General features: G+C 43.9%; 1 protein-coding gene across 2 annotated transcripts; it reads right to left on the bottom strand.

Moving 5' to 3' along the window:
* Nucleotides 1-37,570: 37,570 nt before the first annotated feature.
* LOC146035576 (H(+)/Cl(-) exchange transporter 5-like) lies at nucleotides 37,571-121,951 on the bottom strand. Of its 2 annotated transcripts, XM_083159110.1 has the most exons (16): nucleotides 121,858-121,951; nucleotides 118,795-118,886; nucleotides 118,622-118,685; nucleotides 116,954-117,022; nucleotides 112,210-112,366; nucleotides 99,719-99,864; nucleotides 96,073-96,172; nucleotides 89,423-89,610; nucleotides 83,696-83,818; nucleotides 63,763-63,969; nucleotides 62,684-62,764; nucleotides 58,656-59,198; nucleotides 51,680-51,866; nucleotides 48,201-48,599; nucleotides 41,503-41,719; nucleotides 37,571-38,580 (listed from the first exon to the last, which is right to left on the bottom strand). In XM_083159110.1, exons 5-16 carry the CDS (start codon nucleotides 112,352-112,354, stop codon nucleotides 38,490-38,492), a joined length of 2,427 nt encoding a protein of 808 aa, XP_083015236.1. In that variant the 5' UTR covers nucleotides 112,355-112,366; nucleotides 116,954-117,022; nucleotides 118,622-118,685; nucleotides 118,795-118,886; nucleotides 121,858-121,951; the 3' UTR covers nucleotides 37,571-38,489. The 2 variants fall into 2 exon arrangements, with proteins under 2 accessions (XP_083015236.1, XP_083015237.1); XM_083159111.1 differs by lacking the exon at nucleotides 118,622-118,685.
* Nucleotides 121,952-144,179: the final 22,228 nt, after the last annotated feature.

The following is a 144,179-nucleotide window of genomic DNA, read 5'->3' as shown; positions in this document are numbered from 1 at the left end:
CTATTTCATGTGTACCTGATTTGATGACCGTATAAAAGAAACCTTGATGTGAACCTCTCCTAGCCAGTCTAGGTGAGTGTCAGTGGTGGTTGACCATTCAGTTAGAAAATATTACATGCTGATGGTAACCTAGAGATTTCTTTTTCTTTTCCTGGTGGCCTGAATACCCTGGATGTGAATGGCCTTTTGAGAATTATTTCTGAGAAAATCCTGTGAACAGTGCTGAAGGGATCCACATCCTTGTTGTGTATTAGTAATGATATAGTCCGGAGGAGCATATAAAAGATACACTTTTACAAGGTTAGTATTGAATGTATATTATTAAAAACAAAATGACTGCTACACAGCAGGATTCCAAATTGCTAAAATGTAAAACTATTAAATGCTGCAACATTTGACAGGGATATAGTCGATAAGCCACATGTTCCATTTTGACATTCATTCAGTTTTTACTGTGGGCTGGCCCCTCCTCTGAGACCAGCCCTGCACCCTTCTCACCTCCCACTTCATATGGTACTGACCACTTCACACTCCCACCTCTGTCCTCCCATCCCCCTCCCCCCTATTTCCACCTTGGTTCAGCAGACAATGTGCCCTGTAAAGTCTGGATCATGATCCATAGGATTGAATAATTGTGTGTGTTCATGAGAAGGGTTTTTGAGACCAGCTAGTTGCAATTACGAAACATCCACATGTGCAACCCATTTATAGGAAAGCTGATGATGGCCGCTTCTGTACACAGAAAGATACTCGCAGGGTCGTTTGCTCCAGGAGGGGTGGTACGGGGGTAGACAAGCGGCGTAAGCAGGGGAACACCTAGCTTTTTATGGGCGTCATGTGATGGGCGTGACATCACATGACGCCAACGCCCTCCCCAAATTTCGGCAATCTGCGGCCAAAATAGAAGACAGTCTAGACCATGGGTCTTCAAACTGCGGCCCTCCAGATGTTGTCAAACTACAAATCCCAGCATGCCTTGCCACAGTTTTAACACTCCCTTATAGCAAAACTATGGCAAGGCATGCTGGGATTTGTAGTTTCACAACATCTGGAGGGCCGCAGTTTGAAGACCCATGGTCTAGACTGACTTTTCTTAGCAAACAGATGAAAATCATTTGATGGTAAGTGACCATCAAATGATTTTTCACCCATGCAGCCGCATGCAAGGGGATGTGTTAATGTACACATCCCCTCGCATTTTAGTGAGGGGATTCAATTAGCGAGAGTGGGTGTTTGGCGGGGCAGCACGCGGAGTTTACCTGTTTGGTAGGTTGCCAACATATGCACTCGCAGCCTAGCAAACAGGTCTGAATCAGGCCCTTTGTTATTTCTATGCCCTAAATTCATAAAAAGAATGTAAACTAAAAAAATGTCAAAGACTAATCAGCATTCAGATGTGTACATGTCGACTTCAGTGGTGAACATTCTAAATACGCCTTAGCTCTCAGTCTTAGAAGACACTTTTCTATCTCAGAGCTAAAGTCTGATAAATAAAACATGACTCTATCTGAAATCCTTTTTTATCCTTGTTTGTGGCAGAAAATGTTTCCGTTCAAAGAAAGAGACGTAGATGTGCTTGTGTTATGAAGATGTAATGTTGTGGTCATGTTGGAAGTCTGTGTTTAACTATAAGCGAACAGAAAGTGCAAAAAATCTAGAAAAGAGGGTTAATCATATACTACTGAAACATTGGTCCTTCCAAACCATTATCTTTACTTTTTATAAGCTACAAATATTGGAGCCAGGTTTGTGCCTCTCCCATAGGCAGCATGAGAAATTGTTACCTTCCAATACAGCATACTTTTTGGACAATATTACATCCTATAAACAATAAAATATATAACCTACCGGTATACTCCAGATTGATGCCACTTTTAATCATATCATAGGATGTGGTCAGATCCCGCTGGATCCTGCTGGTAAGGTGTTAGTGGGCAGGCCTGGTAACAGGGAGGGGGGGGGGCAAAGGGGACATCTGCCCCGGCCCTATTGTCCTCAGGGGCCCCAAATTTAGACCCAGTGGCGTAGCTACGATTTGGGCGCCCCCCCGCCGTTAGGTGGGGGGCGCCGCCCCGCCGAGCACCCCTACCCCGCCGAGCACCCTTACCCCGCCGAGCACCCTTACCCCGCCGCCCATGCAAACCCCCCCTCAAGCCCCCGCAGCGCAGACTTACCTGTCCCGGCGGCTCCGTTCTTCTGCTGAGGACCACCAGAAAATGGCCGCCCCCATACAGCAGACAGTTTCAGATAACTGTGTGCTATATGGGGGCGGCCATTTTCTGGTGGTCCTCAGCAGAAGAACGGAGCCGCCGGGACCAGCGCGATAGGTAAGTCTGCGCTGCGGGGGATTGAGGGGGGGTTTAACTATAGCACCGCAGCCCCCGGCACCCCCACATGCGCAGTGCCCCCCCGCGGTGGCAGGGGCTGCGGTGCTATAGTTACGCCCCTGTTTATACCCATGCGCATCCCCCAGCTGCTTGGTCCTGCTGAGCCCAGTTCAGAGTTCAGACACATGGGACACATAAGGGGCAGAGCTACAGGGGATTCATCTGGGACAGAGCTACACAGTACTCAGGAGGCTGCTGAGCTTGAGTGCAAGGCGGAGAACAAAGGCTGCTGTACGGCCTGTATTCCTATTGACAGGAGCGACAACTACCAGCAATAGATAGGGTAAGATTAGAGAAAGTCCTGCAGCGACTGCAATTTCTCCTCAAAAGAGCATTAACATTTGTTGCCCTGTTTCATTATTTCATTATTTATTATTATACAGTAATTTTTTAAAAATTGGATGGGGCATAGACAGGAGGTGGCATAGATGGACAAAAGTGAGAAGGCATAAATGGGAAGGGTACAGACGGATAGATCGGAGGGGCGCAGATGGATGAATGGTCAGTAGAGGCATAAACATTTGCTATAATATGTTTATGTGTACCCTTTATATATTTTATGTTAAACACACACACACACCTCCCCCATCCCTGCTTCATTATTATAGAATATATACAATACTCACAAATTGTGGGCTGTTAGTCCAGGAAGTCAGACTAGTCCACTAACAGCGCTGTTCTCAGCATGCAGCACAGCCTGCTTGCAGAGGCTGGAGCCGGCTGGGTCAGACAAATTCAGTGAATCGGGGACAGCTGGCTGGGGGGCCGGGCAGAGACCTCCTTGAAAGGACCCGTGCCGCAGTTCCTGGTCACATGAATACAGGAGGAAGCACCCAGGGAGTAGCAGTTGGGACCATGCTTCATCTGCTGGCTGCTGGCTGCTCTGCTAGTCCGGTGGGAGTACAAGCAGCCTCTACCTTCCCGCTTCCTGATAACATAGCTGGCTGGGGGCAGTGACTTCTCCTACCTGAAGGGTCTGTGCCGGAGCCGCTGACGCTGTTCCTGAACACCAGCACAGGATTAGGCTGCAGGGGTTGTGTAAATGCATGCCGTGCATTCTGGGAGATGTAGAGATGTAGTCACTTCCAGTTGGTTGCATGCTAAGTAAAGATGTACATTAACCTTCATGCTTCACAGGTGTCTGTGACTTCTTTACCACATGCATCTACATGGTGTCAGAAGCGGGATGAACATAGCAAACGGAGTGAGAAGAATAGATCCGCTGGTATTCAACGAAAACATCACTGACAACTGGCTCAGGTTCAAAAGGGAATGGCATGTGTACTGCATAGGACAAGTCGAAAAAGTTCCAGGCCTACACGCTGCTGAACCTTGCGGTCACTGATGCCGTCAAAAAATCAGATGCCTTCACACACGCGGTCACAGAGAACAGAGGATCCTGACATCCTTGTCACAAAGTTTGAAGAAATCTGCATGCCGGTAAAAAATGTCATTATGGATAGGCACATATTTAACAGCACAAACCATACGGGTGACGACACCATACAGTCATATGCCTACACGTTAAAGCTGCTAGCAAAGAAATGCAAATTTGGCAGCCTCACAGATGAGCTCATCCGTGACAGGATTGTATGTGGCATACGTAGTGACAAGGTACATGTGCAACTATTACGGGAAATAGGCCTCACACTAGAGACTGCCATAAAAAATTTGCATGCTCCATGTACAGGCTGAAAAGGACACAAGGGAGTTAAAAAAAAGGACGCTGAGATGTGTGCCACTCCACCCCGATCACCCACATGTGGGAACTGCGCAGCACAGCACCCCCCAGGCAGACAGAGTTGCCCCACTTATGAAAAATGCTGTAATGCATGTGGCAGGTGGAATCATTTTGCATGGTGCTGTCGTTCCAAAGATCGAGCCCTCAGGGAGCGGCAGACTGAGTCAACATACAGCCGTTCACCCCGGCAGGTCAACCAGGTAGAGACAGACCTAGAGTGCGACATAACCCGCGCAACAGTCTGTGACAGCGTGGACTACTTAGATGAGAATGGTGAAATATTTATCTAGCTCAAGACAAAGAACATAAACAAAGTGGCCACGGTCAAGATAGACTCAGGAGCAAAATGCAATGTCATGTCATGCAGGCAACTGCGTGAAATAGATCCTGCTGCACAGATAAACCCACAGGACAATATCAATTTAATAGCATATGGTGGCCAAGTCATCACCACACTGGGTACCATGCAGATACAGTTCACTCGTGCTGACTTACTATTCCACAACAGGTCAAATCACTGTTTGGCCTCCCTGACAGTATGAGATTAGGCCTGCTCCAACTGGGGCCTGATGTGCATGCAATTCAGGTGAGTGTTCCAGAAATGAGAGACTTTCAAGACTTATTTGATTGCAGCACACTGGGCAAGCTTCCAGTCACATACCACATGAGGCTAGATGACTCAATCGTTCCCACTGTCTGTGCCCCCCGGAGGGTCCCCATCGCAATGAAGGATAAGATCATCCAAGAAATACACAGAATGATGCAACTGGGTGTTATTGCCCCCATAGAGGAAGCAACACAATGGGTGTCTGCATCAAAGAAAGATGGAACTGTACGTCTCTACATTGACCCACTGCACCTGAACAAAGCACTCTTACGTCCATATCACCCTCTCCGCACCATCGAGCAGGTTATTGCTGACATTCCAGGTGCCACAGTCTTCAGCACTCTGGATGCAAAGTGCGGCTTCTGGCAAATTCCTCTGGACAGAGCCTCCTCCCAACTCACTGCTTTCATGACCCCAATAGGGCGGTATGTATTCCTTCGCATGCCCTATGGCATCACCACGGGCAGTGAGGTCTTCCAGCGTTGCATGGAAGAGCTGTTTGCGAGCTATCCCTGTGATATCATTGTTGACAACATCCTGATCTGGGGCCGCATCATGGAAGAACATGACCTGCGTCTACACCAGGTACTTGATTGGGCTCGCACCCTAAACCTCAAGCTCAACCCAGACAAGTGCAAATGCAGAGTCTCAGAAGTTGCGTACGTGGGCCACATACTCACCAGCAAGGGTGTCAAACCAGACCCGAACAAAGTCTCTGCTGTCCTACAGATGCCTCTTCCAGCAGATCAACAGCCTACAGCACTTCCTGGGGATGACCAACTACCTATCCAAATTTGTCCCGCCCATCACTGGATATCAGCTGGTCGCCCCTCCAGAAAATCCACGCATATGTAAGTGACTTGAGAGTCCCTTTTCTTTGTGTGCACCGTCACCATCGCTGACCATCGAATGATGTGGGTGGACCCACTAGGCTGCGAATGGATGTTACGGTGTCCATTCACAAGCCCTGCAAGGAAATCATCCTTGCGAATGGGTGGTGGCCAAGCCACAATTCGCAAGGTGGGGTTTGGCAGACTCGCAAGGCTGCAAATTCGCAGTTTTGCGAATCTACCAGAATAAACGCTGAAGTTCAATTCAGAAGATTGAACTACTTGCATTATGACTATGCCATGTTGCAATTGAGGTCATGGGAAACAAATTGATAGAAACAAATGTATATTATGATATTAACATATAAACCAAGATGTCATTCCTGCTGACAGATTCACTTTCAATTGTTGGAAAAGGAAAGTAGGAACCAACCAAAGGTTGGGACCAAAGGGCGCTTGAAATGAGTGGTCTCCTAGCAGCTGCTAAAAACAGGTTAGTTACTCCTGTGGGTTATGCACATAGAAAAACAAAAAAAAGAACATCCGGTGATGTTAGCTGGCCGCCCCCCGCACCAGCGTCAAGAACATCCTGGCTGTCACTGCAGTGCAACTGCTAGATGTGCCTATATATATATATATATATATATATATATATATATATATATATATATATATATATATAGAGAGAGAGAGAGAGAGAGAGAGAGAGAGATATTCTCTAAGCTTCAAAAGTGATAAGATAGAGAGTGATAAACAGCCAGCCAGTCAGCTCCTGCCTGACATTTTTCAAACAGTCTGTGACATGGCTGGTTGGAGCTGATTGGCTGGCTGTTTATCACTCTCCATTTTATCCCTTTTGAAGCTTAGAGAATCTGACCCACTGAGAGAGATACTGATACTCAGTGGGTAGCTTTTGAGCTATGTTAGCAGCGTAGCACCTGTTTGAATCCTGGCAGCTCGCCAGCTGCCTTACTTCTGTAATCTACTTTATCAGCGTCCTACGCTGACTCAGCGGCAGCCCAGCGCTGCTACTCCTGTCAAGCCTAGTGAGTGCCTCTCACACAGTGCTGACGCTTGCATGATATGCTCTCCGTGGAGAGGGGATCATGCGGGCGCCGGCGGAGAGGCGCTCCATCTGTGTGATACGTAGGAGCGTCTCAGACGCTCAAACAATGAGACGCTCCTGCCTCTGAGCTCTGAGTAGCTATTGCTCAGATGTATGATATGGCAGGTGTGAATGTGTTCCTGAAACAACCCCACTATCCACGGCAGCCCGAAGCGTGGCGAGCGTACGCGGATAACTTCACATGTATGCCGTGTCCCCTCACGGGGCTCGCTACGCTTCGGGCTCGGTGGCTCGCTGCGCTTGCCACACTATATAAAATCAACTCCATGCCAACGTGGATAATGGGGGTATGAAAAGGTCGGGAGGACACATAATGTGTCCTCTCGCCATGCTTTGGGCTGCCGTGAATAGTGGGGGTATCAAATGGAGGCATTTGCCAGTATGTAACATGGAACACTCGTAAATGCCTCCTTCATTGTGCATGATACACAATTGCATCTGCACCCCCTCTTTGGACAAGAGAGGAACGCGCTACTCAGACGCAGGAGCGTCTCATTGCTGGAGCATCTGAGATGCTCCTATGTCTCACACAGATGGAGCTCCTCTCCGCCGGCGCCCGCATGATCTCCTCTCCACAGAAGAGAGGATATCATGTGGGCACCAGCGCTGTGTGAGAGGCGCTCACTAGGCTTGACAGGAGCTTAGGAGTAGCAGCGCTGGGCTGCCACGGAGTCAACGTAGGACGCTGATAACGTAGATTACAGAAGTAAGGCAGCTGGCGAGCTGCCAGGATTCAAACAGGTGCTACGCTGCTAACGTAGCTTAAGGCAGTCTGGCAAGCTGCCAAGATTCATAGCTAGAGCGGCACGCGCTGTCGCCGTGAAACTAAACAAGTACTGCTTTTGCAGAAACCAAAAATTTCAAACAGAGATATCCTGGCGCTTATATAGACTAGTACTTCCCTTTAGGTGGGTACTCTTGCAAGAATGGGTCCTCTGATGCTCAAGATCCAATTTATAGATGAATGCTCGTGTTGAATATAGAAAGAGAATACATAAAACAGAACAATAGTGAGGACTGTCCCAAATCAAAAATGACAAATATATAGTCTTAGTCTATTCTTCACCCGTGTAATTAGGCCTACAGGGCTTGTGCTGATTGACCCTTCACCAGTTATGTAAGGGTTTCGTACCCGACTAATATTTATACAGGTCAGATGATAGGAATGAGGTGCATACCCCAACTCACTCAGCAAGATGTTAGTACTGTACATTCCCATCAAGGTATCTTTAAGGAGACCAAAATGATGGAATTTCCACAAGACACTTTATTTACATGGATCCTCCAACAACAGGATACACCATAAAACAAACAATAAAAAGGTAGTGAGGACTACAAGAGCTTCCAGACGTGTTGAGATAGGCAGCTGTTGAAAAACAAAGTCTACAACCTGGAGTGGTGTCCGGACTCGCATCCCAGGTATGTCTGACTTTGGGCCGTATTCTCCAATCTGGATCCAAATGTTGTCCTCCTTCTCTGCTCCCCTACGCGTTTAAACCCTGCCTGGGTCTTTATCAAGGTGTGCAGAGTGTTCATAATGGTGGGTTTATATACCCACCAGACAGGAAGTGCCTTTCCTTCCTGTTTCCTGCCATGCATCATTGCTAGCTACTAAACATACAATTTATACATCGTATCTTTGATTATATATGCACTATTATTTGGGAGCTGTTTATATAAATTTGGAGATATAAATCTAATATTACTAGATGTCCCGTTTGCGCCGATTCCCGGCGTGCGTTCCATTAGGACAGCGCTTCCGCGTTCCAATGACCGGATTTACAGCAGACATTGTATGGCTGTAGTGAATGTGGAGCGCAAAACAGGAAGTCCTTGCGCTCCACACGCCGTGCCTCCCCAGATACTGGGGGCGTGTAAACATTGCGGCACCGAGTCCTGGAATGCAAGACCCAGAAGTCCTTGCGTTCCATCTACTATTGACGGCGGCTGTCCTATCGGGAGACCTAACTGTAATGGTGGAATGCAAATTTGCGTTCCACATCGGCAAAAACATTAAAGTGCATGGTGCTCGATTGCTCCCAAATGTAGTCTCATATATGTACACATATCAACATCCTAAGACTAAGGGGGAAATTTACTAAAGGAAATTTTTAAAAAAATTGGTGTATTTGTATCCAGAAATACACTTATTTTTGACATTTTCTATCCCCAAAATATGGCAATTCGTAGTCGTATTGATGTGCTATCAATACGAATACGAATTGCCGTATTTTCGGGATAGTAAATGTCAAAAATAAGTGTATTTCTGGATACAAATACACCTATTTTTTACAAATTTCCTTTAGTAAATTTCCCCCTAAATGTTTAGACATAAAAGCAAGTCATTCTAAAATATCATAAAAACATCATAAAACATACTAAAATCCATATCTAGGGATCAATACATTTCCAATACGTACAAAAATGTATAAAATATATAAAAATACAAAAATACATAGGGCCTTATTTTGGTTCATTCTTTCTGACAAAATCCTTCTTAGATGGGCAAAACCATGTGCACTGCAGGTGGGGCAGATGTAACATGTGCAGAGAGAATTAGATTTGGGTGGGGTTTTACTTCAAAGTGAGATCTATATTGCAGTGTAAAAATAAAGCAGTCAGTATTTTCCCTGCACAGAAACAAAATTACTCACCCAAATCTAATTCTCTCTGCACATGTTACATCTGCCCCCCTGCAGTGCACATGGTTTTGTCCATCTAAGAAGGATTTTGTCAGAAAGAGTGAACTAGAATAACCCCCATAGTTACAAAAAATAGATCAGGAATATGCAGGAAAATGAGGTAGTTAACCCCTTCCTGACAGAGCTAGTTTTTGCGTTCCTGACAGCCATTTTTTTCAAATCTGACATGTCTCACTTAAGTGGGGATAACTTTTTTTTGCTTTTACTTATCCCAGTGATTTTGAGATTGTTTTTTCGTGACACATTGTACTTCAAATTAGTGGTAAATTTGGGTCGATACAGTCTGTGTTTTTTTGTGAAAAATACCAAAATGTCGTGAAAAAATGGAAAATTTAGCGATTTGCAAAATGTTAAATTTTCTGCTTGTGAGACAAATAATCTTACCACTCAAAATAGTTAATAACTAACATAGACCATATCTCTACTTTATGTTTCCATCATTATTTCAACTTCCTTTTAATTTTTTTGGACACTAGGAGGCTTACAATATGAATAGCAAATTCTCAAATTTTCAAGAAAATTTCAAACACTGATTTTTTTAGGGACCAGTTCAGTTCTGATGTGACTTTGAGGGACTTGTATGTGAGACACCCCCATAAATGATGCCATTTCAAAAACTGCACCCCTCACAGTATTCAAAACAGCATTTTGGAAGTTTGTTAACCCTTTAGGTGTTTCACAGGAATTAAAACAAAGTGTAGGTGAAATTTCAAAATTTCATTTTTTTTGCAGATTTGCAATTTTAATACATTTTTCTAAGGAACACAGTACATTTTACTAGAGAAATGTGACTAAAAATTGATTCCCCCAAATCTTTTGTTTTCATAAATATCCTATATGTGGCCCTAGTGTGCACGTTGACCAAACCACAGGCTTCATAATAGAAGGAGCACCTACTTGATTTTGGAGCCTCCTTTTTATGAGATTATTTTTTAGGCACCATGTAGGTTTCTAGGCACCATAAGATGCTAAAATTTAGGAACCCCCCCACAAGTGACCCCATTTTGCAAACTACACCCCTCAGGGAATTCATCTAGGGGTATAGTGTACATTTCAAACCCCCAGGGGTTTCACCAATTGTGGTCCAACTGGGCAGTGAAAATGAAAAATTAAATTTTTTACACAAAAATGCAGTTCTGGCTCAAAATTTTTCATTTTCACAAGGAATGAAGGAGACAAAGCCCCCCAAAATCTGTGCCCCAATTTCTACCGAGTACGGCAATGCCTCACATGTGACCAAAAAATACCAGTTGGGTGCATGGCAGGACTCAGAAGGGAAGGAGTGATATTTGGATTTTGCAGCTCAGATTCTGGTGGAATTTTGGTGGGTGCTATGTCGCATTAGCAAGACCCCCCAAGCACCAATACAGTGGAACCCCCCCACAAGTGACCCCATTTTGCAAACTACACCCCTCAGGGAATTCATCTAGGGGTATAGTGTACATTTCAAACCCCCAGGGGTTTCACCAATTTTGATACAAGTGGGCAGTGAAAATGAAAAATTACATTTTTTTACACAAAAATGCAGTTCTGGCTCAAAATTTTTCATTTTCAGAAGGTATGAAGGAGAAAAAGCACCCCAAAATCTGTGCCCCAATTTCTCCCGAGTACGGCAATGCCTCACATGTGACCAAAAAGTACCAGTTGGGTGCATGGCAGGACTCAGAAGGGAAGGAGTGATTTTTGGATTTTGCAGCACAGATTTTGGTGGAATGAATGGTGGGTGCTATGTTGCACCAATACAGTGGAACCCCCCCACAAGTCACCCCATTTTGCAAACTACACCCCTCAGGGAATTCATCTAGGGGTATAGTGTACATTTCAAACCCCCAGGGGTTTCACCAATTTTGATACAAGTGGGCAGTGAACATGAAAAATTACATTTTTTTACACAAAAATGCTGTTCTGGCTCAATATTTTTCATTTTCACAAGGAATGAAGGAGAAAAAGCACCCCAAAATCTGTGCCCCAATTTCTCCCGAGTACGGCAATGCCTCACATGTGACCAAAAAATACCAGTTGGGTGCATGACAGGACTCAGAAGGGAAGGAGTGATTTTTGGATTTTGCAGCTCAGATTCTGGTGGAATTTTGGTGGGTGCTATGTCGCATTAGCAAGACCCCCCAAGCACCAATACAGTGGAACCCCCCCACAAGTGACCCCATTTTGCAAACTACACCCCTCAGGGAATTCATCTAGGGGTATAGTGTACATTTCAAACCCCCAGGGGTTTCACCAATTTTGATACAAGTGGGCAGTGAACATGAAAAATTACATTTTTTTACACAAAAATGCAGTTCTGGCTCAAAATTTTTCATTTTCACAAGGAATGAAGGAGAAAAAGCACCCCAAAATCTGTGCCCCAATTTCTCCCGAGTACGGCAATGCCTCACATGTGACCAAAAAATACCAGTTGGGTGCATGACAGGACTCAGAATGGAAGGAGTGATTTTTGGATTTTGCAGCTCAGATTCTGGTGGAATTTTGGTGGGTGCTATGTCGCATTAGCAAGACCCCCCAAGCACCAATACAGTGGAACCCCCCCACAAGTGACCCCATTTTGCAAACTACACCCCTCAGGGAATTTATCTAGGGGTATAGTGTACATTTCAAACCCCCAGGGGTTTCACCAATTTTGATACAAGTGGGCAGTGAACATGAAAAATTACATTTTTTTACACAAAAATGCAGTTCTGGCTCAAAATTTTTCATTTTCAGAAGGTATGAAGGAGAAAAAGCACCCCAAAATCTGTGCCCCAATTTCTCCCGAGTACGGCAATGCCTCACATGTGACCAAAAAGTACCAGTTGGGTGCATGGCAGGACTCAGAAGGGAAGGAGTGATTTTTGGATTTTGCAGCACAGATTTTGGTGGAATGAATGGTGGGTGCTATGTTGCACCAATACAGTGGAACCCCCCCACAAGTGACCCCATTTTGCAAACTACACCCCTCAGGGAATTCATCTAGGGGTATAGTGTACATTTCAAACCCCCAGGGGTTTCACCAATTTTGATACAAGTGGGCAGTGAACATGAAAAAATTACATTTTTTAACACAAAAATGCAGTTCTGGCTCAATATTTTTCATTTTCACAAGGAATGAAGGAGAAAAAGCACCCCAAAATCTGTGCCCCAATTTCTCCCGAGTACGGCAATGCCTCACATGTGACCAAAAAATACCAGTTGGGTGCATGGCAGGACTCAGAAGGGAAGGAGTGATTTTTGGATTTTGCAGCTCAGATTCTGGTGGTATTTTGGTGGGTGCTATGTCGCATTAGCAAGACCCCCCAAGCACCAATACAGTGGAACCCCCCCACAAGTGACCCCATTTTGCAAACGACACCCCTCAGGGAATTCATCTAGGGGTATAGTGTACATTTCAAACCCCCAGGGGTTTCACCAATTTTGATACAAGTGGGCAGTGAACATGAAAAATTACATTTTTTTACACAAAAATGCAGTTCTGGCTCAAAATTTTTCATTTTCACAAGGAATGAAGGAGAAAAAGCACCCCAAAATCTGTGCCCCAATTTCTCCCGAGTACGGCAATGCCTCACATGTGACCAAAAAATACCAGTTGGGTGCATGGCAGGACTCAGAAGGGAAGGAGTGATTTTTGGATTTTACAGCTCAGATTCTGGTGGAATTTTGGTGGGTGCTATGTCGCATTAGCAAGACCCCCCAAGCACCAAGACAGTGGAACCCCCCCACAAGTGACCCCATTTTGCAAACTACACCCCTCAGGGAATTCATCTAGGGGTATAGTGTACATTTCAAACCCCCAGGGGTTTCACCAATTTTGATACAAGTGGGCAGTGAACATGAAAAATTACATTTTTTTACACAAAAATGCAGTTCTGGCTCAAAATTTTTAATTTTCACAAGGTATGAAGGAGACAAAGCACCCCAAAATATGTGCCCCAATTTCTCCCAAGTACGGCAATGCCTCACATGTGACCAAAAAGTACCAGTTGGGTGCATGGCAGGACTCAGAAGGGAAGGAGTGATTTTTGGATTTTGCAGCACAGATTTTGGTGGAATGAATGGTGGGTGCTATGTTGCACCAATACAGTGGAACCCCCCCACAAGTCACCCCATTTTGCAAACTACACCCCTCAGGGAATTCATCTAGGGGTATAGTGTACATTTCAAACCCCCAGGGGTTTCACCAATTTTGATACAAGTGGGCAGTGAAAATGAAAAATTACATTTTTTTACACAAAAATGCAGTTCTGGCTCAAAATTTTTCATTTTCAGAAGGTATGAAGGAGACAAAGCACCCCAAAATCTGTGCCCCAATTTCTCCCGAGTATGGCAATGCCTCATGTGTGACCAAAAAGTGGCAGGACTCAGAAGGGAAGGAGTGATATTTGGATTTTGCAGCACAAATTCTGGTGGAATGATGGTGGGTGCTATGTCGCATTAGCAAGACCCCCAAAGCACCAATACAGTGGAACCCCCCCACAAGTGACCCCATTTTGCAAACTACACCCCTCAGGGAATTCATCTAGGGGTATAGTGTACATTTCAAACCCCCAGGGGTTTCACAAATTTTGATACAAGTGGGCAGTGAACATGAAAAATTACATTTTTTTACACAAAAATGCAGTTCTGGCTCAAAATTTTTAATTTTCACAAGGTATGAAGGAGACAAAGCACCCCAAAATATGTGCCCCAATTTCTCCCAAGTACGGCAATGCCTCACATGTGACCAAAAAGTACCAGTTGGGTGCATGGCAGGACTCAGAAGGGAAGGAGTGATTTTTGGATTTTGCAGCACAGATTTTGGTGGAATGAATGGTGGGTGCTATGTTGCACCAATACAGTGGAACCCCCCCACAAGTCACCCCATTTTGCAAACTACACCCCTCAGGGAATTCATCTAGGGGTATAGTGTACATTTCAAACCCCCAGGGGTTTCACCAATTTTGATACAAGTGGGCAGTGAACATGAAAAATTACATTTTTTTACACAAAAATGCAGTTCTGGCTCAAAATTTTTCATTTTCACAAGGAATGAAGGAGAAAAAGCACCCCAAAATCTGTGCCCCAATTTCTCCCAAGTACGGCAATGCCTCACATGTGACCAAAAAATACCAGTTGGGTGCATGGCAGGACTCAGAAGGGAAGGAGTGATTTTTGGATTTTGCGGCTCAGATTCTGGTGGAATGAATGGTGGGTGCTATGTGGCATTAGCAAGACCCCCGAAGCACGGTGAAATTATGAACCTAATATTCCATAGATGTGTGGTATATTTTAAAACACTCCTTTATACATAGGCCGGGTTTGTCGGGGCAAGTGTCACACTGGAAAATAGTTTGCTTTCTTATTCCCTTTTTATAGCAAACTTTGCACCTTTTTTGTGTCCTGCCCTTTTTTCCAGTGGAGGGGATTTCATCAGGAAAATGCTGCCCTGGTACAATACGGGGACCAGTACTAGAAGTACTGGGGCCCTCTGCCTGCTGGTTCCCAAATATTAGGCCCTTTATGACTTCCTCTTGAAAGTGCATAAATGTCCCCCTCTGGCCGGTAGAACGGAATAGCACGTAAGCGTTATACAGTGCCATCTGGATGATATACACGGCCACCTTCTTGTACCAGATTTTTGTTTTCCACAGGGCACTGTACGGCTTCAGTACCTGATCTGAAAGATCAACTCCGCCCATGTACCTATTGTAATCCAGGATACAATTAGGTTTGGAGGTGTGGGTACTGGTACCTCGTACAGGGATGGAGGTGGTACTGTCTCCGTGAATTGTTGTCAGTATAAGGACATCCCTCTTGTCCTTATATTTGACCAACAACATATTTTCGTTGCATATTCCCCTGCTTTCACCCCTTCTCATTACTTGGGCAATGTGCGTTTTTGGGAGGCCTCTTTGGTTCTTGCGCACAGTACCGCAAGCTGCTGTACCTCTTGAACCAAGGGCCTTAAACAGGGGGATGCTGGTGTAAAAGTTATCCACATAGAGGTGATAACCTTTATCCAGGAAGGGGTGCACTAAATCCCAGACAATTTTCCCACTAACACCTACGAGGGAGGGGGGGCATTCTGGCGGTTCAATTCTTGAATCCTTCCCTTCATAAACCCTAAACCTGTGGGTGTACCCTGAGGTGCTTTCACACAGTTTATACATTTTTATGCCATACCTTGCCCTCTTACTGGGAAGGTACTGGCGGAATTTAACCCTTCCTTTAAAATGTATAAGGGACTCGTCGATACAAATAAATTTTTCAGGGATGTACACCTCTTCAAATTTGGCACTGAAATGATCAATGACCGGCCTGACTTTGAATAGCCGGTCAAAGGTGGGATCATCTCTGGGTGGGCACTGTGCATTATCGGTGTAATGTATAAATTTAAGAATTGTCTCAAATCGAGTCCGGGTCATGGCCATACGGTAAAATGGAGTACTGTACAGAACATCTGTACTCCAATATTGCCTAATTTCTGGCTTTTTTACTATGCCCATATGAAACACCAGACCCCAAAACGTCATCATCTCTACTGCATCTACAGGGGTCCACCTAGCAAATGATGACGTGGGGTTTTGAGCAATAAACTGCTGGGCATATAAATTAGTTTGGTCCACCATTAAATTTATAAAATCATCAGAGAAAAATAATTTGAAAAAGTCAATTTCTCTGAGACCTGTGGAATCAAATTGGATTCCTGGCATGGCCAAAAACTCAGGAACCTGGGGCTCAAAATTGTCTGGTGGTGGGGTCCATACGAGATCAATTATTGGGGGGGGGGTCTCAGCTGCTCTACGGGGGCGTCTTTGAGGGGGTCCCTCATCACCAGAGGAGGAAGAGGAGCTTAAGGCAAATCCTTCAAATTCCCCGCTTGCATCACTGGCTGTGTCAGAGTCAGAAGCAAGCATGGCATATGCCTCCTCCACTGAATACATTCTCCTGGATGACTGGGAGGACATTTGGGAGGACATTTGGGAGGACATTTGGGATGCCATTTTTATTTTTGTGTTACTGGTAGTGAAATGTTTCAACACGTGTATAGTGTAGGGGGGGGTACAAACTTTATTTCAATCCGGGGGGTATGTAGTGTGTATGTAGTGCAGAAAAAAAAAAAATACTTTATACCAATAAAAAAAAAAAAATGAAGGGGTTAAAAATAAAAAATTGAAGGGGTTAAAAAAAAAAAAAAAGGTCCTGCGCCAAAAATTGAGCACAGATGTTGGTCAGTAATGTCTGTCACTGAACAGCGCTCAAAGGCAACAGGAATTTGATCAAAAAAAAAAAAAAAATAGATCAACCCTGTGCCGAAAAAGATGATCAGTGATGTACGTCACTGATCAGCGCACAGCGGCCACAGGACACCCACAAAATCACAGTGTGTGTAAAAAAAAAATTAAAAAAAGACCCCACAGCACACACACAAAAAAAAAAGGTGATCAGTGATGCGACACTGATTACCAGTGAGGTGCAGCAGGTGCACAACCTTTGGTGCAACTGACAGGTATATATAAAAAAAAAAAAACCTCTGTACCCCCAAAAAAGTTGCTGATCACCTCAGATATAGTGATCAGCACAAAAGGCGGGGGCAGCAGACACAAAATTTAGCACTCTCTATCACTCTCTGTCACTATCTCTCTCTATCTCTCACTATCTATCACTCTATGACACTGCAGCAGCAGCACTGACAGGTATATCTATATATAAAAAAAAACCTGCGCCCCCAAAAAGTTGCTGATCAGTTAATTTATACTGATCAGCACAAAAGGAGGGGGCAGCAGTCAGTTATATAAAAAATATATAGCACAATCTGTCACTATCTCTCTCTATCTCTCTCTCTCTATCTCTCTCTATCTCTCTATAACTATCACACTGCAGCAGCACAAAATATAGCACTCTGTCACTAGGCCTCTCTATCTATCTCTCTCTCTCTATCTCTCTCTCTCTATCTATAACTATATCACACTGCAGCAGCACAAAATATAGCACTCTCTGACACTATCTCTCTCTCTATCTCTCTCTATCTCTCTCTATCTCTCTCTATCTCTCTATCTAGCTAGTACACTGCAGCAGCACAATTTCACAGGAAGGCACAAGTAGCAACAGGATCCAGGAAGCAGTGATGAAGCAGCGATCAGGTAAGTATGGAGCAAGTTTGGAGCAAGGTTCTGGTCAGTATGGCGGCAGGGGGGTACGGTGACCGCACTGCACGCTATTCCAGACCGGAATGGCGTCTGCAGTGCAGTCACCGTTAGTTTAAATCCCCCTCCTTGGCTGTGATTGGTCCGTCGGTCCGACGGACCAATCACGGCCTTTGGGGGCGGGCGGGGTGAGGTGGGGTGACACCAGTGTCACCCTTACACCCCGCGGTGATTGGTGCTGTACTTTACAGCACCAATCACCTCTGATCCCGTGTCACCGGCGAACGTTATTCGCCGGTGACACAGGAAAACGCTGTGAATGGCTGTTCACACTGAACAGCCAATCACAGCGATCGCCGACGGGGGGGCGGCATCGCAGCCCCCCCTGGGCATGCACGGACATGTCTGCTGTCAGGGACAGCAGACATGTTGAAACTGTCACCGCGTCTATAGACGCGGTGACAGTTTAAATCCATGACGTACATTTACGCCATGTGTCGGGAAGTGCTTCCCGACCATGACGTAAATGTACGTCAAATGTCGGGAAGGGGTTAATTGATCCAAAAGCAGCTGAAACTAAAAGAAAATAGAGTTGGCCACAACGAATATACAATCCTATGCAGTACTTATAAAAAAACATTTTCATTTAAAATCGCTGTTATGCCCATTAGGGAACAGGGTTTTAAAGTAAAAAATACACTGCATTTCTAGTTTAGCCAACCTGCTTGCAATGTCTTTATCTCTAAGGTCCGCAGTGACTATTTTTAGCCCAAAGAAACCTTTTAAATGTGATGGTGAACAATTGTGTTTCTCTTTAAAATGGGCTGATAAGGCATGAGTTTCTACTAGGGATGCCAATCCCGGGGCATTTTTTCAATCCCGGGATTCGGGATTGAAAAATGCTCAATCCCGGGATTCCCGGGATCCCAGGATTGGCCTCCCTAATAAAAAAAAAAAAACGGCCCCTCCCCCAGATGACAATATAAATTTCTCCTAAAGCTGCCCCCCGCACTGTCACTTACGGCGGCGGCGGTTGTGGTGACAGGGCAGCAGCAGGACGGCTATCTCCGGCGGGTGGGCGGAAGGCTGGGGTTGGCACATCGGGCGTCTGTCCGGCTTTGGGACAGTGTGCTGTGCTGACAGGCAGAGCATCAGCCGGGCTGCACAGCGTGACGTGATGTCATGGTTCACGCTACGCAGCCTGGGTGCCGCCATGCTTGTCAGCACAGCACTCTCCCTCCCAACTCCCGACAGCAGCACAGGGGGTAAGAAAGTGTCAGCCGGGCAGCGTCTGAGCCATATTCTGGTGCTCAGTGCTGCCCGGCTTTAAACCAAAACTAATGGGGTTACTAATCCCGGAATCCCGGGATTGGAAGCTTTAATCCCGGGATTCAAATCCCGGCAATTTTAGGCCAAAATCCCGGGATCCCGCCGATCCCGGGATTGGCCTCCCTAGTTTCTACACCTTTTTTGATATTTCTTATATGCTCTGTGATGCAGGTTTTTAATGGCCTTGAGGTACGCCCAATATAAAATTTCTCACATGAGCATTTGACGGTGTAGATCACATTTTGACTGTTACATGTGATGAAATTATTAAGTTTCGCAATTTTTCCATTGATATTTATTTCAGTGGTTTTGCTTTTTTCACTCTGGATCTGTCTACAAGGCAGAGCCCACATATATAAAAAACAATGGATCTTATGCTTCCTGGGCGTCCCTCCGGTTTTAACCGGTTCGAAGTGAGCTTAGATTTTAAATTTGGTGCTTTTTTGTATATACACACCGGTTTATCCTGGATTATGTTTTTAAGTACCGGATCTTTTTTTAGAATCGACCAGTGCTTATTAATGGACTTCTCTATTTCCCTATATTTGCAATTATAACCCGTCACGAAGGCGAATTCAGACTTCTTTCCTTCCTTATTTTTGGTTTTTGGGTTTGGCTGGAACAGAGCCTTACGGTCCATTTCTACAATGCTCTGTCTAGCCATGTCCAATTGGTCTTTTTCATAACCGCATGCTTGGAATCTTTCCTGCATTTCATTAGTTTGGGTGTCAAAGATCTCAGGTTCCGTGCAGGTACTGCTTTTGATTGGTTGCAGATAGCAACATGACATGTGAAGTGGAATACACATCTTAGTAAATTTCCCCTAGCAAATAAATGTGCTGAAATTTGCCAAGTAAACCATATCTCTTGCCCAAAGGATACTTGTTTGTTTTCATGTGATCGATAAATAAAACAATGCTTTATGTCTGTTTTTAGTCAACAGATTTTATCAACAAGATACTTTTAAAATCAAGAAAGCTACTCTCATTGAAAATCATACAATGCAGTATAATAGGTGGAACTGTGGTTCAGTACCAATATAAGCTACTGTATGGCTGCTGTATCTGATTTCTCCTATGCGTCAGTGTGTATGACACTCTGAATTAGTAGAAAGAAAAGAAAGCTGTAGCATAACATATAGATTAAATTGTCTGCCATCCCACAAGCAATACATTATTCAGCTTTCATTTTCTATCCTGCCTTTGCTCCTTAATTATATATTATACATATTCACATAATGTGTTTTTGTATCCTAACTGTAACAGAAGCCATAGCAGCCTTTAGCAGAGTGATTCTGTGAATTAAACCATAGCAGTAATATTTACCATGAGAAAACTACAGTATGTTCAGTTCAGTATTTGCAATGCTCATTGTGATATTTTGAAATCACATTTGGAATTAAGGATTTGTTTGACACTTTTATACAGACTTGCTATCATATACACAACTGTCTTCCAGATTAACATTTGTGGAAAGCATATCTCCTGTGGGGTTGGAATCATTTGGTCTACAGCATTATGGTCGACAGTCATTAGGTCGACATGTGAAAATGTTTGACATGGGTCTAGGTCGACATGGGAAAAGGTTGACATGGTTCTAGGTCGAAAGGTCATTAGTTCGACAGGTCGTTAGTTCGACACGTCATTAGTTCAACATTGTCTAGATCGTCAGTCAAAGGGTCGACATGGGGTTTTTCACAGATTTTTTTACCTGAATGTCCACACAGTCGACATGGGCACAGTTTGAAGTGCACCGCATCCACTTGCATCGCTTGCTTTGCTTGCTATGCGTCGGGCACGGTGCCTCGCTACGTTTGGCACACTATTTTATTCTCCCACCACGCCCTAGTGGATGGTAGGGCATGAAATACCACCTTTTGGCACATGTTGGCTGAAAAAACTGTGAAAAACTCCATGTCGACCTTTTGAGTGTTGACCTAGACAATTTCGAACTAATGACCTGTCAAACTAACGACCTGTCAAACTAACGACCTGTCGAACTAATGACCTTTCGACCTAGAACCATGTCGACCTAATGGTGTAGAGCTAATGAATGTCGACCATAATGCTGTAGACCAAATGACCGCATCCCCTCCTGTGACCACTGCCCTTATACCGTTTAACAGAAAAGAGTACAACATATACCAATGGTGACATGGTGCCGGTAGAATTGGAGTGTCCAGCGAGCAGGTTAACACCACCCCAAAGAATGCTGCAAGTGGATCTGTACACTTACACATCCGCTCACATGTGCCCACATTTGAAAAATCATTTGTTGGTTACTCAGATGAGTAAACTGAGCTGCTTTCATCTCCAAGTCACCTAGGGGGTTATTTTGGTTCACTCTTTCTGACAAAATCCTTCTTAGATGGACAAAACCATGTGCACTGCGGGTGGGGCAGATGTAACTTGTGCAGAGAGAATTAGATTTGGGTGGGGTTTTACTTCAAAGTGAGATTTATATTGCAGTGTAAAAATAAAGCAGTCAGTATTTACCCTGCACAGAAACAAAATAACTCACCCAAATCTAATTCTCTCTGCACATTTTACATCTGCCCTCCTGCAGTGCACATGGTTTTGTCCAACTAAGAAGGATTTTGCCAGAAAGAGTGAACTAGAATAAGGCCCTCATTGTAGAAGATCTGAGGTGATTAGTTCATTAAAGGTGTCTCTGTTGAAAACTATCTTAACCCTTTATGGCAGGCAATTAGTTAGGAATAAGTACTTTCCTACTTAGGAAACACCTTACAGGTGTCTTAGATCATTCGATTCCTCCCCACATGCAAGCTGCAAATGGTTGTTTATGCTAATTTCTCAGCCTTGCGAGTCCACCAAACTCCGGACACTGCATGCACGGCCCCCCGCCCCCCTCTCATGCATGCAGGGGAATTGGCAGTGCTAGGGGGGCAGGCGGCCATGCAGGCCGCGGCTGGCATTTGGTGGACTCTCAAGGATTCGAAATTCGCAAAATAGGCATCCTTGTGAGTCAACCAGAATAAGGTCCAAAATGTGTAATGCTGTCAGGTCTGTAGTTTCTGACTTACAAAAATAAAGCCATTATCTCAATGGTTCCTAAACTTTGCACCTTAGAGCATTAGGATATTTTTCATCGCACGTACGTTATTAAATTAAGTAAACTGTGTTTAGCTGTAATCCTTAGGTTCAGTTATACAGTGGTTGCCATGGTTGGACTTTTCTTTGGCCGCACATTTTATAACTGATAGCCACTGTCACTGATCACATTGACCATAATAATTTTATTTGATGCTGGACCACCAGCCTTAGACACCCCAGCGAGTGCCAGGGCACCCAGTTTGAGAATTATTGAATTAAATTACTCTATTGTTCTATATTTTATCAGGAATCAGGTTTGTGATTAAATACCGTCATAGCTTTCCTTTATTTTTGCATTTAGATTGCTATTGAAGTTAGCCCTGTGCTCACATATTGTTGATCTCTGTTTATTTAAAACACATGAGCACCATCTGCTGGGAAGTTATAGGCTATCATTCAATGTGATTCCTTCTAATGGCTCTGTAATTATTCTGGGTGTAATTTGTATGGTGTCAGCATAGACGTTTCTTCCTGTTTGGTATCAGAACAGCAAATACATTGGAGTCCTCCCAAGCTCCTTATCTAAGCATCTAGAACTATGCACAATACTCTGCTCTCCAACATAAAACATCTTTTATTTTTGCAGATTTGTGGGTTCAATTAATTCTTTTTTTGATGACAATAAATCTCATCAATTCCTTTTCAACTATAACCTACCATAAACTATACTCAACTAACTTAATTGCAAGATTTGCATTTTCATGGACTTTGTTGAAAAACTCATTCTACCTCCATTAGTAGCAGCCATTTCGCTCTGACACCCCCAATCTTTGGATGAATGTATCATTTACACCCATTTTAGGTTAAATTCCTGGGTTGTACCTGGGACTTTGTAGACAGCTACAACCGGGGTGCGACCTGGCTGAGACCCCTTTCAGATTGGCAGCATGAACTGGTTTATTGCTGGGTCAGTGATGTCATTGGTGTTTATTGCTGGCGCTTGGAGATGAAATCATATTGGGTGCTGGACAGTTTACAGACAGTCTGGATCCCGACAGTTATTACCCTGACGTCGGGATCCCGACAGTCAAACCCCGAGACTCGGGGTCCTGGCGGCCACCGGCTATTCTCCCTCGTGGAATAGGTGGCGAGCGTAGCGAGCCAACGTGCCCGCAGCATGGCGAGCGAAGCAAGCCCACAAGGGACTTTGTTGCGCTTGCCCCGCTGTCTGAGTCCGGCCAGTCGGGATCCTGACGTTGGACTAATGACTGTCAGGACCATATACCACACCCATCATATTCTAGTGCTGGCTCTTCCTATGCTGTATATGGGTCCTAGCTTGCATCAACACAGTATACCAATTGACACTGGACCATGACCCAGGTAGGTTCCAGGTTCAACCCTTGTACCTACCCAACAGGAGTATAAATCACAAAACTCCCCATGGGAGCCATGTTCCTCATTCACCTGCGTGAGTAATATCATCTTTCACCACTTTTGTGAGCCATATCCAACTTCACCTGGATGACCGATTTCAGCACTACCCCCCCTCATTTTTTTGTGGGTTCATACTGTTTATTTTGGACTGCTTGCTGTACCTGCTACTCTTCCGACTCCATCCTCCACAGGCAGTGACAGGGCGTCAAACCCCCCCCCCCCCCCCCCCCCCCGGTTTACCAGCTAATTTTTCATTCAGTCTAGGTCACATAGAGGGAGCTGTGCTGATACTCAATCTTCCGCCTCTGCTCTGCAACTCTTCTATTAAAGCAGTTAGGGCACAATCAGGGGACAGTGCAGGAGCCAAGTGCCCCATTCAGGGTATGAGCCCAGCAGAAATGGTCTCCATTACCTTTGGGAGTTTCTCCCCTGTCACTAACTCAAAGAGTCAGACCGTCAGTGGGGGTAGCGTGACCGATGCAGGAGACTCGGCCACCTTCCCAGGGGCAAGGAGGGGGACTCGATTTTCAGGAGCCTCCCTGCCATTCTGGGAGGGTAGGCAAGCCTGGTTTACTGTGATAGGCAACACCAATGTTGGTGTCTGTTAATAATTCTTATGTGGACAAGCCCAAGTGTAACCCTGTCCACTGCTACATAACTGTACCTAGGCACAGAGCCAGAACTAGACTTTTTGGTATTCCGTGTGACAGAAAGATAATTGCCACCCCCCCTCCCCCCGTACGGAATGAAAGTTCATACCATGATGGATCCCAATATTGGCCTAGGGATGCCATGTATAAAAATGCTGATAGTCTAGGGCAGTGGTTCCCAAACTGTGCGCCTAGGCTCCCTGGGATGCCTTGGAGCAATTGCAGGGGTGCCTCAGGTTGGTGGTTCAAGTTATTTATGGCCAATGAAATAGGCAAAATCAGTGCTTGTGGCTTCCAATTAAGAACATGTGGGTAAACAGAAGTGAATCATGTTTCTCACAAAATAAGTGGACCTAAGGAAAACATGTAAATCACAACTTATTTAATATCTTACCTGAAACTAGGAACCAACTTTTGGCCTCGGGGTGCCGTGAAAAATATTCTGAAACTTTAGGGTGCCGTGATTCAAAAAGTTTGGGAACCATTGGTCTAGGGAATAGTCTAAGTTTGGAGCTCCATTCCACAATTGTATATGATTACTGTTAAATATTCTGCACAATGTTTTAAGTCTAGACTCAGAAGAGAATGGTTTCATAAACTCTGAGAGGCTTTGTGATATTCTTTCCTTACATTCCAGTTTTAGTTTAGAAGATTTCCAAAATTGCATTCATCTCAGATCCTTATATTTTATAAGTACCTTCACTGAAAGCTGTGATTGCAATTGTGATGCTTGTTCTACACATACATACTCAGAGGCAATCAATGACCCAGCAGGGCTTGCAGCCATTGATTGCTGCTGACAATGAATGTGAACACATATTAAGCCACCTGCACTCATATATAGCTGGATATCAGCTATATTGCCAATTATAGCAGGTAATGATTGTGATGAGAGATGACATTTTCAAAACACTCTGTATCCACTGTTCACTCTGTATCCCCTGCTTTAAATGTTGATGTTTTAGGGGCCTATTTAGCAAGCATTTTGTTCATACACTTCTGTAGAACAAGCAGTTTCTGCAAAATCTTATGTATTATTGCTGGGTACTAATTGCCTAATGGAAGAGATTTCACAGAAATCTCCTGCGGTAGGCTCATTAGCACTTAACATCAGTTTCCACATTACTCAAAAGCAATGAGTTTGGTGCCACTGATTTGCGCCTTCCTCATATGTCACAAACGGAGTAGTTGCCTATGGTGGCATATTCACAGGAGAGGGATTTTCCAATCACTCCCCTGCCACCTCCATCTAGTGCACAGTTACCTACCCTCCTGCATTCTGCAGGAGACTCCCTGAAATAGCAGCAATCTCCTTCTCTCCCTCATTAGTCTAGCAATCTTCCTCATTTCACCTATCCCACATTATAATGATATTTTTTTGGGGTAAAAATGTATAAGACACATATACATTTACAGATGAAATCATCTGCACCATTTCCTAGCACTTTTGTAAATACAGTAGCTCTTACTAACTGCTTTGGGGCTCATCTACATTTGGATATGTAATTTTCAAAGATTCCTCTCAGATGTAGCAGTACACCACCCACGCTTTTAGGGGCCAAGTTCACAATCTCTTTTCACAATCTCTCCATATATGAAAATAGACACGCCCTTTGGGTGGAGCATGACACGCCCCCTCAATGGGGCGCTTTGCTAAATTATACTACCAACCATAATCTCTCTGAAACTAGTTTTCAAAAGTAGGCAAGTATGGTCTAGCGGCAGAAACTGAAACTGTGTGTATGTGTAGTGTCAGATTCCCCCAGGGGAGTCTTTCACAACTTAAATGCTGGGAAAGTAACTTCCAAAAAGCAGTTTTCACTAAAGTTGCGCCTGCAGGTTACACTACGCAACTGATATCACCGGATGTCCTTCCTTCTGAAACATCCATTTGCAGCCAGTGCGTACGAACGCGGTGTGTGATATGGGGGGGGGGGGGGGGGGGCGTGCATATCTGCATTCGCAGGGTGGTGTCTGGTGGACTTGCAAGGCTGCAAATTCACAGCCTTGCGAATCAACCAGAATAAGGTTCAAAGGGGGAAATTTAATAGGATGAGAGATTCAGAAAGTGAGAGATTTGGTAAGAAATCTCCAGTTATTTTAAAGCGGCAATCACTTACACTGCAAAACTGCCCTGCAAAAATGATTGCCACTTATAAGCTGTGTACACACGGGGGCGACAGGGGCTGAAATTGCTGGAAATATGGTTGCAGGCGACCATATTGCCAGAGATGGGAGTGTGCCCCGGCGATAAATTGCCGGGTGCGCATTCCTGTTTTCAGCCCCATTATAAATCGCTGGTCGCAGGAGCACCGCCAGCAGAGTTTCCCTTTCATCAGCGACCATCTCTGGTCGCTGATGAAAAGGAGAAACTGAGCAATATATTGCTCAGCCATATATTGCTAGCAATATATCTCCCCCGTGTGTACGGGGCTTAAAAAAAAACCTGGAGATTTCTTACCATGCAAGTCCACCAGACACCACCCTGCGAATGCTGATATGCATGCCCCCCCCCCCCATATCACACACCGCGTTCGTACGCACTGGCTGCAAATGGATGTTTCAGAAGGAAGGACATCCGGTGATATCAGTTGCATGCCCCCAGCGCCCATATCACAGGGCAATTTATTAAAAAATGGTCTACATTGAATGTTGAACAATGTTAATGTTCTTATTTTAAAGTGGTTCACCATTGCATCTGCTACTAGCACTAGGGCTGTTGAGCCTGACTAGACGTTGGACTTGAAAGGGTTAATAATTGTTGCAGTGCTGAGATTATAAATACATAGACTAGCTGGTAGTGTTAAAAAAGACGATGTTATTGATATATTAAATATATGTGTTGGAAATAAAGGCATGTCAATTAAGGAAATGAAGACACTCACATACACAAAATATTAAGCTGTTCAATATATTAAAAAAAATTCTCCGTAACAGAACTATATTTTACAGACAAATAAAACTGAATAAAGAATCTAAATATAAACAAATTATAGCGGAACAATGGTACAAGTGATAGCCCTATGCATGCAGCAGTACAGCAAACAATAAAAGCCCTTTTTCCATCTTGTATTAGTGCTGTATAAGAGGCAAACAATAACACTTTTGTTTCTATTTCAGATATCTCCAAGGACTAACCATTCAGAGAATGGCGTATTTCATTTGGCTCTCTATAATTGCGCAACCATTTTCTCTACTTCCTGAAACAATGGCTTGGTCTGAACCCTCTCTCCTTTTCTCCTCTTTTGAGTCTCACTCTATCCGTCTATACTACCCCTACCACCATTGTGTCGCTGCAATCTACCGCCCCCTGGCCCTATCTCCCAATTTCTTGACAACTTCGCCGCCTGGCATCCACACTTCCTCTCCTCTGACCTGCCATTCTTGGTGACTAACATCCCCTTGGATAACCCCGCTGATCCTGGCACCTCCAAACTCCTCTCTCTCTGCTCCTCTCTTGGCCTATCTCAGTGGACTACCTCTCCCACCCACATCCAAGGACACTCCCTCGATCTCCTCTTCTCTCGCTCTTGTTCCCTTACTGACTACACTATCTCGGCTTTTCCTCTTTCTGACAATCACCTCATCTCCTTCTCCCTCACTGCTTCCCCCTCTCCCAAGCGCATTGTCTCACGGCATAACATCAACACACTTGATCTTGCTGCCTTCTCAAACACGCTGTGTCCTCTTCTCGTCCTAATCGCCCTGCCCGAACCTCCCCGCCTCCCTCTATAATGACACCCTCTCTTCGGCATTGGACTCTGCCTGCCCTCCCTTCTCTATCCCCCTTCGATGCTCCAACCCCCAACCGTGGCACTCCCCAACCGATTCCTTAAAAAGTGCTCTCACACTGCTGAGCACTTCTGGAAGAAATCACGCTCCCTTGCGGATTATCTCCATTTCAAAATCATTCTTTCCTCCTTCAGCTCTGCCCTTGCTCTGGCCAAGGAATCCTACAATCCCCGCAGGCTCTTCGCCACCTTCAACTCCTTGCTCTCCCCCCCCCTCCTCCAGCTCTTCCGTCCTCCATCGTAGCCGCTGATTTTGCTACCTACTTTTCAACCAAAATCTCCTCTCTCAGGACTGCCATCACTGCTGCCATGAACTCACCCTCTCCCTCCTCCCCTCCTACATCTCCACTCCCCTCCTTCCAACCCCTGTCCTCATTTTACCCCACCACTGCTGCTGAAGTCCACTCTATCCTTCAATCCGCTTCTCACTCCACCTGCCCGCTCGATCCTATCCCCTCCAATATTATCCGTCGTCTCCGTCCGTCAGTCTGCTCTCACCTGGCTCACCTCTTTAATCTTTTCCTATCCTCTGGGATCTTCCCTTCCTCCTTCAAACACGCTCTTGTCTCCCCAATTCTCAAAAAATCAAATCTGGACCCCAACTCTCCATCCAACTACAGGCCCATCTCCCTCCTCCCTTTTGCCTCCAAGCTCCTAGAACGCCTGACCTATAATGGTCTCCTAAGCCACCTTACTGCTAACTCCATTCTAGACCCCCTCCAATCCGGGTTCCGCCCTTTACATTCCACTGAAACTGCCCTGACCAAAGTCACTAACGATCTACGATCGGCTAAATCCAAAGGCCTCTTCTCTATCCTCATCCAGCTTGATCTGTCAGCTGCCTTTGACACTGTTGACCACAATCTCCTGCTCAACACCCTCCGCTCCTTTGGCATCACTGGCACGGTCTTCTCCTGGTTCACCTCATACCTCTCCAATCGCTCCTTCTCCGTCTCCACTCTGAGCTCCTCCTCTCCTACTAATCCGCAGCCAGTCGGTGTTCCCCAAGGGTCAGTCCTTGGCCCTCTCCTCTTCTCCCTCTGCACCACCTCTCTGGGCACCCTCATCAGCTCCTATGGTTTTCATTACCACCTTTATGCTGATGATACCCTAATCTATCTCTCCTCCCCCGACCTATCCCCATCACTCCTGTCCAAGGTCTCCAAATGCCTCACAGCCATCTCAGCCTGGATGACCCAACGCTTCCTGAAACTAAACATGGCTAAAACTGAACTTCTAATCTTCCATCCCCCGAACATCCCCTCTTCTCCCACTATCTCCATCAGCATTTGTGAAACCGAGATCACCTCCACCGACCAAACGCGCTGCCTCGGTGTCATCATTGACTCCTCCCTCTCTTTCACCCCCCACATTCGTGCTCTCTCAGTCTTGCCGCTTTCACCTATGCAACATCTCACGCATCGGACCATTCCTCTCCACTGACGCGACCAAAATTCTCATTCATTCTCTTGTCATCTCCCGCCTTGACTACTGCAACATCCTTCTCTCTGGGCTACCTCTCACCCGCCTTGCACCTCTCCAATCCATTGTTAACGCTGCTGCTAGGCTCATCTTCCTCTCCCGCCGCTCTACCTCCACCTCCCCCTCTGTCTATCTCTTCACTGGTTACCCATTCCTTTCCGAGTTCTCTTTAAACTCCTTACCACCACCTACAAGGCTCTCTCCTCCTCCACCGCTCCTTACCTCTCTTCACTGATCTCTATCCACACTCCCTCCCGTCCTCTTCGCTCCATCGCTGACCGCCGACTGACCTCTCACCTAATCACCTCCTCCCACTCCCGTGTCCAAGACTTCTCTCGCGCTGCCCCCCTGCACTGGAACAACCTCCCGCCACCCATCAGGCTTTCCGATTCCCTTACCTCCTTCAAGCGCTCCCTCAAAACCCACTTTTTTCGACTAGCCTATCCCTCCTCCTAACCTCTTTTGATCCTCCTATCCTGCCTCCGTTCCTATTTATCCTATTGTTTTTCGTTTGTCCAACCACCTATTTTTAGTATGTTAAATCTTATGAGTAGGGTCCTCCTTCCTCACGTACTCACCCTACCTCTTTACCTCACCTGTGCTCCTGTCCTGTTCTTCCCTTCCTCTACTTCATCTTCAGTCTCCTCGACAATTTTGACACCTACTTCTGAACTGATGCTGATTTTAGTTCTACCAGCTATACCCCTATTCATACAGTATTTTTCAACACACCCTGTACGTTACCTTGTAATTTTTTTTTTTTTTTTGCTATGTACGGCGCTGCGGACACTTTGCGGCGCCTTATAAATAAACGTACTACTACTACTTAGTCTGCATCATTTCAACACCATTACAGGTGAGAATAAATCAATTAGAATGACATACTGTATATTGATCTTTAGGCTAAAGAAACTAGGAGGGTCAATTCAGACAGTCGTGAGGGGTGCGTGTTGCCATTGCAATGGTATAGAAACATCTGAACTTGCCCCCCTTATAGCCCAATATCTCCCCACACTCACATATTTTGTGGACAGCTACATGTGTGCCAGCCCCCGCTCCCCTTCTTTGTAGAAAAGATTCCAACCTTTGTTGTATGTATAATATCTTTGTTTTCTTTACAGACAGACAACTTGGTGCAACCTGGTCTTGATTACTTTACATGTAGTCCGTGTTCACTTGCCACGCTTCGGGCTCGGTGGCTCGCCACACAATATAGCATCAACTCCACGCCGACGTGGATAGTGGGGGTATGAAAAGGTCGGGACGACACGTTCCGCCGCCGGCCATACTTCAGGGTGGTGCGGATAGTGGGGGGGGGGGGGGTCAGTAAAACCTCATTGTATGTCATACAAATGTATAGCTAATGGCATCGCATTCTATAAAATCGCATATGCGATTTTGCAGGAGGTGCGATGCATGTGATCCCCTGGGGCCTACAGAGCAGTGAATACATTACATAAAAAAATTGCATCACACGGCCCTAAAACAGCCCATGCGATGCGATGCTTCAGGCATGGTACCTCGCTATGCTTGGCACACTATTTTATTTTACCACCAGGCCCTAGTGCAGGGCTGGGCAACACCGGTCCTCCAGATGTTAGTGAACTACACATCCCAGGATGCTTTGCATTAGTTTTGCTATGTGGCCATGCTGAAACAGATGCAAGGCATGCTGGGATGTGTAGTTCAACAACATCTGGAGGGCCGGCGTTGCCCAGCCCTGCACTAGTGGATGGTAGGGCATGAAATAACAACAGTCAGCACACATTGGCTAAAAAAAAAAAAAAAAAGGTGAAAAACCCCACCTTTTGCCTGTCGACCTAATACTTGTGTCGCCCTAACCCCATGTTGACCTTCATGCATGTCGACATTCAGTGGTCGACCTAATGACTTTCGACCTTCCTCATGTCGACCTAGTGACTGTATACCCCAGGGGCTGTATTCTTTTATAATGACTGTAAAGTATTTTAGAGAGCAAAAAAATCCTGTGTAAACAAGTGGACTTCCTAATGAATATCTGAGATGTTGGAATAATGTGAGAAAGGTTTTTTTTATTTTAGTGGCTGATGAGCTATATATATATATATATATATATATATATATATATATATATATATATATATATATATATATATATATATATATATATATATATATATATATATATATATCTCAACGTGGAATAAGTCACTGCTGGGCTCAGGAGTCCTATTGTTTGCAGATTTCTGATGATCATTAAATCTGTGCAACTACATTGCTAAATCAGACCCTTGGTTACTGTGTTCTGATCCATCATAGGTGCATTGTGGTTACTGGATGGAAATACAGGTAATGTAAGAGATAAAGTTGTTTCTGAGGGTTTTAATGAGGGTATAAGCCTAATCATTATAAGAGTGCATAGGCCTCAGTTAATGTTTTGGCAGTATAGTATTTGTTTTGCTGCCAAATGAATATGAAAGGGGACGCGGCATCTTATTTTATGGTCATGCAAAATAGCAGTTGTCTTCTATACAGCATCAAAGGGATGAAGTCTTCAAATATTAACACAGCTTTATCATCTAAATACAGATCAGTTTCTTATGGATTCATACAAATGTCCTCATGCATCATTGGTCGCACCAAACAGACCCTCTCAGCAAGTCAGGTCCCATGAGACTTCTAGATTCGGGTGTCTTTTGTTGCAGAAAATGCATCTAAGTAGCAATACAATGCTAGTAGCAGCCACAGCTTTTTTCCAATGGAAGTTCTGTGTTGTTCTGCATACAGACTCAGGGGCAGATTTATTAAGCTTGGTGAAGTGATAAAGTGTCTGGTTTTTATCACCGGCCATTCAGCTCCTAACTGTGAAGTTACAGGCTTGGTTTAAAAAAGAACAGGTAGAAGCTGATTGGCCGGTGATAAAAACCAGGCACTTTATCACTTCACCGAACGTAATAAATCTGCCCCCGAGTCTGTATGCTCAGGGGCACACAATATTCAAGTGCTGTATATCAAATTCATCAGCAGTCTCCTTACACGTCCTAGCTGCACCAGGTTGGAACACAGGCAGAGCTGCATGGGAGCTGGCAGCTTATTTGTGTCAGGCATCTCGCACTATGTGACATGTTGACACTAGGGGTGAGATTTAATAGGATGAGAGATTCAAAAAGTGAGAGATTTTGTAAGAAATCTCCAGTTTTTTTAAAGTGGCATTCCTTTACACTGCAAAATCAAACTGGTCTTTGCAGTGTAAAGGATTGCCACTTTTAAAAAAACTGGAGATTTCTTACAAAATCTCTCACTTTCTGAATCTCTCATCCTAATAAATCTCACCATAGATGTATAAGGACACATCCCTATAAAATAGGGTTTCACTGGAACTCAACTTCAGTAAATTACACCATAAAGGTTCGGCAAAAATACTAAACTTCAGAAAAGCGAACTTTGAATTATTCAGGGAAGCCCTGAAAGGAATTGTATGGGAAACGGTTATGAAGGGAAGAAATGCAGAGGAAATGTGGGATACTTTAAAAAACATGCTTGAATCATTAACTATTAAATACATTCCTAAAGTAAATAAGGGTAAATTCAACAAAAAAAGCCACCTTGGTAGGACAAAAAAGTAAGGTCAGGTATCAACAATAAAACAAAAGCATTTAAATTCTATAAAAATAACTTAAATGAGGAGGAGGTCGCCAAATACAAAGAATCAAACAAAACTTGTAAAGGGGTAATCAAAGCAGCTAAAAGATTATATGAAGAGCGCATAGCCACTGAAAGCAAAACCAACCCCAAGAAGTTTTTTAAATACATAAATAGTAAGCATATAATTAAGGAAAACATAGGCCTGTTATCTGATATCAGTGAAAAAAGTGTTACAGAGGATAAGGGAAAAGCAAAACTGTTAAATGAGTTCTTCTCATCAGTATTTACTAAGGGAGAGCAGACTGTGGAACGAACATCCCACAAATGGGACAAATAATCCAGATCTCATTGTTGATTTCACACCCAAGGAAATTATACTGAGGCTCAGCAAAATCAAAACAAATAAATCACCAGGGCCAGATGGGATTTATCCCAGGGTACTAATGAAATTAAGGGATGAACTAGCTACCCCCCTACATTGTATCTTCAGCAATTCACTATCGTCAGGTAAAGTACCAAAAGATTGGAGATTAGCAGAGGTAGTGCCAATATTCAAAAAAGGAAAAAAGGAGGATCCCGCTAATTACAGACCTGTTAGTTTAACATCAATAGTGGGTAAACTATTTGAAGGATTTTTAAGGGATGGTATCCAGGAATATTTAGATCATCACTGTTTACTCAGTACTAACCAGCATGGGTTCGTGGAAAATCGTTCATGCCAAACTAATTTGCTGGGTTTCTATGTGGAGGTTACCAAAAACCGTGATAATGGAAACGCTGTGGATGTGATTTTCCTAGATTTTGCTAAATCTTTTGATACTGTACCACACAAGAGGCTAATAAATAAAATGGAGGACCTGGGGTTGGGTGAAAATATCTGCAGATGGGTAGGGAATTGGCTGTGTAATAGAGAAAAATAGTGGTTGTGAACAGTGCCGTATCAGATACGACACCAGTACTAAGTGGAGTGCCTCAGGGTTCGGTTTTAGGGCCCATTTTATTTAACATTTTTATTAACGATATTGGGATGGGGTTACTCAGCAATGTATCCATCTTGGCGGACGATACAAAAGTAAGTAAAGTTATTAAATCATCAGAAGATGTCATCATGCTTCAAAAGGATCTTGCAAATCTAGAGGAGTGGGCTAATAAGTGGAAGATGAGGTTCAATGTGGATAAATGTAAGGTTATGCACCTTGGGAGACACAAACAGTGTGCTAGTTATAACCTTAGCGGGGATTTGGGTAATTCAGTACTCGAAAAGGATCTAGAAGTCCAAATAGACAGCAAACTGGGGTGTAGTGCGCAATGTAATAATGTAGCAACAAAAAAGGCCAACAAAATTCTAGCATGCATTACAAGGGACATGGAAAACTAGGGACTCAAAAGTAATTATGCCACTGTATAGAGCAGGCATGTCCAACGTTGGCCCTCCAGATGTTCTGAAACTACTCATCCCAGCATGCTTTGCAGTAGTTTTAGCATTCTCTAATAGCAAAACTGTGGCAAAGCATGCTGGGATGTGTAGTTTCACAACATCTGGAGGGCCAACGTTGGACATGCCTGGTATAGAGCATTGGTGAGACCTCACCTCGAATACGGCGTACAATTCTGGGCCCCACATTATAAAAAGGACATCATAGAATTAGAAAAAATTCAAAGAAGAGCAACAAAGCTCATTAGGGGAATGGAGAAATTAAGCTACGAGGAGAGATTAAGCAATTTGGGACTATTTACATTAGAGAAGAGACGTTAAAGGGGGGACATGCTAAACATGTACAAATATATCAGGGGCCAATATAAGGAACTATCAAACACCATTTTTTCTACTAGAAAGGAATCTAGGACGCGGGGGCATGAGTATAGATTAGAAGAAAAAAGATTTTGTTCAGCTAGAAGGAAAAATTTCTTTACGTCAGAGCAGTCAAACTCTGAAACTCTCTTCCTGGAGAAGTGGTGTCGGCAGACACTATAAATACATTCAAAATAAGGTTGTACAAACATTTATTGGTTAAAAACATCCATGGGTACAAATAAGAAATATAATCTGTCTTTAAAATTCAGAACATACTATACAGCAGGGGATAATGTATTATAACAACCTAGGTTGAACTGGATGGACGAAAGACTTTTTTCAGCCTTACCTACTATGTAACTATGTAATAGAAAAAGTGAGCTATGATTGGTTACTAGGGTTTTAATTTTTTAAGACAATTCAGTAACTTTACTCCTATATTTTATTTTAGTGGAGCATGGAATAATCTAAGACTGGGAGGTACTGAATGTAGCATATAGCAGTAAGTGATTCTGCAGAGTTTTAGGGATTTGAGTGGAGATTTACAGTATTGACCCATAGAGGGGTTCTCAACTCATGTTCGGTACAAGAGAAGGCACATGCTCAGCATGACAACACTATGAAAGGTTGATATGATTAGAACAGTGGTTCTCAAACTCGGTCCTCAGGACCCCACACAGTTTATGTTTTCCAGGTCACAGGTGTATTCATAACTGAGGACCGACTTTGAGAACCTGTGGATTAGAATGTCAACAAAAGAGAGTGATAAATTGTAGCGGCTTCACTCACCTGGTAGTCGACCTCTGGCAGTGTCTTTTGTGTCCAATGTCTTTTGGATTCATGTATTATCTTAGTATACATCAGGGTGGCAAACTGAGTTCAACTCATACACTAGGCCACCTCTTCCTCAACCCCCTGTCTGCTCTATCCTGTATGTGCCCCCCTGCAAAAAAAAATTCTAGAGCCCTCTCCTCTACCAATACATTAAATATAATTGTTTCTACCTACATGTTCATTGCCAGGGGTTTCTTGCGCACTGTCAGGGGTTGCATGCTCAGAGCACGCCAGCACTCCTGGAATCCAGAACTTTCGGGTAGCATTGTGCTCCCCTGACAGATGCCGCCTTTAAGGCAGTGGCCATTTGCAGGGGTTGAGGAGGCTGGAGTACTGTACTGTGGATATTGAAGCAACCTAGGGAGGTTGGGTGAGCGCAGTGGTTTGGGCATTGAAGGGGCTGGTGGGGGTTTGGGGGCTGCTGTATAGTAAACGTTGACGGGGGGGGGGGGGGAGTGATGCGAAATATATATCTCTTTTCAACTGTGCTTTATTTTGATGACTAACTAGAATGCTCAGATTGAGCAACCATCACTTAAACAGCCATCACGAGGACATGGTCATTGACCAGGAGACAAGACCCACAGGCAGTTCAGGGTAATAGCCCTGTTTTTTGTATGTATCCCCCTGCATGATGAAAATAAGGGGTGTGGCTCGTGAGGACGACATACCTTGTGGGAGCATGCCTCTTGTTGCAAGGCCACACCCCTCTCTGGGAGTGTGCACATATCTAGCCCCATTCTCCCCCAATTTTTTTAACATACTTTCCTGGTCCCCTGGCATCCATGGCGGCCTTCAGGATCTTCTTCAGTGGTCCCACGGGTGCATTGCACGGGTTTTCAGGAGCGCCGGTGACATCACTGGCGCACTCGCGCAATGCATCCCTGGGACTGGAGATGCTGTAAAAGAGGTTCCTGAAAAAAAAATTCAAAATATTCTGAAAAATCACGGTTTTTGGAATATTTTGTTTTTTGGATATTCGGATACATGATACTCAACCTGTATCTAAAAACTGTATTGTGCAGCCAGGGCCGGTGCAAGGGTTTTTGGCACCCTAGGCAAAACTTCTGCCAACTCCCTCCCCCTTCATCCCCCATAACCCTTTTCCTGATCAGTCTTTTCCAACACCTATACATTATCATGAGGGCACCCATAGACAACAGAGGGGTATCCGGCACAGCTGCTTGCCGTGTACTTACACACAGGGTTATAGGGTGTGTTTGTGTATGGTGAGGGTTATAGGCTGAAGGGTGGGTGTATAGTTAGAGTTAGGATGGGGGGAGGGGATATATAGTTAGAGATAGGCTGGGGGGATAATGTCAGGGGGTGTGTAGTAGCTACTAACCTTGCATCCACAGGATGCATTTACCTCACTGCAGCTCTTCCTGTGTGGACCTCTGGTTTTAGTATTGCCCGGCAGCCTTCTTCAACGTCCTCCGATCTACTCTGCATCGCACCCACTTCATCTTCCTAACCTTCTGCTGCTTGGACCCGCTCTTCTTACGGTCCAGCAGCTGGCACCACGCTGCTCTCCTCTTCTCCTCATCTACAGCAGCCCTGGGTGGAACATACAGGGGAGCAGCACAGAGCAATAGACATGTGCACTATGCACACGCACGGAGGGAGGCAAATCCTGGTGATCCTGGTCATGGCCGCTGGCCTTCCCGGTGAGCCGCTGTACCCCAGAATATTAATGATTTAAAAAAAAAAAACCAGAAACAGCGGCACCGAAATGCGGTCCATAAAGCAGCGGACCCCAGCCTTGATGCACCGCCAACAGTTCCCCCAAGCCACTGCTGCTGGCAGAGACTAGGAGGCACGGACTCTACTGGGGCGGTTATTGTGGTGAGGGAAGGCTATCCGGGCGGGCGGCTGCTGTCTAATTGACGCGCCAGCTCTTAGTTACTCTACTCCGGGTCCCCCTCCTGCCCTTCTTCATTTAAATTATAAATAAAGTGCGCCCTCCAGCAGCCAGCGCCCTAGGCAGCTGCCTAAAGCTGCCTACTGGTAGCGCCGGCCCTGTGTGCAGCCTTATAACATAAGGGACAGCAATAAGATTATAACTATGTTTGCGTGTTAAAAAAGTTTTATTTAGCAACACAAAATGTTGGTTGATGTGAAGAAAAGGGTAGGTGTGAACATTTAAATAAAAATGGGGGGATTACACTTTTTATTTCATGTATGGTTAATTTAATATAACCTGTATTCTCCTTGTTTAAGAAGAAAATACAAATTCCAATTTTGAATACAAAGCCTCCTAAAGATAAGAATTAGACAGCACTAATTAAATAAGAATTTGCATGTGGAATAGTTTCAATCTGCACATTTCAAAGCAATCTAGAGAATAATTCAAGGAAGATACATAATGAAAGATTTCCTGGTACAAGTTTACATAGTGCAAGTTGAATCAAATGTTAATCCATACCAATTTATATACCCAGTTTAATCCAAAATAATTATTTAAATACACTTCGTGATTCAGGATAAATAAGGCTGAGATTGTGGTACTGACGTGACAAATGAAAATGAATTTCTTGGCACAGAACACTGTAAAATTCTTACCAAAGTCCTCCATTATTGCATCCAGTGATATCAGCCGACCTGTACAGGCAGGTAAATATGTAGTATATGCATTCTTCTTTTTAATTAAAGTTATAGTGTCTGCCAACATACCAGTTGCTGTAATGACTTTACAGCCATTTCCAAACAAGGTGCCTCTTTATTAACGGTGTATCAACTCAGAAGACAGACACACAGATACTGCAGCAAAAGAGCACATGTCTCAGCCAATGCAGAAAAGGGGATGTGAGAACATCCGTAGGGACCTGCACAGGTATTCTGCCATCATTTCAGCAGATCAGCCAAAATAAAGTGCCAGCCGCTCCAATACATGAAGCAAGACACATCTCTTCACAGTCTGAAGGTGTATGATACACCATAAAGTTTCGGATATGGCTTCACAGGATTTATAGTTCATGAGTAAATGTTCAGTTAAACAATATGGAGTCTGGATCTTGGTTGGCCATCTGTGCTATGTGCTTCAGGACATCCTTCTTTGTTATAATGCCCAGCAATCTCCTGAAAATGAACAGAATAAGACCAGTTATTGCCAAAGTGTTCTCACATTCACAACAGTCTTAGGAGTATTTAGTTAATGGGATCATTGGGTCGACCTAAACATGGTCGACAGTCATTAGGTACATACAGCAAGATTGACAAGGGTCTAGATCGACATGGGACAACGTCGACAGGTGCTTAGGTCGACACAAGCATAAGGACATGGTCTAGGTTGACAGTCAATAGGTCAACATGGGGTTTTTCACAGTTTTTTGCCCCGAATGTTGACACAGTCGACATGGACACAGGTTATAGTGCACCGCTGCACTCGCCATGCTTCAGGCATGGTGCCTTGCTGCGCTGGGCACACTATTATATTCTCCCACCACGCCATAGTGAATGGTAGGGCATGAAATACTGGCTGTTGGCACATGTCGGCTCAAAAAACAGTGGAAAAACCCCATGTCGACATTTTGACTGTCGACCTAGACCATGTTGACCAATAGCTTGTGTTGACCTAAGCACCTGTCGACCTTGCTGTTTGTCGACCCAATGGTGTCGACCATCTTTAGGTCGACCAACCAACTGTTATCCCGTATTTAGTTACCCACGATCATTGACTGCGGGTAATTGCTTCATCCAGGGGCTATCCAAATACCCTGTGACACGGTTTATCTGGGATTGTGCTTGACCTGCCTCAGGCAAATCCCTGAAAGCAGCCTAGTTTTCGCAGGACTACAGCTGGAGAAGACACACAGGTTTCAATGAACTTGTATGTTTTCAGGAGAAAATGGATTTTTTTTTCAGGCGACCAAATTGGATAGCCTGGGAAAAAAATTAAACAGGAGAAACATCAGGAAAAATTGCAAAAATAGTCAAAAAATGTTCTCTGTTCTTGAGGTTTCATTGCAGGTAATTGGATATACCTCTGAAGAATAACTAATCAAACTATCACTGTATAGGCTCTATATATATATTAAATATTAGTCATTTTTAAACCTATGAAATAAAACACATTCCAATGGTTTAACCATTACATATTATTCTGAGCTACAGTATGATGATATCTTTATTTTATTTTTTTATCCAATAGTTAAAAGGACAAACAGCCACGGTGCTTTCCCCATTGTCAAGGGGAATACAAACAAGCAACAGGCAGCAGCACTCACTGGACTTCAAATAAATGAGAAGCTGGACTACTTAGTCATAGGACTCAGTAGTCCAGCTGGTCATTCCTGGGAAGTCCAGTGAGTGCAGCTGCCTGTCTGCTTTTATCACACACACACACACACACACACACACACACACACACACACACACACACACACACACACACTTAATAGGTTATACTAGCTCTGAAAGCTAGTATTTTATTGCAGTGCTTCAGTAACAGCCTGTTTGTGCATGTGTGATAGAGAGAAAGAGATGTAGTTTCACTTGCTGCCAACAGGATGGCAGTGTTTCAGTGACTCACAGACATTAGACATTTGTAGATGATACACACACACACACACACACACACACGACACTAAGTTAAGAAATAGATTTGAATATTTATTAGCTGCATTTTACACCCAGTATTGTTCTTTCTTAAGTTCTTTGAAAGGACAATTTTGGGTCCAAAATACCCACTAGACACTAAATTAGTTTTATGGGGAAAGGATCCCACTATACTGGAGCCATTGAATTGAAACATAGGTAGGCCAGGGATGCTGGGATAAGGCAAAGCGTTTCAGAATAGGGCAATTAGTTTTTTTTTTTTTGGGGGGGGGGGGGGGGGGGGGGTCGATGATTTTTTTAATCCCCATGCTTACTGACACTCCTCTCCATGCTGACTAGGCTGCCGTCCACTGTTATACAGCAAATAGGCAAGTGTGTGTGGTGCTGGTTCAGGTTTTAGTAGGTGATCAACACAATCATTGTTGCCGTATTTTAGCGGAAACCAGCATACAATAGTCTGCATTGAAACCACTGGTGATGGTAATGCATTAAGATTTCCTACTCATTTTAAATTAATTTTTCAGTGCCTGCATAGCAATTGCTTTACTATGACATCTGGAGGCAGAAAAAGAGTACTCCGGCTAGGAATTTGTTTTTATAAATATATAATATAAATTGTATTACAATAACATAATATAATAATGTAGATTTGTACATTCTGTACAAAAGGTATGCACTTTAGAAACAGCAACTGGGCCATTCAATGAAAATCAATAAAATGTTCCCACTAAAAAATAAATAAATATGTAGCTGTGTATATTTTGACAAGTTAACTTATTTGGATTTCAGTTGAATTATTAAATAAACATTTTTTTCCAAAACAGTGGTGGACTAGTTAGGAACTTTGAGATTATATCCATCTTTTAAAAAAAATTACTTGTGCTAAGTTTAAAAAATAAAAGGTCAGGTTAAAATGTGTACAAAGTGATCACTAAAACTCAATTCCACTATGAGATAAAGACTGGTATATTATTTACTAATTTTCGATATACACCCTTCTTTCTCCCTGTCAAAGGGTATCCCTGGTTCCAATTTGTAACCGAGGGAGGCAATGCGCCACATAAGTCTACAGAAGCAAACGGTCCCTCTCCTGAGTTTGACCTGAATGAGTTCCGTGTCTCTGACCCTGATAATATATAAATTGCTTCAGTCCTCCACTTGCCTATAGTATATGTATATTTTCTCTCCATTCCGCTCTACCTCTGGCCTCACCTTATTTTTTTTTATGCTGTTTCGCCTTGTACCCTTACCCCCTTTTTTTTTGCACATTCAATATAAATTTAATGGTGTTAAAAAAAAAAAAACCTTGTACAAATGTCCCTTATATGACAATGAATTTATCCAACTAAATAAATACATATACTGACTGAAATGGAGTGATCCTAGTAGAAGTAGAAATTGCTGCTATTATCTTTTACACAAAAAAACACAACCAGATCTCACCCATTATGAGTCACCAGGCATTGGCGTAATCCAAGTTTGCGGAAAATGTCCACCACAATTTCCATTGGTGTCTGGTCAGTGATGGTGAAAGGACTGAGGTCCATAATGGTGCGGAGTTTCAGGCTGGGCGGTAATGTAGATGGCTGTGTGGGGGTGTGCTCTGTGAAATATATCCTGGAAGCGCTCACTACTCCATCCTGCTTCTTCCTGGCACTCTCTGAGATAAAAAGAACGGTGAAATACATTATAACTTTATGAAAAGAAAAAATATTTATGAAGCAAAACAGTATATCAATGGCCGATATTATTATTTATTTATGAACAGTTTCTTATATAGCACACGCATATACTGCAGCGCTTTACAGAGATTATTTAAACATTCACATCAGTCCCTGCCCCAGTGGAGTTTATAATCTATATTCCCTACCACATGTACACACACACAGACATTCTAGGGTAATTTTGTTGGGAGCCAATTAGCATACCAGCATATTTTTGGATTGTGGGAGGAAACAGGAGTGCCCAGAGGAAACCCACGCACGTACGGGGAGAATACACAAACTCCGCACAGTTAGGGTCATGGTGGGAATCGAACCCATGACCTCAGTGCTGTGAGGCAGTAATGCTAACCATTACACTGTCCGTGCTGCCCCCAATATCCAAAAATGCCACACCTTAACACCCTAGCGGTGTTTTCGCACCCCATATGGTGTATTGAGGCAAGTTGTACGAGGACACATCTGTATGTACACATCTTTATCATTCAAAAACCGGCAATTAGCTGCAACAGAGGCCACACACACAAAAACTAGCCATTGTAGTGCATCAGTAGGCAAATAAGGTCACAACTCGGACTATAAAATAATATGGACCACCTAAGGTGGCAGTCTTCTGTTCTGTATATACACTGCTCAAAAAAAATAGGGAAAACTAACATAAAACACATCCTAGATCTGAATTAATGAAATATTCTTATTAAATACTTTGTTCTTTACATAGTTGAATGTGCTGACAACAAAATCACACAAAAATTATCAAGGGAAATCAAATGGAGGTCTGGATTTGGAGTCGCACTCAAAATTAAAGTGGAAAAACACACTACAGGCTGATCCAACTTTGATTTTAATGCCCTTAAAACAAGTTAAAATGAGGCTCAGTAGAGTGTGGCCTCCACGTGCCTGTATGACCTCCCTACAATGCCTGGGCATGCTCCTGATGAGGTGGCGGATGGTCTCCTGAGGGATCTCCTCCCAGACCTGGACTAAAGTATCCGCCAACTCCTGGACAGTCTGTGGTGCAACATGGCGTTGGTGGATGGAGCGAGACCCAGATGTGCTCAATTGGATTCAGGTCTGGGGAGCAGGCGGGCCAGTCCATAGCATCAATGCCTTCATCTTGCAGGAACTGCTGACACACTCCAGCCACATGAGCTTTAGCATCGTCTTGCATTAGGAGGAACCCAGGGCCAACCGCACCAGCATATGGTCTCACAAGGGGTCTGAGGATTTAATCTCGGTACCTAATGGCAGTCAGGCTAACTCTGGCGAGCACATGGAGGCTGTGCAGCCCCCAAAGAAATGCCACCCCACACCATTACTGACCCACTGCCATACCGGTTATGGTTGGAGGATGTTGCAGCCAGACTGTCATTTCTGTCACATGTGCTCAGTGTGAACCTGCTTTCAACTGTGAAGAGCACAAGGCGCCAGTGGCGAATTTGCCAATCTTGGTGTTCTCTGGCAAATGCCAAATGTCCTGAACGGTGTTAAGCTGTAAGCACAACCCCCACCTGTGGACATCAGGCCCTCATACCACCCTCATGGAGTCTGTTTCTGACCATTTGAGTAGACACATGCACATTTGTGGCTTACTGGAGGTCATTTTGCAGGGCTCTGGCAGTGCTCCTCCTGTTCCTCCTTGCACAAAGGCGGAGGTAGCATTGCTGCTGCTGGGTTGTTGGCCTCCTCCACGTCTCCTGATGTACTGGCCTGTCTCCTGGTAGCGCCTCCATTTCTGGACACTACGCTGACAGACACATCAAACCTTCTTGCCACAGCTCGCATTGGATGATCTGCACTACCTGAGCCACTTGGGTGGTTGTAGACTCCGTCTCATGCTACCAATAGAGTGAAAGCACCGCCAGCTTTCAAGTGATCAAAACATCAGCGAGAAAGCATAGGAGCGGGGAAGTGGTCTGTGGTCACCACCTGCAGAACAACTCCTTTATTGGGGGTATCTTGCTAATTGCCTATAACTTCCACCTGTTGTCTATTCCATTTGCACAACAGCATGTGAAATTGATTGTCAATCAGTGTTGCTTCCTACGTGGACAGTTTGATTTCACAGAAGTGTGATTGACTTGGGAGTTACATTGTGTTGTTTAAGTGTTCCCTTTATTTTTTTGAGCAGTGTATATATATTTATGTTTTATATAGTGTGCAAACATTACATAACAGTTTACAGTAAATATTTCAAGTCAGTCAGATCACTCCCTGTCCCAGTGGTGCTTACAATCCATAGTCCCGATCACATATACAAAGATGGTACGGAGGCATGCAAACTTAACAGATGGGCCTTACTCAGGCAACATTTGTATAACCTGTTAGGAAGCAATGCTAACCACTGTGCAACCAGGATATATATAAAATTGTATTCAAATTGTACACATACCATATATACTCGAGTATAAGCCTACTTTTTCAGAACATTTTTTATGCTGAAAAAGACCCCCTCGGCTTCTACTCGAGTGACCACTTAAGTCAATAAGTTTTCCCAGTTTTTTGTTTTAAAATAAGGTCCCTCGGCTTATATTCGGGTCGACTTATACTCGAGAATATACGGTACTTTTCTTTTTACGGTTTCTTAACCCCTTCATGACAGAGCCAGTTTGTGCCTTCATGACAGAGCCCTTTTTTTCAAATCTGACATGTCTCACTTAAGTGGGGATAACTTTTTTTTGCTTTTACTTATCCCAGTGATTTTGAGATTGTTTTCTCGTGAGACATTGTACTTCAAGTTAGTGGTAAATTTTGGTCGATACAGTCTGTGTTTTTTTGTGAAAAATACCAAAATGTCGTGAAAAAATTGAAAATTTTGCAATTTGCAAAATGTCACATTTTCTGCTTGTGAGACAAATAAACATACCACTCAAAATAGTTAATAACTAACAAAGACCATATGTCTACTTTATGTTGCAATCATTATTTCAACCTCCTTTTCAATTTTTTGGACACTAGGAGGCTTCAAATATGAATAGCAAATTCTCAAATTTTCAAGAAAATTTCAAACACTGATTTTTTTTAGGGACCAGTTCAGTTCTGATGTGACTTTGAGGGACTTGTATGTGAGACACCCCCATAAATGATGCCATTTCAAAAACTGCACCCCTCACAGTATTCAAAACAGCATTTTGGAAGTTTGTTAACCCTTTAGGTGTTTCACAGGAATTAAAAGAAAGTGTAGGTGAAATTTCAAAATTTCATTTTTTTTGCAGATTTGCAATTTTAATACATTTTTCTAAGGAACACAGTAGATTTTACTAGAGAAATGTGACTAAAAATTGATTCCCCCAATTCTTTGGTTTTCATAAATATCCTATATGTGGCCCTAGTGTGCACGGTGACCAAACCACCGGCTTCATAATAGAAGGAGCACCTACTTGATTTTGGAGCCTCCTTTTTATGAGATTATTTTTTAGGCACCATGTAGGTTTCTAGGCACCATAAGATGCTAAAAGTTAGGAACCCCCCCACAAGTGACCCCATTTTGCAAACTACACCCTTCAGGGAATTCATCTAGGGGTATAGTGTACATTTCAAACCCCCAGGGGTTTCACCAATTGTGGTACAACTGGGCAGTGAAAATGAAAAAAAATAATTTTTCATTTTCACAGCTCAGTTGTATCAAAATTGGTGAAACCCCTGGGGGTTTGAAATGTACACTATACCCCTTGATGAATTCCCTGAAGGGTGTAGTTTGCAAAATGGGGTCACTTGTGGGGGGGTTCCACTGTATGGGTGCTTCGGGGGTCATTCAACCAGAATCTGTGCTGCAAAATCCAAATATCACTCCTTCCCTTCTGAGTCCTGCCATGCACCCAACTGGTATTTTTTGGTCACATGTGAGGCATTGCCGTACTCGGGAGAAATTGGGGCACAGATTTTGGGGTGCTTTGTCTCCTTCATTCCTTGTGAAAATGAAAAATTTTGAGCCAGAACTGCATTTTTCTGTAAAAAAATGTAATTTTTTACAGAAAAATGCAGTTCTGGCTCAAAATTTTTCATTTTCACAAGGAATGAAGGAGACAAAGCACCCCAAAATCTGTGCCCCAATTTCTCCCGAGTACGGCAATGCCTCACATGTGACCAAAAAATACCAGTTGGGTGCATGGCAGGACTCAGAAGGGAAGGAGTGATATTTGGTGGTGGAATGAATGGTGGGTGCTTTGTCGCATTAGCAAGACCCCCGAAGCACCAATACAGTGGAACCCCCCCACAAGTGACCCCATTTTGGTCACCAGCTTTGGGAGGGGGGCTGGCGCTGCGGCTGGCGGGGGGTGGGAGGGGTGCTGGCGCTGCGGCAGCCGGGTGGGTGGGAGGGAGGGGGGCTGCCGGGTGGGAGGGGGGGGCTGGCGATCGGTGGTGATCGGTGCTGTACTTAACAGCACCGATCACCACCGATCACTGTGTTACCGAGCGGCTTAGCCGCCGGTAACACAGAAAACGCTGCAATTGGCTGTTCACATTTGAACAGCCAATCGCAGCGATCGCCGCGAGGGGGATGTCTGCTGTCAGGGACAGCAGACATCTCCAAACTGTCACCGCGTCTATAGACGCGGTGACAGTTTAAAACCATGACGTATATATACGTCTTCGGTCGGGAAGTACCTCCCGACCATGACGTATATATACGTCATATGTCGGGAATATCTTTATATATATATATATATATATATATATATATATATATATATATATATAAAGACAGAACTGAAAGCCAGCAACATCAGATTTTTTTAGGAATAAAGTTTTTATGGCATATTTATTTTAAAGTGCAAAGTGACAAAAAAAGTACAAAAAGAGGAGTCCAGCTGAAATAGCATTTAGATACTTAGCGATAGCAGCATGTTGTAGATAAAAGCCAGTCCTCCTCCACCAAAGACCTCAACACTATATATGTGTGTGTGTGTATATATATATATATATATATATATATATATATATATATATATATATATATATATATATATACATATATATATATATATATATATATATATATATATATATATACACACACACACACACACACACACATATATATATATATACACACACACACATATATATATATATATATATATATATATATATGTGTGTGTATATATATATATATATATATATATATACATATATACACACACACATATATATATATATATATATATATATATGTGTGTGTGTGTATATATATATATATATATATATTCAGTACTAATATTGAATTTTACAACATTTTACTATTTGTGCAGCTTGATGCTGCTGCTGCTGCTGCTGCGGGGGGGAGGGGGGAGGAGGGCGCTGAGCTGCCTGCTGCCGGGGGAGCCGGGGGAGCTGCTGCTGCTGCCGGGTGAGTGCCCGGCGGGTGCGAGGGGGGGGCTGCACATCGGTGGTGATCGGTGCTGTACTTGACAGCACCGATCACCACCGATCCCTGTGTTACCGAGCGGCTTAGCCGCCGGTAACACAGGAAACGCTGTGAATGGCTGTTCAGATTTGAACAGCCAATCACAGCGATCGCCGACCGGGGGAGGCATCCCTGCCCCCCCCGGGCGGCGAGGGGGGATGTCTGCTGTCGGGGACAGCAGACATCGTCCCTCTGTCACTGCGTCTCTAGACGCAGTGACAGTTAGAAGCCATGACGTATATATACGTCATGTGTCGGGAAGTACTTCCCGACCATGACATATATATACGTCAAATGTCGTGAAGGGGTTAAAATAAAATGCTCAGCTACATTTACACAAAGTGAAGAAATGTGATCTAATCAAGAAGATATATATAATATCCATGATAAGTAGGAGATGAAGATGTACAGTAGTAGAGTCCTCTGATATGGCAAATGCATACAAATATGATACTTGCCAATACAAGTATTAAGAGATCAGGGTTTACATTGCTCATTATATAAAGATAAATACAATATATAAATATTAAGGCTCAAATTGCTTATGTGAAATTAGCTTAAATTACTCAGCTAATCTCTGACCAATACTATAGAAGGGCACAATAGGGCCAACCAGCCAGGTTTATTTACTTTATCATTGGCAGCTTGACACTTGTCTTTGGCAAAGCCCATCAGCAAACACATTCTCTTTGTCACGCTCCAGTTCACGGGTCTATTTGTTGCGTGTTATGAGAATATTGCAATGCAAGTTACTTCCAAATGTGATTTCCCCAGACAATGTTTAACAAACTCGATTGTGGAGCTTTCCTTCACTGTATTAAGAACAAATGGCTAAACATGCAGATTTTGTCTATGTGCCACATGTCCTCTGGTAGCATGTGAAGTAATGTAGAAGTACAGTGGTGTTCCTGGCAGGGTGAAGTTATACATTTCTTCTGGTAAATGGAAAAAGTATTCAAAAAACAGAACAACTGTGCACTTTATAGGACACTATAATAAAAAGGTTTTCTTACCAATGGAGATGATCAAGTCTCGTCTTTGCACAAAGCCCATAAGTCTCTGAGACTCTCGAGAAACTACAACAGGAAAGCCACTATACGTTGTATCATTAATAGCCGCCTCAATGTCGGCAACTGTCATACTGTCCTGAGTGATGACTGTAAGAGTGGGGTCATTACGTCTAGGGCGCATGACGTCCATTGCAAGTGTTTTATGGCTAAACTCTTCTTTGGCTTCTAGAAAAGGGTACCCATTTAGATGTATGTGGGCATCATAAATGCTTTCTTTTCCCAAGGCATCTGCCACCCACTTGCTGGTCATGGTTGCAGCCATTAATGGCACAATGTATTCCAGTCCACCAGTTAACTCAAACATAATGACTACAAGTGAAACAGTCATGCGAGTAGCTCCACCTAGAGAAAACAAACCAAAATGTCAGATATTTCTATTCACCAACATAATGCAGACCATAAAACAGCAAGATTAGCAAATGCAAATGAGACCTACATGCTTATATAGCACATATTGAACAAGCAGATACTAATTACATTTAGGGGGGTATTCAATCCCTGCCACTATTTCCGACGGGTGAAATAGCGACGGGTGCCAATTCAATGCTGTTTTGCCCGACAGCATTGAAGAGGCAGATCGACAGAATGGGACCGACTTTGAAAGCAGTCGTGCCTGTTTTTCCGATTACTGCTGTGAAATGTCGCGATCACGGGCGAATCTCGACAATCCCCGGCTGTTTACACGGATACACACTCTTTTTCTAGATCGCAAAGTGGGACATTGAATCCCGCCTGCCAACACGCTGTTGAGCAAAATGAAACGGGATTGAATAACCCCTTTAGAGTAGATATTTGCTTCCTGGCATAGTTATTAAACTGCCTGGTAGGAGAAGTTTAAAATAAACAGTACAGGGGAAAACCTATGAACAGAAAACATTTTCCTGATTGGGAAACTGAAGACAAATTGGCAGCTTGAAAATAAACAATAAAATACATTTTATTGGCATCAAGACTCATGCCAATCAATGACTGGATGGAAAGGATTTTAGAGTAATCCTTAACCCTTTCAGGTCCAACATCTAGTCAAGCTGAACAGCCCTAGCTCTAGTAGCAGATCCAATGGTAAACCACTTTAAAATAAGAACATTAATATTGTCAACATTGAGTGTAGACCATTTTGAAATAATAAAAAATGGGTACTTGTGTAGTTTCACGGCGCCGCCGCGCGCACTCTCTGTCTCTGAAACTTGGCAGCCTGCCAGAGGCTCTGTTTAACTGTGCCCGTGCCACACTAGCTCTGCCTGACTGTGCTCGTGCCGCTCTAGCTGTAAGCTAGGTATTGGCAGCTACGTTAACAGCGTAGCGCCGGGCAGCAGCAGCGCGCTGACAGGTCACTGTGGGACTTGTAGTTCCACAGTGAAATAGGCAGCGCCTGGGCACCGCTGACAACGGGGGCATGTAAAAAGTGGACACCCCGGGCACACCGCTACCAAAGGGGGAGTCCCCCATGCAGACGCTAAATTTAGACGCAAAAGCGTCTGAAAACCGGACTACCTGCAAGCCACTAAGAAGGGGGAGTCAGGATTCAGACGATAAAGCGTCTGAAACCCGACTACCTGCTAGACGCTAAGAAGCCGGGGGTTTCTGGACTTAGATGCTAAAGCCTCTGAATTTAGTTGGGACTAGGGGTACATCTAAATATAGACGCTAAAGCATCTAAATTTAGTTGGGTCTAGGGGTACACTATTTAAACCTGTCCACAGTGGCACTAGTCGACGCAACAGCTGTCGACCTTGTAAATCCCACTATCCACGCCAACCCGAAGCGTGGCGAGTACAGTGAGCCCCGCGAGGGGCGGCGGTACGCATCCTACACCCTTTTCATACCCCCATTATCCACGTCGGCGTGGAATTGAGAATAGAAAGTGTGGCGAGCGCAGCGAGCCCCACGAGGGGACGCGGACACCTGTGAATCCCGCGAGGGGACGCGTATACCTGTAAAGGTATCCGCGTGCGTTCGCCACGCTTCGGGCTCGGTGGCTAGTTGGGGTATGAAAAGGTCGTAGGACGCGTACCGCCGCCGCTCGCCATGCTTCGGGTTGGCGTGGATAGTGGTGCTCTATGGTTTGGGTGTGCACCCCAGTGTCCGGGTCAACAAAATTATATTTATGGTTGACCTTGCCATGCAGGTAACCAGCCTGCTCGAGCTGCTGGGTGTTGTAGGCCCTCCAACAGTCCGGGTAGACTGTGGTGCCCGGTTCAACATGGGCCTCAATGGCAGCCATCAGGGTGGCCGCATCCCGCCGCTCCACCGCAGTCATGAAGCACTGCCCGGTCTCCCTGGAGATGCCTCCGAACACCCACTGCTGGAGCAGGAGCCGTCCCACGTTGCTCTTCCTCTTGACATAGAGTAGGCATGTCCAACCTGTGGCCCTCCAGATGTTGTGAAACTACACATCCCAACATGCCTTGCCATAGTTTTGCTATTAGTAAATGCTAAAACTATGGCAAGGCATGCTGGGATGTGCAGTTTCACAACTGCTGGAGGGCCGCAGGTTGGACATGCCTGACAGAGGCTCTCGTCCACCTCCACGATGTGACCCGGGCCTCCGATCCGCCGCTGAGGCTGCGCCAGCAGGTCCACCGTGCAGGCCTCCCTCATCAGATTATTATACTGCACAGCAGTTTTTTGTGAGATGTTCAGCTGCCGATCACAGAACTTAATGCTGGTCAGCTCTTCTGCCCAGCAATACAGGAAGCGGATCAGGGTCACGAAGCTGAGGTAAGACCCCCGAAACCACTGCACGGATCTCACGCTCACCTTCTTGCGTCAGCTGCGAATGTGGCATGCGCTCTTTCACGCTGAGCCTCATGGGGTGGCCATTGGGGCAGGTCTGGGTCTGCGGCAGGAACTGGCGGGCCTGCAGGAAAGCCACTGCCTCCTCTTCCGTCTGCTGCAGACTGAACAGCGTCAGACGCTCCATCGCCATAGTCAGGTTCGCCACTGCCATCATAGACCTCAGTCTCTCACACAGTGCTACTACTGACTGACTACGCTAGCTGCGTAGCGCTCTGACTGACTACGTTACGCTGTCCGCGCGGGGCTAAGTAGCAGACTGTGCGCGCGAAGTGCCGGGAGGGAGTGTGAATTCAGACGCTAAAAGCGTCTAAAAGCCCCTTAAAATGTTAGCGTCTACATTGGGGACACCCCCTTTGGTAGCGGTGTGCCAGGGTGTGCGGTTTAGAAGCCCCGTTCGTGTCCTGTTTACACGGTACATTTCATTACATTACAGGCACGCGCAGCGCTACGTTACATTACATTATAGCTAGAGCGGCACGCGAGCCTCTGGCAGGCTGCCAAGTTTCAGAGACAGAGTGTGCGCGCGGCGGCGGCGCCGTGAAACTACACAAGTACCAAAAAATGTACTACTAAAATTAATCTACTAATACCTACACACATTAGAAGGTAGGTACTGTACTTACCTAAGCAAGCAGCGGCTCCTACCATAGCATAAAGACCAGGAGTGATGCAGTCGGCCCCCTGTTTACACCACCCTTCGAAAATGGGCCAGTTGTGGTGGTTGAATGCCAGCTGCTCCATGGTCACTCCCATGAGTCTCCCCATTATGGCACCTACAGCCATGCTTGGGATGAAGAGCCCAGAAGGTACCTTTATGCAAGCAAATAAAACATTAGGTTTACAACTTCTAATGGGTAGTTCCTAAAGATAGCTTATCTTAATAGACTGGGTCAACAATTCACTGCAGAAAACTGTATGAAGAACAGAAGCAACGCTGAACAGGCTATGGCTGTATTTCATGTACAAACACAATGCAAAGAGATTCCGACAACATTACATTTCTGCCCAGTGCAGGAGTCAATTTTAAAGCATAAATCACTTTTCTAACAAATAGAATGAAGGTAACTACTGCACAAAATACAAATATACTAGATAAAATATATAAATATACAAATATAATAGGGGCTTTTCCTCAATTGGGGACAGGAGGAGAATAGTAGCGTTTATTTACATAGTGATTTCAAAACCTGACGGTAAAAAGGAATAGTACAGGTTGTTACCTTCAACAGAACTTCAAAGAGTAGACAAGCGGAGAAGTTGCATATGACAACCAATCAGTGTCTAACTTTAATTTCATTGAATTAAATGCTAGGAAAAAAACAGATAGCGCTAATGTAATTGACAAGTTCTGTCTGTTTCGTTTCACCATTTTGAAATCTTTCTTCAAATTTACACAGACTGTGATACAGATGGCAGCAAAATGTGCTTTAGTGTAGTTAGCATTAATATGGTTTGGCAGCTATTGGACAAGATTGGCTCATGAGCACTAAGTATTTTTTTTTCCTAGACACAGATTGGCTGCAATGGGCAATTTCTCCGCTCTTTGCCCCACAAGATGTGTATATACCAGTGGTTCGCAAACTGTGTTCCTAGGCACCCTGGGGTGCCTCAGGACACTTGCAGGGGTGCCTTGGGTTGGTGGACCAAGATCAATTTATATTATTTATGGTCAATGTACCAGGCAAAACCATTGCTTGTGGCTGCCAATCATAATATATGTGGACAAACAGAAGTAAATCCTGTCCCTCACCAGATAACTGGGACATATAAACACAATGCACTTCATTTAATATTTTATGAATTTCTCGATAAGAAGCATTTGGCCTAGGGGTGCCTGGAAAATATTTTGATGCTCTAGGGTGCCGTGATTCAAAAAAGTTGGGAACCACTGGTATATACATGAAATTTTATATTTACTTCAAATAATTGTGAATACATGATTCAAAAAAAATAATAATCTGCATACAGTATGCTATCTGTACTCATACTGTGAAGAAACCACCTAAGAATTGTAACGTGCATCACACCACATCAAGACTGGACCACTGGCACAGGAACTGCAGACGAAGAATGAGGACAAAGAGGTGTATCTTGTTAGACAGAAGGAGGCTAAGAAGGTAATCAGATGTGCAAAAGCACAGGCTGAAGAGAAAATGGCCCAGTCAGTGGGTAAAGGGGGGAAAACTTTTTTTAGGTATATAAGTGAAAGGAGAAAAACAAAAAGTGGAATAATTAGACTGAAGACAGAGAGTGGAAGTTTTCTTGAGGGGGACAATGTAATAGCAGATAATATTAATAATTATTTCTGCTCAGTATTCACTGCTGAAAGAGAGGGGAAGGGGCCACAGTTAAGTTGCAAGTATAGTCAGAAAACTGAGGGAGAGACAAGTACATTTACAGAGGAGGAACTGAACTCTCAAAACTGAAAGTGGAAAAATCAATGGGGCCAGATGGGATACATCCAAGGATACTAAAAGAGCTTAAAGGGGAGCTGGTAAAACCAATAACAGAATTATTCAACCAGTCACTAGCTACTGGAGTAATCCCAGAGGACAGCGAATGTAGTCCCACTGTACAAAAGTGGAAGCAAGGAAGAGGTAAGCAACTATCGACCAGTGAGCCTAACATCAGTAGTAGGGAAATTGATGGAAACACTCTTAAAACAAAGAGTTGTAGAATATCTCAAAACCATCAATTTACCGGATCCAAAACAGCATGGGTTTACTGGGGGAAGATCATGTCAAACAAATCTTATTTACTTTTTTGACTGGGTGACTAAAGTAATAGATCAAGGTGGAGCTGTAGATGTAGCTTATCTAGACTTTAGTAAAGCTTTTGACACTGTCCCACATCGCAGACTGTTAAATAAACTTGAAAGCTTGGGATTGGATTCTAAAATAGTTGAATGGATAAGAGCGTGGTTGCAGGACAGAAAACAGAGAGTTGTAGTAAACGGAGTACAGTCAAAGGAGGGAAAGGTTACAAGTGGAGTACCCCAGGGATCTGTACTTGGACCGGTGCTTTTTAATATCTTTATTGGTGATATTGCAAATTGAATTGAGGGTAAAATGTGCCTTTTTGCAGATGACACAAAGGTATGCAACAGGGTAGACACTCCAGGAGGGGTAAAACAAATGATTGAGGATCTAGGTAGATTAGAGAAATGGTCAAGAGAATGGCAACTACAGCTTAATGCCAAAAAATGCAAAATCATGCACTTGGGTCTCAGAAATCCAAAGACTAAATATAGTATAAATGGCACTATAATGGAAACTACTGAGGAAGAGAGGGATCTAGTTTTCACTATTTCAGGGGACTTAAAAGCAGGTAGGCAATGTAACAAAGCAATGAAGAAGGCAAGTCAGATGCTTGGTTGCATAGGGAGAGGTATCAGCAGTAGAAAGAAAGAAGTAATAATGCCACTGTATAGGTCATTGGTACGACCTCACCTAGAGTATTGTGTTCAGTTCTGGAGGCCATATCTCCAGAAGGAGAGACTGTACAAAGAAGAGCAACTAAAATGGTGCATGGCCAACATCACAAAACGTACCAGGAAAGACTAAAAGATGTTAATATGTATACTTTAGAGCAGAAAAGGGAAAGGGGGGACATGATAGAAACTTTCAAATATATCAAGTGTTTTAACAAGGTACAGGTGGGAGACATTCTTCACAGGAAGAGGAGCAACAGAACACGAGGACATGCACTGAAACTAGAGGGAGGAAGATTCAGGGGAAATGTGAGGAAGAATAACTTCACAGCAAGAGTAGTAGATAAGTTGAATAGCCTACCATCAGAGGTGGTAGACGCAAATACAGTAGTACAATTTAAACATGCTTGGGATAAGCATATTGATATCCTTACAAAAAAATAAGGATCAAATATGGTTTGAGGTAACAGGTTTAAAAAAGGGGGCAGACTAGATGGGCCAAGTGGTTCTTATCTGCTGTCAAATTCTATGTTTCTATTTATTGAATCACTATGGTAACATATACATTTGACGATTTCTCTCCTACTGTTACTCTTCCAAATAGATTCTCATTGAGAATACAGTACCTAGCTCTAGATTGTAAGCTCCTTCAAACAGGACCCTCTTCTCTCCTGTTTTCACAGCCCTCTTCTCTTACACTTTAAATACAGCTCTCCTACTCAGCAATCATCTATACCTGCATCTCTTCTCACTCAATCATTCCTTTCTTCCAACAGCAGCCCATCCCTAGTAGTATGCGGACGGGATGTGATTAAAATCCCAGAGGTCGGAATCCCGCTTGTCGAAATCTCGACACCGTAATTCTGACCGCCGCAATGCTGGCACTTTGTCCCTCTATGGGTGTCCACAACACCCATAACGGGAGAATAACATAGTGTGCTGAGCGTAGCGATCCCCCTTGTAGGCATTTCGGCGTCGGTATTTTGACCGTCAGGATTTCATACTGACCCCATGCGGACAACTCTTTTGCTTCCCTACATGGTAGCTGTATCGTGTAAAGAGAATTGTGATGATCATTGGTTACTTGTACTCTTTAGTAGTTTTTCAGTTACTGCAATTTTTAGTTATGTGTACACTGTATTGTTCTAATTGGTGCTATACAGTAGGAGCAAGTTTCATCTTTGCTCCTTTGGTCATGGCTAGCCATGGCTATTCTATTGTTCTCAGCTGCAATACAATATGTATTGCAGCTGAGAACAATAGAATAGCCATGGCCAACGGAGCAAAGATGAAACTTGCTCCTACTGTATGTACGGTGCTACAAACCACTTGTGCCTAATAAACAAAATGTACTAATAAAACCAACAACAAACCACCTAACTCCTATTCTTTCAAACTGTAAGTTACTTTTTTTGCAACTACTACTGTATACTATACAAGTGTTTTTTTTTTTAGATGTTACATCAATTTACTTTGACCTAGATACAAGAGGTTCTAGTATAACCAGTTTTTACAGAGATCCACAATCCTGTACAGTAAATATTCCTATGTCCTATATATATGAACTGTAATAACATCTAAAAGTAAGAAGAATAGATTTGATCATTCTGATATTTATTGATCTGCCTTTCAGCAGTTGGCCTATCAAACTGAGTGTGTAAGTAGATTACAAAAGTGTGTGTGTTATATCTAAATAACATATACAAAGTAAGCATTTCACTTTTGATATCTAAATAACATATACAAAGTAAGCATTTTACTTTTGATATTCAATTGCTAAGGACAAGATGAACAATTCACTTGTCCAGAATTCAACCCAGTTTGATACATAAATGCAAATGGTTTAATCAATTATTTATGATGTAAGTTAAATGAGTGAGTACAATAGTGATTGCTTAAAATTCTCTTTATTGCAAACACTGCTTTTTGTCTGGAAGATCTATATTTGTGGTGTGATTCCGCCTGTTGGATAGCCTCTGTATAATATATGATAAATAGCATTCCAAACAAGATATTAGAAATTCAGGTAGTATCTACCTTTTACACCCTTTGATCTTAGGGTGATGACATTCTGCTTCATAGAACCACACAAATCTTGAACCAGTTCTACTATACCACCTAGATTCACTTATAGTATAAGGCAATATCCAGATATTATTGTATCTAATACATTTCAATTCCAACCATTTCCTAATAGAAGGTATACCCTTTATCTACTTAACACCAGTACATCCCTTTGTGATTTGTTTTAAGTTCCACAATCAAAAATCCCACAAATATGTTTATTATTTAACACATCATTTCCAATGGCCAATAACTGGACCATGGTGGACCTTTTGGATAAAACCTGCAGTGTTCTCTCCAGGCATAAATTTCCAGGCGGTCCACCTGGCAAGAAATGCCCTGGCACCCGGCACTCTCAAGTGGGTGTGGTATCGCTGGGTGTGGTATAGCTCAGACAATGTCTCATTAGACAGTCAATAGGTAGACACCAAAAGTTAGACATGACAATACTAACACAAGTAAAATGTTGACATAAAAAATCAATATGTGTACATGGACACCATAAGAGCGTGGTTATGGTATATTAGATTAGGTCTACAGTCATATGGTCGACCACTAATGGTCGACAGTAGAATGGTCGTCAGGGTCAAAAGGTCAACAGTGAAAGGTCGACAGGGTCCAAAGGTTGACAGACAATAGGATGACAGGGTCAATAGGTCGACAGTCAAAATGCCAACATGGTCAAAAGGACGACATGAGTTTTTCTGGAGGGGGTGTTTGTGTCTATGTCGACATGGACACTGTCTCCTCGGTCCCCTCAAATGGCTCGCCATACTATTATATTCTTCCCTCCATGCCGTAGTGGATGGTAGGGCGTGAAATGCTGCCTGTCGGCTCAAAATTTCATTAAAAAAAAAAAGCGTCAACATTTTCCGTGTCAACCTTTTGATCATGTTGACCACCTTTTGGCTGTCAACCTATTGACCGTGGCGACCTTATATATGTCGACCTTTGGGCGCTGTCGACCTTTTCACTGTCAACCATTGGACCCTGTCAACCTTTTGATTTCGATCTTTTGACCATTCGTGGTCGACCATATGACTGTAGACCTTGACATTGTAGATCTAATATACCATAACCACACTTATACAGTGTCCATGTACATGTTTTAAGTATTGTCAATGTCTACCTAATGCATGTCTAACTTTTGGTGTGTACCTATTGACTGTCTGAATAGATATTGTCTGCCAACTTATCTGCTACACAATGTTATAAGGAGATTTTTATTAGCTTCGCTTCACTTCATCAATACACTTGACATGAAACATACTGGGAGTAAACAGGAGCTCTGCACAAAAACATTGGCCCTTGTTCGCCAAAGCAGCTACATAAAGACCGTTTCACAAGCAGCAAAGTCATGACGTATAGACACAAAAAATACAAATTAATCCAACACAATTCCGATAATTAAGAAGAATATATTTTGCCAAACTGATGATATAGCTTAAAGTAGGCAGTCCTACACTGAGTGTGCTGTGAACAAAGGAGCTGTGAGATGTTGATGGGACACGTTTACGTCAATTAAAAACAAGAATTGAGCACAGCTGCAAGTATGGAAATAGATATTAGATTCAACAGCAGCACCCAGTGAAATGAAGGCACTGGGTACTACACACTACATCAAACATACTTTTCTTATCTTAGTTCATATTTAGGGCAGTATTCAATCCCCTGCCGCTATTTCTGACTTGGGAAATAGCGGCGGGTGTCTATACAATGCGGTCTTTCCCGACAGCATTGAAGAGGCATCTTGGCAGAACGGACCCGACTTTAAAAGCAGTCAGGCTTGTTTTGCAGAGAACGGCCCTGGATCGTCGAGATCACGGCTGTATCTTGACGATCCATGACCTTTCCACCAACGAGCCCCATATTGTAGTTCAGCAGGCGGGACATTGAATCCCGCCGGCCAAATAACAGGTGAGCAGGCCGAGAACGGGCCAGAGTAACAACTGTCGGGATGTCCCGACAGTCGTGACCCGGGATTGAATACTGTAAGGAGGGGGGGGGAGGAGGGAAATCACCTGTGAACAATATACATTACACACAGATTATAAATATACACAAATTATCAGTACAATAAGATATAAAACACCACTCAGTCTTACCTTTATACCAAACGTAAAGATGGTGATAACAGCTTTAAAGATCAACGCCAAGGACAGTTGCCACAATGCAGTGTAGACATTGCTGCTGGCTGCGCGATCAGGGAGGTGGTCCACATTTGTGCTGTTGAAGTCATTATTGTAATCACAAAGTTTAGAAGAATCCAACAGCCCACAATCGTTGAACAGTTCAGATATGAGTTCACTAGAGCTTGTTCGAGTGTATTCATTGGGAAAAGCTAAAATTGCTGTGATAGCAGTGACCACAAGGACTTCTACTACAGGATAGTGTCCCAGCTTAGTAGTCTTCCTTCTATGGCACCAAGCAATATTTCCTTTAATGAAGAATGCTCCCCATAAGCCTCCAAAGATTCCCAGCAGGATGAATGGGATGAGCTCTAGTAAATGCCAAGGAGTGTGAAACTCAACATAGAAGAGAACCAACCGACTGTTTCCAAAAGGATTAATGGAGCGTAATGTGAAAGCGGCTACTAACGCAGCAAAGAATGACCTCCACAGAGTCTTCAGTGGGAAGTAATAACTCACCTACAAGAGACACAGAAAGGAAAATATCATTCTGAAAAATGTATTTACTTCAACAATTCTGTTATTGCTTCCCAGATACACCAAACCCCAAATCGCTATAACATTTAAACTGGGGGGGGGGATGTAATCTCAGCCATCAGCATTCAATCTCGTCTGAAAAAGGCCGGGATCCGTCTATGCAGATTCGACTGGGTTATGCTGGATTGTCGAATCTGCGTCAGTCTTCGATTATCGGTGATCATTTTCGCCTATTCGATGGAAATATCAGCCTAGATTGAATACCATCCTAAGCCATGCCAGGTATCTCATAACGCAGTTTATTACCAAATATGTGCCTTTATTGCATTACGAATGTAAAAAAAAAAGAATATGCAATCCCTAGACACTAGAAAAGTACAATGCACAGATGCCAAAGACAGACTGGTATTACATGCAGTAGCTATGTGAGATTAAGATGCTATCCTGTGTAAAAAAAAAAAAAAAAAAAGGTACTTGTTTCCTAGCACGGCGCCTGCGATTTTGATTGTATCCATCGGGTCCAAAAAAATCGTGTCGATCGCATGCGATGCGATTTTTACATCGGTACCAATGTAAAATGGTCCCTGATACCGGATTTTACATTGGGCTCAATGTTAAATGCCCCCCAGACCCCAATTTTCATTGTATACCCACCCTGATGGGTCAAATGCCCCCCACCATTGTTAACGCCACCCCACGATGAACGCCAACCCGAAGCGTGGCGAGCGCAGCAAGCCCACGAGGGGCGGCGGTATGCGTCCTCCGACCTTTTCATACCCCCACTATCCACGTCGGCGTGGAGTTGATTCTATATAGTGTAGCGTGCGCAGTGAGCCACCGAGCCCGGAGCGTGGTGAGCGCAGCAAGCCCCGCGCATTACTTCACAGGTATTACGCATCCGCTCTCCAAACTATATAAAATCAACTCCACGCTGATGTGGATAGTGGGGGTATGAAAAGGTCGGAGGACGCGTACCGCTGAAGTTGATTATAAAATCAACTTCACGAACTTAAGGCATGCGATGGACGCAATTTTTTAATTGTCGGGGAAAAGGCTAAAAATAGCCCTGAAATCGCATCGGTCACGTCCATTGCATACCTTAAGTTAAGGTATGCGATGACCTGCAAAGGGTGCCGTGCTAGGAAACAAGTACCAAAAAAAAAAAAAATCGAAGAGAGTTAAGACTGGAGTTGTGCCAGTCCATGCAGTGTGCCCCACTGTTTTGCAGTGGCACCACTAGAGGGGTGTAGAATGCTGTAGGTCAGATGACACCTAGAGCAGTGGTTCCCAACCCTGGTCCTCAAGTACCGTTGTACGTTTTCCAGGTCACCCAGCAGGTGCACTCATTATTCTCAAAACACAATTTAAAAGATCCATAGGTGGAGCTAATTATGTCACTTGTGATTCTGTGTGAAGACCTGGAAAACGTGCACTGTTGGGGGTATTTGAGGACCAGGGTTGGGAACCACTGCTCTAGGTGCCATCTCCATAGAGGTGACACCAAAATGGCAAACTATAGCAAACCTGCTCTACTATTTTGGTGTCACCCCATCGTATGGTGTCACCAAATCAATGGTGCCAAGAGGGGCTGGGGACTGCCCAGCAGTTCCTGATGCACTGGACAAGCTCCCAGCATAATGAGAACAGGAATGTGTGTCACCAAACCACATGCCACCAATGCTGTATTAGGTTTAATCTGTAACTTTATAGCAACTCTATTGCAACTATAATACTAATCCTACATGCCCAGGATAATTATAAGTGACTTTGGATGCAGCTATGTCTGTTGTGAGAGGCAGAAAGGAGTCTGCATTAGGAGGATGTGCAAGTCCTTATATGCCAATAAACACTAACTTCTTCACTAACACTATTTAAAATTGTAATTACATTTCATTATCTTTACTTCACTATATATATATATATATATATATATATATATATATATATATATATATATATATATATATATATATATATATATATATATATATATATATATCTTCGGCTTCCTATCACTAATATTTATTAACACTAGATTTTTTTACTGGGGTGCCGCACCCTGCACTAGGAACCCCCAATACACAAAGAATCCTTGATGACGGCTTATTCATATATTTGTGCAAATATATGTAACCAAGATGTCTGAATTCTGTTACCTTATATAATTTATATCTTGTTACTGGCATGCTTGGGGAACACAAACTGTGTCTCTCTTATGTAGCTTTGTGAGCTACACACTGCATTTAGAAATAAGTATGACAGTTGGGAACCACAACCTTTATTGTTCTCACTTCTTGCTATTTATGCTGATTAACACTTTCGGTACTTGTGTATTATCAGGGCGCCCATTACTTAGTTTACGTAGTGGTGTATTGAGAATACCAATACAGCACTATGCTGGCTACGTAAACTATGTACGTGGCTCTGGAGCCCTAAAAATACACAATGCTTAATATCCCCACTATCCACGCCATACCTCCAGTATCCACGTCGGCGTGGAGTTAATTTTATAAAGTGTGGCGAGCGCAGTGAACCACCAAGCCCCGTGGAAACTTCACGCCGACGTGGAAACTGGGGGTATGACGTGGAAAGTGGGGGTAAAATGGTTGGCCTATACTTATCCTCATCCGGTCAGGGCACCACCTCGATCAGCGCTGACTCCCCGCGATCCACAGTGACTACCTGGCAGTCGCATTCAGTCCCCCTGCTCCGGCACTCACTTTAATTAACAATTAGCGTTGTGCCGCTGGGGGAGCAGAGAAACCATGTGATGCGCCGCCAGCGGCACTACGCTGAATTACGTACAGCGTCTGCTGCGAGTGCCGGAGCAGGAGGACTGAATGTGACTGCCGGGGAGTCACCGGGGATCGCGAGGAGTCAGCGGGGAATCGATGCGGTGCCCGGGCCGGAGGAGGGTAAGTATAAACCACACCACCCTGCTGCCTCCTGTATTATCACGGCGCCGGCTACGCGGACTACGAAGCTTAGCCTACATTGAAAACGTAGTGTAGCCGGGCCCCCTGATAATACACAAGTACCACACTTTCAATCTTGCTTCTGCATGTATTCTTTGCAAAGTTTGAGGTAAGAACACATGGAGACACAACTGTGTAAAACATACATTGGATACAGTTAAAGAGGAGAATAATTTTCCCAGTAAAGGGGGCCAGTTGTTATTGCAGCGACATGTAAACATCGGCAATAGCACCCGAACTTTGCCCCTTCTAGTCCCAGACTTGCGCTAGTAGGGGCATACAGCCTCACACACTAACTTGCACCCACGAGTATGTAGAATGTAATATAGATTTCCACCATTAACCATGTGTGAATAAATGTGTGTATTTACTCATTTAGCAAAATATATAATAGGTTTTGATAGAACACCCAAATATAAGCATAATGTATAAACATGTCCCAAGTGCATTTCATTACTGTGTTCATTGGTAATAGCAGAAGTGTGAGCTTACCTCCTCCAGACTGAAGAGCACTCCTCCAATGGGAGCACCAAAAGCCACCGATACTCCAGCAGCAGCTGCGGCTGACAGCACCTAATTTACAAGGGTAGAGAGTGTCAAGGCTGAAAGCAGGAACAGCCACATACTACTAATAAGCTACAATAGGTTACACCCCTTAGGAGAACAAATGATCGTCTAATAAATGCTACGTATAGGACTACAGAACTACCTTCAGGTCACCTCTGAAGCCTTGTTCTCCATCTTCCAGCCTTTTCTGTTTCACCGACACACAATTGTTCCGAGAGAACCTCATTAACTGGGTCCGTATGCTGCTGTAGAAGTTTAAATGGCTTATTCTTTGGGAGTGCAGTAAGCATAGTCTGTCGCTCCAGTTATTATCTTACAGTGCTGCGCTAATGCTTACTTGGGATCTAATAATTACACCTTAGCTACTGAATACGTGATAAGAAAAATGGGCACTGTACCAAATATAAAAGGCATTTGTAACCTTAAAAAAAATAGTGAAGTACACACAAATAAACATGCCCCCCCATTTGAAAAAAAAAAAACAATCAAAATTTCATCCGGATAATCTATCAGCCAGAACGCACTTTGGCCCAGTATTTATAAGCAATCATTTAAGCACACAGGAACTTCAAATTATTCCCTCCATAGGAGAATATTCAATCGCGGGCAAATTTTTCGCCAGGTGAAAAATCTGCACTTTTCACCCATTTTTAGGGCGAATTCAACTCGCCCTATTCAATATCCATGAATTTTTTTTCCTAGGCAAATACGCCAGCATCACCAAAATTGCTGCAAATTCACATAATTTTTGGTGAAATTGTGTCAGTTTTCGACAGTTTTTGTGGCCGTTTTTCACCCATGCCGATTTACCATCCAAAAAACAGTGAAATAGCATAGGCAAAAATACTGATAGGCGAGCCTTTCCTGTTTTTTTTTCCCACCTGGCTAAAAACTTGTCCGGGATTGAATATCCACCTTAGTGTTTAAACATACGGAATAGTGAATGAGAAATGAACAATCAATCAATATACGGAGGAAGGAATCCTAGTCATATATGCGCTTACCTCCCTCCTTTTGGCCTCATTTTTGCGGTACTTGGTGAAAAGATGACACAGGATATTACCACAGCAGCAAGCCACGTGAATAAGGGGTCCTTCCTTTCCCAGACTGAGGCCAGAAGACACAGCCAGCACCAGTGTCATAGACTTGATAATCAACGTCCATTTGCCCAGGTATCCACGGATAATAAAACCACTCAAGATGGTCTTAATCTTAAGGACAAAAATATAAGCCTTGTCATGTAAAGAACACAATCATACCACTAAAAAAACGTATGATAACATTTTATAAATGTAACAAGGCAATACCTGAAAATGCTATAATAGTCACAAAAAAATTGTTTTGCAACTTGTATATGTGTTATGCACATACTTCGAATTCAGCAGCTTTGAGTGCCAGTTCCCACGGGGGGAGATATATATATATATAACTTGTGTATTATCACGGCACCCATCGCATCATATACCATAAGGCATACGATGGTATGCGATGTGATATCGCGCGATGTTGTACAATGTCATACAATTTTAAAATTGTATGGCTTTATATATGGCATACAATGCGATGGGATGCGATTAAAAATTGTATAAGCACCCCAATGGGTGCTTGCAATGTTAAATGCACCCTAATGGGTGCTTACAATGTTAAATGCACCCCCACGCCACCCCCCGAAGCATGGCGATCGCAGCAAGCCCGCGATGGGCGGCGGCAGGCGTCCTATGACCTTTTCATACCCCCACTATCCACGTCGGCGTGGAGTTCAATTTATAAAGTGTGGCGAGCGCAAGCCCACGTTTATAGTGGGGGGTGGCGTGGGGGCGCATTTAACATTGTAAGCACCCATTAGGGTGCTTATACAATTTTTAATCAAATAGGGGGCTAAAATCGCATCACATCGCATCGCAGTGCATCGGGTGTATGGCATGCAATGCTATAAAAACATTGCGTGATCAATATCGGGGGCGCCGTGATAATACACAAGTACCATATATATATTAAAAGAAATGGGGTTTCAGAGGGCGCTCAATGTAATACACCAATTTAAATTGACAATTGATATTTCATACATTAAAATATATGTAAAATGTACAATCACATAAAAAACCCTCACTGGGGTGTTACAGATACATAAGTAGTGAATAATCACAGATGCATGTACAACTCTGGTAGGTTGGTCAATTCGGTCGGAGAAAAGAACCCAGCGCATTTCGTCATGGTTAAGACTTCATCAGGGGCAATAGTGTAACCGATAACAACTATGTGTGTCCAAACTAAAGGCATCCAGAGTAGAATTTTCAATATAATCCGGTCCCGGCTGTCAAGTATCTGCCTCCTGAACAGGCATGGCGGCTGCTGTGACCTGATTGGTGGGAGTGTTAGATCTTCACAGGTGAACCTCGTAGTATTCTGATGCTTTTTGGGCGGTGGTTCAGTGGCAGTGTGCATGTATGGGTATTTATTTGAGCTGTGTATAGCACAATGTGTATGTATCATTTTCCTGATGAAGGGGGGTAACCCCGAAACCGTTGGAAATAAACCTTTATTACTTCTACCAAGTCTGCTGAGTGCCGCCTCCGTGTGTACCTATGCTACTGGATCCTGCAAGATCCTTAAGGAAGGCACCACAGCCAAAGCTATACCTTTGATCATTGGGAGTGCCGGATTCTCCTGGACGCTATTTGGATTTGAGTGATCTTTACCCTCAAGGCACCCATTGGGACGATTTTTGTCCTTTCACCTATTACTGCACAGACCAAGTGAGTTCATTTGCCATACATGCTTCAGTGTGCATCTGATGCTGATATATTTTGCACCATACCAAGAGTCTCTGCAATTGTTATAAACGTACTTGGATTACAATGTCTGCTGCAAGCCAAGAAATGGACGCAGCGCTTGAATTTATGAACTTGGATGTAAGGGAGTTTCTAAGTTTTTCTGACGTTGAAGCAGAGTCAATCCTTAATAAACAACGTATGGACGATGGTGTGGGGACCCAGGTCCCAGAGGCTCTTTTCAAAAATGTATTGAGAATGAAACAGAAAGTGTGTGATTTTCTGTACCACAGCATAAGTATTTCGGACTATTACCGTCTAAAGCAGATCCCTAGGGGGTTCCGAGTAAAAAATACCCCGACCATCGGCAGAAATAATATTGCATTCTGCCGTCGGTGGATCGCAATCTTGAGTAAGTGCTCTATGGACCTATTGCTGCTGGTGATCGAGGAGTCAACTCGTGAGCAAAATGTTCTTAAACAGAAAATCGATGACTATGAGAAATCGCCTCTAAACACACTGATTCAGGATACCAATAACGATTGGATCAATCAGATCCAAACACAGATGGAGACATACAGACGAGAGTTAATATCTTTTAAAAAAGAAAAATTACGTAAAGTACAGTCGGACTATGAACAACGCAGAGTTTATGATTGGCTGAGTAATACCCGCCAAACAAATTATGCACGACCCTATAGATGACGGGCACCTAGAGCTCGATTTGGGGATACTGAGGCTTCCAGCACCTCGGCAAGTGAATCAGAACCCAATACCAGACGGGGACAGATCCCTTTAGGGACAAAAACTCGTGCTATGCTGGCAAAACCCGTACAAAATGCACAAGGAGGTCCGGGCAAAACCGCCGACAAGAAAACAAAGCGTGGAGGAAGGAAGTAGAGGAATTAGTGTTCAACCTCTCCTCTGTCACTTTAACCCAAGCTGAGACACAGGTTCTTTCAAAATGCCTGTCCTTTGTTCCAACAGCTTCCATGGATCCATTTAAATGGAAAGTGGACACTTATAAATTCGGCAGGTCATTACGCCTGAGAGACCATTTTGGACATCAGACACAAGGGACTAATTTGGACAGGGGTGAGATTCCACCACAACTTAAACAAATTTCTGCCCGTTCGAACTTTGACCCCCGACATTAAACCCCTCAATCAGGACATTTGTTCGTTTGATGGATCAGCTTGGTGAACCCCAAAGTTCCCCACCACGAATACATCATAACCTGACCTTGGATGAATGTTCAGCCCTCAAAGACTTGTCATCACGTAAGGATATAGTGATACGGGGGGTTGACAAAGGTGGGGCGGTGGTGGTGCAAAACTTGGGAGATTATCAAAGAGAATGTATTAGACAATTAGATGACTCTAATGTGTATCAATTGTTGTCCTCAGATCCTACTAGGGGGTATAAACACGAACTAGACAGTATTTTAAATACTGCTGTTATTGATGGTGTCATGTCTGCAGAATTTAAAAAAAGCATTAAAGTTGACTTTCCGGTGGTACCCCTGTTTTATATACTGCCAAAGATGCACAAGGGACTGGTGGACCCTCTGGGTAGATCCATTATTTCTGCCCGGGGTCACTCTACCAGCCCATTTCTGTATACTTGGACAGCATCTTTAACCCTTGTATCCAATTGTTGCCATCTTATTTTAAAGATACCTCCACCCTGTTAGTGTTGCTGAGAGATCTACAAGCACACAGGTATTTATCTTCTGTTACCCATTTATGTTCGGCGGATGTGACGAGCCTCTACACCTGCATCCCTCATGATGCAGGTGTGGAGGCTGTTCGCACCCTTATTTCTAACAACCCAGCGTATTGTGGTCCTCCGATTGAATTATTTCTTCTGCTATTACGTCTAGTATTGACAAGAAATTACTTCTTTTATAATAGCAAGTTTGTTTTCCAAGTGTCAGGCTGTGCTATGGGGTCTGCCGTAGCTCCAGCCTACGCTAATGCCTTCGTGTACCAGACAGAGTGTTTTTTGTTCTTTAACCCAGATAGAGTGAGCTTGAGACCGGAGATTTTTCTATATCGTCGTTACATCGACGATCTCTTGATACTCTGGTCTGGTACAATGGAGGCATTACAGAGCGTACTTGATACACACAATGCTACTGATAGTGTGATTAAGTTCACTCATAACATTCATGTTAGCAATGTACAGTTTCTTGATGTAGATATTACATTATTGGAGGGTAACATAGAGACTGCTTTATTCACAAAGAGCACTGACAGAAACACTATTTTGCGTAATGACAGTTTCCATCCCCTGACATTCTGGAGAGGTCTCCCATACTCTCAACTATTAAGGGCCAGAAGAATTACCTCCGATACTACTAAATTGGAAGAGTGTCTGGACAAAGTGGTCCAGAAATTTATTCAGAGGGGTTATAAGAAATCAGACCTGCTAAAATCTAAAAATAAAGCTCTGGCCCTCCCTCGTGATTCACTTCTTGAGAGTAAAATTCATCCCAATGACCCAGTTGATAGCACTAGGATCCCATGGGTGCATAGATATTCCACATCCACCAATTCAGTTACTTAAGGAATTAAACAATGGTGGCCCATGGTCTCGATAGATAAAGATCTTCCTTTGCTAAGAAATAAACGTTTATTACCAAGTTTAACTAGAAACAAAAACATTAAAGACTCTGTCGTTAAACTTGATATTACTGGGTAGGACAAGAAACAAGCAGCACAACATTTCCTATCCCACAGGTTGGGATGTTACCGCTGCTTGGGCTGCACTACCTGCCGGAGCCTGGCACCTTGTGATAAATTTCGAAATCCTCACACTGGCAAATATTACACTATCAATTATGCCCTGACTTGTACCTCTACCTTTGTCGTATATCTTTTGACATGCCCGTGTGGCTTGTCCTATGTTGGGAAGACCCAGAGGCAATTCAGGGAACGTATGGCCCAACATAGGACAGCCATACATCAGGCATTACAAAAGGGGTCAAGTGACCAGCCTTTCGCTAGGCACTGTGCAGTGTTTAAACATAGTGTGGCCTCTATCAGATCCATCTTAATTGACCATGTTCCACTCTCTGCCAGGGGTAGCAACCGTAATAAAATCCTTTTACAGCGGGAAAGCCGTTGGATATTTGTCTTGAACACCCTAGCCCCTAAAGGGTTAAACAAGACATTAGGATTACAATGTTTCTCATGAGATGTTGGTTATAATGTCTTGCTTCCAACTATGTTTTTGTCTCATTATTACAATTGTAATGTTCCCCCCTTCTGTTTATTGAATCAAATGCTGGTCCATTGCTGACATTGTGTGTAAATGTGAATTTATTGCCGTGACTATGTGTTACGCTAAATAAAGGGAAATTGCTAGACGTGTAGTAATAAAATGTCAATCAAATATCTAATGTGTTTAACAACATACACCATAGATTCAGGCTATGGCTAAAGTCTTTGCATACACCATAGATTCAGGCTATGGCTAAAGTCTTTGCAATGTGACTTTAGATAAAAGTTTTGTTACATATTAACTATCTGTTAATTTTGTTGCTAATTAACATGATAGTTATGAGATACATAGCCTATGCTATGAGGAGAATCTCAAGGAACATTTCAGTGAAAATCCAATCGGTACTTGTGTAGTTTCACGGCGCCACTTAATCGCATGCGATTTAGTACCTGTTCATAACCCCACTATCCACTACGCATGGAGTTGATTTAACATAGCGTGGCGAGCGCAGCGAGCCCCATGCTTCGGGCTCAGTGAATACATGTCAAGTAATACGTGTCCGCTCGCCAGGCTTCGGGCTCGGTGGCTCGCCACACTATATAAAATCAGATCCATGCCAGTTGTGTGTCATGATGCTGGTCGGGGATGGTGAGTGCACAGCCAATCGGTGTGGACATGGGGGGAGGGTTTTTTATGTGTGTATGGGTATTTATTGCCTATGTTTTGTTAATGCATTTGTGTCCCTGATGACGGAGGTAACTCCGTAACGGCGTAGGCCCGCTGCAATAAAGGACTTTTAAACTTCACTACAAGTCTGTGAGAGTGCCGCCTTTCTTCCTGCTGGATGGATGGATAGATATATATATATATATATATATATATCTCTATATCTATATATCAATCTATCTATCTATATATATATCTATATATCTATCTATCTATATCTATATATCTATATATCTATCTATATCTATATATCTATATATCTATATATATCTATATATATCTGTAGAGAAAAAACAGCACTCCCAAAAATCTTCAAACAACTGCTGGGGTGTCCATGTAACTCAGACCACAATCCAAAGAGGCCATATATATCCAAGGAGATAAAGAGCGCACTCACCAGACTTGAATTAAAACTTCAAACTTTTATTTGATCCATTAAAAATTCCACAAGGCAAGGTCGACGTTTCGGGTCATCGCATGACCCTTTTTCAAGACAACAGACGCCTGGATCCCTGAAGCAGTGTGACAGACACTATCCCCTCTCCAACTCATATACCATGGGACACCTCCCCCTAAGTTAACATCCACCAATCACAGTTTATAGTCATAAATCAGACTCACCTGTTGCTCATTATATCAGGTGTATTCATGTTATTCACAGCCTTGTTACCTGGCCTGCGTTCCATATAGTCGGAAGAAGCTGTTATGCTTACTTCCTATCAGCGCATGTAATGCGTGTCACTAAATTTAGTGCATATGATAGGCTTACTATCGCTGACGCGCACAGCGTGCGTCACCGGGTTTTAAATCACAAGTCTCACAGCGTCTACTTCACCGCGGTGATTGGACCATATTAGGTCACGTGGACATGGTCCGTCCTGTTTGTGTATTCCACAATACTAGGCAACGGCCACCACGTTACTCCTATATGTCTGTATGTAGTCACATGGGCGCAACATCAGGACTGCGTTTTTTTTCAATTGTCATTGGTGTCAAATGATGCATGTAGCTATCATCCAATTAGGAGCGCAATATAGCGCTGTCAAAATATTAGGATTCCAAGGGATACTTGTCAGATTTAGGTGGATAGTGTCGACACATTCAGCAATAATACACATAATTATTAACAATAAAAATTTAAAAAGGAGAGGCGGTGTCAAACGGATCATCTGTCGACAGTGCAGAAACTGCATGTCGACCAGGCGATCAGTGGACACCAACTCACCTCAGACGCACATCAGTCTATAAATTCATATCTACTGGAACAAATTGTAGCTAGCTTATACAGCCTAGTGGTCCTGTAGACAGAACAGTGGTTATTATAAGCAAAGCATTCATAGAGCAAATGTTTAAACATCATAAGAAAATCATTAATAAAAAACTTCCTTGCAAAAACTTTTTGAAAAAAATCCCTGGAAAAAATTCTTTATAAAAAAGATTATTCGGTACTTATGTATTATCTGGGCTCCCATGTTAAATGCACCCCATTTTTTCATACCCCTACTATCCAAATACGCATGGAGTTGATTTTATATAGTGTGGCGAGCGCAGCGAGCCACCGTGCCCGAAGCGTGGCGAGCGCAGCGAGCCCCGCGAGGGGACACAGTCTTATAAGAAAAATGGGAGCCCAGATATTACATAAGTACCGATTATTCTTGTGTGAAAAATTCTTTGAATTGATGGGCACCAACTTTTATGGAAGAGAAAATTTTCAAAGAAAGGGGGACTCCTTTAAGTTCATTACTGATAATCAGTCAAATTCAAGTCTCATCAATCTTCTCAGAAAACTCAGTCCATGAGTCATATTGATGCACAAAGATTTTTGTCAAAGAAACATAGCCAAAGAATTCTTCTCATTCAGCCCTCTAGGGGCCACAGTGTCCAAATGATTAATCCAGAAGGCCTCCTTACGCAACAAGGCCAGCCCTCTGTCACCACCTCTGGATGATGGCATTATCCAGTCTATAATCATATAGCGTAAGCAGGACACTTGATGTTTAGCTGCAAGAAAGTGTGCTGCTACAGGTTTGTCTGTCCTGCCAGTCTCTAGCGCCAATTTGATCGAGGACCTGTGTTGGCCCATTCTGATGCGCAGAGAACAAATGGTCTTCCCGACATACATTAAGCCGCATGGGCAAGTCAGATAATAGACAATATGGTCGAGTTGACAATGTAATTTGTGTCGTAAAAAGATCTTTTTTCCACTGTGTGGATGACAGAAATATGGACCTGTAATAAGGCCCCGACAGGTCAAACAACCAATACATCGAAAGCAGCCCTTTCTCTTGGGTATCCATTGTGTCTCTGTCGACTCTACATGCTTTACTGATGTACGGTATAACTCATCCTTTAAATTTCTTCCACGTGTGACGCTAATCAATGGAGGTTTTTTCTGAAGTCGTCTAAAGGCAGGATCTGTGGTGATTAGATGCCAATTCTTCTTTAGCGACCTTTGTGTTGTTGTTAGCTGTGTGTCACAGTGGGTAGTGAGTACCATACGATCTTCTGCCTTGCTTCTTATGCATGGTGGAATAGCCTGGTGAGTGGCTCTTGCTTTAATTAGACATTTTGTGATGTCTTGTGGCTTATATCCCCTGGACAAAAATCTTTCAGTGCATTCCTCTAATTGTCTATCGGCTTGTATCGGGTCAGAGTTGTTCCATAACACCCGTAAGAATTGTGAAACTGGCAGGTTGGATTTTAAATGGCACGGATGATGGCTGCTTGCCCAGAGCAACGTATTTCTATCTGTTATTTTTCTGAAGAGGGTATACTGCAAACGCCCCCCTGTTCGATAGATTGTTACATCCAGAAAGTCAATCTTTTTGGAGTCAATTGTTGCTGTAAACTTTACTGGCAAAGGCAAAGCATTAAGACACATAACCATTTCATTGAAAAGAGCTATACCTCAACGCCAAATAATGACAATATCATCGATATAACGCTTAAAGTAAATAAAAAAAATCGCCATATTTTGGAAAGATATAGTTCCGCTCATAGTGGTCCATGTACAAGTTGGCGTAGCTAGGGGCCACATTGGACCCCATAGCCGTGCCAGCCAGCTGTACATAGTGTTCTCCTTCATACATGAAGTGATTGTCACCCAGCACTAGTTGTAATAGTGAGACCAAAAATTCGGTGGGCGGACATTTATCAATTCGTTTTTGTAAGGCTTCTCTGATCACCTGGATGCCTTCAATGTGTGGGATGATTGTGTATAATGAACACACATCAAGTGTGCCCAACAAATCACCCTCCATCAGAGGACCTAATTGGTCCAAATCTCTCAAGAGGTGACCAGTGTCCTTTAAATATGTGGGGGTTTTTTGTACCAGGGGTTGGAGATGATGATCGAGAAAACGAGCCAAGGGTTGTAGCTCAGATCCCCTTGCTGATATAATGGGACGACCCGGTGGCTCCACTAGTGTCTTATGTATTTTTGGTAGTGTATATAACACTGGGCACACCGGGTAGTCTACTGTCAAAAAACCTTTCTCATCATCATCCAACCAACCTTGGCTGTAGGCCATACTAATCAAAGTGTCAACTTTCTTTTTAGTCGACATAGTTTGTTGAAAACGAATTTGATAACCTAAGCCCTGCAGAAAGACAAGCATTAAAGGACTTGAAAAGTAACAACAAACTAGTGATCCGCAACGCCGACAAAGGCGGAGCGGTGGTTTTGCAAGATTTTAATATGTATAATAAAGAGATTATGCGACAACTGGCAGACAAAAACACTTACAAAAAGGTGGACATAAACCCTATGGTGTCGGCTAAAAAGAAAGTTGACACTTTGATTAGTATGGCCTACAGCCAAGGTTGGTTGGATGATGATGAGAAAGGTTTTTTGACAGTAGACTACCCGGTGTGCCCAGTGTTATATACACTACCAAAAATACATAAGACACTAGTGGAGCCACCGGGTCGTCCCATTATATCAGCAAGGGGATCTGAGCTACAACCCTTGGCTCGTTTTCTCGATCATCATCTCCAACCCCTGGTACAAAAAACCCCCACATATTTAAAGGACACTGGTCACCTCTTGAGAGATTTGGACCAATTAGGTCCTCTGATGGAGGGTGATTTGTTGGGCACACTTGATGTGTGTTCATTATACACAATCATCCCACACATTGAAGGCATCCAGGTGATCAGAGAAGCCTTACAAAAACGAATTGATAAATGTCCGCCCACCGAATTTTTGGTCTCACTATTACAACTAGTGCTGGGTGACAATCACTTCATGTATGAAGGAGAACACTATGTACAGCTGGCTGGCACGGCTATGGGGTCCAATGTGGCCCCTAGCTACGCCAACTTGTACATGGACCACTATGAGCGGAACTATATCTTTCCAAAATATGGCGATTTTTTTATTTACTTTAAGCGTTATATCGATGATATTGTCATTATTTGGCGTGGAGGTATAGCACTTTTCAATGAAATGGTTATGTGTCTTAATGCTTTGCCTTTGCCAGTAAAGTTTACAGCAACAATTGACTCCAAAAAGATTGACTTTCTGGATGTAACAATCTATCGAACAGGGGGGCGTTTGCAGTATACCCTCTTCAGAAAAATAACAGATAGAAATACGTTGCTCTGGGCAAGCAGCCATCATCCGTGCCATTTAAAATCCAACCTGCCAGTTTCACAATTCTTACGGGTGTTACGGAACAACTCTGACCCGATACAAGCCGATAGACAATTAGAGGAATGCACTGAAAGATTTTTGTCCAGGGGATATAAGCCACAAGACATCACAAAATGTCTAATTAAAGCAAGAGCCACTCACCAGGCTATTCCACCATGCATAAGAAGCAAGGCAGAAGATCGTATGGTACTCACTACCCACTGTGACACACAGCTAACAACAACACAAAGGTCGCTAAAGAAGAATTGGCATCTAATCACCACAGATCCTGCCTTTAGACGACTTCAGAAAAAACCTCCATTGATTAGCGTCACACGTGGAAGAAATTTAAAGGATGAGTTATACCGTACATCAGTAAAGCATGTAGAGTCGACAGAGACACAATGGATACCCAAGAGAAAGGGCTGCTTTCGATGTATTGGTTGTTTGACCTGTCGGGGCCTTATTACAGGTCCATATTTCTGTCATCCACACAGTGGAAAAAAGATCTTTTTACGACACAAATTACATTGTCAACTCGACCATATTGTCTATTATCTGACTTGCCCATGCGGCTTAATGTATGTCGGGAAGACCATTTGTTCTCTGCGCATCAGAATGGGCCAACACAGGTCCTCGATCAAATTGGCGCTAGAGACTGGCAGGACAGACAAACCTGTAGCAGCACACTTTCTTGCAGCTAAACATCAAGTGTCCTGCTTACGCTATATGATTATAGACTGGATAATGCCATCATCCAGAGGTGGTGACAGAGGGCTGGCCTTGTTGCGTAAGGAGGCCTTCTGGATTAATCATTTGGACACTGTGGCCCCTAGAGGGCTGAATGAGAAGAATTCTTTGGCTATGTTTCTTTGACAAAAATCTTTGTGCATCAATATGACTCATGGACTGAGTTTTCTGAGAAGATTGATGAGACTTGAATTTGACTGATTATCAGTAATGAACTTAAAGGAGTCCCCCTTTCTTTGAAAATTTTCTCTTCCATAAAAGTTGGTGCCCATCAATTCAAAGAATATTTCACACAAGAATAATCTTTTTTATAAAGAATTTTTTCCAGGGATTTTTTTCAAAAAGTTTTTGCAAGGAAGTTTTTTATTAATGATTTTCTTATGATGTTTAAACATTTGCTCTATGAATGCTTTGCTTATAATAACCACTGTTCTGTCTACAGGACCACTAGGCTGTATAAGCTAGCTACAATTTGTTCCAGTAGATATGAATTTATAGACTGATGTGCGTCTGAGGTGAGTTGGTGTCCACTGATCGCCTGGTCGACATGCAGTTTCTGCACTGTCGACAGATGATCCGTTTGACACCGCCTCTCCTTTTTAAATTTTTATTGTTAATAATTATGTGTATTATTGCTGAATGTGTCGACACTATCCACCTAAATCTGACAAGTATACCTTGGAATCCTAATATTTTGACAGCGCTACATTGCGCTCCTAATTGGATGATAGCTACATGCATCATTTGACACCAATGACAATTGAAAAAAAACGCAGTCCTGATGTTGCGCCCATGTGACTACATACAGACATATAGGAGTAACGTGGTGGCCGTTGCCTAGTATTGTGGAATACACAAACAGGCCGGACCAGGTCCACGTGACCTAATATGGTCCAATCACCGCGGTGAAGTAGACGCTGTGAGACTTGTGATTTAAAACCCGGTGACGCACGCTGTGCGCGTCAGCGATAGTAAGCCTATCATATGCACTAAATTTAGTGACACGCATTACATGCGCTGATAGGAAGTAAGCATAACAGCTTCTTCCGACTATATGGAACGCAGGCCAGGTAACAAGGCTGTGAATAACATGAATACACCTGATATAATGAGCAACAGGTGAGTCTGATTTATGACTATTAACTGTGATTGGTGGATGTTAACTTAGGGGGAGGTGTCCCATGGTATATGAGTTGGAGAGGGGATAGTGTCTGTCACACTGCTTCAGGGATCCAGGCGTCTGTTGTCTTGAAAAAGGGTCATGCGATCAAATAAAAGTTTGAAGTTTTAATTCAAGTCTGGTGAGTGCGCTCTTTATCTCCTTGGATATATCTATATATATATATATAGATATATATATATATCTATATATATATATATATATATATATAGATATATATATATATATATATATATATATCTATATATATATATATATATATATATATATCTATATATATATATATCTCTATATATATATATATATATATATATATATATATATATATATCTATACACATACACACACACATATACACGTACATTTAGTTTTCGTCCGAGATTGACTGTGATTTAAAAAACTGTTCATTTTAGAAGGCACTCTATCTGACTGGGATGGGCGAGCGTCTCACACGCATCCCAGTTTTCCTGCTGCGGGGACACAAACCCTGCCCATCTCTGCTTCATGGAGACGGTCAGGGTTAGGGGGAGGGGGTGGGGGCGGCTGCTGGCGAGGGCTGGAGATTCTATCGTATCTGTATTAACCACTCCATCCTTGATCCCCTCCAATCTGGCTTTCGCCCACTTCACTCCACTGAGACTGCCCTAGTGACCAATGACCAATGACCAATCACCAATGACCTGCTGTCAGCCAAATCCAGGGGTCACTTCTCCCTGCTTATCCTTTTGGACCTCTCTGCTGCCTTTGACACTGTGGATCACCCTCTCCCCCTCCACACACACTCCAAAACATTGGCCTCTGTGCCACGGTCTTCTACTGGTTTTCCTCTTACCTCTCCAACCGTTCTTTCTCAGTCTCTGCCTCTGGCTCCAACTTACTACCTTCCATCCTTCCTGTCGGGGTCCCTCAGGGTTCCGTCCTTGGCCCCCTTCTGTTCTCCATGTACACCTCTTCTCTGGGTGCACTTTTTAACTCCCATGGCTTCCAATATCACCTCTATGCGGATGACACCCAAATCTACTTCTCCTCTCCTGATCTGTCCCCCACTGTATTCTCTCAGGTTTCCAACTGCCTCTCTGCCATCTCCTTCTGGATGTTTGAGCGATTTCTGAAGCTCAATATGTACAAAACTGAACTTATTATCTTTCCCCCACCCAGAGCTATGCCCCCTACTAATATCTCTATCACCGTTAACAACCCCATCATCTCACCCATTCCCCAACTCTGCTGCCTAGGTGTCACTCTCGACTCCATCCTCTCCTTTGCACCTCATATCCAAGCCCTGGCCCATTCTTGTCGGTTCCAGTTACGCAACTATTGCTCGCATCAGGCCTTTTCTCTCACAGAGTGCAACTAAGCTTATCATACACACACTGGTCATCTCACAGCTCGACTACTGCAATGTTCTCCTCACCGGCCTAGCTCGATCCCCAACTGGCTCCTCTCCGCTCAAATCTGTCCTCAACTCTGCAGCCAGGCTTATCTTTTCTCCCGCCGCTCTAATTCTGCCACTCTCCTTCAACAAAATCTGCACTGGCTTCCATTCCCCTACAGAATCCTCTTCAAACACCTCACACCCACATACAGGGACATCTTTAATTCCATTGCTCTATATATCTCTAACCTCATCTCCATTCATACACCCTCCCGCCCTCTATGGTCGGCTGACTACTGTCATCTATTCACCACCCTGATCACTGCTTCCCATGCTAGAGTACAGGACTATGCACATGATGTACCCCTTTAGTGTGTATAACTCCCAAGAACTAAAGCCTTTGATCAGGGCACAGCTGAGACTTTTGCAGATTTAAAATCCACACATGGCTCTGCAGGAAATGAATTGCCGCTGACAGATTTTCCTGCAACTTCTCTGCTGACTCTGCTTTGAACAACAGGTCGTCCAGATATGGGATGATCACAATTCCCTGAAGCCTGAGTGCAGCTGCCATGACCGCCATCATTTTGGTGAACACCCTCGGGGCTGTTGCCAGTCCAAAGGGAAGAGGTCAAAACTGCAAATGTAGATCGCATATTGCGAAACGCAGCAAAGATTTATGTTCTTCGCATATAGGTACGTGCAAATAGGCGTCTTGAATGTCCATGGACACTAGAAATTCTCCAGGCTCTAGGCTCAGGAGTACCGTTTTCAAGGATTCCATCCTGAAGTGATCCACCCACAAGTGTAGGTGCAGAGACTTCTAGTTCAGGATTGGTCTGAATGAGTTGTTCGGTTTGGGTACCAAGCAAAGAATGGAGTAAAACCCCATCTTCCTTTCCTCTCACAGTACTGGAACCACCACGCTCTTCTCCAGGAGAGACTTCACCGCCCCCAAAAGGGCCTTTCGTAAGCGTGCCTTTCTGAGTAAAGGTGTAGGGAGAAACCTCCTTGGAGGTACCCCCTTCAGGTTGATCCTGTATCCCTGGGAAACCACATTGAGAACCCAGGGATCCAGGCCTGATAAGGCCCAAGCGTCCCGGTACTGCAAAAGGCAATCCCCCACTCTGAATCCAGATCGGGGAGCCTCCGACCCATCATGCAAGGCACCAAAACGGGACTTGGGAGCTTTTCCTTTCCCAGCCACAAATCTCCCTCTACCAGCCTGCCCTAAAGGAGGGGACGAAAGGACTGGCGAAACGCTGCAAATCTAGAAGATCCTTGTTTCCTTTCCTGCATGGTAAGAAAAGTACTCTTTCCCCCCGTCGCCAGTTTAATGAGGGATTAAAAGCAAAGGCTTCCAGAGACTTCTTGGATTCATTGTCGGCATCTGGAGCCTTAAACCACAAAGCCCTTCTGGCCATCACTGAAATGGCTAACACCTTGGAAGCCATTTTGACTCCCTCTTCACCGGCCTCACAGGTGTATTCAGCTGCCACCTTTAATTTCTCTGCTACAGAAAACGCTTTTGGTACTTATATGTTATTTGAGCGCCCACTAAGCTATTTGCTTAGTTTTGCACATCCCCTTGCGAGGCTCACTACGCTCGCCACGCTTCGGGCTCGGTGGCTCGCCACACTATATAAAATCAACTCCATGCCGACATGGATAGTGGGGGTATGAGCGTACTAACTATAACGGGCGCCCAACTAACATATAAATACCAACGCTTCTGAATCTGTCTAAAGCAGTAAACACAGGTTGTTTGCCCAAGCTATCATGGCCTTAGAGACCCAGGCTGAAGCAATAACCGGTCTACGTGTAAAACCAACACCTTCAAACACTGCCTTTAAGCAACCCTCTAACTTTATCCACAGGGTTCTTAAATGCATCGTCCGCTTGCACAGGCAAAGCAGTAGCTTTTGACAGCCTGGCCACCAGGGCGTCTACCAGTGGAACTCTCTCCCACAATTTTACGTGCTCTTTAGGCAATGGCTACAGACTCAAAAAACTTTTGAGCATAAGTAGCCTCTTATCAGGCGTTTTCCACTCCCCTCCCAGTATATCCTGCATGCCTTCATCAGAAGGGAAAGTAACCGCATCTCTGCGCTGTCTTTTAAACACACCATGCTGTAGAGATCTATCCGCTTCAGATAAATTTAGAGCCTGCTTAACAGCCATAATTAAATCATCCACTCCCGGGAAGGAGGCTTCCTCTTCCCTCTGATCCCATGACATGTCCTCCCCACATTCCCTATCTTCCTCTGAGTCTATATTAGGGAAAGGAGGGGTGGATAAAGGACGTCTGGGAGAGATCTCTGACTCCTTTGTAAACTGCTCCATAAAGGCATTAAACTTGTGCACACCATGAGCAGTATCCTGCATCACTTGTAAAAAAGCAGGGTCTCCTTAAGAAGGGGGAATGGTGCCCAATGAATGTTGAGAGGATGACAATGGTCTGGGAGATCTCACCAACTCATCTCTCTGTCTGATCAACACTTGTACTAGGACACAGACTTCCCCAGAGCAGAAGCCCACGCAGGTTCTGGTTGCTTAACCCTCTAGGATTGCGCTCCACTGGGCACAGACTCGCATAAAAGGACAGATATCCCCATGGTCCATCTGTTCAGTGGTTAATTTAAGCCCGCAAAATTTGCAGTTAATTAACATGGCCAACGCTCCCTCCCCTGACACAGCAGCATTACACCTTTCAGTCATGATTATAACACAGTGCAATAAGTCCGGCTTCAGTACAAAGCCATCTATCAGTGTACTTAGCTGTCTGCTGTATGACGCTCTGTGGTCACCGGGGATGGCGTCACCACAGAAGAAACAAATCACTCCGCAGAAAGAATCCTCTCCTTCCAGCTCCGCACAGTGAGGGTGAAAGGGCGCCAAGGCAGAGTGAAGGAAGAGACCATATATTAATACCTGGGGTGCCAATTATTGAAAAGGTGACTCTTCAATAATAATAAATTATGTATACTCTATAATACACGTTTATCCTATATATCTGCAAATATATTGCGTCAGACTTACAACCTAGGCTGCTGATACATACATGCAATTCTCATATATAGGAATTATGAAATTATGATTCCAAAGTGAGTTCAAACTTGGTTTTACCGCTCTGATTAAGTCCCTGCTACTGCCGGGAGGGAGGTTCTTTGCTGCCTTTTTCCCCGTGAGCTGCTACCACTGCAGGTTTCTTCTCTTCCTTGTGTCTCCCCATCACTGGGGACCACATGGAATCGCCCAGCAGTGCTGAGCTCCTGTAACAGGCTGCAACCTCCACAGAGTTCAGCCTGCAAACCCTTTCAAGCTGGCGGCCGCCATCGCGGAGAGCCCGTCACCCATGATCCCCCCCTATGCAGGGAGCTGGCTCCAGGGTCCCCCAGGGTCCAGGAAACCTCTCTAGTGAGGAGGTTTTAGCTCTGTGCTGAGAGACCAGACAGCATCTCTCAGTACACAGGGAGCTGACAGGACGCGCTTCTGTCAGCCCCAGCGGCGCTGTCAGTGTGAGGAAACTTCCCCTGGAAGCCTCACAGTGCCTGCACTAACTAAGATGTTATATTAATAAAAAAAAACACCCTAGCTACTCCATCGTTTGGTTGCAGAAGCAGCCCTTCAGCATAGTACCCACTCCGGTGGGCACCTAAAACGAACTGGGGAATGCTGGGATGCAGAAGGGAAGAGCCTGCCTCTCAAAGATTTAGCATAGGTGCCTGGCTCCTTCGGACCCTCCTACATCCCATGGTTGAGCTGTGTCACCAGGATGAATGAAAGAGAAATAAAATAATAATAATAATAAATTATTATTATTATTATTATTAACATACAAAGCAAATCACTTCTTTCCTATATCGCATTCACTGAGCAGTTAGTTGTATTTGTATCTTTTGTAGGATAATGCAGCCATGGCTACAGAATCTTTCCAGATTGACAGCAAGATCTAGTGCTAGATTACCTGTACGTGCCCAAATGATCTAAGCTTGTGAGCTGAGGGCAGTAGTGATATTTTGTCAGTTAAGCTGCTGAATTTAAAGCAGTAGTTGGAAAAAAAACTATATAGGATTTTATTTTTGCCTTTTAATAAATTGCGATTTAAATCTAGCAGCTAAAGGGGTTACTCAGACCTGATCGCTGACCTGCTGAATTGCAGAGCCCTGTGATCAGGTATACACCACCCAGCCAGAGTGAAATCCCGCCCCGAGCAAGTCTGCAAATTGCTTAGAACGGCTTGAGAAAATTAGCTGGATTGGTGATTCGCTGCAAAGCCATTCACAAGCCGCTCACCATCAAATAATTTTTCCAGTGTGTGTAGTCTGTACATAGCCCAGATCCTACATGATGGCTGCTACAGAAACAGGCTGATCGGTGCCGGAGTGGTGGTCACATGACTTCCTTTGAAATGCCTAAGCCAGTGATGGCTAACCTTGGGACTCAAGCTGTTGTTGAGCTACACATCCCAGCATGCCCTGCATCAGTTATAGCATGGCCAAATAGTAAAACTGTAGCAGGGTATGCTGGGATATGTAGTTCAACAACATCTGGAGTGACAAGGTTAGCCATCACTGGGCTAGGCCATGGTGTCTCTAAGAGTTAAAAATGGTCTAATTTGGTGACTGGGCTTGCTTCATTGTTAATTATAGTCAGTTATTCAATACACACACACACCTTGTGATCAACAGTTGAAAACATGTGAGATGGGAAGTGCAAAACACGGTACAAACCACAAAGACTGTAACTAACAAAATCTTTGTCTTGAGTGATTACTAGTCACATACACATACTGTAAGAAAAAAAAACCCAGTAGTATGACATTTAAGGTGCATACACACTGGGCGATATTTTGAACAATATCGGTCATGGTGCATATTGCTATACTCTAGCTAGATCGTTTGTCATATTTTTCAGTGTATAAAAAGGTATGCACAATATAGTTTGACCAAGACACTCGAAAGTTCAAGGGAAGTTGTTCAGCTAGATCTTTCACTTTTTTGAATCATGAAACCCTAGAGTATCAATTTGATGCATGGCACCCATAGGCAAAAGTTTCAAGAGAAATTTAGCAAAAAAATATATATTAAATTAAAGTAAATTTTGTCATCCTTTTAGGGTCAGTTATGTGGTGTATTACAGGATTGGCTTCGGTTTGTCCACATATTTTATGACTGGAAGCCACAAGCAATGGTTTTGTTAATTATATAGACCAGTGGTTCCCAAACTGTGCACCTAGGCTCCCTGGGGTGCCTCAGAGCACTTGCAGGGGTGCCTCAGGTTGGTGGTCCAGAACAAATTCAAATTATTTATGACCAATGAAATAGGCAAAATCAGTGCTTGTGGTTACCAATTATAAAATATGTAGGGAAACAGAAGTGAATCATGTTCCTCACGACATAACTGGACCGAAGTATAAGATTTAATCACAACCTATTTGATTTAATATTTTTTTCTGAAATTCTCAGCAACAAATTTTTGGCCTAGTGGTGCGGTGAAAAATAATCTGATACTGTAGGATGCCGTGATTCAAAAAGTTTGGGCACCACTGACATAAGCATAAATAATTTTAATTGGTCCTTCACCACCAACCAAGGGCACCCTTGCAAGAGTCCCAGGGTGCCATGACACACAGTTTGGGAACCCCTGGTCTAGTGTGTATGGGTCATTACAAAACTTTTTCCTTTTAACTGTGTTTTCCCTGCACATGTGTTAATCAACCAATTTTGTATTTTCTGCAGAATCAATGAATTTTCCCAATGCATTAAACACCATAAACTTTTCCTCTGTAGTTTAATAAACTCTGCTAATTTAATCTGCAGCTGTGGGTAAACCCTGTTTCTAATTTTATATCTGCTCAGATATTACTGATTTTCAGCAGCATATGAGTCAATTCTCAGCAATGTCCATGAAGTATTGTCAGAACACAAATATTTTTCTCATAAATGTGCAAACAGAACATCATGACTTGACTTGAGCATTGTAACGTGCCCATACTTTTCGATGGAGTAGAAAAATAATGGAGCCAATGAAAAAACCCGAGATTTTTAAGCATGGCTATCACACTGAACTTATTTTAAATAAAATATTGCTATAGACTAAACACAAATAATTATTTTTTAAGTGATTTATAGTGATTTTGATCAATTAAAATTAATAATAAAATAAGATTGTAAAGTAAACAAAGGGACCTTTCTCCCTTATAGAGAAAGTTCTGCAATTTATTTAAATTGCAAAATGACAATGTCACAAATATAAAAACAGATTTTCTACATACCTCAGGGATACCAGAGCCGCAGGCATATGGGGCAAAGTTGCGGACTAATGAGACGGCAAGGAGGGAGAAAAGAAGAGCCCATAGAACATACATGATGTAATTCATTATATAAGGAAGCGTGCCCTGCAAAATGTAGAAGAAAAAGACCATCTTAAAACAACTCTGCCACTCGAATATGACATCAGATGAGTTTCTTTAAAACATCAATTAATTTTTTACCCACATGACAATCAGTTAAAATCAGGTGGAAAATGTTGCAATTATATTGCAGAACCATCCTTTCCCTACATAATAAACAATAGTAGAGGACATCCTAATTTTACCATGCTAAATCAGTTTTCTCCCTCCCATTTTAACAACTGGGACACTGCCTACAGGTAAATGTACAAGAAAAGTAATATTATTAAAAAAAAAAAAAAAAAAGGAGGAATAGTGTCAGTCAGGATTTAACAGAATTACTGAATGTAGTACAGGTCGAGTATCCCGTAACCGAATATCCGTTATCCGAATTATTCCGAAAACCAGACATTCCAGAAAATGAAAAATTTTTTTTTTTTGCTAAAAACTCACTGGGGACATTTGTAACAGCACTACTAAGGACATGATATGTAACTGGCACTATATATGTGCAAGACAATGATTGCTTGGCATTCAAATTCAGTGCTGAGATAGTACACAAATTTTGTTTCACGTTTTGAAACCTTGTTTTTTGAACAAATAAAATATATTTGTGTGTATTTTATGTGGTAATAAAATATATTTGTGTGTATATTATGTGTTTATACAGCATAAATGCAAGATACTTCAAAATACATCATTGAAATATTAAAATATTCCGAAATACGGAATAATCCGTTATCCAAAATTCTCCTGGTCCCGAGCATTTTGGAGAAGGGATACTCAACCTGTACTGCTCAGCACATAGGGGTGTATACTACATGTGCTTATTCTCAGCTGTTTACACACACACTGCTTACGCATCAGCAGGATGCCATGGAATACAACAGAATCCTGCTCCGTACATGATCAGTGAGCAAATAGCATCTGATGGGTCGATTATAAAAGAGACCGCACACGTAGATAGGCAGTTTCGCACCTGCTCATGCAATGTTTTTTTTGTGTTTTGCAATCTGTAAATAATTATCTTTTTTATACATGATGGAGAGTTGCTCTAGCAGCTGTATTGAGAGATAAGTGTTATTGACACCTACTACTGAATATGCAATTTTTCAAATCAAATGGTGAAAAGCATGTGGAAAAAATGTGACATGCAGAGCATAAACTAGGTGCGTATTCTACTGGTGACCATTTTGATAAGTGCAAAAATAGAACATTTTTAATTAATTCATTTTCTGTCTGCAATTTAGGGCACAGATGCATGCAGCCCATGAGTTTTCTTTGAACAGTACTAAAGGTGCCCATACACAGAGTAATGTTTTCCGTACTTTTTGTACTAGATCGCATCGAGTAAAAAAAGCATGCGATGTGTAACAGCATGCAATGCGAAGCGATCTAGTACAAGTACAGGCAGTGGCGTAAGTTCGTCCCAGTTGCCCGGAGGCAAGATAAACATTGGTGACCCCCCACGACACACACATACCACCTTATATACATCTATGTATGCATGTATGTGTGTGTGTGTGTGTACTTATTTTATGTTTATGGTCCTGCTAGGAGGGCAAGTCAGCCACAGAAGTGGTATCAACGGCTTTCAATTAACTGATTTAAACTTGCAGGGGATGAGAGGTGCCCCCTTGGGTGCTGGAGCCTGGCGGCAGATGACTCCATTGCCTCCCAGGGTTCTGCCTCTGAGTACAGGCTGCACATACATTTTTTGCTGTGAGATGTGATTTGCGCAGGAGCACATATGGCATTGGAAAAACACTTTTTCCAAGAATTGGTAAACTGGGAAGCTTTCAGATAGGAGCATGGCTGGATCATGGGCAACGCAGAAACTGAAAACAAGATTACCATTGTTATAAAAACTTAGTTATACATGACGAAACCCTTACAGAATATTTCACAAGGAGAGCTCTTACTAATTGTGCAATGTTAAACAGAAACCAGTAAAACCACAGTGAAAGGACAGACTAAAGGGTACTTATGTAGTATCTGGGCGCCCGATTTAAAAATTGGGTCGGAAAAATCGAATCGCATCCAATATCGCATGCGATTTTCCATAGGATTCAATGTTTACATAGAGTTGATTTTATAAAGCGTGGCGAGCGCAGCGAGCCCGAAGCGTGGGCCGCGGATTACTTAAAATGTTTTCCGTGTCCGCTCGCCACGCTTCGGGCTCGGTGGCTCGCTGCGCTATATAAAATCAACTCTATGCCCACTTGGATAGTGGGGAAATGAACAGGACCTTGTTAACATTAAATCAAATGCAAAATCGCATCGAATCGCATTGCATGCGATTCGATGCAATTTTGCCGAAAATCGCGTCGAATTGCATCTGATTGTAAGGTAAGGCATACAATCACAAAATCGGGCGCCCAGATACTACATAAGTACCGACTAAAGTAATTGCACTTGAAAAGGCGGTATCCCACAAACATAATTCTGCAGTTAGCACAATGTCATAATAAGAAGGCTCTGGGTGACATTTATTAGAGATCGATGTTGGGTTTTTGGCGATTTTTTTTGCGCAAAAACGGCCGTTTTCGCACTTTCCCGAATTCGCATAATTAATGAGATGCGAAAATCTGCAAAAAATGCGGTATTTGACGCGAAATCGCACTTTCCGAAAGTGCGATTCTTTTTTTTTATCTCCGGAACTCGCATCCAGATGTTTTCCCATTGAAAAATATACAATTCGCATATTTAATGAGATGTCAATTTGGAAAATCGCCCCAAAAAATGGTATAAACATCGCAAAAAAAAAATAGACCTGATCCTGACTGTCGAATTTGACAGAACCATGCACAGATCATTGACATCTGTGTATGGTTCTTTGGTAAAATATGTGTAAAAGTTATAAAAAATGGCGTGAGGTCCCCCCTCCTGTACATAACCAGCCCCGGGCTCATAAGAAACTACCAAATATATCTTATCCATGCACTCATTATATCCCGCATTGATTATTGCAATAGTCTCCTAACTGGTCTTCCCAAGAACAGACTCTCACCACTGCAATCAATTTTAAATGCTGCTGCTGCTGCTAGGCTGATCTTCCTTGCAAGACGCTCATCGTCTGCTGATCCGCTCTGCCAGTCCCTCCATTGGTTGCCTGTATATTACCGTATTCAATATAAAACACTTCTACTTGCATATAAAGCTATTAACCATACTGCACCTGCATATATCTCTGCACTTATCACAAAATATCTCCCATCTCGACCACTCCGCTCTGCACAAGATCTGCGTCTCTCTTCTGCAAGGATCACTAGCTCCCATTCACTATTACAGGACTTTCATCAGGCTGCTCCCATCCTATGGAATGCCCTTCCACGCACATTAAGACTCTCCACCAGTCTCCAAACTTTCAAGCGTTCCCTGAAAACTCACCTCTTCAGGCAAGCCTATCATATTTAAGTTCTACATGCATAACCCTCCGAGGCACTTATGTATTATATAGCTTCCCTTCTGGACTTGTAATTGCTATACTATTACTGGTGCCTGTCCTCGTGTTTCCTCCCTATAGATTGTAAGCTTGCAGCAGGGCCCTCCTACCTTCAAGTCTGTCTGTTGTTGCCCAGTTTGTCTCATCACTGTTTACTATTGTAAAAGCCCAACGGAATCTGCTGCGCTATATAAGAAACTGTAAATAAATAAATAAATAAATAAATAGAGCCGGACCTGGTTCCAAAAATATGGGGGACAAAAAGCATAGGGGTCCCCCGTATTTCTGAAACCAGCCCCGGATTTTTGGACCGGTCCTGGTTCCAAAAATACGGGGGACAAAAAAAAAAAAAAACTGGGGATCCCCCGTATTTTGAAACCAGCACCAGGCTTCAAAAGCCCTCAGTGTCATGCCACAGCCGGGGGACACTTTTTACATAAGGTCCCCCGGCCGTACCATGAGCACAGTGGCTGGTAAGCCTTGGACGGGGTACCTGGAGGAGTGGGGACCCCCCAATAAAGGGGTCGCCCCCCCCCAGGCTTCACCCGTCCAGGGTCGAAGCCCGGGGCTGTCACCGGCGTCCCTGGCCAGTAGACGCCGGCCTGATAGGGTTAAATCTTTCAATCCTAACATTGCTTTATACAGGAGAACTACAAGTACCAGCAGAACTCCCCCGCAGGCTGGGACTTGGAGAACCACAAGTCCCAGCATGCGGGGCATTAATCCACCTGTAAAAAGAATGTTAAAAGAAAACACACAGTGAAGTATAACTTTATTACATACACATCCACACACCTCACTTTTACACCAACATACTTACCGATCCAGGATCCAGCGCTGGTGTCTCTGCAGCATAGCCGGTCAGCCCGCACTGTCAGCGTGCTGAACCGGCTTTCTCCCGTGCAGATAACAGCCTGTGTTGCGCAGTCCCAGCGTGACACAGGCTGAGGGCGTGATTGGGCGATGAGTCTCCATGGAGACGCATAGCTGAACCCTGGGTGGCTGAGCTATGCGTCTCCATGGAGACGCATCGCCCATGATGCTCTCAGCCTGTGTCGCGCTGGGACAGCGCGACAGAAGCTGTTAGCTCCATCGAAGAAAGCCGGTTGTCCTCGCTGTCAGTGCGGGGGGAGCCGGCTATGCTGCACAGAGACCAGCAATGGATCCTGGATCGGTAAGTATGTTGGTGTAAAAGTGAGGTGTGTGGATGTGTATGTAATAAAGTTATACTTCACGGTTTTCTTTTAACATTCTTTTTACAGGTGGACTACAAGTTCCAGCGGGCCCATTAATGCCCCGCATGCTGGTACTTGTGGTTCTCCAAGTCCCAGCCTGCGGGGGAGGTCTGCTGGTACTTGTAGTTCTCCTGTATAAAGCAATGTTAGGATTGAAAGATTTAACCCGGTGTCAGGCCGGTGTCCACTGGCCAGGGCTGTCGGTGCCCTGGACGGGTGAAGCCTGGGGGGGGGGGGGGGGACGACACCCCTTTATTGGGGGGGTCCCCACTCCTCCAGGTACCCCGTCCAAGGCTGACCAGCCACGGTGCTCATGGTACGGCCGGGGGACCTTATGTAAAATGTGTCCCCCGGCTGGTGCATGACACTGCGGGCTGTTGGAGCCCGGTGCTGGTTTCAAAATACGGGGGACCCCCAGTTTTTTTGTCCCCCGTATTTTTGGAACCAGGACCGGTCCAAGAGTCCGGGGCTGGTTTCAGAAATACGGGGGACCCCTATGCTTTTTGTCCCCCGTATTTTTGGAACCAGGTCCGGCTCAATGAGCCCGGGGCTGGTTATGTACAGGAGGGCGGACCTCACGACATTTTTTTTTTTGTAATCACAAAATTGCACATTTTACCAAAATGACTTAAAAAAAAAAAAAAAAAAATCACACTTTTTCATGTCTAAAATCGCCCTATATCTATATACACTTTTCATGCCGGAATACTCACCTCATTAAATATGCGAATTTGTGGAAAAAAACGGCGATATAGGGCGATTTGAGAAAAAACAAACGCATTTTCTCAAAAACGGTAAACCCACTAAATCTCGCCCTCTGTGTCTTAGAACAGTCTTATCTGGTCTCATCTGATCCACAGACTACCAGCTGTACCACAGGAAGCAAAGATCCCTACAGAGTATTCTCAAGAACCGCAGTGAATGCCTTACCTCATCTTGGCCAGTTATTAGCTGAGACCAGCTCCTCCACTCTGGACAGTTATTTCTGTCCTTAAATGTCACATTATCAGACTTCCAACAGCACTGCTCATGGTTAAACCAAAACCACTTTACACAAACACCTTCCTTTAGGTCTGTCATCCAGTGAGAGGAAATGTCAATCAATCCAGCTATGGAACCTGCAGATAGAAGATATTACATTGTCCATTACAGCATTTCTGTGACAGGTTGTATATGCCAATGGCTTTGCTCACATGTATGTTTTCCGTTATTTTGGACTTCAGAAATCTGGACACTGCATGGGCCAAGTGTCAAACATAAGATTTTTCCTTTATTACTCCTCTCCCCGGTGTCACATTAAGATAATACATAACCAAAAAAGTATGTTTTCAATATTTGTTGCATGGTCTAATAGCTTAATTTTCCTATTCTTAATAACTGTGTAAGATTTAGCAGCTTCACCTTAAGAGCTGTGGAAGATATCTGCATACATACATACATACATACATACATACATACAGTATAATCATACACACATATACCACATGACTTATATAGACATTATTACCAAGAACAGTCCTCGCTGGACATCAGCACCATCACCAAGACTCCTGCTTCCTGTATGCGGTGGAATGGTCCAGCGTCTGTAGTATATTCGGGATTCGTGACTGATGTCGGGCGGGGATTATGCCTGGTAATAAATGTGTATTTACATCATGTGGTAGCCAGCACACAGAGCTAACTTTTTTGGTACAAGCAACTATTGTATTGTACTTTGGATGTACTTTTAGTGATATATTAAAATACTATTTTCATGCACCAGAAAGTGTCCCTTCTCTTTAAACCCATAGACCTAAGGATATACTTGAACTGGCGGAAGCTGCATCCATTTGTAGTGGACTTTGGTGCTATCATTCCTCTGTGATCCACAAGGACATTTTGCTGGATATTAAGGACTGGTATCATTAAGCGCTTGTCTCACTCACTATTGTTAAAATATATATTTTATAGATAGATTATTTCTGCAGTTCCAAGTTCAATAGGCATGATCATTGCTCATCTGAGAAACTCTTAGGTTACCCAGGAAAAAAGCCCAACAAACCTTAGTTTTCTGAAATTTCCCGCCTAAAAAATGGATGCAGAAGGGGTTTGTATGTGTCATCACAGAACAGATCTGCACATGCACAGTAAAGATGTGTAGATCGCCTAACGTCAGAGATGAATGTAAAGCATCAGGCCCTATATCCTCGCTCAGTCATATATTTCTTATGGTCTATATTAATTTATATGTAAGTAAATTAAAACCATTCTAGCAGAGCGATGTTGCTTAAGTTGGGTCTGTTTGACCCCCAAATAAATTGTTCATAAAGTAATAATCCATTACCTGTTGTTACTATATTCTAGAATTTTTTTCCTAATTAATTGGTCGATATTATATTAGTAAATATTTAATTGCCATTAGTAGTTAAAACATATTTTGGTACTTGTTTCCTAGCACGGCGCCACCGATTTTGATTGTATCCATCAGGTCGGAAAAATCGGGACCTGGTTTTTACATTGGAATCAATGTAAAAAGCCCCAAAACCCCCCATTTTAATACCAAACCCCCCCTCATGTTTCAAATGCCCCCCCCCCCTACCATTGTTAACGCGTCCTCCGACCTTTTCATACCCCTACTATCCACGTCGGTGTGGAGTTGATTTTATATAGTGTGGCGAGCGCAGCGAGCCCCGCGAGGGGACGCGGATACCTTCACAGGTATCCGCGTCCCTTTGCGGGCTTCACAGGTATCCGCGTCCGCTCGACAAGCTTCGGGCTCGGTGGCTCGCCACACTATATATAATCAACTCCACGCCGACGTGGATAGTAGGGGTATGAAAAGGTCGGAGGACGCGTGCCGCTGCGCTTGCCACGCTTCGGGTTGGCGTCAATAGTGGGGTGGCGTTAACAATGGGGGGGGCATTAAACATACTTTTTAACCATATTCAATGTGAAATGGGCCATATTGGCCCATTTCACATTGTCACCTATGTAAAATCGGGTTGATCGCATCGCGGGCCATTATACTGGCCCGTGACCGACGCAATCAACCCGATTTTCACTTTAAAAATAATTTTACATTGTTCCCTATAAGAAAATCGCGTTGATCACGTCGGTCGCATCGCGGCCCCTAATAAGGTGGACGCTATCAACCCGATTTTGTCTTTTACCGGCAAATTAGCTGGTGATTGACACAAAATCGGGTCCATCGCGTTGATTGTATGCCTTAAGTGCCTTAAACCTAAGGCATACATTCAACAAGATGGGTGCCGTACTCATTTTTTATACTAATATAATGTTCAGGTCAATATAAAAGTTTTTATCATACTGCCATTTATCACAGTAAAAGCAGATGTTACATTTCTACTTCACGTAATTGTACCTTTTATTGGGCATTCTACCCCTTTCACATTACAGCTAAAACACTGTAAATTGCTGATTTTAAATGGCTTTAAAACGTTTCTAGCTGTAACATAAAAGGTCCAGAGACAATTTACCATTTTTAAAATACCTGTAATCCAAAACGGGTTAAAAGCAGAGTCCTACCCATTTCAGAGCCAATCCATTTGTAGTATAATGCCCCTTTCAGACCGCACTTAAAAACCGGTATTTTGTCGATTTTTAACAGTTTTTAAACGGTAATCTGTGCGGTCTGAATGGTGCAGGACCACTTTACCGTTTTACAAAAGCAGATTTTGTAAAACGGTTAAAATGGAGGGTCCTACCCGTTTCAAACCTGGTATTTTGGCATCAAAATCGGGTCTGAAACGGTATTTAGGACCCAACCAATAAGCTGGGTCCTAAATTCAGCGCAGTGAATATTTAATGAGCTCATGAAATATACATTACACTGGAACTTCTCTTTTGTAAAAAAGAGAAGTTATGTAGGTTTGTAGAAGCATTCGGCAGAGTATGTGTATCTCAATTTGAAAGTGAAAACTCTGATGAGGATTCCTATTGTTATGTAGCCGACTGCTTCTCAGTATATTCAATCAAAAGGACTGTGACATGCAGTGGACACTGGATCCACTGGGACAGTATGGAAGTCTGCCCTCTGAATTTATAAAATAATGTTCCAGGTATTACAACATATTCCTTTAGTATAAAAGATGTAAAGAGTGTATGCAAGGCTATGTTTTAGTATTAATACTAAAGCTGTAAAATGAATAACATTATACTGATGTCCAGATTTTACAGCTTTCTAATGCTGCTTTCCCACTGCCTACACGGGTAAAGACCAGGTATTTGTAAATGGGTCTTTAAAGGGGTAAGAGCTATAAAGACCCTTTCCCACTGCAGCTCTTAAACAGTAATTTGCCATTTAAATGCGTTTTTTGTCACATTCATATATACCCGTTTAAGCCAGGGTTGCCGACCCTCCCGGAATTACCGGGAGGATCCCGAAAATCGGGTTCTCCTCCCGGCCCCCCGGAAAGGTGGGCAACCCTCCCGGATTCCGGGGGACCCCCACGCCACCCCCCGATTGCAGCGTCTTCCCCATACCTTTGGATTGAAATCCGTCAAGCCGCGGGTCTCAGAGGAGGGGGCGGAGCTAAAATTGCGTCATTGCTTAATGATGTATAGCTCAAGCCCCACCCCCCGAACTGCAGCTGGAAGTCACCTCTCCGGGCTTCTACCGGAGAGGAGACAGAAAAAGTCGGCAACCCTGGTTTAAGCAACCCATAGTAAACATGGGCTGTCATATAGAATGGACTTTTCTGCCCCCACAGGCCCACACTGATGACGTTTTGAGAAAACAAAAGGAGGGGATGGGGAGTGGTCTGATCAGTGTTGCAATAATGGCAGACAGAGCACATGTCTCTACTGATTTCATGCTTGGTTCTGTTGTTGTGCTGCTGGATTCAGCATGTGATCGTTTCAATGCCTTGAACTTATTTATCATTTGCGTAGTGGTTCTTATAAATCCGGATGCTGCCATCATATTGCTGATACTACGGTAAATTGCAGCATCCTTTACCGTGCCGGTCATCTGACACATGATTTCTTCTTCCCCACAAATTCGAAGGAGTTCCCTAATCTCCTCCTCTGTCCTACTGGGCATGGTAGCAGAATGTAAACAGCAGTACAGCACAAAAACGTTTTAGCTCTTCTCTGTCTACTGTCTGCTGTGATTACTTCCTGGATGTGGTGACTGTACAGTCATCACAAGCAGGAAGCCAATCATGTTCTTAACCTTTATTATTATTACTAAATACCATTTAAGACCCTTTCCCACTGGCAAAAAAACGGCTCTTAAATGGGTAAAACTCTGCTTTTTACCCATTTAAAAAAAAATGGTATTTTTAAACGGGTACAGCAACCTGGAGCATTCCCACTGCAGCTCTACCCATTTAAAAAGGCAAATTACCGTTTAAGAGCTGCAGTGGGAAAGGGGTAGAAGTCAAGTATTACATATTACTGTAAAAATGAAAAATCAGCAGAAAATGTAGAAATGTCAGTTACCGTTGATTTCTTTCAATTTTTAGTTTCACCTTATAACATTTTATAATGTTAAGAGTAATGACTTTATGTAAGCAGATTGTAGGAAACGAAGAGGTAGATGTATTAACCTGGTAAAGTGATAAAGTGGAAGGTAATAATGTTCCAGCCAATTAGTAATGTTTAAAAAAAAAAAAAAGACAGATATTGTAAGAGTAAATTGGCTGGTGCATTATTATCTTCCCCTTTATCACTTAACCAGGCTTATTACATCTGTCCCTAACTTATGTATAGCATGCCATTTAGGTAAAATTGTATTACAGCCCCGTACAAACTAGATGGGAAATTAAAAGATTTCGTTCAGAAGGGCCCTAAGTGATATCTTTTAAACAAAAAGTCTTATGTGTACACACAATATCATAAACCATGCGTGCTTCCGTGCATCATTAACGACCGCCTGCATGTTCAGCGAGTTCCGTTAAAGGATATTGTTTACCGACATAGTTCAGTGTATACACTCAATATCTTTTGTTCAGGGGGAAACACTGCCGATATTGCTCATACAGCTTATCGGCTTGTGTGGTGTATAGGGCTTAAGAGGAGAGAAATGCCTCCACACTTCATGATGTAGCTCCATCTACGCTGAGGAGATATTTGAAGGAATAGAAGTTATATATATAAGGATGCATTTTTCTCCATAGAGGAATGATCTGGAAATGAACTTTCAACTGTTTCTTGTTCCTCTTGTGCCTACAAGTGTAAAACAGCATTATGGACTTTCTAGCTCTTTTCACTGAGGAGATATTTGAAGGAATAGAAGTTATATATATACGGATGCAGTTTTCTCCAAAGTCTCCAAATCTTATTGACTTTAGCAACCCGATGAAACCTCATAAAAAGGTCAAAAGATGAGAATATCACTAAACCTGCACCTGCATGTAAATGTACACAGTTACTTTATGAGCAGTGCTTTGAAAAGCTGGAGCTCATCCTCTGCCTTATTAAACATACAATAATATATATCCTGGATAAGTGTCACTTATTGTGAGATCATGTTTTGTGTGCTTCAAAGTATAATCCGTGATAAGCATCCATGGAGACCATTTTTTGTGCAAATAATGCACAATTCCGGGAACTTATCCAAGATCCCATGTGTCATCACCCGAAAATGAGACATTTACCACATGGGCTAAAAATGGATAGCCTGATATACTAGCAGGCTTTTTGAGCCTGTTTTTGCAGTGCAGTAAGTTATTGATCTCATGTTACTGCCCATAGTTTGATACCGCATGGTTGTTGGCACACACAGTGTTTACAAATAAAATGTAACCACTGAAGAAAGGTACAGATGCGTTCTCATACATATAGGAGGTTATTCAGGTTCACACGCAAAGCTGCACAATTCGTAGCTTTGTGTGTGGTTTAAATGCATCCTCACGAACGCCGGCCCTTAGATTTCTAAGGTGCACGCAAATCTAAGACACTCACCGTCTTAGATTGTACAGGAAACTGGCAGGCAGCTGACATCTGTTGACGTCAGCTGCCCCACCCCCCCTGGCACTAACGCAAAATTACCATGGGAATGCCAGCGGTCCCATGGGCACAGCCTGTCGCCAATGCCGCCCCCCCGGCACTGCTGGTGCAGACAGGACAACGAATAGGTATCTTGCCGTGCCTGCTCGCACCAAGCTGATGCACATGCGCATAAATGCTTATGTGCAGTCACTAAACATCGCTCCCCCGTGCAAATGTGCAATCAAATCTGAATAACCTAGACAACCTGATGTGAGGCAGCCACCAGGTCCTGTGCAACTCTGCTAATGTCACACTGCCGCAACCCAACTAGACCAGCTGACCACTAGAGGCCACTCAAAGGACCCAATTACTCCTTTGTGTGCTAAAAGATGTCATAGCAGAAAATTAAAGCAATTTTTGCAGGGATTCTGGACAGTTTAAACTTGCTGGATATGGAGAGAGGTAGCTGTGAAGACAAGAAATTAGAGGTAGGAGCAAACTAGGGATGGGGTGGAGAGTTTGTGGGCTAAAAACGGTCACAGCTAAAAGTGAAAGTACATTGCAGAAGCCGTCATTTTGACGGTCTTTTAACTAGTATAAAGTAAAGGAATTCAAAGTAGCAGTTTTATTTTATACAAATAAGTTACCTGCGAAAAGTCCAATCAGTAGCATTAACAACCATCCAGAAAAGGCATCGCTGACACTGTTCAAAAGGGCCCATGTTGATTCTTTGCTCTTACTTCGGATCTGAGGGATAAAAATTTGCATTTATTTCTATTTAACTCAATGAAGTCCCTTAAACAATAAAAGTGCTCCTATACCTACAATACTGCAGGCTTTTATTACAGAGAAAGCTAACAATTCTTCCGCTCTCTACCATCTCCCACTATTTCTCCTGTCTATCTCATTCCTTCTCTCTCTCTCTCTCTCCAGTCTCGCCATAGTCCTCCTCTCTCGCTCTCCAGTCTCGCCATAGTCCTCCTCTCAATCTCCCTGTATTCCTACTCTCTTCCACCTCCCACTATTTCGCCTATCTAATATTCCTCTTGCTCTCCCTCTCCTGTTTCCCTGTAGTCGTCCTTTCTCTCTAGCTCTTCCCTCCCCTTATTATTCCTCTCACTCTCCCTGTATCCTTATACATCTCCTATATGCCCTATTCCTACTTTCTCTCATCTCCCCCTCTCTCCCCGTCTCCTCCTCCTCTTTCTTTTACAGGAGTGGAATAGAGAGTCTAAGACCCCACAATTACAGATGGCAGCCCTGTGGGGGAATATCAAGTAAAAGAGATTAATTATGCCATAGGTATATGTAACAAGACTTCTACTTCTTTTATACAAAGTTCTTTGCTAAATGGTAAATGAAGGATGAAACTGCCAGTTGGTTCTGTGCTGGCTTTGATTGCTTACTACATAATGTCCTACTTATGGCATAGTGCAGTAGGCATCGTGTAGTAAGTACAAAAGGTTCCTGTGACCCAATTTGCCCAGGAAAGCAATAAATACAGTGCAATACTTGAACACAAAGCTATTTAATGTGCAGGCTTTATCAATACTTCACAGCAGCGGAGCTTTGCAGTACTGAGGAAATTGGGAGAGCACACAAAATGCTGACAGCTGATGAATATTGTGGGAAATTTCACTAAAAATGAGAAATGTTAGAACACAAAATATACTCATCACTACAAAATGAAATAAAAGTACCTTAAATGTTTTAGTTTATGGTCTCTAGATAACCCCAATATTGCAAAAATCGAATTAATTATTGAATAAAACAATTATGTTTCCAAGACTTTCATTTCTTGTTGTATTTTATTTTTTCACTCCTGTAATATTTCTCTTATAATTGAAACCACAATAGTATTTAATGTAAAAAAGCGTTAATATGACCAGACATAAGTTTTGATCTTCATGGTATTGCAGAGAATCCTGGGATTTACATGTGTGTCAGACGTGGGGCTACCACCACAAAAAGAAAAATCATATTTAAATGGAAATGTGATGTAAAGCTGGCCATACATCTACAGATTAATTGTCAGATCTGTCTGGTTGGAACAAGACCCTGGTAATGGATAAGAGCAAATGACAGTTGACCATTTGCTTTGAAATGCTGGAAAATTGCAAAAAACTGTCACTCAGATATTTCCAGGTTTTTGTTCCAACCAGCCAGATCTGACAATCAATCTGTACATGTATGGCCACCTTAACAGTGAGACATCTTTCATGGTTACCTTGGAGATTGGTTTCTGGGTACTTGTTTCCTAGCACGGCGCCCATCGCATCACATACCATAAGCCTTACAATGGTATGCGATTCGATGTTGCGCAATGGCACCCGACGTTATACAATTTAAAATCGTATACCATCGCATTGTATGCCATATACAATGGTATACGATTTTAAATTGTATAAGCACCCTAATAGGCATTTTTAATGTTAAATGGCCCCCCTATAAGATTATTAATTGTATAAGCCCTGTAATGGGTGCTTTACAATGTTAAAAGAACCCCCACGCCACCCCCAGTATCAACGCCAATCCGAAGCGTGGCGAGCGCAGCGAGCACGCGAGGGGCGGCGGTACGCGTCCTCCGACCTTTTCATACCCCCACTATCCATGTCGGCATGGAGTTGATCTTAGATATTGTGACGAGCGCAGCGAGGTGAGCGCATCGAGGGGACGCGGAATACATGTAAAGTAATACGCGTCCGCTCGCCACACTAACAAAAATCAACTCCACGCCGACGTGGATAGTGGGGGTATGAAAAGGTCGGACGACGCGTACCGCTGCGCTCGCCACGCTTCGGGTTAGCGTTGATAGTGGGGGTGCATTTAACATTGTAAGCACCCATTAGGGTGCTTATACAATTAAAAATCGTATAGGGGGGCCAAAATCGCATCGCATGCGGCTATATGGCATGCGATGCGATACAATGCATAAGATTGAAAATCGTGGGCGTCGTGCTAGGAAACAAGTACCGGCTTTCGTCAGATTCCGGCTATGCTACAAAAATGGCAGAAGCTGAATTGTTGGTACTCTTTACATTATCTCTCTCCAGTGTTTGATACATCTCCCACTGAGAGACTTATGACTAGTTTTTCCAATGTCAAACTATAGAAATAAAAGAAATACACTTTTGAAAAAAAAAAAAAAGTTTAAAAGCGGCTGGTCCTCTTCTCATCTTAAATCATGTGATGAAACTCGCACAAAGAAACTGTATACTAGCAAGCCAAATTTCTAAGCTTTAGAAAGTCCGTTTGGCATGAGGAACGTATTCTGCTCAATGACCTGCCAATTTCTTTTCAGTAATTTTATTTTTGCAAACTAGCACAATGTTGGTAACCTCTTTTTCTTTTGCTTTCATTGCCAATTTTACTATGTCTCCCTTTGGACTCTGTGATACATATATTGTATTTATTATCTTGTCAAATCTTAAAGCTTTGATAAAAGAAAGCAATTAAGAAAAAAAATTGATGTTAAGAACTGGTTGGACAAAGCAATATACTGACGATTAAAATGCCCTATTAAGTACTGACTAGATGGTACCGCTGCCCAAGCAAACTCTCCAAAATGTACCCAGGGGTCTTTGCATGCTGTGGAGATGCAGTGGGAACACAGGAGCCCCTCTTTATACCAGATGGCTGTGCCCCTCCTTTGGGACCTTCTAGTATGAGGTGATCTCTTTTGCTCGGGACATATTGGGCAACATGATGGCGGAAGGATAAAAGTTGTGTCCCCTGAATGAGAGATCTCCATAAGCATACAAGAAATCCCTCCGGTAAATTTATCCCTGTGCATTGGCGATCATCCTCCCCCAACCATTAAGGATTGGTTTTGAAGACTAAAGCTTTATATCTCAATGGATATTATCCTTTCTTCAAGTGAAAAGTTAAGGGACTACTCTGCAGTTTGGCATAGCTGGTTGGGCATTATCAAATAAGCCAAATTCAAGTCTCCTAGTAACATCCTATTACATTTTGTATTCTTTCAGCGTGGTTCAGGAAGGTCTAGCCTTCCCCCCTTTCCTCTTTCTTTTGTTTGTCAGTTGCCGCATGGTTTGTTGATTTGATCTTAGCAACCTATACTGTATTTTCCTGCTCATATATTACTTGGTAGTGATTCCATCTTGTGTGGCATGTCTACCCATGCGTCTGATCCATTTTCTACTTTGTATCTCGCTACACAATTTTGATTTCTTCTGCCACAGTATGATTGCAAACATCATATACTCTAATAATTATATGCTAAACCCACATAAAATTGACTTAGGAAAAAACCCATTGGTTGACAGTTCTTACCTCTCTATGCCTGTCTCTGTCTCTGGACTTCTCTCTCACCCAGTCAATAGTGTTGAAGTCTTCATATGTACCCACACCTGGAACCTCCAGGAAATCCATCCCAGAGTATGTGCCATGTAACCCATTCCCGTTATAAGAAGCAAAGCCTGTAGGCCAACACAACAGCACCGGTCAGAGTTTTTTTTATATTAATAACATTAAATTCCTACTATCAGGATAGTTTCATTACAGCACATTGTGTGTTAAATTTTATGCACATAGATTCTTATGAATTATAAACATGAGTTTTGTTTAGGCTGCTGTACACTGATGAAGACAGGACTGGTTAACCCTTTCAGGTCCAACATCTAGTCAGGCTCCACAGCCCTAGAGCTACTAACAGATCCAATGGTGAGCCATTTTAAAATAAGAACATTAACAGCGTTCAACATTCAATGTAGACCAATTTGGAGTAAAAAATTAAATAAAAATGACAATTAAAAAAATTTAAAACCAGACTTAATTGAAAAAAAAAAAAGAGAGAGAGAGAGATCTTGTGTGTAGAGGAAAGAGTGTATGAGCGTGCACCAGGGCAGGGGAGACAGAACACTTTTAATGTCCCCTACCTCCAACAGAACCTGGTTTATAAGAGTGGGTGTAGTCATAGGCAAACAACACAGGGGGGAGGGGGTGTTCTGGTTGCTCGGCAACCCCCCTCCTCTTGGCAAGTGCCTTAAATTATGACAATAGCACTGGTATATAATCAATAGAACTGCAGAGTAAGGGACGTAGGACATCATGCAGTGTAAGGACAGAGGAAAGCTGCTGCACATGCCTAATGTACCAGCTTCTTCTACCACATTTACTGTACGTATGGATCTGAGCACTCAAACATCGCAATGGACCAGAGAGTAGCTGCCAGGAGGAAGAGACAGGAGCCTTACCATGAGGTGGGTGATTGTGAGCTTAAAAAAGTGCAGTACTGGTTTTATTATGTATTTATTATATGTTTAACCTTTTCCTGATCACTTATCTTATTTAAGTGTTTGAAACAGCCTATAATATAGACCATCTGTACTGTTAAATATTAATACCATACAGAATCCAGTTTATAAAAAGACCAATTGTCAGGGCTGTTACCACTCCCCCAGACTCCTGTACTTTCTCCACCGCAGAGTGGGAGATTTTCGGGTACTTGTTTAGTTTCACGGCGGCAGCTCTACGCTACGCTGACAACGTAGCCTACACCTACGTAGTAGGCGCCGCCGTGAAACTACACTGGGAGCAGGGTGGTGGGTGGCAGCAAGGTGGATGCTTCCTTGTATACTTACCGATCCCAGCGGGCGACGGTCACGGGTAACAGATCGTGGGGACCCAGCGGACTCGGTGGCCAGGCCGGACGAGGTTTAGTATAACGCACAACACACACACACACACATTTCCCCCACTATTTACGTCATATTGCCACTATCCACGTCGCTGAGGAGTCGATCTTATAAAGTGTCCACCGAGCCCAAAGCGTGGCGAGGGGACGCAGTTACGCGTCCGCTCGCAACACTTTATTAAAAACATATCCACGCCGACGTGGATACTCGGGGTATGACGTGGATAGTGAGGATATTAACCATTGTTTAGTTTCAGGGCTACAGAAGCAGTTATGTAGTTTACGTAGGCAGCATAGTGCTGTATTGGTACTCTCAATACAGCACTACATAAACTACGTAACTGCCGCCGTGAAACTAAACAAGTACCGATTTTTGTTTATATTTGGAAACCCCCCTCTAATAATCCTGCGTTTGCCACTGTGCAGTGCCTATGCTGGAAGAGGCAGGGACATTTAGAGAAGTCCCCCCTCCATTTGAACCTTGCAGTACTTACCACAAATCACTCTTGCGTTCTATATATTACTTATCAATGGTTTCTGTTTTTTTCCAAATCAAAAGTATTTTTTTTCCCATAAAACATTTGGGTACTTATATGTTAGTTGGGTACCCACTAAGCTATTTGCTTAGTTTTCCGCGTCCGCTCACCACGCTTCGGGCTCGGTGGCTCGCCACACTATATAAAAACAACTCCATGCCGACATGGATAGTGGGGTAGGAGCGTACTAACTATAGTGGGCGCCCAACTAACATCTAAAAACCAACATTTGTACCAGACCTTATATAAGAAAAAAAGAGGTAGTTCCATTGTATTGTTAGATAAAGACTAGTAATGCAGGGCATACACATACAGATCAGAGGACAATTCCCCGTTTCTTCTCATGCCCCTGAATGCGGCCGACTCGCAACAAAAAAGTATTGTAATGGACGGACATGCTGGATGATTCTGCATGTCCACCGGATCACTATTTTATTATTGTTCAGCTGCATACATTATCGGCTTGGCCAGATAGTTGTAGCATGTATGCCCAGCATAAAAAAAAAGTTCAATATTTCACAAAATTAAAATGCCCTGATGCAAAGCAAAGCGATGCAAGGTGACTGCTGCCAACACAGGAGCATTCTTACTGTATCAGTATATAACTTTACTGTGGTAGGGATTTGTAGTCATCACCCTCATGCCATAAAATAATACAGTTTAATTACAGTAAAGTATCAGAGCTTTCACCAATGTCGTTTTTTCCATGTGTATCAAATGATTCACTTCCGCTCTGTTACCCTTAGTGATGCAATGTGTATATTGGTATTAAATAGATGTTCAAGATTGGTTACTAATACCATTCAATGAGCTGGGGGAAACAATGTCTTGTTTTACTTACTCAGTATTAATCCCTCCCTTGCATGCGCCTGAGTGGTATTACTAAACTAATTGAGCATCTACCATGATCTGTATGTCTCCTATTAAATAGAACTGTAAATGTATTTTTGTTTGCTGTTGTACAGTGACAATGCACATTCCTAGCTACTACCATAAGGACTGTACACAAAACTATACATAATATGAAGGCAGCTTATTTCGCATACTCCCACTCCCACCTTACAGACAATGTCATACATTCCTTATAACTTCTGTTTCCACTTAAAACTATATATTAGCATATGTTCTCCTGGTGACCTGTGAAGTGATACATGCAGTTAATAGAGGAAATATTTGCTTACCTGATGTGTCTACAGTCATTCTTACGGTTTCTCCATTCTGTCCTCTCATGTAAGACTACATAACTTCCTGCCTGACTAAAGGTTAATTCTGTATCGCCTCCTCTTTCATTTCACTAATCATTTATATTTTCTACCCTTCACACTGCTATAAAGGGCTCATAATTTAAATCAATGTTTTTACAACCGCAGACCTGAAGACACACTAACAGGCCAGGCTTTCGAGGAAGCACAGATGGTTAAATAAAAATAACGGAGGTACAAATTAGGTCACCTGAGCTCAAATATAGCTGCCCTTGGAACCTGGTCCGTTTGAGTGCCTTTCAGATTAAGTAGGCCAGACACTTAACTATTATTGGCTAATCTGGCTGGTTGCTGATCATATATGGGTGCATTTGCCAATTGATAGTTTTCTCCTAAACACTGAAAAACTGCCAAAAATGGTCAGACTAATTAGTTAGTTTTCCGACATTTCGGAGCAAATAATCAAGTGTCATTTGTTCTCATACGTTACCAGATTTTTGTTCCAATGAGCCAGATTGGACAATAAACGTTTATATGTATATAGGTAAATAGCACCCTCTTTACTCGGGTGCCGGATGACCTCCTAACACTCGGTATTCTGACGGTCAGTATACCGACATTGGAATCCCAACTGTTTAATGCCCAACAGTCGGGAACCCGTTGCGAGCACAGCGAGCCTGCAGAGTGGTGAGCCCATAAGGGCCTCCATTGCACCCGACCCGTCGGCGTACCAGCAGTCATAATCTTGGTATACCGATCGTCGGAATCCCGACTGTTGGACCGCTATACCACACCCTTTTAATCCCGCTATGCCTCATGTTTCTTATTTGTTCCATAAACTACTTCAGATTTTTAGTCACACTGACTACACATTGCAATAATAAAATACTATGCTCGATTTTATTATCAGTTCTATATGCATTAAAGTACACTAAAAGTGTTTTACTTTTGCTAATGTTTTACTAATCCTTATACTAGTATTAAAATACTTTCTTACCACAAAAAACACAAATGGATAAAATGTAGCATACTTTGGCCAGTATTCAATGCCTCAGATTCGCCGTTTTTTTCAGTGAATCTGGCAATTCCCTGGTTGAATGGCGAATTTTCTGTTAGAAAAAACAATTCGCCATATTCTATGGAGGCAATTCGCCATAAATGAACCACGAATGTCTGCCGATTCGCCGAAAATGATTCTCCACAATTCGCCTGTGATTTTCAATGGGGTTTTCAGTGGAATTCGCCGACAGTGTATTCAATGCTCAATTCGAGTGCTGTATTCTCCATTGAAATTCGCCATGATTCTCCGTTTAGCATTCGTCATCTTTTTTAGGTGAACTGTAATGTGATCTTTTAAATTAAAGCGTTTTTAATTTTTTTTTTGGTGTTAAAAAATCAGAATATTTTTCCTATGAAGGGGCATGCTATTTTTATTCATATACTTGCAGCACATGAATATATTTTTAATATATATATTATTTTTTTTAAATAATATTTTTTTTTTTTTTTAAACATTCGCCAGCAGGGGGCCGGGAGCCGGAGCCGCTCATTAATATTCATATATTCACTGCACACTGATCCCGATGATCGGGACCAGTGAGTGCAGCGGCTCCGACCCCAGCAGCACCCTGCAAGTGAGGTGAGGGGAGGGAGGTGAGGGGACGGGACGGGAGGGGGGAGAGATAAGCTGACAGGGACGGGACCAGCAGCAGCAGCCTGAATCTTTTGCAGATAGCAGCCACTGCTGCTTTCAGTGAGCAGAGGCGGGGGAGCTGTGCGTACTGAAGTGCTCTCCCGCCCTCCGCCATGCCACATTCGCCCGCCCCCTTCGCCATGGCACTTTTCCCCTGCTGCTGAGATTCTCCAGCGGGGGGGCTCACTGATGTCGCAGGGAGCCCCCGCACAGCCTCAGAACAGGGACCCCAGCAGCAGTATACCTTTGGCTCTGGCAGCCACAGCACGGTGATGTCAGCGCTGGGACTGCTGGAGCCGGAGGACAGCTGCTGCTGGACCTGTCCCCAGGCTGTGCGGAGGCTCCCGCCTGCATCAGCGCGCCCCCCCCCCCGCCGCGACACCAGTCCCTCCCATCCCCCTGCAGACTCCAGACAGGCATGGAGCATCTGCGCAGGGGGATTCGTCACTCTTCACACTATTCGCCGTCAGGGGCAGCGAGCCCCTGACGCATTGAATAGTGTGGGCTGGCGTCTGGCAGCGAATTGAAGGGGAGTGAAAAATCATGGCGAGTGCACTGCGAATCAAAAACAGGATTCGCAGCCATGCGCTCGCCATGGCATTGAATACTCCCCTCTGTAATACTTTCACATAAGTAACTCTGAGAGTAAAATGGATATTAAATATTAACAACTGCCGATAAATCAAGTAAGCCATTGTGGTGTAATTACCTGAATAACAAAAATATTCAAATTTGCCTATTTAATGAGCTGCGTATTCCGGGCAAAAAAGTGCGTTATGTGCGATGTTAAAGGCCATTACATACTTGGCGACTTTCAGCTGAAAATCGCCAAGTATGTATGGGCTAGCGATACCCGACTAGCGATGATGCGCGCTCCCGCATCATCGCTAGTAAGGTCGTTTATCTGCTGTTTTAACCAGCATGTTTTGCGATGATAGTTCATATTTGAACCATCATCTCTCAGTGTGTATGGCGCTGGGCGATGATGGCTAATAGATGAGCCAGCATCAGCCCGGCGCCCCCTCCTCCTCCCTCCCCCTGCTCCACACGGAGCACACTTAAACGTCCCCTCGGTCCACCCTCCTACCTCCCCCTACTAAAGGGAGCATAGTACAGTACATGTTGCCCGCCTGCTGCTCCCTCCCCTGCTCCATTCGGAGCATAACAGTAGAGATGGGCAAACTGGGTCACTAGCGAGAGCTGGGATCCAGCAGATCAGTCAGTGAAAAGATCTGTATCTTTTAGGCAGATCGATGGTTCGCTTTGAAAGAAGGGGTAATTTGTTTTACAATCATTTATTGCCATTTTTTTAACTTTTTTTTTTTTAAACAGTGAGCTGAACAAATAAGAACATACATAACCGAGTAAAACACTGATCGATAGCTGGGTGCAGAATCACCATCGATGGCGTCTGCACCGATGGCCATCCCTAGCAGCAGCGGCCTTATTATTCTTTCTTTTACTTGCAGTAGCAGCACTGAGCTCAGTCTCCTGAGTTAGTACATCTCAGGTGGCAGTGCTGAGCATAGGCAAATGCATTGTAATGAAAAACTAAACTGAAAGTAAAAAGAACGACGGAGCACCTTTTTGGGATTGGTGGCTCCCTCAGTCTTTTATGGGATCCGTTCATAAGACCCGCTTCGTTCGCGAACGACCCATCTCTACATAACGGCACAGGCTGTCCACCCGCACGCTGCCTCATCCTGCTAGACACATGGAGCGCGGTACAAGCCACATGCCCGTCCGCTCTCTAGAGCTGCTTCCCCGCACGCCGCAGTAGTTACACTGCCCACCAATGTGTAATAGAGCAATAAGCCAGCAATATATACATTTCTGGCACAGACCAGCAATGTATATATTACTGGCACCACTGTGAATATATTTATATATCAGTAATATATACATTGCTGGCACAGACCAGCAACGTTTATATATCTGGCACCACTGCCCATATATTTATATATCAGTAATATATACATTGTTGGCACAGGTCAGCAATGTATATGTTACTGGCACCATTGCCCAATTCTTTATATGCTGGTAATAGGGGCGGAGCTGGAGCTCGGGGCACCGATAGAGTAGCAGGGTGCTTCACCCCACACTTTGCGATGGTGGGCATCTTTGGAGGGGCACAGGGTCTCCGTGATGTGGTCAGAGACTCTGCGCCGCTGAAGGGCGGCCACTAAAGACAATGATCTCCCCCTGGGTAACGCACATTTAACTCCCCCTGGACAACAAACATGTTATCCCCCCTGGCTTTGAGTCGAGCATGAAACACCTGGCAACAGGCAATGTAATCCCCCTTGGCAACAGGCAATGTAATCCCCCTTGGCTACAGGCAATGTAATCCCCCTTGGCAACAGGCAATGTAATCCCCCTTGGCAACAGGCAATGTAATCCCCCTTGGCAACAGGCAATGTAATCCCCCTTGGCAACAGGCATGTAGGTAAGCGGCACTTCAGGGGGCATTATGTGTTTAAGCTGCACTAGTGGGGGAATCATGTGTGTAAGTAGCACTACAGGGTGCATTATGTGTACGTGGCACTAAATGCCATGTGCGAAGGGGGGGGGGGGGTGCAAAATTTATAATTACACAATTGTGTATTTAGTTTTACCCTGAAGCATTACGGTTTGTGGTATAATGTGTAATGGGCAAAATTGGGCATTATTATGGTGTGGCATAAAAGTGAGTTAAGCATTATGGTGTGTGGCATGTGCAATGGGCGTTACAGTGTGTGACAGTTACTTAAGCATTACGGTGTGTATTATAATGTCTACTAGGTATTACTGTGTAGGATATAATGTTTAACGGGCATTACGGTGTGTGCATAATGTGTATTGGGCATTACAGATTGCGTGGTATATTCTGTAATGGGGATTACAGTTTGTGTGGCATAATGTCGTAAAAACGAGTAGGGGCAGGGGGGCGCCGAAACATACTGTTGCTACAGGCACCATATCACCTAGCTATTTCTCTGGCCGGTAATGTATACATTACAGCCGACACTGCCCCCCAAGGTTTATTAATAATAGGTGGTAATGTATACATTGCTGGGGCAGGCCAGCAATGCTTGCGTTACTGCTGCCACTGCCCCCCGATGTATATTTTGTTATGGCGGTAACCTATACAATGCTGGCGCAGGCGAATGGATTTCTTCCTATGTGCGCGGCAACAAATGAAATCGTAGCTGTGCAAATGGGCGGGATTTTGCCTGAGCGGTGTGGCATGGGGTGGCATTGACCTGATCGCTGGGCTCCGAATATACGCAGCCCAGCAATCAGTTCTGAATCAGGCCCTGTGAACAGAAATGGGTACTTGTTTCCTATCTGGGCGCCCGCTACGTTAATTGCGCACCATGCTATTCTCCGTATAAAAATCGGATCGCATCGCATCGGATACCACAAATGCACATACACGATATTGAACGATGCGATCCGATTTTTTTTAGTGGACTGATAATGGCAATTTACCGCCCCATTACCAACGACACCACCACTATCCACGTGATCCCGAAGCGTGGCGAGCGCAGCGAGCCCCGCGAGGGCCGGCGGTACGCGTCCTTCGACTTTTTCATACCCCCACTATCCACTATCGCACAGGCCAGCAATGTATATATTACTGGCACCACTACCCACCAATGAATATGTATTGCCCAGTAATAATATATACATTGCTGGCACATGCCAGCAATGTATATATTAATGGCTCCACTACCCACCAATGAATATTTATGTATTGTCCAGTAATAATACTCTTCTTTGCAGGGGATGGCGATGGCGACGCCATCCCTCCGCCACCCGCCATCTGTATCTGCGAAAGGAGATGCGCGCGCGTCCCCTTCCGACGGCGCTTCCTCCGCCGGGTCCCCGCCGGCGGTCACCCGGGGTCCCCACCGCCTCCCTGCACCCCCCCCTAACCCTGTCCGTCTCCCTGAAGCAGAGACGGACAGGGTTCCCGGCGCCCTGCCGCCCCGGAAACTGAGACGCGCGTGCACGTCTCAGTCAGATGGAGAGCCGGGCTGCTGGCGGATCGCCAGCAGTGACGTTCTGGCGATTCGCCAGCAAGAGGGAGCCGGGCTCCATCTGTATGGAAGAAATAAAGTCACTCCAGGCTCTTGAAAATACAGTACTTTTTAATGCGCTTCCAATGGCGTTTCGGGATTTTACCTGATCGCTGGGCTCCGAATATACACAGCCCAGCGATCCAGGGACGTGCAGTCAGGGGAGGCAGGGGAGGCAGTGCCTCCCCTGTCATAAATTATAAAAAAAATTACAAAAATATTTATAACACATATACTGTGTTTATAAATATCTTATTTTTTTATTTTTATTATTTATGAGGTTAAGTGGGACACTGTCGGAGTCTAGGAGGCAGCGGGAGCTGTGCCTCCCGCTGACAATTGGAAAATGTCAGCAGCGGGGGGCAGGGTTAAGCTGCGGTGAGAAATTAGGCTGAAAAGCCCATCAAAAACTAATGAAAAAGCGGCATCTACACATCTGCCTCAGTGACAGGGACGAACGCCCCTGTCACTGAGGCAGATGTGATAGGACAGCGGATCAGGCTGTCACACACTGACAGCCTGTATCCGCTGTCATGCTAAGCTGTGGTGGCTGCGCTGTCTCCTGAGACCCCACCGACAGGCATGGGTCCCCTTCCTCCCCCTGCCGGCAGTGAAGCCCCGGCATCAGCCCGACTCACCACCCTCCTCCTTCTCCTCCTGCCGCTGCTGTCCTGCTGGGTGGCCCGGCTCCCCAGCCTCCGCCCGCCGCGGCTGACACCCCAGCTTAGGCATGTCAGGGCGGCCAGGCTCACCTCCTCCTCCCGATGCCGCGTGGCCTCTCTCCCTCCTCCTGCGGCTACTCGATCCCCGGCATCCACATTTCAGGATCGCTCCTCCCGCTGCGGCCCCGTCGAGTGGCCTAGCTTTCCTCTCCACTGCTGGAGACACTCCAGGACAGTGACAGCGGGCGACGGCTGTACCCCGGTCTCCGCCGAGTGGCCCAGCTCTCCTCTCCACTGCTGGAGACACTCCAGGACAGTGACAGCGGGCGACGGCTGTACCCCGGTCTCCGCCGAGTGGCCCAGCTCTCCTCTCCACTGCTGGAGACACTCCAGGACAGTGACAGCGGGCGACGGCTGTACCCCGGTCTCCGCCGAGTGCCCCAGCTCTCCACCCTCCAATACATGAGCGACACACACAGGTACAGTAAATACTAAGTGGGACTCACTTACATATTGGTTAGCTTTTGTGTGTTCTATTCATATAACGTGTGGTACTTGTGAGTTATCCGGGCGTCCGATTTTTTGATTGTATGCCTTAAGTTAAGGCATACAATCAGATGCGATGCGATGCGATATCGCATCGCATCGCATGCGACCATCGGATGCGATGACCCGATTTTTCCATAGGAATCAATGTTAAAATGATTCCTATGGAAAAAGGGGTCCTTTTCATACCCCTACTATCCAAGTGGGCATGGAGTTGGATATAAACCTGTGGCGAGCGTAGCGAGCCACCGAGCCCGAAGCGTGGCGAGCGAAGCGAGCCCCGCGAGGGGACGGTATTCCGTGTCCGCTCGCCACGCTTCGGGCTCGGTGGCTCGCTACGCTCGCCACAGGTTTATATCCAACTTCATGCCCACTTGGATAGTAGGGGTATGAAAAGGACCCTTTTTCCCATTGAATTCCATGTTAAAATGGACTCAGTCCATTTTAACATTGATTCCTATGGAAAAATCGGGTCATCGCATCGCATCGGATGGTCGCATGCGATGCGATGCGATGTCCCGATCCGACCCGATTTCAAAATCGGACGCCCGGATAACTCACAAGTACCTAACGTGTATATATTAGTGTAACAGTAAATGTAACAGTAAATGTATTAACTATTTATGCATTTGACACATGTACCATAATTTTTGGAAGTTTCATTGAATATAGCTAGACTTAATATCTAGATATTGATACGTGTTATCTAACCTACCATAATATACTAGGTCAGACCTAGTATAAGTTAGATAAAATCCTAACATTTATCATTATAATAGGAACTACGCATTAAATCATTCTGAGGCAACACCCCCGCCAAATTGAATATAATCTCCTAGAACTGAATAATAGTTTTTTTTCTTCTTTTATCAAATATAATCAATAAGTCCTAGTGCTTTTGCTCTCTTTGTACTTCCCCTTCAAAAGTAAGTAGTGCTTCAGCCCTGTGTCCCCACTGTCACTCTCCCGTCTATCACTGTCCCGCGTCCGCCTCTGTCACTTTCCCCACGTCCACCTCTGTCTCTCTGTGTTTATTACTTTATAGGACTGATTCCCATTTCACAAAAGCGCCTGCCTCACCTGACACTAACCTCACCGCACGTCACTGCAGCGATCAGTTCTGAATCAGGCCCCAAGAGCAGACATGCACTGAATAAAATGGCCCCTGCTCCCACCCTTGGAATTCTAACCCCGCCCATTATGTAAATAGCCTTTTATATGAAAGATTTTCAGCAAAGTCTTTTGCCTCCTGAAAATCTCTCGCTCTTTGGGAAAATAGCTCAGTGTGTATGCACTATTTTGGTGACAGATATATCTATCAAAGATTTTGGCAAAGTCTTTTGAAATGAAAATCTTCTAGTGTGTATGGGCCTTTAGTCATGAAAACGTGCGATTTTATGTAAAAAAAAAAAAAAATGGCGTGAGGTCCCCCCTCCTGTGCATAACCAGCCCCGGACTTATTCCACCGGACCTGGTTCCAAAAATACAGGGGACAAAAAGCGTAGGGGTCCCCCGTATTCATGAAGAATGGAGGAGGAAGGCAGCGCTGGACCCTGGTGCTGTAAGTATGTTGGTGTTAAAGTGAGGTGTGTGGGTGTGGGTGTGTGTAATAAAGTTGTACTTTTCTCTGTGTGTGTTTTTTATTTTAACATTCTTTTTACAGGTGGACTACAAGTCCCAGCAGGGCCAAAAAAGCCCTGCATGCTGGGACTTGTGGTTCACTAAGTCCCAGCGTGCGGGGGAGGCATGCTGGCACTTGTAGTTCACCTGTATAAAGCAATGTTATGTATAAATGATTTAACCCTATCAGCCCGGTGTCCAAAGCCCACGAAAGCCGGTGACTGCCCTGGGTTGTGGGGGGGGACCCCTTTATTGGCGGGGTCCCCACTCCCCCAGGTACCCTGTACAAGGCTGACCAGCCACAGTGCTCATGGTATGGCCGGGGGACCTTATGTAAAAAGTGTCCCCGGCTGTGGCATGACACCCGGTGCTGGTTTCAAAATACGGGGCACCCCCAGCTTTTTTGTCCCCCGTATTTTTGTAACCAGGTCCGGCTCAATGAGCCCGGGGCTGGTTATGGTCAGGAGGGGGGACCCCACGCCATTTAAAAAAAAAAAAATTATGCCCAACGGGTATAACTAGCAGATGAACGGCTTTCCAGGTGATGATGCAGGAGCGCGCAGCAGCGCTCATCGCCGAAGCATACACACTGGGCGGCTTTGAGCTGTAAGCCGCTCAAACCTGCTGTTTTGAGCAACTTTCAGCTCAAAGTCGCCCAGTGTGTATGGGCCTTTAATTTACCCCTCAGAGAATAAAACTATTTTAAACTAGGAACTACAGGTATCCTGGCAAATGTTAGAACAAAGCAAAAATCGTATAATTTTTCACCATTACAGTATTTTATTTATTTATACAATCACACCCCTACCTTCTGTTGAATCTCTGTCGAGAGGGGGAACATCATCAGACATGGCAAAATCCAATGTCGCTTCTGTGATCTCCACCATGTCTTCATCGCTCGTACTGCTGTGGAAACTGTTGAGGCTGGAACGGCGAAATCCTTTGTTCTCCATTCTGAGTGAACCCTAAATGAATTTACAGGTAATAAATCCAACAGACGTATTGGTGTAAAAACAAACAAAACTCATAGAAAAATTAATGTATAGCATACAATCTGTTAAAGATCGAAGCCCTTTCACAAATAAATGTAATAAATTAGTGCATATTATTTCATGCACTGACCATTCAGAGAGGCTCAAGGTGTGGCTTGGTTTTACAACTGTGTAAAATAACAGAAAATTAACAGTCCTCTTATAACACTGCACTATAAAGTAAAAAATAATAATAATAATAATAATAATAATAATAATAATAATACTACAGGTTGAGTATCCCTTATCCAAAATGCTCGGGACCACCATCATTCCGGATAGGGGATTTTTTCGGTTTTTAGTATAATTTTTTTTAGGCATACTTACCTGTCCCGTGATGGTGTCCGGTGGTCCCTCTGCGTCAACAGCAGGCCTCCGGCATCTTTTCTGGGTCTCCAGCGGTCCCAGGAATGCATTGCGCGGGTGTGTGCGCGCACCGGTGACGTCACCGGCGCAATGCATTCCTGGGACCGCTGGAGGCCCTGGAGAAGATGCCGGAGGCCTGCTGTGGACGCCCTGGGACTTGGTAAGTATGAAAAGAGGGTATGGGGGGTAAAAAAAAAATTATTCCAAAGACCGCGGTTTTTGGAATAATTCGGATAATGGATACACGGATACGGGATACTCAACTTGTATTATATGAACTCAAATAACAGTGCAAGAAGTGACTTACTACAAAGGAATGAAAAGCCATTTCCTGCTTAAACGCTGATGCAGAATTCACCAGAAATACAAATTGCACAACCAGACTTCATTTCTATGCAAAGGATAGTTAAATCTACAAAATATAAACCCATCTCAGCAGTATCATATTGTTCCTATGCATTTCATGTAGTTGTTACACAATGTTAGTGATTAACAACTTCTGAAAGCACAGCTAGTGTATGGTGAAAAGAATATCTACTTGAAAAAGACAGATCACAATGGGTTAACATATAGGGAAAACAAGCACACACACACACACACACACACACACACACACACGACTGCCGTTAGAAGACCAGCCCCCAAACTTCAAACAGGATTAGGGTGCCAATGCTGGAATACCAATAGCCAGCATCCTGATCGGTGAGTATGTGCAGAATGGTAGTGGGGGGGGTTAAGGGTTAGGATGCGGGGAGTTAGGCTTTAGGCTAGGCACGTCCAAACTGTGGCCCTCCAGCTGTTGTAAAACTACACATCCCAGTATTCCTTGCCATAGTTTTAAGATTCCCTAAATTGCAAAACTACATACCTCCCAACTGTCACGATTTTAGAGGGACAGTCCCGATTTTCGGGTCCTGTCCCGCTGTCCCACCCGCGGCAGGCATTGTCCCGCTGCGGGGGGTGACAGTTGGGAGACCCCCCAATCTAGTAGTATAGACGCTGTGCGCATGCGCACAGCGTCTATTCTCGTATGAAAATGAGGTTGCGGCTAATTAGCATAAGCCGCACCCTCATTTGCATACGCCCCGCCCCCTTTTCGGACGCTCGCGCGGCTTTGCCACGCGAGTGTCCCTATTTCTTCAGCCCAAAAGTTGGGAGGTATGAAACTATGGCGCGATGAGACTTGTAGTTTCACAACAGCTGGAGGGCCAGAGTTTAGACATGCCTGGTTTAGGCACTTAAAAGGGCACTTACAATCCCTATAGATTGTAAACTTGCAGCAGGGCCCTCCCTACCTCCAAGTCTGTCTGTTGCTACCCAGTTTGTCTTATCACTGTCTACTATTGTAAAGCGCAACGGAATCTGCTGTGCTATATAAGAACCTGTAAATAAATAATAAAAGGGGGATAGAGTTAGTTTGCGGGGGGGTTAGTTTCAGGCGGCAGGGTGTAGAGGCTAGGTTTAGGCACAAGCAGGGTGGGATAGAGCCGGGCTGAAAGGGTTAGGTTTAATGCTGAGCCCCTGTCAGGATCCCCCCCCCCCCCCACCGGTATCATCAGTGCCGGGATATCTTATGTATCCCACTTTATATTCTAATCTCTTAACCAGGCCCTTTTAAGGCCCATACACACACACACAATGATGTGTCACTAATGACCCATCGTTAACTACCATCATTCATTTTCACCCTTGAAGTGAAAATGAAGGACCTCAGCATTGCAGGTGATCGCTGGTGCACGACGGATGACAAACGATCACAAACGATGCAGGACCTTTTTCTATTGAAAAAACAAACAATGTTAACGACCATAGTCAAATTGACCTGCATGCATGGACGATGGCTTTGGTCTTTAAGGTCCCGCAGGTACGCGCATCGTTGGTAGTCGTCCATCATTCACAGCATAAACAATAGACAATGTTAAAAGATTCACCTCCTAAACGACCCTGAACAAAGTCATTCTGGGTTGTTCAGGATGTGATTTATAATGGGGTCGTTCATCATCATAAGAAGACATCGTAGTTTGGGCCTTAACTCTAATTGGTGCAAAATATGTAGTTAATACAAAATACTTGCAGAAACTATATCCATGTTTAGCTATGTAGCAGGGATAAATTCGGAAAGAAAGCATACTACTGTAAAGGAAACAGAGGAAGAAAGCCAATATAGGACCTGCTTTATCTTATACATAGGAGGATAAAAAAACATCAACTTATTTATCAGTTTACTAATACAGGTAACATTTGCTTCTAATAATCTCCATTAACATCATACACTTAGAAAAATAATTGTACATAGGTTAAAATAAAAAAAACATTTCCTACGGCAAAAATAGTGAAGTATTAATATATAGACTGATTGACAACAGCAGTATTGCCTGTTGTGTCTCAGTAAAATAGGAAAAATTACATCATTATGTTATATATTTATTCTAGCTGACAGTTATCCACAGACCAGGGAGAAGCTGAGAGTTTGGAGCATCCTAAGGACACTTGAGGAGGCTAGTTTGAGTTGCAGGGTACTGTTGAAGGCAAATTGCATGTCATATACTGGTCCCAAGGGCAGCTACAGGGCCATCCCCTAGGCCAGGCATGTCCAAACTATGGCCCTCCAGCTGTTGTGAAACTACACATCCCAGCATGCCTTGCCATAGTTTTAGCATTGCCTAATAGCAAAACTGTGGCAAGGCATGATGGGACTTGTAGTTTCACAACAGCTGGAGGGCCATAGTTTGGACAAACATGCCCTAGGCCCTGTGCTGAAGCACCACTAACCCACCTCTAGTAGCAGCTATAATAAAGTTCACAAATGTACTTTCTGACTCATAAGAACTACATACACATAATGAATTGACATTGTTAGTGACTAATGCCCCGTAAACACTGCAACATTCTATTCTATTTTGCTTATATAGTCAAAATTCAATTGAAACTGGCCCAGAAAAAAATATGCCCTAGGATACTAAAATAATTAAGTTCTGTCATAGCACTACCATTATATCTGATATTCAATGATTCAATAAACTCGGGGATGGAAACCGAGTCTGGTGTATAGCTAACGTAGTACCAATATGGAAGAAAGGTAGCAAAACTAACCCAGAAAAATATACAAGGTAGAGCGGTCAGCCTTAAATCCATTGTGAGAAATATATTGGAAGGAATAAAAAGGCTCAGCATGGGTTCGTCAAAAATAGATCATGCCAGACTAATTTAATTAGCTTCTATGAAGAAGTCAGTAGAGGGGTGGACTTAGGGGAATCTATTGATGTTATACTTCTTGATTTTACTAAAAGACATGGTGCCTCATAAAAGGTTATTAATAAAACTAGGTAACTTAGGGTTAGGAGACAAAATGTGTAATTGTATTAAAAACTGGTAGGCTAAAGATAAGATAAGGCTAACCAGTCTGAATATGTTTTCACTGGAGAAACGGAGGTTTAGAGGTCATATGATTAGTATGTTCAAATACAGGATTGGGAATTATAAGGAACTGGGAGATGATTTGTTCAGTAGCGGGGCTCTACTTAGGACATGTGGGCTTGAGGAAAATAAATTCTGTACTAAATTAAGAAGAGGATTCAGTAAAATTCTGTAACTCATTGCCAGTGAAGGTGGTTACAGCAACTACCGTTAATGAATTTAAATCAAAACTGGATACATTTTTGGCCACTAAGGGAATCCTATAGATATGACTTACTTAAGTCAGTAATAACAAGTCAAATAAGTTGAACTCAATGGACTAATGTCTTTTTTTCAGCTTTAATTACTATATGTTACTATGTTTTTCAGCCGCATTGGCTACCGATGTGTAGCCCCCGCAAATCAAATTTGTACACTGAACCATGCTAAAAGCACTACAGTAGACAGCGACACCCCAGGCAGGGAAGAGGAGCTGCATGGGTTTTCAAATATGGCGGGTGCTAGAATGAACACTACTGATCGAATAGAAAATAAATCGCACAGTGTGTAGGGGGTTTCAGTCGGATTTATTACACAATTTTCACCAATTATTATTTGTACTTGAACTCATATATAAAGTCTCTGTTTTTGCTTAACCACTTGTCATAGGAACTTTATATTCAAGATAACAATATTAAGGCAACCCACTAAATGTACAATAACATTTTCATAAAAAAAATCATCCAAAGGGTTTCATACCTCTTTGACAAGATATGCAGCTTCCCCTACTGAAATGGCTCAGCGTTTCTCAGTAAAAAAGTCCTAAAACTAAAAAGAGAACATAATTTAACTATGAATACATGATTTTAATGCAATGGCACCCAAACTTTGTTATATTGCAACACACTGGAGTATCATCATGCTTTTCACAGCACTTCAGAGGCCAAGAGAAAGTCAGTAAAAATGTTAAAAGGACAAAATTCTCGTTAGCATAATGTTCAATAATGTGGTTTGTCTACATATTGTATGACCACTTATTTTGCCTATTACATGAACCATACCATTTGATTTGGTATTGAACCAGTTTTAGAACCTATAGATTTGTGACCCTGGGGTCACCTAGGGGCGCTGGTAGGATAGAAGGAATAGGCACACTTATAATGCTAAACGTAAAGCACCTGAACACTGTTGCGGCTCCCTGATATCAGAGGTTGTGTGCCTCTGTGCGGACAAAATCAATTTAGAAATAATGCATGCCTAGGCTCACTTGCATAGCCAAGGAGCGCAGCTGAACAACAAAAGTTTTGCAACTCCAGATGGCGCCAGTGAGTCAGAAATATTCTTATAATAGCAAATAATTGCAATGAGGGGGAAATGCAAAAAATACTTCCTTTATGCACAGTGGTCAAATCCCATATGCGGAGTATCTCTGTCAGGTGGTAAACTCCAGTATATACAAAAAGAAAGGCTCAAGATAGTGAAGCCAGTTTTAATACACATATACATACATGGACATAAAATACAAATAAATGAAAGATGATGAATCCAGCAATCAAGTAGCACAGGTACAATTACCGAATATAGTATCAGAACTGGGTGTTAATCAGTTCGTAAGCTTGGTATAATAGTCACCAGTCTGGTCCCGGGTAGCAGTCCTGGGTGTAGAATACCGGAGGTAAATTCCTTGTGTCTCCTTGAGCTGGATCAAAAAGCTGCCACTTCACTCTGCTGTGAGTGGCAGCTGTGTTCAGGAAGGAGATAACAAATGCAGATTTCCTCAATAGAAATATTTATTAAAATAAAACCTATAAAGCAATTCATATATTAAATAAAATATTTTTCAAATTTCAAAGAAGTGCACTTCATATGCAACACTCAACAGACAAGACGGACAACATGAAACATAAAAATGCTTGGCATATTTAATAGACTAAAATGGCTCATTTCTCAATCTTGACATAATTTAAGCAAGGCAGATCCTCCGCTGAGTGGAGGGCGGACTGAGTCTTGGATACCTACTAAAGGCTAAACTGTGGAAACATCTCTGCAGCCTAAAGCTTTATTGAATGAGCGGGACTGGTAACTATAAGATCTGCCTTGCTTAAATTATGTCAAGATAGAGAAATGAGCCATTTTAGTCTATTACATATGCCAAGCATTTTTAGGTTTCATGTTGTCAGTCTTGTCTGTTGTATATGAAGTGCACTTCTTTGAAATTTGAAAAATATTTTATTTAATATATGAATTGCTTTATAGGTTTTATTTTAATAAATATTTCTATTGAGGAAATTTGCATTTGTTATCTCCTTCCTGAACACAGCTGCGCTCCTTGGCTATGCATGTGAGCCTAGGCAGCATGCATTATTTCTAAATCAGTTTTAGAACCATTGCTTTAGCATTTAAAGGATATTAATGTATGCCTCTTACCTGATATATTTTCTTTTTAGGCTTAATACCAACGTAATTTCATAAGGATACATTTGTTAGAAATCTGTATGATACATAAAAATGGCAATCTGTCATTAGAACAAACATGAAACTGATAGTAAATGTTCTGTTATGTATACACACACAATCCACACATTTTCTGTTGCTTTTACCTCAACAGGTGGATCCAACTATGCAGAATTTGGAGGTGAGGTATAAATAATCCATGCAATTCCTCATACTTTGGGGTCTTCAATACCAGGATCTAAAAAGTGGATAATAATGCATGGAATTTGAGAGGAAATGTATGGACATGGGTGAGGGGTGGAAGACCTACCGAGCCCGTCGAGATTGTGTTCAATGGGAGGCCGGGGTCAGAAGATTGACAGAAGCAACCCACATACTGAATTCTTAATATATACAGATATCTACAGCTGAATCAGCTTTGGAGAATGGGCCTGATTCAGACCTGATCACGTGGGTTCGAATTAGCCTGGCCAGCGATCTGTTTAGCCTCCGCCCCAGTGAATTACCGCCTTGCAAATGAATGCGCTTGCTGTGCAAGTGAATATGTCAAAATCCCGTGGGAAGTTGTTCATTGCAGCCGCCATGTAGCCCAGGACTTACTCGGCAGCTGCAATGAATAGAGACACATCCGGGCTGCTACTGACATCACACACACACACACACACAGTCTCTTAACAGGCATTGGCACTTCTGTGCTTTCCCTGACACTCCCAGCTTTTTTTAGGCACACTGTGCGGTTTTCTTGGCACTCCCATGAAAATGGAAGTGCTGTCAATCATCGTGCATGCATCCAGTGAACAAAAAATTTGGTACTTGTTTCGTTTCACGGCAGCAGTTACGTACTCAGCATAGCGTCCCTTTGAGAATAGGCCTTGTGTTCCCGCGACCAGCGTAGTCAGTCAGAAGTAGGGTAGTGTGTTCCGCGCGACCAGCTAGTCAGTGTAGTCAGTCATAAGTAGCGTAGTGTGTTCAGCTAGTCAGCATAGGCAGTTCTAGTCAGCGTGTGACAGGCAGACATATTTCAGTCATGGCTGCTGAAATGTGAATGTGTTCCTAAAACACCCCCACTATCCACGCCAGCCCAAAACGTGGGGAGCACAGCGAGCCCCACGAGGGGACACTTTACGCGTCTTACCGACCTTTTCATACCCCCACTATCCACGTCGTCGTGGAGTTGATTTTATAAAGTGTGGCAAGCCACCGAGACCGAAGCGTGGTGAGTGCAGCGAGCCCCGCGAGGGGACGTGGAATACATGTGAAGTTACCAGCGTGCGCTCGCCTCACTTTATAAAATCAACTCCACGCCGGTGTGGATAGTGGGGATATGAAAAGGTTGGTAGGATGCGTATCGCGTCCGCTCGCCATTCTTCAGGCTGGCGTGGATAGTGGAATAAACAAGGTCGACAGCTGATACGTCGACAAGTGTCACTGTTGACAGGTTTACTAGTGTTTGTCACATTTTTTGGAATAATGCTGCACCCCAATACCCGACTAAAATTTAGATGCTCTAGCATCTAAATTTAGATACACCCTTGTTAGCGGTTTGCGAAGCATCTAAATTTAGATGAATGAGCGTCTACATTTTAGACAAGCCCTTTTGTTAGCGGTTTGCCGGCACTGTACTTAGACGTTAAATTTTAGATGCACCCTTTAGACGCCCCCTTTGTTAGCGGTTTGCCGGGGTGTCTAGTTTACACACTCCCTTTGTGTTAGCGGTGTGCCGGGCTGTCTATTTCTCTGTGGAACTACAGAATTTGGAGGTGAATGATGCAGAATTTGGAGGTGAGGTATAAATAATCCATGCAATTCCTCATACTTTGGGGTCTTCAATACCAGGATCTAAAAAGTGGATAATAATGCATGGAATTTGAGAGGAAATGTATGGACATGGGTGAGGGGTGGAAGACCTACCGAGCCCGTCGAGATTGTGTTCAATGGGAGGCCGGGGTCAGAAGATTGACAGAAGCAACCCACATACTGAATTCTTAATATATACAGATATCTACAGCTGAATCAGCTTTGGAGAATGGGCCTGATTCAGACCTGATCACGTGGGTTCGAATTAGCCTGGCCAGCGATCTGTTCGAATTAGCCTGGCCAGCGAATGAGCGTCTACATTTTAGACAAGCCCTTTTGTTAGCGGTTTGCCGGCACTGTACTTAGACGTTACATTTTAGATGCACCCTTTAGACACCCCCTTTGTTAGCGGTTTGCCGGGGTGTCTAGTTTACACACTCCCTTTGTGTTAGCGGTGTGCCGGGCTGTCTATTTCTCTGTGGAACTACAGGTGACACAATGACCTGTCAGCGCTGGGCTGCCGCAGAGTCACTACGATGACAACGTAGTTCAAGGCAGCCTATGAGCTACTTAGCGGTGTGCCGGGCTGTCTATTTCTCTGTGGAACTACAAGTGCCACAATGACCTGTCAGTGCTGGGCTGCCGCGGAGTCACTACGCTGACAAAGTAGTTCAAGGCAGCCTATGAGCTACACTGATAACGTAGCTTAGAGAAGTAAGCCAGCCATTGGGCGTACAGCTGCAGGATTCAAACGTAGCGTAGAGCTGCCGCTGTGAAGCTAAACAAGTATAAAATTTTTTGTATAACTTGATCGCAGTCGGGCGTCACACACACACACACACACACACACACACATAGTGGGCCATAAACAGTACATTGATAGTCGCCCGCTGTGCGAATTTGTAGACATGTGGTCAGGTCTCAATCAGGCCCCAGGTCACTTTAAGCGCAGTGACTGTTAACTCCGGGTCTGATCTTATTACGGTGTTACTAATTACAAGGCACAATCAAATAGGATGATTCTATTTAAATGTTAATAACATAGAAACATAAACTGTATAGACACCAATAAAGCAGGAAGATAAAGACAAGTATCTGCTTGTTAGTTAGATTTATATATAGTATAGAAAGTAGTTGAAGCGAAACAAACAATATAGCTAGAAGTATTAACCCTAAGAATACAAGACATTAAACTATATTAACAGAAGGGCAGCACAGGACTCTACACAGTACACACGTATTACACAATCCGAGGCTGCCCACAATTAATAGGATGTGTGAGAGGAGTATGCCGCTTAGCTGTGGCTCTCCCATGCCTTCGGTTTGTCTGTACATAACTACATATACAAGACAGACTAGTCGGAGTACACATTACTACATACATACTATTATTCTACATATACTCCGCTTACCCCACACTGTAACACAGGGCTGCTAGCGGATAGACCCCTTCACTTCAGTAAATGTACTCCGTGACGTCATCATGAATCGTCTAATCATGTGATTAGATCATGTGACCACTCGGACTCGGTTGCCGGCTGCAGCTGTGGCGTTGTGCAGAACAGGGTTTCTGGCTGAGGCTGCTGCTTGCAAGTTGTAGTTGGGGGCGGCATATCAGTGAAATGCTTGGTGCACATAGGGAGGCATGTCAGGAGATGCTGCAGGCTTTTGGAGCACACTGCGGTTCATGTGGGCTGCTCTAAATAGGGCCCATGGAGGAGATGCTTGGAGCAATTGAATATGCAGGAAGCCATCAAGGAGGCATGGCTGGCAACAGAACTCTTGGGGCCCCATACGTTGTTATTTTTGTGGCCCACAACCACCTCAAACGCTGTCAAACCCCTCCTTGGTTGGAACATAAACTGTGGTATGGGTAAAAACCGGACTGGACAGGCTCCATTTCTCAATATATGTAATTCTGGAGCTTGCAGTGTCTGATTCAGGGAGGTGCATTGCGAGGGGTGTCCCTTCTAGGGACGGCCATCGTTGCCATTGCCATCGATGGCAATTCTGCAATCGATAGTGCTAAACTATGCAATGGATGACCATCAATATTTTTACATATCGATGGTCATCCATTGTGTTTGATTGATTAGCCTGTGGGCTAATCAAAATATGGGGGTGGGGCTTCACAGGTGTCAGGGGCGGAGCTATGCTCCATGGCCCGGCACTTTGAGGGAAAAAAAAAAGCAATGACCCATCGATGATTTTGAATCATTGATGGCCGTCCCTTCCGATAAGGCTGCTCTGACACCTGTCACAAGGGAGAGGAGAAGGGGGAGAATACGGGATGCAGTTTAAATCCCGGCGTTCAGAATCCCGACCGCCGAAATCCCGACAGTTTCTCCCTCCGTGGGTGTCCACGACACCCCTGGAGGGAGAATAAATTAGCGTGCCGAGCGTAGCGAGGCACCGGGCCCGCTGCGTGGTGAGCACAGCGGGCCCGCTGCGTGGTGAGTGCAGCGAGCCCGCAAGGGGGGGGCGATCCACGCCCCCCCCCCCCCTTGTCGGGATTTCGTCGATCGGGATTCCGGCGTCAGGATTTTGAACGCCGGGATTTCATACTGAATCCGAGAATACAGCCTCACTGCATGGTCTGGGAGTGTAATAAAAAACGGAACGGTCCACATAGGGAGGCTGTAATCTCCCCTTCCCCATGTCCCTGGTGAAGGAGCCCCCCCCCCCCCCCAATGCTGCAGGTGGTGTCAGATGCTGATGGCATTTTGGGCATATAGGTGTGAAATAAGTAATAACCATGGCCCTTATTCTGATCGATGCGGATATTCCCGCTTGCGTACGGGCCGCCGATGTTTATCTTCTGCGCATGTGCAGAGGTCACTCTGCGCATGTGCAGGCGATTTCGCCGCAAGGATTCTCTATACGCCGCACAGGGGGCGTAGAGGGGCGTGAGGGGCTACTTATCCTCATTACCCTATGCATACGCCCCGCGTTTCATGGGCGTTCCCATGCAAACGCGGGGCGTATGCATGGTAATGAGGCCGTGACGCGTGGGTACGGGGCGGGCATCTGACATCGCCGGATGTCAGCTGCCCGCCCCCATACAAGATTTCACACGGACAAGTGTCCGTGTGGTCTTGTGTTGCGGGACCTGGTGGAGCGTGCGGCCCTGCATTCGATGTTTGGCGACCATCGAATGCAGGGGCTGCTCCCACCATGGAGGAGGCGTATCCCCGTCCAATTTCATGCGGATCGCCACATATCCGCGTACGGACGGCCGTGGCGATCCGTATGGAAGGCGGGGATTCGCCTGCACGGTCGGAGCCGCATATGCGGCTCCGGCCGCACCAACCAGAATAAGGGCCCATATGTCATGAGGAACCAGGAGTTCTGTGGGGTATATAGAATTTTGTGGGAAAAGCTGGAAGGCAGGGAGACCATGCAAAAGAAGACGTGGTCAGGTAAGAGCGCATATGTTCAGTATGATCAGTGCCAGATTAAGGTCTACATGGGCCTGGAGCTGAAAATGATCAAGGGCCTATTATGCTCAATAATAGGGGTTGTGCCCAGCACCTAATAAAGTGGGGGGCGTGTTCTGGTTGGGTGATCTGCTCATGGGTGTGTCTCTATTTGTGTAAATACTTTCAACTAATTATATATGCCTGGAAAAGGCAGGGGGCTGGCATAGAAAAAATGCAGGGAGATATATTGCTGCATACCCAACAAAGGTGCACCTGCAGGATGCCAATGTCCTAAGATACTTGTGGGGTGAGGCGGCATTCCAGTCATAAAAAAAAAATACTGAAAGCCAAAACTTGGTAGACAATATTTCAGCACCTTTTATGTGGTCATAACCTAAATTTACCACACCATATACCCCTTATACAAATCATGCAACACAATAGTAACCCCCTTATACTCTACTTGTCTCTTACACATTATGCCACCAAAATTCACACCGACTGAGCCAAAATTCACAGTATGGCACATGGATTGAGTCAAAATTCACATTTTGCCACATGGATTGAGCCAAAATACACACTATACCAAACAGATTGAGCAATAATGCACAATATGCTTCATAAACAGGAGCATTGTGCACATACAAAATTGACACCATAATGCCCATTACATGTTAAGCCACACACCATAGTGTCCATTACATATGCCAAACACCATAATGCCTATTAAAAATGTATGCTACATAAGTTCTGCCTACCTACATGCTCATTGCCAGGGGTTCGATGCTCGTTGCCATGTGGGATTACATGCTCATTGCCAAGGGGGAACACATGCTCATGTAACTGGGAGACAGCCACCGCCGGGCAAAAATGACAGCCATTGACAGCCTGGCAGAGAGCAGAGGGCTGGCTGTATTTAGAGCATTGCAGGTTCCGGCTATTTAAAATAATACCCCTTTCACATCAGAAACTGCAGGGATTTACCCGGGAATATGGTCCCAGGATCATGCAGGGTTGGCCCCTTTTACACCAGCCTAGTCCCTGCATTTTCTGGTGTGAGGGGGAAAGAACCCCCCCCCCCCCCCTTAACCAACCAGCTATATTTGCGGAACCAACTGACCCATTTAAATAAGACCAGTATCATATTGAAGAACTTTTGAGTGGGCTTTGAATGATTTTGGTCCCGTGAAACTGGGACATTTGGTTCCAGATAAATCTGTCCTCAAACAACATGAACAGCCATGAAATTACATTTCAGAAATTTCATTTTTTCCCACAATATCTCTGGAACCAATAAACCCATATGGACCAGCCTGGTATCAGATTGAAGGCCCAGCAATTTGGGTTTGGTCTGGAGGGGGAACTGGCAGCCATTGGAACCGGTGGGGGTCGAAATTAGTGGGTCCCATGTTATCCTACGGGGAAAACGTTCCAGCTTTGCCTGGCGGTATCTCTGGTTCCTGTGGCTATCAAATGCGGGGCTGGGCTGATTGGAAAGCCCTGGCCCTCAGCTACAAAATGGGCCTATTTGGAGAGTGGGCCTGGAGCTGTAGCTCCATCAGGTCCATTGTTAATCCGGCCCTGTGCCTAGGCAGCCATCAGCGGCACCACTGGTCATTGCAGCAGCCAGGTAGGTAACAATATAAGCAGGGAGAGTATAGTATCACACAGGGAACACATACCCGCCGAGCTGCACAGCACCTAGGCTGCCATCAGCGGCACCACTGGTCATTGCAGCAGCCGGGTAGGTAATAATATAAGCAGGGACAGTATAGTATCACACAGGGAACACATACCCACCGAGCTACACAGCACCTAGGCAGCCATCAGCGGCACCACTGGTCATTGCAGCAGCCAGGTAGGTAACAATATCAGCAGGGACAGTATAGTACCACACAGGGAACACATATAGCTGAGTGCACAGATCCTAGGCAGCCATTTTCCTGTAGGAGAACCAGCATGGGTGGTGGGGGGGGGAGTCCTTCTCCTCTCAATATTTCTCCTTCATCCACTAGGTGTCACTGCAGTTACACTGGGGAATAGAAGGCGACCACAGGGAGCATGGGCACTTTAAATATAAAATGAGTGTGGCCAACTCCTCCCCTTCTACTTCCCCTCTCAGGCAGTCTTAGTTTGTACCCGCAAGGGAGCAGGTCACACTTGGGCTCACTCCTGGGCATTTTCATTTTGACCTTAAAGCAGCAAGTTTTTTTCTTCACAGAGGACAGGCAGATAGTTGGGGGAAGCCTGCCGGAGGTAGCCGGCTGCTGCTATGGTTTGCAGAGACCACCGTCTCTGGAGATGAAACGGGCGCCACTCACCGAGGTGCGTGCCGCGATCCCCCCCCAGCCACACCACCGGCGGCAGCGCTGATGCTGGTGAGTATTCCCTGCCCCGCTGTTAGCAGCGGTGGTCAGGCCTTTACAAAGGCGGCATAGCAGAGGATTTTAAAATCTGGCGCCATTGAAAAGAGAGCTGTCGGGCGGGGGCGGAGCTACCGTGTGGTGCTCCCAGCAACCCCGGCTATCCCCAGCGTTTCAGTGTGCATGCGGTGGCCTTTTTCTTTGTAACTTGGCGCTGCTGGAGGCTCCCCTGTGTCACTGCACGCTCCACCAAAAGCTGCAAAGAACACTCCATTCTCCTGGTGACACCTATTATAAATACTGACATACATAAACAGCGCTTTGTACACCTATTATATACTGACATGCATACATACACAGCACTGTGTACACCTACTATATACTGACACACAGCACTGTGTACACCTATTATATACACTGACATACATGCACAGCGCTGTGTACACCTATTATATATACTGACATAAATACAGCGCTGTGTACACCTATTATATATACTGACAAACATACACAGTGCTGTGTACATCTATTATATACTGACATACATACACAGTGCTGTGTACACCTATTATATACACTGACATACAATCACAGGGCTGTGCACACCTATTATCTACTGACATGCATACACAGCGCTGTGTACACCTATTATATACTGACACACAGGGCCAGTACAAGGCACCGGAGCGCCCCAGGCGAGTCGGGGTGGGGGCGCCCCGGTGCCGGGGGTGGGGTACCTGTTGCACCGTCTGGGGAGCGGGCAGGGGGGTCCATGCTGGCGTCTGACAGGAGCCTGCAGTGGTGTCCTTGCCGCGCGGGTACCCCCTTTGCACGGGGGGGCGAGGGGCAAACTGCCGCCCTCCAGTGGCCGGCGCCCTAGGCAAATGCCTAGACCTGCCTAGTGGTGGCACCCGCACTGGACATACATACACAGCGATGTGTACACCTGTTATATATACTGATATACATATACAGAGCTGTGTACACCTATTATATAGTGACATGCATACAGCGCTGTGTACACCTATTATATACTGACATACATATACAGAGCTATGTACCCCTATTATATATATATACTGACATACATACACAGGGTATTCCAGAACAAAACCTTTAAGGTTTACAGATTGTCACGGAACGTGGCTGTAAAATAACGGGGCAGACCGGATTGTAATACTGCGACACAGCCGAAGCATATCCTCCGTAGGGAAGTTCCTGCCTCTGCTGGAAGATGTCTCATCTCTTAAGGCCCCCATACACTATGCGATTTTCGGCTGATTTCATCCGATTTCGGCCCTTTGGGCCGATAAATCGGGTTAAATCGGCCCAAAATCGCATGTGTTTGACATCTGATCTGATGCGCGGTCCCGCGCGCATCGGATCGGATCACGGCGTCGGACCTACAGAACATAAGATATATCGGAATCTGAGCCATCATGGGTGCTTTTTAGCACCCACGATGTTCAGATCCGATATATCTGTATATACAGCCCCCCTGTCTTACTAGTAGCAACCCCCCCCGCATTGACGGACAGTCTCTGCTCTTCGACGCCTGCGGTCCCCGCCTGCACTACCTCCGCAGGGAGCCGGGAGCCGTCAATGCGGGGGGGCGCTGCTAGTAAGACAGGGGGGGCGCTGCGGGGGACACAGAGTTGGCAGTAACAGAGCCGGGCTGGGAAAAAAGCTGTCAGCGCTGGGAAAAAAAAGCACATACAATGAATGGGCAGCCTGTGATTGGCTGAGCGCTCTCTCAGCCAGTCAGCAATTGGCTGAGAGAGCGCTCAGCCAATCACAGGCTGCCCATTCATTGTTTGGGCTTTTTTTTCCAGCACTGACAGCTCCCGCCTCCCCTTGCCCGGCTCTGTCACTGTGTCCCCCGCAGCGCCCCCCACCAGCAGCCCTGTTCTGCAGCCCCCCCCCCCCTGCTCCCCGGGTTTACATGTGATAAATCGAGACGATTTATCACATGTAAAAAATGGCACATCAAGTGCCAATCTTATCAAGCTCCCCCGGGGAGCTGCCGGGGAAGCTCAGGGGGAAGTCGGGGGCGACTTGTCCTCAGGACAAGTCACCCTAGTGTATGGGGGCCTTTAGGCCAGACATAGGGGCAGATTTATTAAGCTTGGAGAAGAGATAAACTGGAGATAAAGCAGAGAAAAGGTAAAAGGAGATAAAGCACAGCCAATCAGCTCCCAACTGTCTCTTTCAAACACAGCTGATTGGCTGGTGCTTTATCTTCTTTTACCTTTTCTCTGCTTTATCTCCAGTTTATCTCTTCTCCAAGCTTAATAAATCTGCCCCATAGTCCTTTTTTGTGCTTTTATAGTATAGTGTTTGAACTGAAGATAAGTTGACTTGTGAATCCAGGGGCTCGTCATGGAGACATGAACTTGGTGATTTCACTCCATTTCCACAATTTGCCATGTGATCCTCGTCTCGACAGTGACTCTGGTACCACGGCGGTCTGTAAGATTACAGTAACCCAACTCATCTGTAACATTACATGCCAAATTCTTCTGTGTCCCTGAGCCATGATAATGATCGGGACATGACAGAGAACAGCTATTGTACACATAGCCTATAACTGGTGGGGAAAAACAAGCTACCTTTATTTTATGATACCAGCAGGTGGCAGTATGTAGAGGCCTCGTTATTTGCAGCTAAAAAGAAGGCCACCAGTACTGCCATGTCTATGTCATATACACTATATAACAAAGGCCTAGAGTGCCGGTAAGCAGTATCGGCTAAAGGGTTGGTGTATGGGACACCAACCACATTGTTCTATAAATTAGGTGTGTAATAGGGTCATTGAGAGAGAAGCTTGCAGACTAAAGTGAAGCTTGAATACTTAAGTGACTTGTGAGTTGGAAACTGAAGCAGGTGATTTAGAATACAGAAAAAGGTCAGTTTGAACACAGTCTAAATTTTCATATTCTATTTTATTGTGATATATTCATCTTATTTTTATCCTATTGTAACCTGTTGACATTTAATTTATTTTATCTTTATTTTTCCAACATTGTATTTAATTTTACCCATTCACTGTTATTTTCTCTTATCTTTGCCACACGTTTATTGCACTCTGTTTCCCTTTTCACGCCTGCTCACATTTGCTTCACTTCTGACCTTCTCTGTTCCTTTCATCCTCTCGCTTGTTGTTGTTTCTTACTTAACCCCTTCCTGACGCAGCATGTTTTTGCCTTCCTGACAGAGCCCTTTTTTTCAAATCTGACATGTATCACTTAAGTGGGGATAACTTTTTTTTGCTTTTACTTATCCCAGTGATTTTGATAATGTTTTCTCGTGACACATTGTACTTCAAGTTAGTGGTAAATTTGGGTCGATACAGTCTGTGTTTTTTTGTGAAAAATACCAAAATGTCGTAAAAAAATGGAAAATTTAGCAATTTTCAAAATGTTAAATTTTCTGCTTGTGAGACAAATAATCATACCACTCAAAATAGTTAATAACTAACATAGACCGTATGTCTACTTTATGTTTCCATCATTATTTCAGCCTCCTTTTAATTTTTTTGGACACTAGGAGGCTTAAAATATGAATAGCAAATTCTCAAATTTTCAAGAAAATTTCAAACACTGATTTTTTAAGGGACCAGTTCAGTTCTGATGTGACTTTGAGGGACTTGTATGTGAGACACCCCCATAAATGATGCCATTTCAAAAACTGCACCCCTCACAGTATTCAAAACAGCATTTTGGAAGTTTGTTAACCCTTTAGGTGTTTCACAGGAATTAAAACAAAGTGTAGGTGAAATTTCAAAATTTCATTTTTTTTGCAGATTTGCAATTTTAATACATTTTTCTAAGGAACACAGTAGATTTTACTAGAGAAATGTGACTAAAAATTGATTCCCCCAATTCTTTTGTTTTCATAAATATCCTATATGTGGCCCTAGTGTGCACGTTGACCAAACCACAGGCTTCATAATAGAAGGAGCACCTACTTGATTTTGGAGCCTCCTTTATATGAGATTATTTTTTAGGCACCATGTAGGTTTCTAGGCACCATAAGATGCTAAAAGTTAGGAACCCCCCCACAAGTGACCCCATTTTGCAAACTACACCCCTCAGGGAATTCATCTAGGGGTATAGTGTACATTTCAAACCCCCAGGGGTTTCACCAATTGTGGTACAACTGGGCAGTGAAAATAAAAAAATATTTTTTTTACACAAAAATGCAGTTCTGGCTCCAAATTTTTCATTTTCACAAGGAATGAAGGAGACAAAGCATCCCAAAATCTGTGCCCCAATTTCTCCCAAGTACGGCAATGCCTCATGTGTGACCAAAAAATGGCAGGACTCAGAAGGGAAGGAGTGATATTTGGATTTTGCAGCACAGATTCTGGTGGAATGTTGGTGGGTGCTATGTCGCATTAGCAAGACCCCCGAAGCACCAATACAGTGGAACCCCCCCCCACAAGTGACCCCATTTTGCAAACTACACCCCTCAGGGAATTCATCTAGGGGTATAGTGTACATTTCAAACCCCCAGGGGTTTCACCAATTTTGATACAACTGGGCTGTGCAAATGAAAAATTACATTTTTTACACAAAAATGCAGTTCTGGCTCAAAATTTTTCATTTTCACAAGGAATGAAGGAGACAAAGCACCCCAAAATCTGTGCCCCAATTTCTCCCGAGTACGGCAATGCCTCACATGTGACCAAAAAATACCATTTGGGTGCATGGCAGGACTCAGAAGGGAAGGAGTGATTTTTGGATTTTGCAGCTCAGATTCTGGTGGAATGTTGGTGGGTGCTATGTCGCATTAGCAAGACCCCCGAAGCACCAATACAGTGGAACCCACCCACAAGTGACCCCATTTTGCAAACTACACCCTCAGGGAATTCATCTAGGGGTATAGTGTACATTTCAAACCCCCAGGGGTTTCACCAATTGTGGTACAACTGGGCAGTGAAAATGAAAAATTATTTTTTTTACACAAAAATGCAGTTCTGGCTCCAAATTTTTCATTTTCACAAGGAATGAAGGAGACAAAGCACCCCAAAATCTGTGCCCCAATTTCTCCCGAGTACGGCAATGCCTCACATGTGACCAAAAAATACTATTTGGGTGCATGGCAGGACTCAGAAGGGAAGGAGTGATATTTGGATTTTGCAGCACAGATTCTGGTGGAATGTTGGTGGGTGCTATGTCGCATTAGCAAGACCCCCGAAAGCACCAATACAGTGGAACCCCCCCACAAGTGACCCCATTTTGCAAACTACACCCCTCAGGGAATTCATCTAGGGGTATAGTGTACATTTCAAACCCCCAGGGGTTTCACCAATTTTGATACAACTGGGCTGTGCAAATGAAAAATTACATTTTTTACACAAAAATGCAGTTCTGGCTCAAAATTTTTCATTTTCACAAGGAATGAAGGAGACAAAGCACCCCAAAATCTGTGCCCCAATTTCTCCCGAGTACGGCAATGCCTCACATGTGACCAAAAAATACCATTTGGGTGCATGGCAGGACTCAGAAGGGAAGGAGTGATTTTTGGATTTTGCAGCTCAGATTCTGGTGGAATGTTGGTGGGTGCTATGTCGCATTAGCAAGACCCCCGAAGCACCAATACAGTGGAACCCACCCACAAGTGACCCCATTTTGCAAACTACACCCCTCAGGGAATTCATCTAGGGGTATAGTGTACATTTCAAACCCCCAGGGGTTTCACCAATTGTGGTACAACTGGGCAGTGAAAATGAAAAATTAATTTTTTTACACAAAAATGCAGTTCTGGCTCCAAATTTTTCATTTTCACAAGGAATGAAGGAGACAAAGCACCCCAAAATCTGTGCCCCAATTTCTCCCGAGTACGGCAATGCCTCACATGTGACCAAAAAATACCATTTGGGTGCATGGCAGGACTCAGAAGGGAAGGAGTGATTTTTGGATTTTGCAGCTCAGATTCTGGTGGAATGTTGGTGGGTGCTATGTCGCATTAGCAAGACCCCCGAAGCACCAATACAGTGGAACCCCCCCACAAGTGACCCCATTTTGCAAACTACACCCCGCAGGGAATTCATCTAGGGGTATAGTGTACATTTCAAACCCCCAGGGGTTTCACCAATTTTGATACAACTGGGCTGTGCAAATGAAAAATTACATTTTTTACACAAAAATGCAGTTCTGGCTCCAAATCTTTCATTTTCACAAGGAATGAAGGAGACAAAGCACCCCAAAATCTGTGCCCCAATTTCTCCCTAGTACGGCAATGCCTCACATGTGACCAAAAAATACCATTTGGGTGCATGGCAGGACTCAGAAGGGAAGGAGTGATTTTTGGATTTTGCAGCTCAGATTCTGGTGGAATGTTGGTGGGTGCTATGTCGCATTAGCAAGACCCCCGAAGCACCAATACAGTGGAACCCCCCCACAAGTGACCCCATTTTGCAAACTACACCCCTCAGGGAATTCATCTAGGGGTATAATGTACATTTCAAACCCCCAGGGGTTTCACCAATTTTGATACAACTGGGCTGTGCAAATGAAAAATTACATTTTTTACACAAAAATGCAGTTCTGGCTCAAAATTTTTCATTTTCACAAGGAATGAAGGAGACAAAGCACCCCAAAATCTGTGCCCCAATTTCTCCCGAGTACGGCAATGCCTCACATGTGACCAAAAAATACCATTTGGGTGCATGGCAGGACTCCTAAGGGAAGGAGTGATTTTTGGATTTTGCAGCTCAGATTCTGGTGAAATGTTGGTGGGTGCTATGTCGCATTAGCAAGACCCCCGAAGCACCAATACAGTGGAACCCCCCCACAAGTGACCCCATTTTGCAAACTACACCCCTCAGGGAATTCATCTAGGGGTATAGTGTACATTTCAAACCCCCAGGGGTTTCACCAATTTTGATACAACTGGGCTGTGCAAATGAAAAATTACATTTTTTACACAAAAATGCAGTTCTGGCTCAAAATTTTTCATTTTCACAAGGAATGAAGGAGACAAAGCATCCCAAAATCTGTGCCCCAATTTCTCCCAAGTACGGCAATGCCTCATGTGTGACCAAAAAATGGCAAGACTCAGAAGGGAAGGAGTGATATTTGGATTTTGCAGCACAGATTCTGGTGGAATGTTGGTGGGTGCTATGTCGCATTAGCAAGACCCCCGAAGCACCAATACAGTGGAACCCCCCCACAAGTGACCCCATTTTGCAAACTACACCCCTCAGGGAATTCATCTAGGGGTATAGTGTACATTTCAAACCCCCAGGGGTTTCACCAATTTTGATACAACTGGGCTGTGCAAATGAAAAATTACATTTTTTACACAAAAATGCAGTTCTGGCTCAAAATTTTTCATTTTCACAAGGAATGAAGGAGACAAAGCACCCCAAAATCTGTGCCCCAATTTCTCCCGAGTACGGCAATGCCTCACATGTGACCAAAAAATACTATTTGGGTGCATGGCAGGACTCAGAAGGGAAGGAGTGATATTTGGATTTTGCAGCACAGATTCTGGTGGAATGTTGGTGGGTGCTATGTCGTATTAGCAAGACCCCCGAAGCACCAATACAGTGGAACCCCCCCACAAGTGACCCCATTTTGCAAACTACACCCCTCAGGGAATTCATCTAGGGGTATAGTGTACATTTCAAACCCCCAGGGGTTTCACCAATTTTGATACAACTGGGCTGTGCAAATGAAAAATTACATTTTTTACACAAAAATGCAGTTCTGGCTCAAAATTTTTCATTTTCACAAGGAATGAAGGAGACAAAGCATCCCAAAATCTGTGCCCCAATTTCTCCCAAGTACGGCAATGCCTCATGTGTGACCAAAAAATGACAGGACTCAGAAGGGAAGGAGTGATATTTGGATTTTGCAGCACAGATTCTGGTGGAATGTTGGTGGGTGCTATGTCGCATTAGCAAGACCCCCGAAGCACCAATACAGTGGAACCCCCCCCACAAGTGACCCCATTTTGCAAACTACACCCCTCAGGGAATTCATCTAGGGGTATAGTGTACATTTCAAACCCCCAGGGGTTTCACCAATTTTGATACAACTGGGCTGTGCAAATGAAAAATTACATTTTTTACACAAAAATGCAGTTCTGGCTCAAAATTTTTCATTTTCACAAGGAATGAAGGAAACAAAGCACCCCAAAATCTGTGCCCCAATTTCTCCCGAGTACGGCAATGCCTCACATGTGACCAAAAAATACCATTTGGGTGCATGGCAGGACTCAGAAGGGAAGGAGTGATTTTTGGATTTTGCAGCTCAGATTCTGGTGGAATGTTGGTGGGTGCTATGTCGCATTAGCAAGACCCCCGAAGCACCAATACAGTGGAACCCACCCACAAGTGACCCCATTTTGCAAACTACACCCCTCAGGGAATTCATCAAGGGGTATAGTGTACATTTCAAACCCCCAGGGGTTTCACCAATTGTGGTACAACTGGGCAGTGAAAATGAAAAATTAATTTTTTTACACAAAAATGCAGTTCTGACTCCAAATTTTTCATTTTCACAAGGAATGAAGGAGACAAAGCACCCCAAAATCTGTGCCCCAATTTCTCCCGAGTACGGCAATGCCTCACATGTGACCAAAAAATACCATTTGGGTGCATGGCAGGACTCAGAAGGGAAGGAGTGATTTTTGGATTTTGCAGCTCAGATTCTGGTGGAATGTTGGTGGGTGCTATGTCGCATTAGCAAGACCCCCGAAGCACCAATACAGTGGAACCCCCCCACAAGTGACCCCATTTTGCAAACTACACCCCTCAGGGAATTTATCTAGGGGTATAGTGTACATTTCAAACCCCCAGGGGTTTCACCAATTTTGATACAACTGGGCTGTGCAAATGAAAAATTACATTTTTTACACAAAAATGCAGTTCTGGCTCCAAATCTTTCATTTTCACAAGGAATGAAGGAGACAAAGCACCCCAAAATCTGTGCCCCAATTTCTCCCTAGTACGGCAATGCCTCACATGTGACCAAAAAATACCATTTGGGTGCATGGCAGGACTCAGAAGGGAAGGAGTGATTTTTGGATTTTGCAGCTCAGATTCTGGTGGAATGTTGGTGGGTGCTATGTCGCATTAGCAAGACCCCCGAAGCACCAATACAGTGGAACCCCCCCACAAGTGACCCCATTTTGCAAACTACACCCCTCAGGGAATTCATCTAGGGGTATAGTGTACATTTCAAACCCCCAGGGGTTTCACCAATTTTGATACAACTGGGCTGTGCAAATGAAAAATTACATTTTTTACACAAAAATGCAGTTCTGGCTCAAAATTTTTCATTTTCACAAGGAATGAAGGAGACAAAGCACCCCAAAATCTGTGCCCCAATTTCTCCCGAGTACGGCAATGCCTCACATGTGACCAAAAAATACCATTTGGGTGCATGGAAGGACTCAGAAGGGAAGGAGTGATTTTTGGATTTTGCAGCTCAGATTCTGGTGGAATGTTGGTGGGTGCTATGTCGCATTAGCAAGACCCCCGAAGCACCAATACAGTGGAACCCCCCCACAAGTGACCCCATTTTGCAAACTACACCCCTCAGGGAATTCATCTAGGGGTATAGTGTACATTTCAAACCCCCAGGGGTTTCACCAATTTTGATACAACTGGGCTGTGCAAATGAAAAATTACATTTTTTAAACAAAAATGCAGTTCTGGCTCAAAATTTTTCATTTTGACAAGGAATGAAAGAGACAAAGCACCCCAAAATCTGTGCCCCAATTTCTCCCGAGTACGACAATGCCTCATGTGTGACCAAAAAATGGCAGGACTCAGAAGGGAAGGAGTGATATTTGGATTTTGCAGCACAGATTCTGGTGGAATGTTGGTGGGTGCTATGTCGCATTAGCAAGACCCCCGAAGCACCAATACAGTGGAACCCCCCCACAAGTGACCCCATTTTGCAAACTACACCCCTCAGGGAATTCATCTAGGGGTATAGTGTACATTTCAAACCCCCAGGGGTTTCACCAATTTTGATACAACTGGGCTGTGCAAATGAAAAATTACATTTTTTACACAAAAATGCAGTTCTGGCTCAAAATTTTTCATTTTCACAAGGAATGAAGGAGACAAAGCACCCCAAAATCTGTGCCCCAATTTCTCCCGAGTACGGCAATGCCTCACATGTGACCAAAAAATACCATTTGGGTGCATGGCAGGACTCAGAAGGGAAGGAGTGATTTTTGGATTTTGCAGCTCAGATTCTGGTGGAATGTTGGTGGGTGCTATGTCGCATTAGCAAGACCCCCGAAGCACCAATACAGTGGAACCCACCCACAAGTGACCCCATTTTGCAAACTACACCCCTCAGGGAATTCATCTAGGGGTATAGTGTACATTTCAAACCCCCAGGGGTTTCACCAATTGTGGTACAACTGGGCAGTGAAAATGAAAAATTAATTTTTTTACACAAAAATGCAGTTCTGGCTCCAAATTTTTCATTTTCACAAGGAATGAAGGAGACAAAGCACCCCAAAATCTGTGCCCCAATTTCTCCCGAGTACGGCAATGCCTCACATGTGACCAAAAAATACCATTTGGGTGCATGGCAGGACTCAGAAGGGAAGGAGTGATTTTTGGATTTTGCAGCTCAGATTCTGATGGAATGTTGGTGGGTGCTATGTCGCATTAGCAAGACCCCCGAAGCACCAATACAGTGGAACCCCCCCACAAGTGACCCCATTTTGCAAACTACACCCCTCAGGGAATTCATCTAGGGGTATAGTGTACATTTCAAACCCCCAGGGGTTTCACCAATTTTGATACAACTGGGCTGTGCAAATGAAAAATTACATTTTTTACACAAAAATGCAGTTCTGGCTCCAAATCTTTCATTTTCACAAGGAATGAAGGAGACAAAGCACCCCAAAATCTGTGCCCCAATTTCTCCCTAGTACGGCAATGCCTCACATGTGACCAAAAAATACCATTTGGGTGCATGGCAGGACTCAGAAGGGAAGGAGTGATTTTTGGATTTTGCAGCTCAGATTCTGGTGGAATGTTGGTGGGTGCTATGTCGCATTAGCAAGACCCCCGAAGCACCAATACAGTGGAACCCCCCCACAAGTGACCCCATTTTGCAAACTACACCCCCTCAGGGAATTCATCTAGGGGTATAGTGTACATTTCAAACCCCCAGGGGTTTCACCAATTTTGATACAACTGGGCTGTGCAAATGAAAAATTACATTTTTTACACAAAAATGCAGTTCTGGCTCAAAATTTTTCATTTTCACAAGGAATGAAGGAGACAAAGCACCCCAAAATCTGTGCCTCAATTTCTCCCGAGTACGGCAATGCCTCACATGTGACCAAAAAATACCATTTGGGTGCATGGCAGGACTCAGAAGGGAAGGAGTGATTTTTGGATTTTGCAGCTCAGATTCTGGTGGAATGTTGGTGGGTGCTATGTCGCATTAGCAAGACCCCCGAAGCACCAATACAGTGGAACCCCCCCACAAGTGACCCCATTTTGCAAACTACACCCCTCAGGGAATTCATCTAGGGGTATAGTGTACATTTCAAACCCCCAGGGGTTTCACCAATTTTGATACAACTGGGCTGTGCAAATGAAAAATTACATTTTTTACACAAAAATGCAGTTCTGGCTAAAAAAATTTCATTTTCACAAGGAATGAAGGAGACAAAGCATCCCAAAATCTGTGCCCCAATTTCTCCCAAGTACGGCAATGCCTCATGTGTGACCAAAAAATAACAGGAATCAGAAGGGAAGGAGTGATATTTGGATTTTGCAGCACAGATTCTGGTGGAATGTTGGTGGGTGCTATGTCGCATTAGCAAGACCCCCGAAGCACCAATACAGTGGAACCCCCCCACAAGTGACCCCATTTTGCAAACTACACCCCTCAGGGAATTCATCTAGGGGTATAGTGTACATTTCAAACCCCCAGGGGTTTCACCAATTTTGATACAACTGGGCTGTGCAAATGAAAAATTACATTTTTTACACAAAAATGCAGTTCTGGCTCAAAATTTTTCATTTTCACAAGGAATGAAGGAGACAAAGCACCCCAAAATCTGTGCCCCAATTTCTCCCTAGTACGGCAATGCCTCACATGTGACCAAAAAATACCATTTGGGTGCATGGCAGGACTCAGAAGGGAAGGAGTGATTTTTGGATTTTGCAGCTCAGATTCTGGTGGAATGTTGGTGGGTGCTATGTCGCATTAGCAAGACCCCCGAAGCACCAATACAGTGGAACCCACCCACAAGTGACCCCATTTTGCAAACTACACCCCTCAGGGAATTCATCTAGGGGTATAGTGTACATTTCAAACCCCCAGGGGTTTCACCAATTGTGGTACAACTGGGCAGTGAAAATGAAAAATTATTTTTTTTACACAAAAATGCAGTTCTGGCTCCAAATTTTTCATTTTCACAAGGAATGAAGGAGACAAAGCACCCCAAAATCTGTGCCCCAATTTCTCCCGAGTACGGCAATGCCTCACATGTGACCAAAAAATACTATTTGGGTGCATGGCAGGACTCAGAAGGGAAGGAGTGATATTTGGATTTTGCAGCACAGATTCTGGTGGAATGTTGGTGGGTGCTATGTCGCATTAGCAAGACCCCCGAAGCACCAATACAGTGGAACCCCCCCACAAGTGACCCCATTTTGCAAACTACACCCCTCAGGGAATTCATCTAGGGGTATAGTGTACATTTCAAACCCCCAGGGGTTTCACCAATTTTGATACAACTGGGCTGTGCAAATGAAAAATTACATTTTTTACACAAAAATGCAGTTCTGGCTCAAAATTTTTCATTTTCACAAGGAATGAAGGAGACAAAGCATCCCAAAATCTGTGCCCCAATTTCTCCCAAGTACGGCAATGCCTCATGTGTGACCAAAAAATGGCAGGATTTAGAAGGGAAGGAGTGATATTTGGATTTTGCAGCACAGATTCTGGTGGAATGTTGGTGGGTGCTATGTCGCATTAGCAAGACCCCCGAAGCACCAATACAGTGGAACCCCCCCCACAAGTGACCCCATTTTGCAAACTACACCCCTCAGGGAATTCATCTAGGGGTATAGTGTACATTTCAAACCCCCAGGGGTTTCACCAATTTTGATACAACTGGGCTGTGCAAATGAAAAATTACATTTTTTACACAAAAATGCATTTCTGGCTCAAAATTTTTCATTTTCACAAGGAATGAAGGAGACAAAGCACCGCAAAATCTGTGCCCCAATTTCTCCCGAGTACGGCAATGCCTCACATGTGACCAAAAAATACCATTTGGGTGCATGGCAGGACTCAGAAGGGAAGGAGTGATTTTTGGATTTTGCAGCTCAGATTCTGGTGGAATGTTGGTGGGTGCTATGTCGCATTAGCAAGACCCCCGAAGCACCAATACAGTGGAACCCACCCACAAGTGACCCCATTTTGCAAACTACACCCCTCAGGGAATTCATCTAGGGGTATAGTGTACATTTCAAACCCCCAGGGGTTTCACCAATTGTGGTACAACTGGGCAGTGAAAATGAAAAATTAATTTTTTTACACAAAAATGCAGTTCTGGCTCCAAATTTTTCATTTTCACAAGGAATGAAGGAGACAAAGCACCCCAAAATCTGTGCCCCAATTTCTCCCGAGTACGGCAATGCCTCACATGTGACCAAAAAATACCATTTGGGTGCATGGCAGGACTCAGAAGGGAAGGAGTGATTTTTGGATTTTGCAGCTCAGATTCTGGTGGAATGTTGGTGGGTGCTATGTCGCATTAGCAAGACCCCCGAAGCACCAATACAGTGGAACCCCCCCACAAGTGACCCCATTTTGCAAACTACACCCCTCAGGGAATTCATCTAGGGGTATAGTGTACATTTCAAACCCCCAGGGGTTTCACCAATTTTGATACAACTGGGCTGTGCAAATGAAAAATTACATTTTTTACACAAAAATGCAGTTCTGGCTCCAAATCTTTAATTTTCACAAGGAATGAAGGAGACAAAGCACCCCAAAATCTGTGCCCCAATTTCTCCCTAGTACGGCAATGCCTCACATGTGACCAAAAAATACCATTTGGGTGCATGGCAGGACTCAGAAGGGAAGGAGTGATTTTTGGATTTTGCAGCTCAGATTCTGGTGGAATGTTGGTGGGTGCTATGTCGCATTAGCAAGACCCCCGAAGCACCAATACAGTGGAACCCCCCCACAAGTGACCCCATTTTGCAAACTACACCCCTCAGGGAATTCATCTAGGGGTATAGTGTACATTTCAAACCCCCAGGGGTTTCACCAATTTTGATACAACTGGGCTGTGCAAATGAAAAATTACATTTTTTACACAAAAATGCAGTTCTGGCTCAAAGTTTTTCATTTTCACAAGGAAAGAAGGAGACAAAGCACCCCAAAATCTGTGCCCCAATTTCTCCCGAGTACGGCAATGCCTCACATGTGACCAAAAAATACCATTTGGGTGCATGGCAGGACTCAGAAGGGAAGGAGTGATTTTTGGATTTTGCAGCTCAGATTCTGGTGGAATGTTGGTGGGTGCTATGTCGCATTAGCAAGACCCCCGAAGCACCAATACAGTGGAACCCCCCCACAAGTGACCCCATTTTGCAAACTACACCCCTCAGGGAATTCATCTAGGGGTATAGTGTACATTTCAAACCCCCAGGGGTTTCACCAATTTTGATACAACTGGGCTGTGCAAATGAAAAATTACATTTTTTACACAAAAATGCAGTTCTGGCTCAAAATTTTTCATTTTGACAAGGAATAAAGGAGAAAAAGCACCCCAAAATCTGTGCCCCAATTTCTCCCGAGTACGACAATGCCTCATGTGTGACCAAAAAATGGCAGGACTCAGAAGGGAAGGAGTGATATTTGGATTTTGCAGCACAGATTCTGGTGGAATGTTGGTGGGTGCTATGTCGCATTAGCAAGACCCCCGAAGCACCAATACAGTGGAACCCCCCCACAAGTGACCCCATTTTGCAAACTACACCCCTCAGGGAATTCATCTAGGGGTATAGTGTACATTTCAAACCCCCAGGGGTTTCACCAATTTTGATACAACTGGGCTGTGCAAATTAAAAATTACATTTTTTACACAAAAATGCAGTTCTGGCTCAAAATTTTTCATTTTCACAAGGAATGAAGGAGACAAAGCACCCCAAAATCTGTGCCCCAATTTCTCCCGAGTATGGCAATGCCTCATATGTGACCAAAAAATACCAGTTGGGTGCATGGCAGGACTCAGAAGGGAAGGAGTGATTTTTGGATTTTGCAGCTCAGATTCTGGTGGAATGAATGGTGGGTGCTATGTGGCATTAGCAAGACCCCCGAAGCACGGTGAAATGATGAACCTAATAATCCATAGATGTGTGGTATATTTTAAAACACTCCTTTATACATAGGCCGGGTTTGTCGGGGCAAGTTTCACAGTGGAAAATAGTATCCTTTCTTATTCCCTTTTTATAGCAAACTTTGCACCTTTTTTGTGTCCTGCCCTTTCTTGCAGTGGAGGGGATTTCGTTAGGAAAATGCTGCCCTGGTACAATACGGGGGCCAGTACTAGAAGTACTGGGGCCCTCTGCCTGCTGGTTCCCAAATATTAGGCCCTTTATGACTTCCTCTTGAAAGTGCATAAATGTCCCCCTCTGGCTGGTAGAACGGAATAGCACGTAAGCGTTATACAGTGCCATCTGGATGATATACACGGCCAGCTTCTTGTACCAGATTTTTGTTTTCCGCAGGGGACTGTACGGCTTCAGTACCTGATCTGAAAGATCCACTCCGCCCATGTACTTATTGTAATCTAGGATACAATTAGGTTTTGATGTGTGGGTACTGGTACCTCGTACAGGGATGGAGGTGGTACTGTCTCCATGAATTGTTGTCAGTATAAGGACATCCCTCTTGTCCTTATATTTGACCAACAACATATTTTCGGTGGATTGTGCCCTGCTTTCACCCCTTCTCAGTACTTGGGCAATGTGCGTTTTTGGGAGGCCTCTTTGGTTCTTGCGCACAGTACCGCAAGCTGCTGTACCTCTTGAACCAAGGGCCTTAAACAGGGGGATGCTAGTGTAAAAGTTATCCACATAGAGGTGATAACCTTTATCCAGGAAGGGGTGCACTAAATCCCAGACAATTTTTCCACTAACACCTACGAGGGAGGGGGGGCATTCTGGCGGTTCAATTCTTGAATCCTTCCCTTCATATACCCTAAACCTGTGGGTGTACCCTGAGGTGCTTTCACACAGTTTATACATTTTTATGCCATACCTTGCCCTCTTACTGGGAAGGTACTGGCGGAATTTAACCCTTCCTTTAAAATGTATAAGGGACTCGTCGATACAAATAAATTTTTCAGGGATGTACATCTCTGCAAATTTGGCACTGAAATGATCAATGACCAGCCTGACTTTGAATAGCCGGTCAAAGGTGGGATCATCTCTGGGTGGGCACTGTGCATTATCGGTGTAATGTAAAAATTTAAGGATTGTCTCAAAACGAGTCCGAGTCATGGCCATACGGTAAAATGGGGTGCTGTACAGAACATCTGTACTCCAATATTGCCTAATTTCTGGCTTTTTTACTATGCCCATATGTAACACCAGACCCCAAAACGTCATCATCTCTGCTGCATCTACAGGGGTCCACCTAGCAAATGATGACGTGGGGTTTTGAGCAATAAACTGCTGGGCATATAAATTACTTTGGTCCACCATTAAATTTATAAAATCATCAGAGAAAAATAATTTGAAAAAGTCAATTTCTCTGAGACCTGTTGAATCAAATTGGATTCCTGGGATGGCCAAAAACTCAGGAACCTGGGGCTCAAAATTGTCTGGTGGTGGGGTCCATACGGGATCAATCATTTGGGGGGGGGGGGTCTCAGCTGCTCTACGGGGGCGTCTTTGAGGGGGTCCCTCATCACTAGAGGAGGAAGAGGAGCTTAAGACGAATCCTTCAAATTCCCCGCTTGCATCACTGGCTGTGTCAGAGTCAGAGGCAAGCATGGCATATGCCTCCTCCGCTGAATACATTCTTCTGGATGACTGGGATGACATTTGGGATGACATTTGGGATGCCATTTTTATTTTTGTGTTTCTGTAAGTGTAATGTTTCAACACGTGTATAGTGTAGGGGGGGTACAAACTTTATTTCAACACGGGGGGTATGTAGTGTGTAGTGTGTATGTAGTGCAGAAAAAAAAATACTTTATACAGGAATTTGATCCCAAAAAAAAAAAAAAAAAATTGAAGGGGTTAAAAAAAAAAAAAAAAAAGGTCCTGCGCCAAAAATTGAGCACAGATGTTGGTCAGTAACGTCCGTCACTGAACAGCGCTCAAAGGCAACAGGACACCCACAAAAGCAACGTGGGTGTAAAAACAATTTAAAAAAAAAAATACCACAGCACTCTCCAAAAAAAAAAAACAATTTAAAAAAACTGCAGAAAAAAAATGATATCAACCCTGTGCCAAAAATGCTGTTCAGTGATGTACGTCACTGATCAGCGGCCACAGGACACCCACAAAAGCAACGTGGGTGTAATAAACCACAGCACTCTCCAAAAATTTTTTTTTTTTTTAAAAACTGCAGAAAAAAAATTATATCAACCCTGTGCCAAAAATGCTGTTCAGTGATGTACGTCACTGATCAGTGGCCACAGGACACCCACAAAAGCAACGTGGGTGTAATAAACCACAGCACTCTCCAAAAAAAAAAAAACAATTTAAAAAAACTGCAGAAAAAAAATGATATCAACCCTGTGCCAAAAATGCTGTTCAGTGATGTACGTCACTGATCAGCGGCCACAGGACACCCACAAAAGCACCCACAAAAGCAACGTGGGTGTAAAAACAAAACCCCACTGCAATCCCCCCCCCAAAAAAAAACTGCAGATCAGTGATGCAGTGATGCAACACTGATTAGCAGTAAGGGGCAGCAGGCAGACAAC

The sequence above is a fragment of the Crinia signifera genome, chromosome 9, assembly GCF_055691185.1.
Source record: "Crinia signifera chromosome 9, ASM5569118v1, whole genome shotgun sequence".
NCBI lineage: Eukaryota > Metazoa > Chordata > Amphibia > Anura > Myobatrachidae > Crinia > Crinia signifera.
This window is presented reverse-complemented; position numbering and strand designations above follow the sequence as displayed.

Bases quoted from the DNA above. Each gene is read 5' to 3' on its own strand.
- LOC146035576 (XM_083159110.1), bottom strand. From the start codon at position 112,354: ATGGAGAACAAAGGATTTCGCCGTTCCAGCCTCAACAGTTTCCACAGC. The intron at 41,720-48,200 runs GTAAGAAAACCT...TTTTTATCTCAG, and splicing joins AGACTTGATCATCTCCATTG to AGAGTGCCAGGAAGAAGCAG. The intron at 38,581-41,502 runs GTGAGATCTGGT...GTTCATTTTCAG, and splicing joins TGCCTGGTGACTCATAATGG to GAGATTGCTGGGCATTATAA.